This window comes from Eschrichtius robustus, chromosome 15 (assembly GCF_028021215.1).
Source record: "Eschrichtius robustus isolate mEscRob2 chromosome 15, mEscRob2.pri, whole genome shotgun sequence".
In the NCBI taxonomy this organism is placed as follows: Eukaryota; Metazoa; Chordata; class Mammalia; order Artiodactyla; family Eschrichtiidae; genus Eschrichtius; species Eschrichtius robustus.
In genome coordinates, this window is record NC_090838.1 from 60908154 (window position 1) to 61052332 (window position 144179).

A 144179-nucleotide genomic window follows, 5' to 3' on the forward strand; every position below is an offset into this window, starting at 1 on the left:
TTGACTAAAGAAGAGTTGGGAGGGGGCAAAATGGCTCTTTCCTCCTCTTCTTCCTCTCCTCTAGTATCTCTGTTCCCCTTTTGCCCTTTAGGGTGACATCTTAGCTCTCCCCAGCCCTCTGATCCTGGCCTGACACCTCTTTCCGTTCCAGCCTGTGAACCGGCTCCTGCTGCTTCCCTACGGGGCCCACCCACATGTTTGTTTCTGCAACCCCTCCCCATCCCAACCCATCTAAATTGACCTTCCTCCACAGAGCTGTTTGCAAATCCACACAGCCTTTCCCTTCTCAGAGGACCGTAGCATTTTATTACCTCCCACCCTAGTCAGAACTCAATGATTCGTATGTCCAGGTTTCCACGCGTGAGGTTTCCAGGATAAAAGTGTCTGTACATGGAGCCCCTCTCTGGCTTCTGCTCCCCAGGGAGCTGGAAGAACTGGGTGGCCGACAGAGATGGGTCACACACCGGGAAGCCAAGCACAGTAGATTTACTACGGTAATATCTGCAGGTGAGAAGACAGCACGTACATACAGAAATCCACGGCCACAGATACCACCCGGCACCACAAACACCAAAGCAGCGGGGGGCTCAGGAAGTGGCTTTGGAAAGTTCTCTTGACAATCCGAGGGCAGCTTTGGCGCTCAGAGATTCAAACAGAAAACTGTACAAAACCAACCCATAAATATATATATATATTATATATATATAATGTGTGTATATATATATAAAATTGCAAAATAAAAGCCCAAGAAACGAATCAATCTGCATATCAGTGGCTCAAAAAGTGTTAGCGTAAAGGCAAAACCACTCATGGGGAAGATGCACAATCCGGGGGGCTGGCATTTCAGTAGCAGAAAGAGTATTTGCATGGAACCCCTATTTGAAACTTCACAATACTAGGAAAAGCTAAACACAGACCATGTATGTACAAGGGAAGACGATTGTCAGACACAGACATTTCACCGAAACCGTCCACAGCTCTAGAGAACACAGCACTCTACCTAGACCCCCATGTGCTCCACCACCAGGTGAGCCGGGCTCAGGACCATTTTTGCTCCCCACCCCGCCTCTTCCTGAGAAAGGGCGTGGGACTTAGCGGTGTAGCGTAGATTACAGGAATTTAAAGGTGGAGCAGCCGGTGGAGATCAAACAATCACCCACAAAGCGGGACCGATAGGCATGGGGTGCAGCTGAAAGGTGGGGGTGAGGTCCCCCAAATATATTCCCATTTTAGGAAGCCTTTGATGTATTTAAATGTAGCCCCTCTGTCCTTGGTCCAACTGTCTTCCTCCTTCTGGTTCACTTTAACAGAGAAGATCTGGCCTTTGCGCTTCTCAAAATTATGCAAGATAATTTGTTGGAGGGGAGAAGAGTTTAGGGTTTTTCTTGCTATTCTCCTCCCATCCCCTAAGCCCTCAAACCATTTTCTTCACACTAAAGATAGGGGATTTGCCACGTCACAGGGGGCCTCACCCTGCTGCTTGGAAACAGTGGGTGAGAAAAATCAAGGGCTGACTACACAGGGAAAGCTACTGGCTGGTACCTCCCCACAGCGAGACTCTGCTTCCAGCTCCACCTGAGTCCCTCCCTGTGCCAGTAACGGTGACCACTTCTCCTCCATCTTCAGGCCCCAATGTCTCATAGTGATGGCCCAACTCAGGGGGCAAGCTTCAAGGCAAAGGGCACCAAACATCAATTTGGCAAAACTTCATACCACGTAAGTACAAACCAACGCAAACCATAGCTTCTGTATTTTTAAGAAAACCCCCAACCAGAGATGCTTCCTAATCGTTCCTAAAAAGAGAAGCCTCTCTACATAAAAATGATGAAAGGCGCTTTCTCCACTCAAGAGAGACACCCCGCCTGAAACCCTACACTGGAGCCTGGGTGAGGTGACTTCTCACCACGGGAGGCTAACAGGGTTGGGTGTGCATTGGCGACAGAGCTCTACATGTGCACTCTTAGTTCCGGCAAAAAGGAATCCACGTCCAAGTGGACAGGTTGCTTAGATGGGGCGTCTGGAACTCATCACTCTACTGTGTACTGTGCACGCTTTTTCATATTGTGGCACCAGTGGAACTGCCCACAGATAAACATCCAGTGAGCATATTTCATGAGTCAGTTCAGGTCTCTGACTTTTTAAAGTATCCCTCTCAGAATAGATGTGGATCAGTGATGATATAATGTCCCATCACGTTTTGAATTGTGGGGAGCCCTGTCCTTTCTGCGGGGGTGGAGAGCATAGATTTGCATAGATTTGTCCCCTCCTTCATTTCTTCTCAGACTCTTTGAATGTTATTGTCTTAGAGAGTTCACTTGGGCTCATATGGTAGAGAAGATTTTAAGAGACCCGCTTCCTCTGTGCTCGGAGAGGCAAATGCAATGTGGCAACCACCTCGAGTACTGCTGCCGACCTGCACCAGTACCCAGGGGAAGGGCTGTAGTTTTTCTCATTTGTTCAACAGTCAAAAACTGAGTATTCCTGCCCGGAGCTAGAGCATAAAATTCACACCGGTACAAAAGATGGCATAGAGGCCGAGGGTAGGCTGTGTGTCTATCTGCCCCTCTGACTACCTCCATGGAGAAATCCACACTTCCTTTTCATTTTTTTAGGCTTTCAGAAGTGAATTGTGATGTTGGGTGAACGGTTCTTTCAAATCCACGGCAACCAGAGAAGTGACCTCATAGCACTTCTTCCCGTGTTGACAAGGATAGTAGCCCTCTGTGATGGCAGTGCCAAATGACATCTGCATGACTGTCTTGCCACGTTCAGGAGTGAGTGACACTACTGGACAGGGAGCAGGATGCAAGGCTCAGAGCACACAATCAGTGGTATAAGGGTGATGTTTTCCAGTGGGGCTCTTACTGGACCAGACTTCTCATCCAAATCCACTCAAGTTCTTTGAAAAGAATTTATCTGTCTGCAGAGGAAGAGCCCCATTTTCCTTACAGGAGGGTTGAGGGAGGTTATTTTCATCTGTATAACCTGGCTGAAGTCGGACAGTGACTTGGGTCACCTGCAGGCCAGGAGGCTCTTATGGAGCCCAGATCTGGGCTGGTCTCTTGGCAGTGCTTTTTGCAAAGTTTGAGGAAAGGTCACGTGGTGTGGATGGTCCTCACACATCACTGCTGGGTACCGGTCACCAGTGCAGGGGGAGTCACTGGCGCCAAGCTTGCATCTCTGTAACAACCTCTGCCTCCGCACTCCCACCCCTGCCCCTCTTCCCAAGGAAACAGGCTCAGAAACCTCTCCACTCCTCAGCTCAGCATCTATAACATAACGTGTTTGTCCACATTTTGTCATCCTTTTCCACAGCATATCCAAGCTTTACTAGAAACCATCCTATCACCTAACAATGCTGAGCTCCTCACATGTACATTTTTCTCCAGACAGACACTGGCCAAAGTATTCAGCCAACTTGTATTCAGAGCCAAAGAATAAGTCCCTTCCTCTCACCCTAAGAGCCTGTGGTCTTGTTTGAATGGCACATCTGCTTCAGCAGCACTGAGCACCTGGCCTCGAGCCTGGAGCCAGGCCAGCCGCATCCTATACGTGCAGGAGGAGGAGAAATGGGCAGGGTGACCTGACAGCTCTCCCAGCAACTCTACACCAAGACAAAACAGAACTGGAAGCTGCGCTGAGCATTAGCTCTCTGAATAGTTCCCTCTCCTTGTTGAAAAGCTCTCTTAAGATGCCTTATCTAAAGAATGTCATGGGAATGAATTCTGTGCTCCCAGCTCACTATTTGCTATAAAGGAAAAGGCAGTGTAAGGCAGGCCACGACATCCGTTCCAGTTTCCGAAAGGCCTCCTTGCGGAGACCTCCCATGCCTCCAGCGCTGCCCCCTGCAGTCAGTTCTCCGCTCAGTCACCAAAGGAATTTTTCTAAGATGCAACCTGCTCACGATCTACCCTGACCACAAGCCCTCAGCAGCTCCAAACCCCGTTCATGATAAAGTCCCACTCCCCCACACCTTCTACAAGTTTTTTTATGACCCACCCCTGCCCACCTGTGAAGTGAACCCCATCGCCTGACTCACACTTTCTGTCCCGGCCGCACTGAATTACTCCACGGACGCGTCATGGCGTTTCATGCTTCCGTGCCTTTGCACGTGCTCGTCCCTCATCACCAGTGTCCTACTAATCCTCTTGTCCTCCTGGAAAATTCCTTTTTGTTTTGAAAACCTAACTTAACCCTCACTCCTTTCAGGAAGGTTTCTCTGGCCTGGAAGATAGCCAATCAATGCTTCCTTACACCTCCTCTGCACCCTTGCCCGTTCTGTAACTTGTTTACATTCTTCCTAGACTTAGGAACCTCCTTCAGGCAGGGACCATGTCCTGCCCTCAAGCTTGGTCCATGACCTAAGCTCATGCGTGGTTTTTGAATGCATGGGGAAAGAACAGATGGATGGATATGAGGTGGCCCCATGGCATAAACTCCTGCAAGGCCCTGGCACGTTCACCTAAATGAGGCCTCCCTGTTTTAAAGGGAATAAAGAGAATGTGTTGAAAGCAAAGAGTCTGTTGACATCATCTCTGAGCGACAACCACTCAAACATAAAAAGCTGCATCAGTGGTTGGGTCCCCTCTACCTTTCTCTTAACACTGCCTGCTGCTGATTTTTCTAGTCACAACGATTGTTTTCTTTTAATGTCAGCATAATGCCTGCTGCTTAGTGGATGCTTAACAAATATTGGGATGAATGAATGAATGTGAAATCTTCATTTTTTTAAAAGAAGGCATCAAAGGAGTGGCTTTGAAAGGCATTTGCCGTGTCACAGACTTTTCTGTCTTGGGTTGTCCGTCACAAGACTTGACTCAATCAGAAGCAGAACAGAGAGATGGGTCTGGGTAGCAGTTAGGAATCTGCTCTAGGGACACACAGTATTTGTGTTTTCCTTAGTCATGTGTCAGTTTCCTTCCTTCTCAAGAAATAGCCCAATGATGATGGTGTTTCCTGCCCCAACCAGAAGGCTCTGGCCTCTCCTTTGTCAGAGGTCCACACTGGCCCTGTCACAGCCCACATTCACCAGGAACTTACTGTGCGCTGATCGGGGAGAACACAGGTGGTTTCCTACCTTCACTTCAAGTGCTAACATTATGCAGTGGAGACCAGTCACAGAAACGAAACGGTCCAGGACTAAAACAACCACCCTCGGAGATTAAAGTTTTCTGATCATCATAGCTGTTAAGTGCAAAGGCTCTGGACTCAGACGGACCTGGGTTCAAATCCAGGCTCTGAATCTTTCTAGCCAAGTCACTGGAACAAGTCAATTATCCTTTGGGGGGCTCAGTTCTCTGACCCATAAAATGGGAATAATCTGACCCACATCACAGAATTATCACGAGGGTTAAAGGATATAGTGTATGTGAAGCCTGCACAGTGTGTGTGTGTGTGTGTGTGTGCGTGTGTGTGTGTGTGTGTGTGTGTTGTAGTAAGTGCTCAAAAATGGAAAACTATGATTAAGAACTTTCAAAAATACTTTGACAATATTCAGGACAGAAAGGGAAAATATTCTTTGAAGACACTGTGCTTTAAAGAGAATGGATTGTCTATTTTTTAGGAGTCAATGGTGCTCATAAATCAAAGCCCCAGGGAAGAGTATGAAAAGATAGTGACGGCATCTAAAAAAATAGCTGTGGCTCTTACAGGCCCCAGGATTGATGGGCAGACAGTGACAGGGCCAGGGACACCCAAGCCTTTCTCTGAGAGCTGGTCTGAGAGGATTAATCCTGAACGGCTCACCTCATTCTCCTCTGCTGGGTCTAGAGTGACTGAGTCAGAACCCAGAGGAGCCAAGGTCAAGGGGCCAAGTGTAAGATGCCAGTTCCAGGCTGTGAGCCAGGGCTTCTAGGTCTAAGGGAAGGTCAGGGGATCCCAGATGCCGGACCGGAGGGGGACAGAGTGAGCTGTGCCGCCCTGAGAGTCAGGCAATGCTTGAAAGGCATCGCATATCCACGCTGTCCTGGTCCTCCTTGTACAGCCCAAAGCCAACAGAGGATCGAAATTTCCCCAAATTTCGGCCCTGCTCATGACAGAAGTTTTTCCTAAGCTAAATTTCGTTTTAGTTTTGAAGCGCCTGAGATGCACAATTCAAATGGGTCAGGTTCCTGGCTTCTTATATTGATCGAACCATCCTCCACATTGTGGCTGATCTGGCTGCCCTCACGTCTGCCCTCTCTTACAACAATTCCGGCCGTCATTCCAGAGGTTCCATGAAGAAAGCTCGGGGTTAGTGGTTGGGGGAGCACAAGCTAAGCCATCAGCCCTTGGGAACAAGGATTAACTTCTGGTGGAGGGGACGGGTCCACTTGTGTGGTTACTGTGAGCAGCAGGGCAGTTACCCTATGGGAAAGAGAAGAGAGGTTTCTAAACATAGTGACAGCTCCGTGAGCAGGAGGTTGGGTTCACGCAAGGACAAGGGCCTTGCTCAGGGAAGCCTCGACCTGTCTGATTTGGGTCTGATTTGTGAGAGCTTGCGGCTGACTTTGGCCCCTCGTCCCGGGCTCAGATCGGGGGCAGCGTCCTCACAAGGGCGGCCCACAGCGAGGCAGTGTCGTGCAGTGGAAAGAGCACTGGGCTGGGAGCCAGAAGACCTGACTTCCAGGGCAGGCTCCGCCACGAACCAGCTGCATGACCTTGGGAAAGTCACCTGATTTCTGTGGGGCAACTGTAAAATGAGGGGTTGGTGGGGTAATCTCTAAGTGTCCCATCAGAGTGTGATCCAGGGCCTATTCGACCCCTCCTTGGCCCCGTGCTTCCAGGGACAGAGATGGGAGACGGTGAGGGAGGGGAGGGGGGACGCAGATGGGAGCCCCAGGGGGCTGCGCATCAGGACTCCACTTTCTCCTTCTTTTTGCTCTTCTTCAGGAAGGACGGGGTGCGGAATTTCTTCTTCTTCTTTGAGGGAGACTTGGAAGGCGAGCCCTCTGGGGACATGGGGCCACTGGTGACTGACTCTGTTTTGTCCTTCGAGGTATCGACATCCGTGTCGGCGCTGGTGGTCATCCGGCTGAGGCTTTTGCTGAGGATGTCCTCTGCCGTCCGCTCGTCCTCCCTGCCGTTGACCACCACTCCTTCTGGCTGCGTCGCTTCCGGCTCTGTGGTGGCTTTGCTTGTTTCCGTCTTCTTAGCGTCTTCTAGAAAAAGATCCAAAGACGTGACCCATAAGATTTCATTCAGGCGAGAGCTTCAACCTGGGGCTAACAGAACCATTTCTAGGCAATTATATAAAGGAAGTCTAGAGCAAAGAGAGGGGCCGGCTGACATGGTAAGGGGAAAGGGGTAGGCAGGGTTCTCTCCCAAACAGGAGAGAACAGGCCCTTGGCAGGCCAGGGACTCTGGGCTCTTGCCTACAAATGTAAACAGGTAGTGATCTCCAGACACGGCAGCAGCCCAGCAAGGGCCCGGTTGGGAGCTTTCCTAGGAGCGGACAGAACAAGGGAACAGACGCAGACTACAGAGAGGCTGTAGGAAGGGGAGGGCAGTGTCATGGACAACTCAGGGGACGCATCTAAGAATTGTTGCAACTGGTTCAGTTTCACTAGTAAAAATATGGAAATGACATGTTTTCATACCCATTTCATTTCCTACACCACTGAGGAACTTTTGAAAAATCGAGAGTATCTTCCCAGTAGGCAGAGAGGGGCAGGCAGAGGGAGGGTGGAATTCCCTGAGTGGCATGGACCCTACAGATTGCCACCCTATTCAAGGCCAGGAATGAAACCCTCCTGTCGCCCTTTCTCCTCCTTCCCACTCTCATCCCACCCTGCTTCCACTCAAGCTTTGAAATGCCTGGATGGGGAAGGAGGAGGGAAAATTCTAAAACTGTAGACTTTGAAAAGTAGAAAGGAAGGTAAAGATCATCTAGCTCCTCCCCATTTTACAGATAGGAAAACTGAGTAAAGCAGTAAAAGCGGGCAGACCTCAGCTTCCTGCCATCCCAGCCTAGTGTTCTTTTCACTACGTGAAACTGAGAGGGGTGTGTGTGATTGTGCATGTGTGTGAGTGTGCATGTGTGTGAGTGTGAGGGATATCACACCACAAGAAAGTGGGAGTGTGGGAGCTGGGGAAGGTGGGAGACTGGTGTCACTTACAGACAGAGTGGGGCAAGATAGATGTCTTGGGAAAAGGCTAGGGTTCTTGACGGGGTAAAGACTGGAGAAATGTCTGGTTACATGGAAGATGGGACAGAGGGGGGTAAATTTGGGAACAGTTAGCATGGGCTAGTTTAACTATCTGAGTAAGCAAACGTCTTCTCCAATAACTCCTGAGGACTGTCTCCTCTTAGTACTGAAGACCTTGGCTCTGGCTTCCATTCTTCCTACTGTCTGGCCCGCATCCTGCCATCATCCAGCTACCAAGTCCTCTAATGCCCTTGACTCCAATGGCCCTTACTGCCCTCCCGCCCACCATGCATTCCCATGGTCATCACTGGCCATTCTCTTGAATGCAGAAAAGCAGTCCAGACACAGCCTTCCCCCTGACCGCTCCCCTCTCCTCTCTTCACCTGCTTTTGGCCTCATCAACCCTCTGGTCCCTGGACCCCTCCTTGCCATTGCAGTCTGTTTCCCTCTATCTGGACCACCCTTCTCTCTCTTCTCTGTGTCCCCAACCATCACCCACACAATCAATCAGCTTGAGTGTTACCCTCCCCTTAAAGTCTTTCCTGGTCCCATCCCTGCTTCCAGGTAGAATTTGTCACTCCTTCCTTTCGGCCCCTAGTAGATAAATTTCCATCACAGTGACTGTAAAACAATCACTTCTTTTTTATGCCTATCTCTCCCCTCAAAACTGAAATAAATCAGACAAGACTGTGTTTAATTATCTACGTGACTAGCTTATAGGAGGTACTCAAAAAATGGTTGTGGAATCCATGAATGGTTGAATGCATAAGCAAACAAATGAACATGTGAATGGTTTTAGTCTAACCAAGCTAACACCATACCTCACCTTCTTTCTTGTCTGTCCCAGCCTGAGCCTTCTACGCTGAACTGGACCCAACCTTGTAAACAAACAGCAGCCCTGCATGCTGGCCTTTGTCTCATGTACCTAGTCCCCTGTTCCCACTCTCGGCCTCCTGGGCTCTTGTACCTCCAATGGCCCCTCACTTGGATGACCCGTGAGGACGTGTTTCTCAAGTCACACCCTCTCAGATGATTTTGTTACCTGCCTTCTAGCTCCACGAACACAACTATGGATCAGAGGACCCCCCCATTCTGCCCAGGTGCCATTTCCTGCCCTGTGGTGATAGGTATCCTCGCCCCAGCAGTGGCCTTCACCCATGCCTGCCCCTTTAGCTGCATCTGCAAATGCAGCCCCTGCTGGCTTGCTCTAGGAGAGCACACCAGGATTCTTCTCCCCAGCCAGAAAACAAGGCCACACCGGGCATGCCACCAGCATCTCACAGAGCTCCCGCACCATGAATTGTCTGGGGAGCACCAGCAAATGGAACGTGGGGCTGGGAGGCGCCATGGGCCTTGGAGGAGTTGGGTTCCAGACCGAGGTCACCACTCCCTCAGCGGGAGGGGACAGAGACCCCTGGAGGGTGCAGTTGGCCAAGAGAAAGGGCAGCAGTCAAGGCTCTAGAAATAAATACTTATTGGGCCCCAGTAAGGAAAGTATCAAGGACCAGCTCTGAGAGCCCAGATCCCTCCTTTGTTAACAGCCCACGACAGTTAAGGTCAGAACTACCTGGGTCTTCAGCTATTTGAAGGGCCCCAGGAGCTGCGGCAGATGCGAACTCACCTTCTAGCATCTCCTAAGATGAACCACTGGCTTCCTCTCCTAGATGGGGCACTTGGAGCTCTGGGAGTAGGAGACAGGTGTAGGGTGGGTGGAATGGGGTGGAGGCTGGAAAATTGGGGGATCTATCCAAGGACGGTGGCCAGGAAGCAGAGGGGAATAGGGAGAGTGGATTTGGAACAAGATTGGACTTGGCAGCCCGGGTCCATAGCCACACCCTTGCGGCTTGGGAAGAGCTGAAATGCTTGAAGAGGCTGGAGGAGGAAGGGGAGGTGCTTTGGTAGGGAGATGCCGAGCTTGTTTGGGTACCTACCTCTCAGACTGGATTTCTCACTATCCCTTGGTATCCAAACACTTGCCTCTCAGTCCTCTGATGTCCCCTTCCAGAAATGCCCACTCCCTGGACAGCCCACTCTACTCTTATCTGCCAGTCCAAGCATATATCTCCCCAAGGTCCGGTTCCAGCCTCCCTTGACATTTGACAATGATTTTGCCCTTCTCTAAACCTACCACCAATATATTAATTTTACACTTGAGTGTGGTCCCCTCCCCACACTGAATCTGGGCTGGCCCTGTGGCTTGGAGAAACCAACAGAATGCAGAGGAAGTGCCACTGAGCCAGCCTCAGGCCGAAGAATTAAGAAGGCCCAGCAGCTTCTGCTTCTATAGTTTGGAGAGCCTTCAGGCACCATGTGTAAAGTCCAACCGCCTTGATGGAAACACAGATGGAGAGGCCACATGGAAAGGACCTACAGTTATGTGGAGAGACAGACAGACAGACAGAGAGACAGAGAAAGAGGCCCAGCCATTCCACTGTCCCAGCTGAGCCCAGCCTTCCAGCTGCCCCTGACAAGGCACCTGACATGTGAGTGCACCAAGTTGGAAGTTCTAGCTTAGTCAGGCAACCAGATGACTGCAGCCCCAGCTGACATCAGTGGAGAAGAAGAACCACCCTGCTGAGCCTAGTCAACCCACAGAAGAACTAATTTCCATAAACCAGTTCTCATTAGGCACTATGATTTAATAATTATCTACTGCTGCATAGCAAACCACACCAAAACTCAGTGGCTTAAAACAGCAAGCAGCGTAGTATCTCTCACAATCCTGAGAACACAGTACATAATGAGAACTCATTTATGAAAGCACAATACAAGGTCCTTTTATATTTATGAGCTCATTTTATCCTGATAACAATGCTGTAAGTTAGGAAAGGCAAGGATTCATGTTAGTCCCCCATTCTGCAGTGTTGTTATGCAACTTATTTGAGATGGCTAAATTAGTAAGTGACAGAGCTGATCTTCTGATGTTGAATGCAGGGCTATTTCTTTGCAGGCATAGCCAGTGGTCCTGAGGGGCCCCTGGGGGGATTGAGTCAGCAGGGGCAGGGACAGTCAGGAGCCAGTCACAGAGAAGGTGATGACAGAGATGGCCAGATGTGAGAGAAGAGGACTGGAAGGACTCCTTCAGAGAGGCTGAGGGGGTAGGAGTCAGGGAGACAGATGAGGAGTGACGTTGAGGTGAATTAGCACAAGAGGATTTGAGAGCATGGTGACAAATGGTGAAAAAGTCATTCCTGATCCGATGGGTGAGCTACATGTCAAAGTGCAGACGCTACTCAGGGGGTCAGCCCTGTTGCCCTGAGGAGCTGGGCAAGCCAATGGGCAGCCTGGCCAAGGCCACCCAGCCCCACTTCACACCGGTCACCCCAGACAGCTCCAACTGGTGCCTCTTCACGCGGGGAAGGCACCAAGGAGGTCCACGCTCCCCAGCTCTGCCTGTGTTACAGGAAGACTCTTCTCTAACACCTCAACTAGAGTGTGCCTCTCCATGGAGCGTAGATTTGGGCCAGAGAGAAGCAGGAATCCTGCTGCAGTGGGAACGACGTCAGGCGGTGGGAAAGCAGTGATCTCACCCCTCACACCCCTCTCCTCCCCCCTTCTGTCCCACTGAGTAGCAGAGGTCACTCTAAGGGGCTCCCAACAGCCTAAATGAAATTGCCACCCCTTGTCCCACTCCTGCCACCAGCCTCCTCTCCAGTGGGCTCGCCTTCCTGCAGTTGGTGCAGGGATGCTGCAGACGGCAGTCAGGCCGGGTGCTCTCTGCATCCAGATAAGGCAGTTGGTTCCCAAGGCCATTCAGGCTCTGGCCCCCAGCCCTAGAAGAGGTCATGGGCTCCTTAGAGTGGCCCATGCACTAGGAAGGGGGGGTGCAGATGTGCTCCCGAGGGCCACAAGCCCTCCGCCAAAGCGGGCGTCCAGCAGCTGGCCCAAGGCCCATTCACTGTGGGTGGCATGTCCCATGCAAGTACAGGAGTGTGTTAGTGCACAGGTATGACCTATGTGTGTCTATCCTAGAGGGATGCCTAAACCATGCACAGCACATGTGGAATTGGTCATGACCTTTATGGTCAGGAAACCTCCCGAAGGCAGGGTTGTGAGCGGCAAAAGAAAAAACTGAGGAGCAACATATTTCCTTTGTAACCGTTGTCCCTCCCCCATTGCACGTATTGGAGTGAGTTAGTAAACAGCCTCTCTGTAATTACTACAGAGACAAGTATTCAGAATCGGAGGAAACTCCCTCGATGAAGGCACAAACGGGAAGAGAAAGGAAGACGTTGTGGAGGCAGGTTGACAACACCACAATGAGACACAATGAACACAGTCATGGGACATCCACTTGGGGCTCTGGCCTCAAGCAGATGGGTTTCCTCTGCCAATGCTGGGCCTGTGCTCAAGGCAGCAGTTCACTTACGGAGGGAGCTCAGGGTTGGGGACTCGAGCTGCATCCACACGTGTGGCCATTCTACCCAGGAGGGGGAAGGTTCTATCAGGACACCCAACTGCTACTGTCTGCCTGGGGTTCAGCCCTCCCTGGTGAGGGCTCACAGTTGGGGTGGCGTGCCCCAGGGGAGGAGCATTCATGCCCCGGAGCGATTCCAGGAGCTCATTAAAGACACTTGCATGATCTAGGAGGTTTGGACTATCATATTATTATCCATCATATGTATATTATTAATCATAACCATAATTAGATCTTATATTTAAATCATGCTTTTACTCTTTCCAAGTATGTCTTCATCTACACCTTCGCTTATATATATAAGAACCTTAAAAGGGGAAAATATTAGTAGCCCCATCTGACAGACAAGGAAACTGAGGCATGGAGATTATCTGATTTTCTAAAATCAACAGTTGAGTTGGGCCTAGAACTCAGTTCTCTAAACTAGTATCTAATAAAGTGGTTTTCAACCTGGGCTACACATTAGATTCACCTGGAGAGATCTTACAACTCCAGGCGGCACACCCCCATGCCCACTCCTAGACCACTGAACCCAGAAACCCCTGCGGTGGGACCCCAGCAGGCGTCAGGGATTGTAAAGCTCCCCAGGTGATCCCAATGTGCAGCCAAGGTTGAGAATGACACCATCAACCTCACCTGGGGGCTTGCCAGAAATGCAGGGTCTCAGGTCCCACCCCAGACCTACTGTGTCTTCATTTTAACATTTGATCCCTGGGTGATCCCTGTGAACATTAAAGTCTGAGCACTGGGCTGGTGCATCTAGAAAGGCCCATCAGCCAACCTGGCCTGAGTGAGAGATGAGAAGACTGTGGGTCAATCATTAACTTACTCAGCATTGCTTAGACTCAGCTTAACCTGTAAGGTGTATTGTCACAGCTTGTGAACGGAACAAGCTTAAAATTGGTAACCCCTGTTTCAGGTTCCCTAGAAACAGCAGAGGGGAGAGTCTCCCGTAGGAGGGCAACATCTGTTGAAAGGCAGGTGCCCTGCAGTGCATACCTGCCCACGCTCTACGCAGACCCCCTTCTCGGCCTGAGGAGGCGCCTCCTCCCTCCCAGCTGCTCAGCTCCACTCACCGTCCACAGACTTGGAGGGAGAGCCCACGGGGCTCTTCGTCTCTGACTTGGCCGGGCTCTGAGCTGGAGAAGCAGGTGCAGACTTTACAGGTGAGCCAGGCTCCTCAGGGGCGGGTTCTTTCTCTCCTGAAAATACAGAAAGCCAGCTCAGGATAGAGGTCAAGGAGAGGAGAGGTGGGCAGACCGAGAGTGCTTTAAAACAACTGCTTTCTTCTGCTTGGTCCTCATTTCTCCTGGCTGGAGTTAGCTGCTTCCTCTAGCTTTAAAAAAAAATTTCTGCTACATCCTGGGGGAGGTAAATGGGAGGAGTCGGAGTCCTGTTCCGTTTCCTCCATCACAGGACATCTTTGGATGGACTATGTAACCCCTGATGTGGACGGCAAGACTGCAGGGGAACTCCCGCCCACGATTTGTTTGCATGTAGCTTATTTATTATTTATCTAATTTACATGTCCGGTCCAAACACTCTCTAGAGACAAAAAGCACCATATTTTTCTATCTACTTTTTCGATTGGCACCAAGAACTCCAAGCAAGCTAACTCCAAGAAAGCCGGCTAGGATTCTTCTAGTGCCTTTGTTCCTAGGAAGATGGCTGACTCTGGGTGGGGACGGGGGCTGTGGAAGAGGGCCCTGCCCTGAGGGAATGAAAGCCTTGCCTGGTGGACAAAACCAAGAGCTGAATTCTGTGTCTCAGACCCCAAGTGCACTTGAAGCAAAGAGAAGGGACAGCTCCATGTGGCGGACAGAGAGGGCTTCCTGGCTGGAGGGGGTTTGCCACAGAGGCCGAAGTGCAGATAATACTGAATCAGGCTAGCCAAGAAGAGAAACTCTGTCAGGAAGGGACAAAGGCATGAACAAGCTATCAAGAGTATGACTGCTTAGGACTCAGCATGGAGAGATGGGCTTGACTGAGATTCTGACAGAAAGGACTCAGCTGCTGGATTCTGACATAAAGGACTCAGTTCTGATCGCCAGGCTAAGCGGTTTATACCAAATCTGATAGATCATCAATAATTATGATCGGGGGCTTCCCTGGTGGCGCAGTGGTTGGGAGTCTGCCTGCCAATGCGGCGGACACGGGTTCGAGCCCTGGTCTGGGAAGATCCCACATGCCGCGGAGCAACTGGGCCCGTGAGCCACAATTACTGAGCCTGCGCGTCTGGAGCCTGTGCTCCGCAACAAGAGAGGCCGCGATAGTGAGAGGCCCACGCACCGCGATGAAGAGTGGCCCCCACTTGCCGCAACTGGAGAAAGCCCTCGCACAGAAATGAAGACCCAACACGGCCGTAAATAATAAATAAATAAATAAATAATAAAATAAAAAAATAATTATGATCACTATTATAATGAACATATTATTACAGCTAACATTTGTCTGGTGTCTACTGACCTAGGCCCTATTCATAGGCACTATCCTAAGCACTCCTCACGGATTAACTCCTTATTCCCGGGTGAGAGGGTCAGTGGGGTCACGGTGGCACCACCGTGTAACTGTCAGGCACGAGCCATGAGGGGCATTGTTGTGATTAATAAAATCATGCTGATAAGAATATTATTTGGTGATGGAGCAGGAAGGTCAAATCGAGGACATGACAGAGAAGAGACAGAGAGAAGCAAATGAAGATTGAAAAGGAATGCGAGACAAGGCTGGATTGAGCCCTGGGGGCCCTGGCGGGCAGGAAGGAAGGGGGTCCAGGCTGCTGGCGGGGAGTGAGGGCCATGGTTTGCTCTGCTGCCTCTCTGGGTGCCCCGAGCTCTCCCCTCCGCCCTGGGAGGTCCTGAAGCACCAGCATCCCGGGGTTATTTACCATCGAGTTCTAGCTTCTTCCTCTCCACCTCTTTCTTGTACTCCTCCAGCTCCTGGTCCGTGAGTTGGCTGAAGGGGTTGGGCACTATCTCCTCGGCCTCGTCTTTGGTATCCGCCTGGCCCTGGGACATCAGCTGGCTCTCTGTGGACTGAAAGTTAACCACAGAGTGTGTCGCTCTCTGAACGCTGCAGTCGGGGCCCAGGCCCGAGCTTCCTTTCAGACTCATGGGGCTGCCAGTGGTCTTGCTAGGGACAGCGTGGCATGCAGCTCCATGGCAACAGCTCGGGGCCTCGGGGTAGGGGTTGTTCACTCCGTCCCACGGCTACCTCACCCCAAGACCCGGCTTCTTTGTAACCGCCTGGATGAACGCAGAGGGTCCTCCCTCTGCCCTGGAAATAAAATCAAAGAATGCTCCCCAGCAGAAGGAAGACACACCTTTATTGCGATCTCTCCTGTGGACGCTTGCCAGCCGTCACCGTGCAAATACAGCGGGCGGCCTGCAGTCAGTCAGCCAAAACCCAGCATGCAAAGCGTTGGCTCAACCAGTGTCCCGCCAGCCGCTCCCCACCATGCACCCCACCACCCCGCATCAGCAGCACAAGCCACGGCACCCAGCAGTAAGTCATATGCAGAACACACAGTGGCTTTGGCGTTCTCCGTCCAAACTGTTAGTCCTGTTTTGCACACAGTCATAAATAACAAGGGGGCCAAGGTCCTGAACCTTGGATCTTCAACCCGCCTGTACTGCAGGTCCCTGAAGGGACATTGGCAAAATCACTGTGTTTCACCCTCTCTGGGGAGCCCCTGGCTCTGGGGAGCTCACCAGCTGGGCCTTGGGTAAGCTTCGGGAATCCTTTGATCCCTCTAGCTCGGGACAGTTCAGACTCCATAGTCCTTTATCCTAACTCAGCATCCTCATCTCGGCCTTTGGGAATTCAGTGCTCTGGAGCCAAGGAGCCAAAGAAAGTGGTGGTGGGGGGGATGTGAGCCTGGGCAGCTGGCCCACACCACACACTCCAGGCCATCTGTCTCTAGCTCATCAAGTCTTTTGATGATGGGCCCATGGGCTCCTTCCAAAAGAAGGCAGCACTGGGCCTATCTTAAAGAATCATGGGGTTCAAAAGAGTCCAAGACCAGGATCCCAAGAAGAGGGACTCCAAGGAGAGCACTCGGTATAAATGGCAGTTTTTAACAATTTTGCTCATAGTATTGAACTCCCACCTCCCCCCCACTATCGTGGGGTATTTCTATCCTTGACCCTGTAGCACATTTGATGTTCCTCGTCTTGGCTGAGCTGAGGTGGGGTGGAGGTGATGACATAACCTTCACACTTCCCCCTGCCAAGGGGCACCCACCTGGTGGGTTGCAGCCTGATCTGAAATCATGACATCACCTCAGTTTGCTCTGCAGAGAGGAATGGGCCCTGTATCCCCCGCCCCTGCCCTTACTGCTAAGAAAGATGCCATTGCTACTTTGCAATGAGCAGCAATGGTTTCCAACACAAGCCAGAAGTCTGACCTTCACCCCTTTTGCTAAGCGCTAAACAAAAACTTTTCTATCTCAAGCAGGGAAACAAGTTTATATTTTCTAACTCTACGTGTGTTTGTGTGGGCAACCCACTGCCCCTTCCCATCCTGTAGGAAGGAGTACCAGTCCTTATATACACGTCTGCCCTCTGAGAGCCTGTGAGCATCTTCCCAGAGCTACGGCCTGATGACGCTTTTTCCACGCACAGAGGCCAGAACCGCTCAGGGCAGGCAGGCCTGGAGCCGCTGGGAGAGGCCAGCCGCGCTCCTGAGAGGCCACTCTGCGGGGCACTGACAGAGGGCAGAGGGGAGCTCCAAGGGGGAGGCATAGAAGCCGCATCACTCCCGTGGGCGGGCTGGGCTGCTCTTCCCCTGCCTGGCGCCCACGGCGGGGGGGGGGGGGGCGATGATACACTGTCCCCAGTCCTCACAGCGTCCGTTTTGCAGCAAGAGCACCAGTGCCCAAGATCACAGGGGAAGGTGGGCATATAAGGACTCAGGGGTCCTGCTGCCCAGCCCCAGGCACTGCAGACCCAGAAGGCAAACAGGTTTCCCCTCCAGACAAGGGCAGCGTCTGCTGTACCGGGCTTCGGCTCTTCTCAGCGATGACACTCGCCAGCAGCTGGGACTGAGGCCCCGCCGACTTCACATCCTGTCGGTTTTGTTCTCGAAGCTGCGTGGAAAGGGATGGAGAGAGTGAGCTAGCTGTCCAGCGTCAGGGTGTGGAGTTGGGAGGGAGCATCCCCGGGGCACACTAGAAAGGCCGCCCAAGGGGGCAGATGTAACACATCACGTCCACTCTGAGACAGTCTGTCTCCACGTCTGCTCCAGAGTGAATGAGAAGTTTATGTAGAGCACCAGATTCTCATTAACCGTGAGCAGGTCATTGAGATAATAAAGAGCGAAATGAGGCATAGTAGATCCTTGAGGGAGAGTCTCAATTTTTAATATTCCTGTGAAGTCCCTGAGGAATTGGTGTAAACTGCAGATTCCTGGGGGGCCACCCCACGCATACTGAATCTCAGTCCCACGGGAGGAGGGGTGGGAGTGACCCAGGAATCTGCCCTTCAGAGGACCACACGCTGAAACACTGTTCTGGGAACATACCCGACCTATGGAAGGTGGTCTGTTACAAGTTAAGTTTTTAAAGTAACGTTAGAAATATAAGTGAGTGAACTGTAAAGCAAAGGTAGAGAAATAAACACAAAGGATTTTGCAATCTTGAAAATGAGCCAAAGGGAAATAGCATAAAATTTGTAAAAGTTCGATTTGCGGGCTGGTCTCTTAGACACATCTAACGTCTAAAGCTAGCACCTCTCTATTTGAGGGTTACACAGGACTACGAAAGCACAGCGCTTAGCACTGTGCCTGGAATATGGCCAATAAATGGTAGTTTCTTTTCCATAAGAGGCATCTGGGATGTTGGTAAGTCAGGCGCATCCTGGGGACCCCCCCCCACCCCCACTCCTTTGAGGGAGAAAAGATGGGAGGTAATTAGCTATCACCTTACCTTGTTGCGCATGTCCAGCACTTCTTGGGGGTCAGTATACAGAGGCACAAATTGGTTTGGGTTTTCGATCCGTATGGGCATGCCACTGCTGGATTTCTCCACCTCGTCGGCCTTCATCCACTGAACACACACAAGGCCCGGTGGGTAAGGCAAAGGCATATGGCTCACCACCCCCCCTAGTGGTCCACCCCATGAGATCTGGGCCGACCAGCCTACATGCAAGTCAGCAAGCCTAGACAAACACGTTCCCTCCTCTTGGGCCTCTTTGATGTCTGTCTCCCAGAGCAGAGATGGGACAGCAAATGACCCAGCAACCAAAGAAAGGCCCCAGATCAATGGCCATAAAGAACACTTAAGAGGAGGGACAGAGCCTTGGTGCCAGCTTTGACAGACAGGCAGTCACTGGTGTTGTAGTATTAGATGACTCATGGATGTTAATTTGCAGGGCTTTTTTTTTTTTTTTTTTTTTTTTTTTTTTTAACGAAGAGCTATTCTATTTGGCTGCCAGCTACTTTGTTGGTGAAAATCAAATTAAGAGCCAGGGTGTGTGATGAGGGAGAGAGAGAAAAAGAGCACACAATTTGTAAAAACTCAATCTGTGGGCAGGTCTCACACATCTAACGTCTAAAGCAAGCACCTCTCTACAGAAGAGGGTTATAAAGGGAGTGGACAACGTAATAAAGCAAGTAGCCCACGCACCTTCTGGTTTTGCATCAGATGGTCAGTTCAAATGTTGGGTACCTCTCCCTTGAATTTCCCAGAAGCCCCTTCCAGATATGGGAGCAAAACGCTTTCACGCTGCTGGGAGTGACCTGGTCCAGCCACCCTCTGGACCAAAAACTCAGCATAGGGGTGCAAGAAACAGGTGATCTGCTCTGTAGGCATGAGAAGCTGCTCCCAGGTGCCCAATAGGAAGACAGGACTAGTGCAGGCCCAGGGGAGGTTTGCTGTTCCCTTTTTTTTTTTTTTTTTTTTTTTTTTTTTTTTTTTTAGATTTGCTGATTGTCCTATTGAAGAACATTGCAAGATGTGCATATTCAGAATCACATGGACACTTTAGGTTGGTTTGGTATAGCAGACATGGACCTTGTATTGTGAGTAGATACTGGATAGTGTGAGGGGAAAAAAAAACCCTCAGAAATCTTTGCTGTTTTCACAATTTGCATGTATGACATTTGCAAGTACAGATTTTGGCAGCTTCAAGTTTCTCTGTCCAGGGAAATTAGATTAAAGAAGTCAAAGTTTATTACAGAGTTGAATGGTTAGCTTAAACAACCTTAATAAAGCCTTGGGCAACAAAGCTTCATTCCCCAATGGAGAAAAGTACACTGCATACTAGATGAGTGATAATTTTATCTGACTCATTCAACTGTGTGTAGGAGAATTCCACAAAACAAACAGGGCATTATTTTTCCATTTTCTGCACTTGCTGTTTCCCTTTTAAAGCGGCTGAGCCCACACAGGTAGCCGGGCACTCTCCTTCCACCCCAATCTCCCCAGCGGAGCCCCCTCTGCCCTCCTTACTGTGGTCTTTGGCCGGGGGCTGCCCATGCTCCTCTGGACCTCGTCGGCCACGTTGACCCGCAGGTAGGTGTTGGGCGTGTTGAGCCAGCGGGTCTTCTCCTTCTGCTGCTTCTGGGCGTGTTGCCTCAGGGCGGGCACCGGAGTGCCATCCTCCTCAAACACGAAGGCTGTGACCGTGGCTGGAATCTCCACCTCACTTTTGTGTTTGGTTTTCTCTTGAACAAAGGGGTAGCGGTAGGTGTAGCCTGTTCTGTAACCCTAAAAAAGGACAAAAATAGAACCACATGTGGTGGGGAAAATGGTCAGTTACATGCCTGCTCGCCCACTCACACGCTTTACCCCGTTCCATCTAAAGGACTCAGTTTAACCCAAAGTCTCTGTAATACAACCCATGCCTTGCCGCGCCTCTGGTGTATTTCACAATTGTTCCCTGTGTTGGTCCCCCAACCCCTCCCCTCCTCCACCCCAACAAGCCCTCTGATCAGGGATGAGAAAGTCCCCAGAATCTTGTGGACCAGACAGAGCTCCAGCTTTTGGTCTGGTCCAGTAGTTCTCAACACAACAGAATCATGCGGGAGCTTTAAAAATGTGGATGCCTGGGATCACCTCAGAGTTTCCCATTTCATTGGACAGTGGTGCAATCTGGGCTACAGGATTTTAAAAAGTTTCCCAGCTGATTCTAACAGTAGCCCTCCCTTCCTCGACTCTGAGGCTTCTTGACTATTTTTCTCTTGGGACCCCTAACTCTGACTCAAGAATATCCCTGTCTCCTAAGCAAGCATGTCCCCCAAAGGTGGACTGTTAACTCAGAATGAACACTCGGGAATCTTAACAGCTGCTGGGGCAATTCTCGGCTCTGCCTGTCATCTTTTTTATTAAAATTAAAGTGGCATTAAAAAGAAAGTGGATTACGAAAAAAGTACAGAGCCATGTAGAAAAATTAAGCAATATAAAAAACATAAGGAAAAAGTGGGTTTTATGCAAAAATCTCATCCCCAGAGACAACCACTAAAAATCCTTTCAGTCATCTCTCTAAGCACACATGTACAAATGCATGTATGTAAATATACAGGCTATATAATTAATGCATCCTATAATATATATAAAACAGTATATAAATGGACTGTACCACATAAGCAGCTTTTTAAAAAATTGAGATATCATTGACATGTAACTTTATGTTAGTTTCAGGTGTGCAACATAGTGATTCAATATCTGTATGTATTATATGTGTAACTGAATCACTTGGCTGTACACCTGAAATTAACACACTGTAAATCAACTATACCTCAATTTAAAAAAATTTGTATGTATTGTGAAATGATTACCACGAGTCTAATTAACAGCCAGCACCTCTCATAGTTACAATTTTTTTCTTGTGATGAGAACTTCTAAGATCTACTCTTCTAGCAACTTTCAAATATATAATACAGTATTAATAACTGTAGTCACCATGCTGTGATTTATCACGTCCGTCTTCCCAAAACACTGAGCCAATTTACACTTCTGCCAATTGTGCTGGAGTTCCCAGTTCTCGTCTCCTTTCCCCACACTGAATATTGTTGAGGTTTAAAAAAAAATCCTTGGCAATCAGATGGGTTAAAAGTAAAATCCTCTACTTTTGTTTTGTTCTTTTTTGGATTACTAGTAAGACTGGATATTTTTGATTACATTTAATGGCCTCTTGAATATCTTCCTTTGTAAACTGGGTTCTCAGTTCATTTTTCTATTGTGATGTTCATCTTTTTCATATTGATTTGTAATACCTCCTTTTACAGTAAAGATATGAATCTTTTGACTGTCACAGATGTTGCAAATATTTTCCCCATACTTTGTCTTTTAGCTTTGTTTATATGGTGGGTGGGGTGGTTTATAAAAATACAAATTCTGAATTTTAATGTAATCATATCTGTCAATATTTGGCATCACGATTTCAGACTTTCCTGCCATGCTTGACAAGGTCTTTCCCAACACAAGAGCATTAAAACTATTAATCTATGTTTTTAAATACCTATATGAATTTCCTTTCCATGTTTAAATTTTTGACAAATCAGGGATTTATCTTGTTGAAGGGACAAGGTAGTAATCCACCTTAGTTTTATTTCCCAGATGGCTAACAGTCTATCTTTTTCCCACAGATTTATAAGATGGCTGTTCATCCTGTGTTAAATTTTCATGCATTTGGGATCTATTTCTGGATTCTCTAAGCTGTAGCATTGATTGGCCTGTCCATTCTGGACTAGTGCTTCTCCCTTTAGTGACTCAAGCCTTATCACACTTTACCATGTGGTGGTAATCACTCTTCTTTTTATAGGATTTTCCGAGCCATTCTGAATTTCACCTGAAAGAACATTTTGCTAAGTCCTTATACCTTCCCCCACTTTTGAGGAAATTACATTGAGTTTATCGATTAATTTGGAAAAGTTACCCTACTGAAGTTTTTAACCAAGAATAAATTATAGCTCTTCACTGATTTCAGGTTTTCTCTGATGTCTGTTGGTAAAATTTTACAGTTGCCTTTAAAGGGGTTCTGCTTAAAGTTTGATTCTGCTGCATTTGCAAATAGGATTATTTTCTCATTATATTTTCATTGTTTTGTTTCAAAATTTAATGGCAATTCTTCTAGTGTTTCACCATGATACTGGTGCTTGTTTTGAGAAAAAAATCATTTTAATCATGTTAAATAAATGGCTTCCTATCCTACTTAACAGCTATTATTTTTATAAATCAATATTAAATTTTTATCAAATAACTTTTGATCTCAAAGTGATCAGAAGGTTTATATTCTTTGACTCATTGATATCATGAAATATATTTAAAAGATTTATAATATTAAACCATCCTTCAATACTAGGAATGAGCCCTCACTTGGTTATTGTGTATTATTATTCTAATGTTATGCTGGATACTATTTGCTAGTTTTCATGCAGCATTTTTCATCAACTCAAAGTGAGATTGGTCTGAATGTGTTATAATTGTTATGATTTGGTTTCCTTCTTTCACTCTTAACTGCAACAGTTTAAATAGCATAAGAATAGTCTGTCTCTTAAAGGTCTGAAAGAATTTCTGCATGAAACCACTTGGTCCTGGTGCTTTATTTAGGCATAGTGACTCACACAAATGTTAACAGGGGTTGTATTTCCATTGTGGAGTGTACCTTTCACCATTATAAAGTGACCCTCATGCTCAGCCTGGTACTAAAGTGGAAATGATTCGGAGGAACTGGGAGCAGAAGAAAAGGACTGATTATTGCAATGACCCAGACACAACAAAGAGAGGGTCCAAAGTAGTAGCAGTGAGGGGGAGGGGTAAATGATATAGAAATGTCACAGAGATAGGTTTCATCTTCCCTTTTCTGAGCAATCTAAGAAGTCAGAGTCTCTTCCTGCAATTAGCTCCTCACTGTATATGCTTTCCTCTTTTTCTTGAATTGTCTCCTATTTACGTCATATATCATCAATTAAATTGTTAGCTCCAGAAGGAAGGATGTCTTATAATTCTTTGGATCCTTTAAAGCCCACTCCTGGACATATACCAGTTAACTCCCTACCTGATTGATTGATTCATTCATTACAATAGGGTATTGTTATAATGCTGCTCACCAGGAACAGGGAAATTAATGGCATTATGTGTTTTCCGCGTTAAAGTCATGAGATTAGAAAGAAAGACAGAACTAACTGCAAAAGAGCAGTGAACCAAGCCACAGCATGAGAGAGGCTCTGTGGTCCTGATTTTTGCTGGATTACCACCTCTCATACCAACCAAGGGCTTCCTATCCCTTCTCTAAAGAGCACCCTGCAGGTATGATAACATCCAACAGCCCTTGGAAAAGGGGTGGCAAAGTCCACCATTTGAGAAAACTCAACTACTATTAGAATGACCACACTTTCTAAGTCAAGCGGCCGATCAAGGGGCTTTAACAAATTAACTGTGATGCTGGCAGTTCTCACGCCCACCGAATGCTTCATACTGACTGGTTTTGGGGGAGCTAAGCCGCAAAGGACTGGCCTGGGAGGACAATGGCAGGAAACTCACCAGATTGTCCAGCATCCTCATGAGGGCCTCGAACTCGTGCTCCCCCAGCCGGCTCTTCTGCATGGGCCCGAAGGTGCTCCCCGCCCACTGCACGGAGCCCACCTCGTGAGGCCGGTGCTTCTCCTGCTCCAGCAGGATGAGGTTCTCCACGCCCCCCGCGCTGGACAGAGCAGACACCTGCGCAAAGGGCAGAGAACGCTCAGCTCACACACACACGTGTGTGCGCGTGTACCTGTGCTCCTCGGTGTAACAGAGAATGGAGATCGGGGAAGATTAGAAACAGAAATGTCTGGAAAACTGAGCTGTAGTTGGTTTTTTCCTCCCAGAGGAAAGCCACTCCAAACTTGTAGGGCATGTGCCCATTTCCAGGGAAAGAGGTATTAGTATTTCTTTCCTAATGTCAGTTCTTAGGGGGACATAGCAAGTGTTAAACCTTAAGAATAAAACAATGCAGAGTACTGAAAAATTACCTGGGACACAGACCAACCTCAAATTGTGATTATTTCTGGGGAAGGAGGGAAGATGAGAAAGGGGACTTCAATTCTTGTCTGTAATATTTTACTTCTTGCAGACGAAAATGCCATTGATATTTGTTAAATCTGGTTGGTAGCAGGTGTCTATTATATGACTCTCTGCACTTTTCTGTGTGTCTGAAATATCTCCCCTTAAAAAAAAAATAAAGTCACTTGAAAGAAATAAGCTGCCTTCCAGGCCAGTGAAATATGAGTGTAGCTGCATATTGGGCTGAATTAACAGGTCTAAAGGCAGAAGACCCTCCATGACGGGGTTAGCCAGTCAAGGAAGCCCAGAAAGAGGAGACACATGAAATGCTGACAGTCTCAGCCGGGCACTGTGTAGGGCTTAGGAAGCTTTTACCAGCAGACTTAGAGCGTTTGTCCCACTGTCACGGCTCCATGGGGAGGGGACAATACAGGTGGCTACAGGCAACGGACTCTGACTTTTAGGGCAAGTGGTGTGTGTATAAAGCAGGTAATTTTAGAACAAGCCTAAAAACATTCATGAATCCAACTAATCTTATTTTCTAATTCCATGCTCATCTAAAAGCACATTCTATTTACTCCCTGTATCTGCCACTCAGATATAATTGGTCATGGTTTGGCTTCCTGGGTAAGTCCAGAGAGAGATGGTGGTTTCCAAGTATTGTAGGTAGTGAAGCTGGAGTTTTACACTGCACATCAAGACCCCAGCATTCTGATTAATATTTGATATCTCATGTAAACCTGCTTGTTATGGGGGAACAGCTCTGATTATATAAATTTTCAGTGTTCCAGTTTTTGTGCCAGTTATTGTTTTACTGAAAATGAAAAGAATCCAATGTAGTTTGCTGACAAACACAGGTCTATGAACCCATGAGGATCCTGGACACACTCCAGAGTGTGTTAAATTCACCAGTGCAACACATGGCCCCTGTGAGACTTCCTAGAGGTCAGCCAGGCAGCCTTTCCAAGGTGACCCCCATCACTCTGTGAAGAGGAAGAAGCAAGAACAAGCATTTCCATGCCCTCTTCATCCAAGGCATGTGTCCTACGGAAGCCTCCATTTTTATCTTAAAAAGACGACTCCACACCCTACAAATATAGAGACTTCGAGGCCTTTTATTCCATTCTCTCACCAAAAATGAGTCCTTGTCTAGTATCCCTAGAAGTGGTCGGCTCCACGCCTGGGAAGGCAGCCTATTATACTGTTGTCCAAGTGTTAGAAGGGTTACAGTGAGTTGATATAGATTACCCTGAGTTGAAATCTACCTTTTTATTATGTTCATTCACTGGTCCCAGTTCTGCCCTCTGCTGACCGTGTTTTCTAATTCTGAAGTCCCTCACACCTGGCACTGAGGCTGAGCGCCTGGAAACGCACTCTCAAAGGTAGTGAATCCCAGCTGGTTGATCAATTACCAAGTTCATCCTGGACCCCTGGCCAAGGCAGGGCTCCAGCTCTGGGACCCTGAAACCCTAACTTGAAGTGCCAGCTCCCTGAGGAGAGGTCCCAACCTGTCAGCTGACCTTTCCCACCGACGCTTGCTTTCCTGAGAGGCAGGGCAATGTAGCGTTTAGGACATAGGACCTGGGTACCAGGCTGTCTGGGTTTGGATCCTGGCTCTGCCACCTACTTGCTGTGTGACTTTGAGCAGCTATTTACCTTCCCTGTGCCTCAGCTTTCTCATCTGTAAAATGAAAATAGTATCTACCTCGTGAGGATTATTTAAGGTAATATTTGTAAAGCACTTAGAACAGCACCTGGTGCATACGGAGTGCCATAGAAACATTTATGATAAATAAATTCTGAGGTTTTACCATGAAAGGCTGAGAAGCAATACCCCCTGGAGACTGGTCATTCATAGGGGAGGAGAAAACTGCCCACACCCTTGCAAGAGCTGCCTTCTCTCACCTCCCCCTTCCCCCATCCGTTTCCATGGCGATGGGTAGCAGATGGAGAATTGCCTGAGCTTCTTCTCATCAGCCTGTGAACAGAGCAGGGAGCTGCCTCTCTCAGCAGAGGATGACCCAGTTTCCTGGAACCCCAAACTGATGGGGAGCAAAGAGAACACTGTCCCCAGGAGAATGGAATATGCTCTTAGTCTTGAACCAGTGAAATGACCATGGACACATTTGCTTGTCTGCCAAGGCCACTGAGGGAGAAAACTAGTCATGATGGAAACAGAATTTCGGTGCTGGTCCTTTGACCAGAAATGACCCTTCCAGGGACTGCAGTCCCAACAGCATCTGCAGACTGCTGTACCTGGGCTCTTCCGAGCCTTAATCCACCCACACTCTTGGTCTAATCTCTCCTGTTTTTTTTTCCACAACTTCCAGCTTCATTTCACCCTCTAGAAGCCTTCCTGCTCCACTTGCTGAAAAAAATCCATTGGCGCTTTCCTGGGGTTATCTGCCCCCATCGCCTGATGCACTTTTAAAAGGTTACATCAAACCAGTCCTGACTGAAAAGAAAGTGACAGCAGACAGGGCCAAGAGAAGCAGCTGGGGCTGTCCAGGAAAGTGGCTGGCAGCTCTGCCCTTCATCTCCCCAGCTGCTAGATGGCCACCCTCCCTTTGCTTAAATTGCGCAGTGGCCATTTCTGGGGATCTGGAGCCTGGGGAAGGCATCCTTCACCGTGTGCGGGGACACCTGGGAACCTCTCTCCATTCATTCTTAGGGCTGTGCTATCTTTGCAAAGAGATAAGGCCTTTTCATGAGATATTTTCTCATGGAAGCCTCTTCTTCAGAAGAAAGATGGGGAACTCTTCAGATGTGGAGAAGGGAAAGTAGGCATATCAAAGTCTCTGCCAGGTTCTAACAACACTCAGGGATCAGAGTTCAGGGCCAGCATTATTGAATGGGGGATGGGGAGTCAGGAGGGTCTCACACCACCTCCTCTAACATTTCTTCATCACTGTCCTCCCAACATAGCCTTCAAAAACCATTGAGAAAGGTCCCACTTGTAGAGCCTCCACTAGTGATGCTTCTGGGATTATCCCATTCTTCCCCCATAACGCCCAAGAGAGGGGCAGGCCATCTTCCTCGGGGCACTGCTCTGCCCAGACCAGCCAAGAGAGGGCAGATGGGACACCAGAAGGGCCCTGCAAAGAGCCGACTCACCCTGGAGCAGCTAGTCTCTCCCTCTGTCAACTGAGTCCTAAAAATACCATCAGCAACACCTCTCCTTGTCTGAAAGACCATCCTCACAAGGTCTCTCTAGACCCAGGTCTGAGGTTGAGGAAATGGAGGCTTGCAGAGGGTAGGTCCCTGACCCAAGAGCACAGAGCGCAGGCTGGGAAGGATGGAGCCCAGTCAGTCGTGCAAGACCCCCCTACTCACCCGACGGCTTGCCACACTGGAAGGAGTGTATGCTTGGCTTATCCAATACTACCTGGTTATCTCATAAAACTACAGGATATGTGTTTTCCTACTGCTTCTCCATCAACTCTTCTAGGGGTTCCATGACTACTGACACTCCCCACCCACCCTCTATCTCATCCTTTACCAGTTAGGAGAACTTCACCATGGGCTCCCTGGACATCACCCTGGGGCTTCCCTGGGGTCAGGCCTGCCATGTCAACACTCTACTTTGGCCTGCTTTCCACTTCTCTTTCTGGACTTGACCACATTCATGGTCTTTGCAAACTACCTTTCTCCAAACAAAGAAAGGAAAGAAGACTTACCTGTGTGGTGTCTGTGGGGCACAGCTAGAGGTAACAGGTACACCCCAGGTTATACAGGAGCATGGGAAGTACAGCTCCTCCCACTGTCCTACTGATGAGCCCAGGCAGCTCCCCGTCCTGAGCACTGATCCCCAAGAGTTGGGTGCTTGTTGTTAGACAATGGTGGTAGAAAATTTTAAAGCTACAAAACTGATTCCAAATGCGAAACTTTAGAAGAATCAGGTGGTGCCAAGGCAGAGAAATAGGGTGAGGATTTCAGAGGGCCCCACTCAAAGGTCTCCCTAAATCACGGCCCATGGGGCTGCCACCTTTGCCCCCAGGCCCCTGTCAGGGTCCCTCCTGGGCCCACACCCCAGAGGAACTTGCTCACCTGTATCTCACACGCAGCCTGCAGGTGGAAGATCTTATAAAACGCCTCCTCCACGGTGTCACCCAGAGCAACCACTCCATGGTTTCTTAGCACCAGGATCTGCACAGGAGCCGACAGCCAATTAAAACTTTAAGCCTTCCAAACTTGAGTTAAGAGGGAGAGATTTTTCATTTTATTCAGATCAATTTCGTATCCAATCCTGGAGCACGCCCCCCTCCCCCAATTCCTTACTCATTCTCCCTATACAAACACTGAATGCTACCCACCGCCCCCCCATGAGTTTTAATATCTACCCAAACGAATGTTTAAAGCATCCACCCTAAAAAATTGAAGATGCTTTTTAAAACTGAGACTGAATAGCTTGGTGGATTTCTTTGGGCAAGGCCTGGGTTTTTAGGCCCTGAAGAGCTTAGAAGTCTGAAAAACGAATGTTTGTGTTAAAGTGAATGAAATTACTTGCTGTTGAATACAAGGGTCCAACCTCAAAAGCAATCACTTGCCCCCCTGTAACTCAGTCGACTTGTGAGTCAAACCCAAGGGGGTGGCCCTCTGAGAGGTGTCTCTGCAGACACAGGTGAGTTGGGTCCCCTGTTTTCTGGCCCTCAGGCTTCCTCTCCATGAATTCCGTGAGGCCCTGGCAGCTCTAAGATCCTACAGTTCCATGAAAGAGGCCACAGAGAACTTCTAATCTAACTCACTAGTTTTACTAATGAGGAAAGAGAAGCCTAAAGAAACTGAAAGTCTCCCAGCTAATTGGGGGCAGAGTCGGAACCAGAACCCAGGCTGTCCCTGATGGAGCGATGTTTGTAACTCAGCCAGGGGCAGGCAGATCTAAAAGGGGGGAAAAAGCAGAAATGAATCTATACCAAGGTCCAGGTGCACCCTCCCTGTTGGAAACCCTTCTTGGTTGGTTTTATCCTCGAGAACTCTCTGAAAGATACCTAGGTGACACCCACCTGGGAGCCGGGACACAGACCCACGTATCAGATCTGTCCTTGCAGCACCTGGGCTGAGGCCCAGTGGCCTAATCATCACATCCACTCTTGCTGAAAACAGCTGGAGTTTTTTCGTCTCAAGAGCCAGAGAGATGGAAAGAGACCGTGACTTTTGCTCACAGGATTTTGCAGATCTTTTGTGAACGCCCCATCTCTTAAATTTTTGTACCATTTCACAAATGTGAACATCATGCCTCTCCTGGCACTGCTAATGAGGCTTCAGAGAATGGCAGGAGAGGGTGGCAGGGATTTCTGCTCTATGTGAGAGGTGGGAAGACAGGGACTCCCAGATGGAAAATGACTCCGGGAGTGAGTGCCTTTCAAGGAAGGGGGCAAGCGCCCATCCACCCAGGCTTGGCTATGAAACTTCCCATTCTAAGCTCAACAGCCCTAATTACATGCTGTTATAAAAGAGGCCTTCAGACTTAGATCAAGCAATAATAATGAGATTCTGTTTATCTCTATCAAGTTTGCAAAAAAAAAAAAGTGATAACAGTCAAGTTTGGGGAGACTGTAGCGGAACAGCATTCTCAAGTACTAGTCATGGCCGGAGGAGAGGGCAATTTGGTACTATGAAGTAAGAGTTGTAAAATGTGCATCCTTAGGAGTTTATCCTAAGGAAATCATCCCAAGCAAATACAAAGATGTAGCTGAAAGCATTTTCATCACAGAGTTGTTTATATTAAGAGAAAATTTGGGGGAAAAACTTTTCAATGTCCAATCATAGAGGACTGTTTAGGTAAATAGTGGCACAGCCATTCACACAATGAGGTATAATTTAAAATAGTGATTAGAAAGTATTTAGTAACATACAAGGGTGTTTACTGTATATCGCTAAGGGGAAAAGGGAGAATATATTTTATAATCCTAGTTTTGTAAATCTATATGAATAGCTATGGGGGTGTGCACCCAAATCGCAGGGTAGGGTGAAAGATTTTTATGTCATTTGTTGTTATTGTTGTTTATCTGCAACTTATAAACATTTTCCAATGAACATTTGTCGCTTTTGTGATGTCGGTTTTTGACAATCCCACCCAGAGCATCTTCCCAGAACAGCTGAGCCGAACCTTGCAGGTGGGTCCAAGGCACTTCTGCAGGTTGATCCGATCGGCTTCCTGCTCCATCTCGCCGTTGAAGTCATAATAGGCCATGTCCCCCACCACCAGGGCGTTGTGGGACACAGGCAGGAGGCCCCACTTCATGGCTGACACCTTTAGGGAGACGATGGAATGAATGTTTAGCGCTGCAGCTCCACCCCCCTCCTCGCCCCTCTGTCACCGTCGCCCTCTCCTCGGAGCCGCAGAGTCAAGTTCTGTCTGGGGACGTGGCAGGGGAGGGAGCGAGCGCAGGAGAAAGGCACCCCGTCCCCTTGGCGAGGTTCTTGCTTTCTCATTGCTTCCTCTAAAGCCTTTTCATCACACTTTTCTCAGCTGCCATGTCAAGACATCACCTTCTAAAACTGCTGCAAAGAATACGCTTGAGGGATGGCGTGCTTCTGCCCACCCCTGCTTGGCTCTTGTCCTAGGACCCGGGAAGAGGCAGGGCTGGTGGAGTCGGCACCAGGCAGGGCTGAAGCAGGGCCCAGGGTCCCAGGGGTGGATTGCGCGAGACCCTCAGCCTTGGGTCAGTGCATCAATAGCCACGACTCTTCACTGACATGAGGCCCATTGAGAAGCCCCCATTTTACCGGCAACGGAGCAATGCAAGTGCCAGAGAACAGGGTTAAAACGCAGGCTGAAACGGCCATGCCCCAAACCCCGCCTTTTATTAAAAGCAGGGAGCGTGGAGAGGTTAGGAGAGCTGCTTGCCCCCCTTCACTCATCTTGCCCCTCGTGTAAGCCCCGGCTCTGCAGAAATGGATACTTGGCACGAATACAACATGTAGCCTTAGTCCGAATTCTGGAAGGTCTGAGTGCTAGTAACCGGTGTGATTTGCGGAGAAAACCACAGGCCAGTGACAGGTCTTTTTTGCCCCTGTAGGCATGTGGCCTGGGGGTGAGGGTTGAGGGAACACCCAGACTGGGTGCCTGCTGTCTTTCCAGGTGCACCGCAGCGTCTCAGGTAGACGTGGAGAAATGCCCAGAGACCCCTGGGGGACAGCTTGCTCCTTGAGGGTCTTCCCTCTGCTCTCTCCCAGTCCCCAGACACTCGGAAGGTGCCGTCACCCGGGCCTGTGGCACCGGTTTGCGTATGTAGCAGGTGCTGGGTGCAGCAGGGAAGACTTTACACATCTTCACCTTGTCTCCCCTCACCTAGACTTCCATAGTTAGAAAATGCAGAGGAGGAGGTTCCCATGTTGGGTGTCCCCTCCTCACCTTGCTCTGAGTTCCAGGGAATCTTTCCAGAACTGTTTTATATGGCGAGTTTGCTCCTAGCTTGGGGGCTTATGTCTTTCTTCAGGGAGACCCTCAGAGAGACAGGTGCCATGGGTCTGCTGCCAGCCTCGGGGACTGAAATGCTGGCTGAAGAGCTGACACTCACCGCCGCCGTGGCCGGAGTATGCAGGTGGATGACACAGCGCACGTCGGGTCTGGCGGCGTAGATGGCCGAGTGCAGGCAGAAGCCCGTGGTGTCCACTGGGAAGCAGCTGCTGCCCTTCTCCACCACCTCTCCCAGGATGTTCACCTTGATCTGGGCCGGGGGGAAGAGAGACTTCCGGCCACCAGCAGGCAGAGGCCCCTCATTCCCCTCCCCGCAGGTGGGCCAGGCACATGCCCACCCACCTGTGTCCACTCTCCACCATACCGCGGGCAATGGATGTGCTTTATGTGGGGGGCAAGAGACCCCATTCCTGCCTGCAGGGTGAGCACACAGGCTACTGGGAAACAAAGGCGGTTATAATTCAGCATTGAAAAATGCTAGAGCAGAGTTTCTCAAACTTTAATCACCTGGATGCAACTAGAGATTATCATACTAAGTGAAGCAAGTCAGAAAGGGAAAGACAAATACCATATGATATCACTTATCTGTGGAATCTAAAATATGACACAAATGAACCTATCTATGAAACAGAAACAGAATCAGGGACATAGAGAAGAGACGGGTGGTTGTCAAGAGGGGAGGGGTTGGGGGAGGGACAGAGTGGGAGGCTGGAGTTAGCAGATGTAAGCTTTTATATATAGAATGGATAAACAACAAGGTCCTACTGTATAGCACAGGGAACTATATTCAATATCCTATGATAAACCATAATGGAAAAAATATATAAAAAAAGAATGTATATACATGTGTAACTGAATCACTTTGCTGTACAGCAGAAATTAATACAACATTGTAAATCGACTGTACTTCAATTTTAAAAAATTGATTAAAAAAAAATCACCTGGAGATCCTGTCAAAATGCAGATTCGGATTCAGTAGGCCAAGAACTCGGCCTGAGAGTCTGCATTTCTAACAAGATCCCAGTGATACCCCTGCTGCCGGTCCACGGACCACACTTTGAGTAGCAAGGCGCAAGAGGAGAATCATTCACAGAATTCTCTAGAAGCAGATAGGAAGAGTCTTTAATTCCTCCTATTAAAGGGAGTAACATCTAAACTGAGCCTCTTTCCTTTTTTTCCCACTTTCTATTTTGAAAAATTTTTAATCATACACAAAGGTAAAGAGGATAGCATAATGAACACCCATTTACCAGTCACCCGAAAGCTAGGTCTTAAAGGACAAATGAAGAGCAGTCACTGGTCTTACAATCTGCTTTTGACTCCAAGGGGCTGTGGGTGTCATGGTGAAAACACACGCGCATGCGCGCGAGCGGGCGCGCACGCACGCACACACACACACACACACACACACACATAACTGTTGGTGGCTGTGGCTGACCTGGCACACAGCTAAGCCATGGTGCTGCCTAAAATTAACAATCTCATAGAACATCATCACCAGAGACGGCCACTTTTGACTGAGACACAGAAGACAAAAGCCACTCCTTAATCACGTCTAAGCACAGACAAAAACAACTTTGTGTAAATGCAAAAATGCACCTGAACTCAACTTCTTCTGCTTCTAAGCCAGTCCCTCTACTACTCTCCTCTCCCCCCACCCCCACGCCCAGAAATCTTTCCTGATCGAAACCGATTCTGGAAGTTTCTTCCTACCACGCCTAAAAGGAGCAGGAGGACAGAAAGGGGACCCAGAAGCTCTCTCTCATGGCACCGGCACTAGAAGAGTCTTGCACTGCTTTGGGACAAAGCACTGGCTGTTGTTCGAATGTATCCCCTCAGCTGGAAGGCTTCCCGACTCCCAGCCTTTGTCCAATCCCAGGCTCAGAGGCCTGCAGGCTCATCTCTTCTCCCCTCGCCCTCCCACTGCGCTTGCAGCCTGCACCTCCCATTTCGTCTCTTGATCACATCATGCTCTGCGCTCTCAGTTTGTTTTGGTGTCCATGTGACTTCTCTGTCCCACTAGATTGCAAACTGCAAGAAGGACAGGATGGCAGTGGCTACCTTGGAGATGACCTCTCACCGTAGGAGCAGAAAGAGTACTGTCATTTCAGCCAGAAATGGGTAGTGACAGGCCGGACTGTACTCACCAGGCTGGATGCTGTGACTTCGTTGCAAGAAACTCCCTTAGGGCTGATCAGGAAGTGGTCCTGCTCCTTGCTGACTCTCAACTGGAGGAAAGACACGTGTTCTCAGCGGCAAGGAGGAAGAGGGGTCATTTCCAATGACACACTGCTTGAATCCCCTCTTTCCCTAAATCCACTGCACCCAAATCTTCCCCCCAAGAACCCTTACTTCTCCCTGACCCATAAGAGATGAAGAGGACTCAGCTTTATTTGGAGCTGGGGAAATGGAACTACAAGAGGAATCTCCCAATGGTCAAGGGTAGCCCTAGAAATAGGATCCAGAAATTCCTGGCTCCTCATCCAGAGAAGTGCCCACTGGGCAGGTTATCTGTCTCAGGAAACCACAGTGGTTAGAAACCTTGGAAGGGCTCATTGAATCTTGGCCAAAGGCCACCAGCAGTGCCATGGCCATGCCAAGGATCAGGAGTTCTCCCTTTGGATTTGGTGGGGGCCACACACATTGCCCCACCTCATCCCCAGAGGCTCTCCTTACCGTGACGTAGGTGTCACTCAGCTGGGCCCAGCCGTACAGGTCCAGGAGGCGGTAGACACTGCTGATCTTGCACCGCATGAGCCGCTCCCCCTTGGCCAGGTTCAAGGAGTCGGCGGTGTGGAGGTCATTGATGGGCGTCATCATGGAGAAGTCTGCAGGGGCACAGGGCAGCTTTTGGGTCAGGGGCTCCCGTCTGCCCTCCCCTGCCCTGCCCCTGTCCTCTCAAATTCTCACTGGCACTACAACCACACACGAGACTTCAGGGAATTCAACATTCTTTGACCCTGACTCCAGAGGAGAAAATCCATAGAATGGATAGCTGTGCCCAATAAGGTCCTCTGCTCCTTCGGGGAAGAATGGCATTGCTTTGGGTCAAAAATCATGGCCAGACTCAAGGCCACAGAATGAAAGTTTCTCAGAAGGCCAAGCTGACCACAAACCCTAGAGATGGACATTGAATAAAAGCATAAATAAATTTCTGAGTGGAAATATGAGTATATTTTATCAGTTTTAATGAAGAAGTTACTAATCATTATCATATTGTTTTAACTATACCATGTAATATAACTTTTTCTCTAATTTGGAAACAGGGCAGACAGAAAGCCAAGTCAACCAGGAAGTAAATTCCTCAAGTTTTTCTGACAAGTCATGAACTTCCAGAAGTCAGTGTGGCTGTGGTTGGCTGAGGGGCTGGAGGCCTTGGGTGGGCCACATCTGGTCCCCTCTGGATATGCAGTCCCTTGGTTAGTTATGGCTCTCTTGGGGAATTTAGAGGGATGTAGAAGTAATACGGAAATGAGCCTAGAGCATTTGATAGTCAGGGCTCCCAGAGGGCCTAGGAGTTGACGCTCAGTCTGTCCCATTAACCACGATGACCGCTGCCTGCATGCCTCAGGAAGGCAGAAGAGGGCATCTGAGCCCCAGAACTCCAATTAATCAATGTCTAGGAAACAATAAAAGAATCAATAGGAAAGGGTTCTGGCTTAAAATGATGTCTGGCTGGGAGCCTCCTGATGCTGTCTCTCCCAGCATCCCACTAAAACCGTTAATGGATTAAAATGCTCTTTGGAAGCTTCCACCATCTCCATAAACCTCACTGTCACACCATGTGATGTATGTCCTCTATCAGGTTTGCCATTAGTTGAAATGACGAGACAGTCTGCAAATATGAGGGTGGACTGGGGACATAAAGCAAGCAGAGCAAGCCTTGAACACCCCATGTCAGGAAGATGCCCCCAAAGGGCCTGTGCCCACCAACGGTGGTACGTCTCCAGTGCATGTGTCCAGTACACAAAGTTGACAGGGACAGAAGTGGTCCAAAGACCCAGCTAACCTGGCAAGAAGAGCAACAACGAAACCCAAGAGTCTAGGATTTCTAACTCAAACTGACCAATCTGGGATCCCTGCCTCCTCTCTAGTTCCCCAGATAAGTATTTACCTCTTTGCTTCACCCCTTGCAGCAAGCTGGGAGGCATATCCAAAGCATAAGTCCCCCAGGCAAAGCTGGAGGGGAGGGAGGCTGTTGTTGGGAGAGCTTTCAGACCCAGAGTCCTTTGAATCCTTCTCTTAGAAATAACTATTGAGCCCCAGAGATGGAAGGAGGCCAGAATAGGACTGAAAACACTCACTCTGTCATGTCCTCTGTGTCCCGTATCAAAGAGTCCCCTCCCCAACCCTGTGGAGCTTCCCCATGAGGACTACCCACCCACAGGCCCAGAAGAGACCAGAGGGATCCACAGGAGTCCCCAGTCCTCTGTGCTCAGGGTCTTCATAGAAAGAACGCTTATTCTGACCAGCCTCACTAAAGTGAAAATCTAACTGGGCCATTATTTCAAAGTACCTAAGAAAACACAGAAAAAGATGAAAATCCACCAAACCCCCTGAAAGCTAAGACTGAAGGACACACTATTTAGAAAAAACAACAACAACAAAAACAAAACAACCAAAAAAACCCAAAACCAACCAGGCAAAGAAAATTCTAAGGCAAATGGAGCTGGACAAAGAACAAACTCTCCGGGCTTGAACTCAGGACACTTCTCCGGGCTTGAACTCAGGACACTTGAAAGTTTCCCTCTCCACATTCCCTGGCTCAGATACCCTGCAGTGCACCAACAAGATTTTCAGGCATCCAACTGTTTTCCTGGCAGTTGCTGATCAGTGAGGTGATAGGAATGCTGGTCAGCCCTATTTCTCTCTCAAAAGGAAGAGTATAAGGTCAGAGATAAGAAAGTGATGAGAAAGAATATGATAGATATGGGAGACAAAGACCAGAGGACCTGGCATATAAGTTATAAGTATTGATATAATAGAAGAAAAAAATTCAGAATTGAAAAGAAGACCTATATATATATATATATAAAATGAAAGAACTTACTGCATTTCAGGGGAGAAAAGTCCATTAAAAGAAAAGCCTACAATTATATGCTTCCTGACACAGTCTTGAAATACAAGGGTAAGGGGGAAAATCCACAAGCACCTAGAAAAAAGAAATTGGTTACCTACAAAGGAACCAATAATAGACTGTTTCAGACTTCTCTGCTACAGCAACAGATGCCAAAGACAATACTATAGGAGATTTACAAAAACTAACAAATACTACAATAAAGTGACACAAAACAGGTAAAAATAAAGGGACCATCAAAAGTATGCCAAGGCAAAAAAAAAAAAAAAAAAAAAAGTATGCCAAGGCAAATATAAACAAAAAGATAAATAGAGCCATAACATGATCAAAGTAGAAGCCACGGAAAACAATATTCTTTTGGACAAAAAGGATCATTTTGTAGGTCATTTTACATGGATTAAAGGCATAATCCATAGTGAAGATATAGCTATAAAAACATGTATACTTTGTAAAGCATTTCAAGATATTCAAAGCAAAAGCTATCAGAAACAGAGAGAAATGAACAGAAATCAAATACAGTGGGAGACATTAATTCTTTATAAAATCAAAAACAATAAATGAGGATGAAGATTAAATACTATGTCCCAGAGATAGCGTCTATACCCATATATCATTTAAGTATGATATTATTAGGGCACAAAGAAAATCTCAATAAATCCCCAACACAGACATTAAGTAGGCTACATTGTCTAAACATAATGCAATAAAACTAGACATTATCAACAAATCTTTAAAAGAATACAAATTCCAACACAGAAATGAGAAAACACACTCTCGGCGTGTGTTTATTTTATTTTAGAATAAAAATAAAACCAAAACAGCAACTGCAAACTACCTAGAAATTAACAATAAAGGAAATACTACATGTCAAAATTTATAGGATAAGACCAAATGTATACTCAGAGAAAAAAATTCATAGCCTTAAATGTCTTTATTATTGAATTAAATATGAAAATAATCAAATCCATTTTATTCTATTGTAGAAAAACACAAAGAACAAAATAAACCAAAGAAAAGTTATGGAAAAGAATTAATGAGTATAAAAACAAAATCAATAAATCAGAAAACAAGAAAGTTAGTAGAACCAATATGTAAATCCAAGAATTGGCTTATGTGAGAAGATCTATGAGGAAACCAACATCTGGATTGGCCAATAAAGAGGAAGTGGGAATACACAGCACCAGGAATGAGAATGGGATGTCATATCCACAGTAGAAAGTTTAAGTAATAAAAATAATATTGTAAATCAGGTTAATAATTTTTTAAAGCCACATGAAATGGATTATTTTATATAAAATATGACCAAAATTTACTCAAGAAGCAGCAAATTAAAATTTTAAAGAACTTTAAATGAAACAGAAAAAAAAATGTTATCCAAATATTCCATATCTGGATAGCTTTACAAGTGAATAATAAATCTTAAAAGAGCAGAGACTTCCTATCTAATTTAAACTCCATTAGGGCAAAGAAATGGGTGGGGATCACCCTGATTCATCTTAAGAAATTATAGTCTTAATACCAATACTAAACAAAGGCTGCACAAAAAGTGAACTGCTTTTTATCATGTGTGACTATGGATGCAAAAATTAATAAAATTCCAGCAAATCAAACCCAGAAGAGTATTTTTAAAAGAATGCATCAAAACCACGAATGATCTATTTCAGGAACGAAAAAAAGAGTTCAATATTCAGAAATCTATTAATATAATTCACCACATCAAGGAAAGAAAAATCAATAAATGCCCAAAATGCATTTTATAAAATTCAATATCCATTTCTGAGAAAAACCCATATTGAACTAGAATACAAAGATATTTTCTCAGCATGATAAAGAATAACTATCTCAAACCCCTGTGGTAAAAAAATTTCCATTAAAGTCAGAAACAAGACAAGGATGATTACTCTCTAATCTATTATTAAATATTGTTCTGAGAGTTCTAACGGATGCAATGAGAAAACTGGAAAAATGAACCAAAGGGTAAATGTTGGAATGAAGTAGGCAAAATGACCATTATTTGCAGGTTATGTGATTTTTCTATATACAAAGCCCAAAAGAATTGAGAACATACTAGAGTTTAAGAGTCCAGTAAGCGGCTAGTTTAAATAATATATAAATACATGTATCTCCAACGATTTCCCTAGATGACAGCTATAACCAGAAAAAAAGTTGAATGGAGAATCACTTAAAATGACAAAGTTACATAACATTTCCAGGATAAACTTAACAAGAAATTAGTAAGGACTATAAGAAAATAACTACTAGCTTTCCTGATGGACATTTTAAAAGATTTAAATAAGTAGAAGACACACATCATTTCTGAAAAGATTTAAAATTCATTCATGCAAATATTTTTTAAGCACCTGTTATATGCCGGGTGCTACTTTTCTAAGGCCAGGACACTACTCTAACAGTGAACGAAACATACATATATCCTCCCCGCCATGGAGTTTACATTCTAATATAAAGTTGTACATTTATAAATTCTCCACCAAATTAATCTATTAATTTAACGTAATCCCAATCAAAATCCCAAAAGGAATTCTTTGAGGTGGATGGAGAGACCTGACAAAATACTTCTAAAGTTATTTTAAAGGATCAACTTAAACAATGGTTGAGAAAAATTGGCAAATGAATAATTAAGGGTATTTTATTGGATAATAAAACATAGGGAAGGTGTTTCTAAGTATGCAATCAAAAGCAGAAAACACAAAGGAAAATAATAATGGATTCAACTACATGGAAATTAAAGAATTCTACAACACAAAAATATCATGAACAAAATTAAAAGGCAAAGGAGACACTGGAAAAAAAATCTGCAATGTATCTAACAGATAGTAGGGAACTAGCCTTACTTTCTGATTTTTAAATCTGTAAGAAAAGAATATGCAAGTAGAAAAATTGGCAAAGGATGTGACAGGCAATTTACTACAAAAAGAAAATCATGCCCAATATGGATATGAAAATATATTCAATCTCTATAGTAATCAAATAAGTGCAGATTAAAACACAAAGTACTATTCATCACCCATCGTATCATGAGGATGAAACAAATGGTAAAACAGACTACAGATCAGGGCGGAGGAAATGGGTACTCTTGCATTTCTGGTAGGAATGTAAATTCATTCCATCTTTCTCCAGGGTAATTTGGCATTATGCATTGGTGCCTTTAAAACATGCATATAATTCAGTCTAGCAATTCTACTTCTAGTAATTTATCTTAAGAAAATAGTCATGGATATAATCACAGATTTATTTACAAGGATGTTTATTGCATTGTCATTCATAATAGCAAAAAGTTGGAAACCACCTAAAAGTCCAAAAGTGGGAAACTGATTAAATAAACTGTGGCATATTCAGCCATGTACAGAAGAGTGTACATCCACCAAAAATTATGCGATAGAACCATATTTTATTATGTGAAAAATTAGTCAAGATGTGCTAAGGCTATTAAATTTGTATGTATAATGCGATTCCACTTTTTTTGGCATAGTCTGTATACTTAAGAGAAAAAGGCTGGAAGGATTTACACCAAAATATTGATAATAGTAATTTCTTGGTTGTAAGAACACAGTACAGTAATTTTTATTACCCTTTCTCAACTATTTTCCTAATTTTCAACTATAATCCCATATTCATCTTGCCGAGGGGAAGTATTTTTCGGTGTCTGTTTCTTAAAGGTTGTGGGCAGAGCTTCAGAGCCAAGGAAGATGCGTTCGTGCCTAGCCCTGGCTGCTCTTGGCCTTGTCTACGGCGTCAGGTTGGCCTGTCCAGTGGGGTGAGGAGACAATGGCTCCAATGGCCTCCCATCTGCCCCCCCAACTCTATCTCCAAGGGAGTGACGCCAGGGGATTGAGGGAAGATCAGCCTGAGGGCTGGATGCTGTAAGGACACAAGGATTTTCTTCGGTTCTGTGCCCATAGCTCGAGTAACAGAGAGCAGAATCCTAACTCTCCACTATCCACTCCTGGGCCTCAAGCAGCGGCCGTGCAAGGGACCTTGAGTGGCAAAGCTCGTCCCTCCATGCTAAGCCGCTTATGAGGGGTGGGGGTGGAGGGATCATACATAGGCCGCCCTGCCTCTCCCTGCAGTGACACTGTGTCACCCTCCGCCCGCCCCCAGCAGACCCTGAACTAGGTTCTCCCTCAAGTCTCCACCACCCCCTGCCCTCCGATTTCTGGGCATCAGGGATAATCCTCCTGGGGTCTTTAAATCTCAGCAGCATCAGAAGCAGAGGCAGGTCTCTCTCTGGCTGCGGCGCAGCTCCCCCAGGTCTGCTAATGCAGCTGCAGCGCTCACTGCATAGGCCGGCAACCGAGCCGCTTCTGACTGCGCCTTCCCCTCCCCCACTTCCCCCACCTCTGCTCCTGGCAGCTCCCCAGCTCCCCACGTACTCATGGAAGATGTTGGGAAGACTGCGTGGGAGGTGCTGGCCATGAAGTCCGCGATCTGCCGCAGGGCCCAGATGTTGGAGGAGTTGTTCCCCTTCTTCATCTGCTCCTGGATGAGGCCTTCCAGCTCCTCCCTGAAAGACTGAAGCAGGCCCCCGAGGCGCTGGTCCTCCCGGTGTGCCTCATGTGGGAGACGGAGGGCCCCTCTTCCAAGTGCCCACCCCTAGCCCTTGGGTCAGCTAGGCCAGGGCCACATGTGGGATATCTGGGTCCCAGGGGGCACCGGGCAATCCCACTGGGACCTCAGGAGCCTCCCCAGACTGCTGTGTGGGGAGCAATAAGGAGATGCTGGGAATGGATCCTGTTCCCTTTGCCTCATGGGCAATACTCCAGACTCCAGGTCCTTCCTGTGTCTCAGGGATAGCCTAGACCCCCTCCCGCCACGCCCCCCCCATCAGACATGGCAGGACTTCACTTTAGTAATTAAAAGACTTTTTAAAAAGCAGAATTGAATGAAAAAGTATGCCATCTTTCCTGTCCGTTAGCCAGGCCGATGGCTCTTCTGGGCCTCAGTTTCTTCATATTCAGGATTTGATGACCTCAGAGGTCACTTCCACTTCTGATGTCCTGCTACCTAAGTCTGGCTTTCCAGGCCACAAATAGGGCATGCCTGTCCACCAGGTGGCAGCAGGGAACACTCAGGAGGAAATAGGGAGCCACTTAGGTGTTGGGGAATCTACAAAAGGACAGAAGAAAGCATGACCTCCTCCTGTCCCCATCTCCTGCCTGAGAATAGAGTCCCATCCTTCAGGCCCCCAAACTTGGGTTGGTACTAACTCTGCCACTTCTCCTACCACACCCGCCATCCCTTCTAGTCTCCCTCAGAGTTTCTGTCATCCCAACGTTTTTAGCACCTGCCATTTTCCTCCACACTCCCCAACATGGTGTCACCTATCACCAAGACCTCGGGCCCATCCCCCTTAGCACTCCTCTGTGAGGCCCGAGCATTCACTGTGTGCTCTCAACCAGGGTCTCAGAAAAGCCGGGGAGTGGCTGAGGCAGATCTCATCCTGGCAAGTACCTGGAGACGCCAGCTCCACCCCTGAGCTTCCCAACACTTAGGATCATGCACTGTTGCCTGCGGACCCCCCAGCTTTACTGCCCTGGGACTCCCCCTTGCCTCTGTCCACACCGCTCTTCCTCCCCCTCCGAGGGCCTGCACCACCCTCCTGCTTCGCTGGTCCAGTAGGCCCACCCTCCATCCTTCTCAACGCACCACCTGCCTCAAGGAAGAGCTCTGTGTCCATGCCAGGCAGGCGCCAACTGACCTCCAGACTCCGGCCACGGCTGGGTGAGCCGGTCTTGCCCGCTGTGCCCTCCTCTCCCCCACCTCCTGGGGTTTTCAAAGCCTTATTTGCCAGGACAGAGTTCTTTGTGGCGTTCAGAAAAGGGAGCCCCAAAGCTCCCACGTGGCGCCCCCCGGTGGCCCCTGGTTTACTCGAATTGTTACAGCTTTCGGTGAAGAGGGAAAGGAAGACTGGAAAGCGAGGCTCAGAAGGGGCACAAGAAACTGAGGTGGGGCTCCTGTCTCTCAGACCCACCTCCTCCCGGCACCGAGCCAAACCACTGCAGATAAACCAGGTTTTGCCCTCCGCCAGTGACTAGGGAGAGACTCACACACCCACGTTGCCAGAGCATCTTGCTCAGAGAGCTGAAAGTTGCTCCGACCCTGAGCCAGCGGAAGCGGAGTTATTTACCTTTCAGGTTCACCGGCTGAATCAGCGTCCCCCTCATCCCCCCCTCGCCACACCCGCTCCGGCCTCCTTTCCCCTCCCCCGCCCCGCCGGGGGCGGACCCCACTCACCGGGCTCTGCAGGATCATGGTGACACGCTTCTTCTGCTCCATCAGGTTGAAGTCCTGCCGCAGGTCCGCTGCACGGTTGCGAAGGCGCAGGTACTCGGGGTCGTCCTCAGAGAAACGATCGAAGTACTGCTGCCCCTGCGCGGACGGCGGGGAGGCGGCCTCGGGGACAGTCTCTTCACTCATAGTCCTGGTGGGTCTACAGTCCACTCCTGGAACCCTGCAGAGAGAAAAGGAGGGTACTCCCGGTCGGGGTACGCGCTTCCTAAGGCAGACGGCTTGGATTCGGGGAGATTCGCGGTGGGAGGCGGCTCTTCCCTGGAGGGTGTGAGCGGGGCCGCGGGGTGGAGGGCTGGGCGCCGCGGCTGCCGGCCTGTAGGGCGTCCAGCGAAGTGAAAATATGTCACCGGCTCGGGGTCCCCCGCCCCTCCCTTCCTGACCCGCCCGGCTTCGGCGGCCACACTCGGGTTCAAGTAGACTGGTCCTCCAGTGCGAGCGCGACCTGCAAACCTCTGGGGGCATCTTGTGATGCTTATCTACACAGCGTAAAGCTATTCACTGGGAATTCGTACTTGATCTAAAATGTAAACCCTCTAAGAAGCCTCCTAAAAACATTCGGTGGGAAATCCACAAAACTGAAAAGAGAACGGGTAACTTCTACAAGGCGGGAAACGCTGTGGGCAGTGCTTTTCTTCACAACTTTGACTTTGGTCTCTGGAAAAGAATTATTGGTGAATCGGTTTCTGTAAAACATGTCTCACTGGAGAATCAGATTCTTATTCTAAGTTTAAAAGAGGTGTGCAATTTTTATTAATGGAAAATAAGTTTCTCCTAAACCCCAGTAAATAAATATTGAGAAACAGTAAAAGAATAAACACCATTTGAAGGGCACCACATTGCCCGGCTGCCCAGAGGCCCGTATATCTTGACCTGGTCCCTGGAGGGCGGGCTAGGGCAGTGTTTGGAAAGTTGGTCTGGGGAAAAGCCACATATTTTTTCTATTCAAGCAGGCTTTTTTAAATGCCTGAATGATGAATGAAGGAATGGCTTCTACGGCCATATTGGAGCCCTTCTTAAGAAGGAGGCTGCCATTCAGCCTCTACTTCCCAGCTGTGGGACTTTGGCCATGACAGCCTCCCTTTGTATCAGCACTGCTAGGCCCTCAAATCTGGGTTATGCCCCTTCAACATCCAGAGGGGGTGGAGGCTTACAGAGCTTCAGCCTTCTCCCAGTTGGCTGAGCCCCTTCTCAGCAAAAGAAGGCAAGTGCCTTGACTGAACAATAATTAGTTTTTGAACACACGTTGGTACGGAGATACCAACGAAAGAGCTTTACCTGGGGTCAGGGCACCTGGCTTTCATCCTTAACCTGACCCTCCCTCACTTTGCCTCTGGGGTCTCCCATTCCAGGAGGAGGTGGAGCCCCTCTTGTTCTCTCAGAGCAGCTGCTGGCCTCCCCAGATCTGATCTGCTCTGACCCCTCAGCTGATCCTGTTAGCCCAAGCCTTAGCCTTCATTCCAGCCAACAGCTCATTATGAAAGAGGCCTTGCTGACAACCAGGAAAGCATATTCTTGTTATCCATGAGCTGTCTGTGACCTCTTCTTCCATCTTCTGTCAGCACTTTACCCTCCACCTTATAGTTCCTCTGAGTGGGGTGGGCGGGGGCACTAGGCATGAGAAGTGGGAGTCCATCCCATCAGCCCAGAACACTCAGATGATTGATTGATTGATTGATTGATTGATTTTATTATTATTATTTGCATTCTCCTTTGGGGAAGGCAAGTAACAAGTTCAAGGGAAGACACATGGACAAGGTCCTTCAAGGGTCAGCTGAAGCTCTGAACCCTTGGCCTGGAGCAGGGATCTCAATCTTGGGTGCACGTTGGAATCACCTGGAGAACTTTGAAATATACTGATATCAGAGATTCTAATATTATTTGTCCAGGGTGTGACCTGAGCATCAGGATTTTTAAAAGTTCTCTGGGTGATTCTAATGGGCAGCCGGGTTGAAATACCACTGGCTAGATGTTAGTGGTTGTATCATGCAACAGAAGGCATCCATTCCAGGTGCTGGCCATTTCTAGCAAGACTGCTAAGATGGCACAAAGCCTCTAACGCTAGTATCGGGCACTGCCTCCCATGGCTGTCCAGGCCTCCTCCTCCCACTGTATTCACCAGCTGCCACCCCACACTTGACCTGGGGCAGCAAGAGGACTCCAAGTGCCACCACCACCTGCTTTTACAAGTTTACAAAACCATGACCTCTGATCTTAATTCCATCACTAATTAGTCAGCTCCATGTGAAGGCCCTCACCAGATCTCCCCCAGTTAGCACCACCCTTACCAGCCATGTCGATGGGATGGAGGATGGAGGAGGGAAGAAGGAGTCACCTTGGAGTGGCAGCCAAAAACAAACAAACCAACGGTCTCTAAAGAAATATTTTGAGACATATTTGGCAGCTTGCTAGAATGTTTGAGGTTGTACTTAGTGACATGTAAAGGCAGATTCTTCATCTAAGTGAAGAGTGAATGAGTCCATCAGGGACGTTTCTGGTTGAATTAGCTCTGGACTAAAAGTCAGCATCTACAATGTTGCCCCAGTTCTGACATTCTCTAGTTCATGGACTTGGACGAGTAATTTCCCTCTTTGGGTGTCACTTTGCCCATCCCTATAATGGGGAGTGGACAGAATGGACCTCTGGGGCCCCTTCCAGCTCTGACACTATATGGAGAGAGACAGACTCATGTAGAAAAGGCAGAAGGATGGAGGATCTAGGTTTCCTGGAGCAAGAGACCTTCTTCCTGCATCTCCCCAGTTCCTCTTCCTCAAGCCAAATGCTGAAAGAGAAACATCTGCAAAGAGCACGTATGACCTACTGACTGTTGCCTTGTGCTTTCAAGCCAATCCCATGCACATGGGATGAGTTAAGAATACTTCACCCCCATGATGCTCCCAAACAGCTTCATCTCTGGAACTTGGGAAGAAAGAAGAGACCGCAAGGTCAAACATAATGGGAATGCATCGGAGCCATGCAGACAGGGGGTCACCACCCAGTTTCTTCTGGGCAGACACCGCTGCAGACCAAAATTCTTCCAGAGGCATTGCCCCCCTGCATCCGTCCCCTTTAATTCTCTTTGGCACCTTCAGAGCCCCAAATCTTTGATGTTATTTTTAAAATAGCGACAAGCAACCCCCCAGTGGATACACTGGATGCGGGCATGGAGATCTCTGTGCTCCTCACAACACCAAATCCCACTAGCTCCAGAACCACCTGAGCTGTCAGCTTCTCTGGGACCAGCATAGCCTGGTACTGAACCCTCCTGGACTAAATCCAGGCAGGAAAAAGCTGGTCCTCTCTCTTCCCTTTGGAGTGGCTGCACTTCCCAGGAATCAGTCTGTGAAGTCTCTGAAGCAGCTCTGGCCCACGAAGCATGAGGAACGAAGACCTTCCAGGCCTGATGGACAGGAACCTCCAGGCCTGCCTTCACTCATTAGAGCCCAGCCCCACAGGGCTGCTCCAGAGGTGGTCCGATGGGGGTGGGGGTAGAAAACGGAAGCCCTGACTCCCTCACCACGACAGCTGGGGCCTGGGCAAACTCTTCGGCTTTGTGAACCAAAGGCATTCTTCTGTGCTCCTTCCCTCCCTTCCCAAAATGTTGGGAGGTGGTCAAAGTTGTGTGCAGCACAACTTAGTTGTTAAAAGCAAGGACTCTGGAACCAGACCGTGAGTTCAAATCTTAGCTATGCCCCTTATTAGCTGTGTGATCTTGGGCAAGTTACCTAACCTCACTGTGCCTCAGTTTCCCCATATATTAAACAGGGATTGCAACTATTTAACTCCTCTTTAGGTTGTCGTGAGGATTGGGTGAGTTAATGTATGTGAAGTAGTTCAAAAAGCGCCTGGTGCATAGCAAGTGCTATTAGCATTTGCTCTTATTATGTGTCGTTTAGGGGCTAGAATCATCGTAGCATGAGGAACTCGAGTAATGAGAGGCTTATGATTCAATTGTAAACAGGTGCACACCAAATAACTGTAATTACATGTTTTAGTCCCCAAACTAATTCAATCTTGAACTATATTAACAAAAAGAAAATCCAGAAAGAGACTGACGAGAATGCCTCGTTCTCTGGCCAGGTAGTGGGAACATGTCAACTGGGAGATCACAAAAAAAAAGGGGGTAAGCAGGGTGCTGAAGATCACAGGATACCGGCGCTTGTGTGGCCAGGTGCAGCGTCATAAAGAATATGAGGCCTCGGGCCCCAGTTCCTGGCACAGAGCTTCAAAAACATATGGGATTTCTAAAAGGTCCAAAAGACGTTAGGAGTGTCTTTTCTTAGTCATCATGAGCCCCTTTCACCAAGTCTGAGTTTTTATGCAGATGTGGTGACTTACGGTGGGCACTTAGATATTTCAAGGGAGGGACTGGCCACTGAGAAAGACCAAGCACATGATTAGAGGGTTGGAACTTCACCCCCGTCCCACCCACAGAGGGAGGAGGGGAGAGGGGCTGGGGACTGCATTCAATCAAGTGGCAAATGATTGAATCAGTTGTGCCTGGTAATAATGCACACCCCCTTAAAAGAACCCTGGACAGCGAGGCCTGGGGGAGCTTCCTGGTTGGTGAGCACATTGCTGGGCAGGATGGGGGCGTGGAAACTCTGCACCACGCCCTCAACCCCCAGACCCTACCCTGCTTTTGTCTGGCTATTCCTGAGTTGGATCTTTTTTTTTTTTTTAAAGGAAAGCCCTTTAATTAATTTATTTTATTTTTAGCTGTGTTGGGTCTTCGTTTCTGTGAGAGGGCCTTCTCCAGTTGCGGCGAGCGGGGGCCACTCTTCATCGCGGTGCGCGGGCCTCTCACTATCGCGGCCTCTCTTGTTGCGGAGCACAGGCTCCAGACGCGCAGGCTCAGTAGTTGTGGCTCACGGGCCTAGTTGCTCCGCGGCATGTGGGATCTTCCCAGACCAGGGCTCGAACCCGTGTCCCCTGCATTGGCAGGCAGATTCTCAACCACTGCGCCACCAGGGAAGCCCTGAGTTGGATCTTTTATAATAAAACTGCAATTGCAGTTACAGCGCTTTCAGTGAGTTCAGTGAGTTATTCTAGGGAATTATAGAAACTGAAAGGGAGGTTGTGGAAACCCCCAAATTTACAGTCAGGTCTGCCAGAAGTGCAGATGGCCTGGGGTTCACACCTGTAGCTGGCCTCTGAAGAGGGCGGAGGCTTGTCCATGACTTTGCCTTTTCTTATGTGCCCTTTTAACTCAGGGTAGTGTCAGAACTGAGTTGAATGGTAGGACATTCAATTGGTGTCAGAGAATTGGTGATGGAACAACACCAAGCAATTTCTATTTGTGATTTATTTTCATTCCCAGGACCACTCTATGAGGCAGACATTATTGTCCCAGCTTTACAGATTAAAAAAAAACGGAATCAGAGAGGTTAGCTAACTTGCTGAAGATCACACAGATAACAGTGGAGTCAAGATTTCAACCAGGCCTGTCTCTGGCCCCAGATCCTGCATTCCTCCACTCCATTTGTCCCTAAGTATCTGCTGGACTGCCATGTGGAAGAGGGATTAGGCTGATTCCTTAGAGCCTCAGGGGCCAGAACCAGGAAGCGAGTGGTTATTGCAGGCAGGCAGGCAGGCAGATTCTAGCCAAGGGTGCGAGGGTGAGCCTTCCACCAGCAGGAGCTGCTCAGTAACAAGAAGATGGGACAGGCTGCCTCGTTAGGTGCTGAGCTCTCTCCTTGGAGTCAGGGTGACTACAGGATGCTATAGTGGGGCTTCTGCCCTGCTCGGGGTTGGACCAGTGACCTCTAAGGTCCTTCTGATTCCATGGTAGCTCTTTTTCTTATTGAAGTGTAGTTGATTTACAATGTTATGCCAATCTCTGCTGTACAGCAAAGTGACTCAGTTTTAGACATATATACATTCTTTTTTAATATTCTGTTCCATTACGATTTATCCCAGGAGATTAGATATAGTTCCCTGTGCTATACATTAGGACCTTGTTGTTTATCCGTTCTAAATGTAATAGTTTGCATCTGCTCACCCCAAACTCCCAGCCTACCCCTCTCCTTCTCCCCCTCCCCCTTGGCAATCACAAATCTGATCTCTATATGTCTGTGAGTCTGTTTCTGTTTTGTAGACGGGTTCATTTGTGCCATATTTTAGATTCCATATATAAGTGATAGCATATGGTATTTGTCTTTCTCTTTCTGACTTACTTCACTTAGCATGATAATCTCTAGCTGCACATGGTAGCTCTTGAGTCAGCAGGATCGGGGGAGTTCGTGGCGATGACCTGAGTGTCTGGAAGCTCATCCTGGTGAGATGGACCCAATCAAAAAGTGTGTCTCACGCCCCCATCACCACTGAAAACTACCGACTAATTACCAGGAGGCTGGAGCAGCCCTGCCCCAGGCTGCCTCTTCTCAGCGCTCAGCCTGCACACTCCGTTCCACTCCCGGGGTCGCTGATCGCATCTACAGGATCTCAAACATCCGGGTAGAAACTGGAAGACACAAAACACGACAGATATCAGGGTGTTGTCTGCACCACCATGACTCTTCACCCTGTTTTTGCAGCACCATTAGGTGCTGATTTATTTTAAGGACTGCTGGGAAATTCTTGAAAATGAACTGACGCTGAATTTTTTATTTTAAAAGCAAATTGTGTCTACAAAAAGGTAAAGAAAGCTTCTTATCTTTACAATCAGGATCAAAATTCCTTTCAAAGAGAGGAATTGGGAAATCCCTTTGCTGAGTGTGGGCCAAGGGAGCGCAGAAGAGGGCGGCTGCTCTGTCCGGTGCAGGGAACAGAATGTGGAACTCCGCGCAAGCCCAGAAAGCACATGGTGCTGGGCTAGAAGGGACTGGCCCCTTCTTGACACCCCCCAAAATACTTCACTAACAGCTACCAAACTCACAGATGCTGGTGTGACTGATTTTTAGATGCAGCCCAAAGAGGCAGAAAAAGCCCAAAGAATCTCAAACCCCAGGAAAGTGGGAGGGTTTTGAAGTTACACAGACCATGAATTGGTGGATTCAAGACAATGTCACCTACTGTTCAAGGGGAAGAAAGGCCCCAGCTAATACCTGGGTAACAGGTCATAAAGTACTACTGAAGGAGGAATGTAAAGTTGTTAATGTCTTATTAACATGGGCGAGTTACTAGTCCAAAACTCCTGGGGACAAAGGTCATCAAAGAGTTAATCATCAAAATGCTTTAAAAAAAAAAAAAGACAAGTGATAGGTTTTTTTTTCACTTGGGTGCCTGTTGTTTAGACCCAGGGATGCTTGTCTCACCCAGAGCCAGTGTCCCATCCCCGCTCCCACACCCACCCCCTCCGTGGCTCTGAGGGCCTGGCCCTGCCTGTCCTGCCTCATCAGCAGCTCAGCTCCACCCCAGACCCCATACTGCCCAGAGAGGAGCACTTGGGAAGACTAGTCTCACCCAGGAGGAGCAAGGAGAATTCATCTCAGCAGGTCCAGTGTGTGTGAGGGAATCCAAGAGGCTGCGTGGCCCCGGAGGTACAGCTGCCTTCTCAGCCCTGCCGGGCACTCAGGGCTCAGCATTCCAGTGCTGAGAGGGCCCCTGAGCCCGGTCCCGATGGTCATGCCTCTAGTTAGGGACCTGGCAGTCACTTCCAAAAGCTCTTCTCTATGCTCTACGTGTCCAGCTGCCAGCTGGGGCTCTCCTCCCATGGGCCTCATTTTTAGCTAGAACGGGGTCACTGCCACCACTTAATGCTGCTTCTGTCCATTGCCTACCAATATGGGAACCCTCCCTGCCGGGGTTTGCTGACATACCTCTGGATGCTCTTCTTTCTATGGGTGGCCACTGACCCACCTTAAAGACTAATCCTGCAGCCAGATAAGTTGTCTTGCATGAAGCTCCAGCTCCCTCCCCTTCACCAACAACCCCTGCCACAGAGATGTGAGGTTGTCCCGTCCCTGTTAAGGCTTGGATTTTCAGAGTCTGAGCTATTTCTTATGTCCACTGAGAGAATTAAACTTTTGTCCCCAGAAGGAACCTATGCCATTCAGGTAAGAAGAGAGACATCTGTCCCACAGATAAGTATACACTGAATGCTGAATAATTCCCTCCTGATCTCCATCAGTGTTGAAATTCCACCATTAGAGTTCCATTCCCTGGGTTATAGCATTAACCCCTGATTGCAATGAAAATAGCCCTGAGAGGTATTGTAGGCAAAGGCATTATTTTAAACATTCTCCTGTGTTACCAAATCTGTCAAATCTCTGATTGCAGTCAGGCTGGGCAGGGCCAGGAAAGGTACCAGATCAGCAAAAGAGGTCTGATACCAGGGCCACTCAGGAGGGTCCAGCACCTGGGGCAGAGCTGCGGTCCTGGGTGGGCTTCGGGGGATCCTGGCCTGACAGAACCCTCTGAGCTGTGCCTGCTGTGGTTTTGAGGCCAGGATCATGATACACTGAGTCTTTGGCTTCCCCAGCATGTGCTTCAAGAGGCGAGCTCACCCAAGCTTCCAGCCACCTAGGCCCCGTGGGCAGAGCTGAGAAGCAAGGAGTGCCCCATGTAATGAGAATGCCAGACCCCTCCCGGGAGGCGCCCCCCTCCACCCCGGGGCCACCTGCTCACTGCTCTCAGTGTGCAACCAAGCCGGCTGGAAGGCAGGAGTTGGGACACGAGATCTCAGCCCTAGCCGGCTGCTCACTAGACTGTGGCCTTTGCCCACCTGTATGTCCCACAGCCACCTTGAAAATGACCCGTCGGAGCAGACCATCACTCTGGCCAACCCTGCACCAGAGCGTCCTTCCTCCAGCCAGCGTCTCCTTCCTGCCCCCCACCCAGCTGGCCACCCACCAAGGGCCCCGGAAGGCAGCCTTGACTCCTCCCTCTTCATGCCCTGTGTACCTACTCTGTCACCAAATTCTCTGGTTTTGTGTCCTAAATATCTCCCCACCCAGAGTACCACGCCCTGAATCAAGCCAGTGTCATCCCCATCCCTTTCATGGTCTCTGCCTAGCCTTTCCTCTCTCATACCCTCCAGCCAATCAGTAGCCAGAGTCACTATAATGCAAATCTGGCTCATGTCTGTCATTGCCCTGTATCCCCCCCCCCCACCACCCAACTCATCCATGGCTCCCCGCCACCTGGGGCAGTGTTCCTGCACCTTTTTTTCTAATTTCTGCTCCTCTATCCAAAATTTAGTCAAATTTAGACTGTATTACAAAAGTGACAGCTATTCTTTTTATACTTAACAAATAAAATTTTAACTCTGATTTTGCTCTTTTAAACCAAACGCGTGGCCCATGTTGGATATTCAAACCCACCCATTCCCGACCAGGGGACCGGGGATCATGTCTTTCTCTCTCTGGCCACTCCCTTCCTCTGGAGGACCGCACCCTGCAGAATGAAGTCCCTCTCAGCTGGTACACAGCCCCATGGGCCTCCCAGCGCCTGCCCCCACCCTCCCTGCCTATCACTGGTGCTCTGGGGGCTATTCCCAGGATGCAGAAGGCACCAGGCTGGTCCCCATCTTTGTCCTTGCTCGTCTCTTCCTGGAGCACTCTTTCTTCTTTGCCATCGTCTCCCTTCAGCTCAGGTTGTCCTCTCCTCCCAGAAGCCTTCCCTCTGCACCCCTGTCCCGCACGCTCTCCCTTCACTGCTACCCTCCTCTTTCATGCCACTTATAATCCGACAGCAACAATCTATTACCATGAGCTCCTAGCAGGCAGGGCCTGTGTCTTTGCCATTTCTCTATTCCTCGTGTTGCTATAGGGCCTGGTGCCAGGTAGGTGCTGAATAAATGTTACTTGAACTAAAACTCAACTAACGGTGAATTGGGAGGAGTTAGGATGGTTCAGCAAAGCAGCACTGCCCAGGCCCGGGGGTCCCAGAGGTGAGTAAGGCCCTAGGGGAGTCCAGGGAACAGCGTGGGGAGACAGACCCCTGAGCAGCCCATTTCAGAGTAAGGTGATAATGGGGCGTGCGTGGCAGGCACCCTAGAGCCTACATCACCTCCTCTAAAATAACATGTTCTTTTCTTATGTAACCCAAATGGCTGGGCCTGCTCTGGCAGCCGTTCTTCTTGCCTATTTTGAGACAGAATTCCAGTAATTGATTGGAACTTTAACAAAGCCAACTCCACAATATAGCACCGATTGTGGCCACACGGAGGAGAAGGTAATAGACACCCTTGGCTCAGCCCCGCCCCCTTATCCATCCCTCTCACCTCTTCCCTCCAGTAGCTCCTCCTCTGCCCCACCCCCACCCCCCCACCGCAGGACCCTCAGCTCCCCGCTCAGGGGAGCCCTGGAACTCCCTTTGGGCATCTCCAGTTTGCACCCTCACACTCGAGACTACTCAGCAAAGACTCTGCTGGGATTCTCCCTCCTAGGAGAGCAGCCGGGGATCACAAATCATGAAAGACGCTCCCCGTCACAGGTCATTTTCTTCCCTGTCCCACTGAAGACCATGTATATGTCACCAGTGGAGGATGAAATCACTTTTCTGTGGGTCGTTCCTTGTAGCTATAAAAGGAACAGAAGGTCTCGAAGAGGATGCTCGAGTTGTCTGGCTTTTTGTTAAAATCTGTTTCAGCCCCGTGAGCCCACCAGGGAGCCGAGTGCCTGTCTCCTGCCACTTCAGTGGGAGGTGTGCAGACAGGAGCCAACGGCCTGTATCACTCGCACCCCAAGCCCGAAGCAGAAAGACATGGCAAGTGGTCCTTCCGCAGCTGCCCCCACTGCTGCCATGGGCACGGCCACCCCGTGGGTGGTGCCAGCCTCTAAAGCTCCAGGCCCCCAGCCCCGCAGGTCAGCTCCAGACAAGGACAGCACGGCATTTGCTTCAAACATGAGACTTAAAGTCAGAGCCCAAACTCACCGATCCCTGAATGAAACTTCCAGAAGTGAGGGAGGAGCTGGTCAAGGCCTTGCTGCTGTTACTTTGCAGAGTAAATGGAGACCGTTGAACAAGGGACCGGACCGCACCCTGCCTGGTCTGTTCGGATAAAGAGAAAGCTCACGCCCCTGGGTGGTGGGATTACGGCTGAAGCTTATATCATCAGCTTCTTCACGTACTTCTGAATTTTCCACAGTTCTGCATAAGGTATTAACTGCTGTGACCACTTAGGATGAAAATAATTTCAAAGAAGAAAGGGAAAAGGAGGAAGGAGAGAGTCTCCCTCTGTCCATCTCCGGAAACCCCCTTGGCTGGAAGAATCCTTTAACCCCCTGACTGCTGCAGGCCTAAGGAGGAAGACATTATTCAATCCAAAAAATTGGGGCTGTTAAACCCAAATAGGTATTGGAGCCGTGCCCAGCCCTTCTCATCAGTGCTGCGGTGAAGGGCCCATCATCTTGGTTTTCAGGTGAGGAAACTGAGGCTCAGGAAATGGAGTGACTTGACCAGGATCACAGAGCTATTGGGGATCGTCACATTACTGAGCGTATACAGTGCTCCAGTACAGGCTCGTGAACCACGGGGTTCCAGGGAGGTCTCAACCTTGATGCACCAGCATGAGCTTTAACACACTCGCCAGGTATCCCTGCCACCAGTCACAAAACCATGCGGACCTCGTGCGTTCAGTGAAATGAAAGAAAGGGGGATTCAGGAAACCCTGGTGATGCAGAGACAGTCCTGAACTAGCAGGATGGCTGGGCTCAGCCTTCAAATACTCAGTCCTTTCAGTGAGGAGGTCAGCCAAACTTGCATACTATGTGGATGAAAGCTCATCAAAAAGCCCGTCTAATTGAACTGACACGTCCTCTGATTCACTGTTCCACACCTCAGGCTGTCCTAGAATCCAGTCACAGGTACCTTTAAGCGGTCATCTCATCTACCTTTTGCCTTCAGGAAAGACTGTACCCAAAAACCAATGGAGCCATATTTTGAAAAGTTTCTCCTTGGTTAAATTCAAACACAAAACAGTTGATTCTGCTTTGGGGCCTAATCTGAGAGCACTTGTCCTTCATGTGGCAGGACTACTCTTGTCCCCAACTCCACCTCCAGCCAAGAAGTCCAGGGAACAGCTATTGGATGCTGTGTCCTCTATGTCTAATAGAATGAACCATATCCTTGGCAGATGAGGTTTGTTGGCTATCAATCCTGCTTCTGCCAGGTACGCTGTCCCAAGATCTACAGAGCAAGGCAGACTGACATGCCCGGCTCCCAAACACTATACATCCATGTTCTGCTGAGGGGGCACCTTCCTTCTCTGTGAAACAGGACCATAGTGTCATCAGGCAGAACCAGACTAGGATGAGAAGGCCAAACTTAAAAGACATCAAGATGAGACAAAATGGAAATAGATCCATTACCTGGATTTCTGATTCACTGAGCCAATGAAAACATCCATGGCCGGAAGTGTTCTCCAGAAGGACTAGCACATAGTAAGTGCTCGACCAATCCCCTATATCCTCACTCCAAGAACCCTCCCAGATCTGCCTGTGGGATCTGCCCTGCATTTTCCCAATGTTGGGAGCAGAGAGATTTAAGGGAAGCAGAGAGAAAATTAAGAACTATTACAGGGAGTGGGGATGGGATGGGATGGTAAATTACTCAAAAGGAGTCCAAAGCTATCTCATTACAGTAAGAGCCCAGGGAGTTGGCTCTACCATGCAACATCGTCCCTAAGATCCAGGCTCTGGAGAGCATTAAGGGCCCAGGATCAAATCCCAGCTCTGCACCTTTCCAACTGTTAGTTTCTCTAAACCTCAGTTTCTTCATCTGTGCAATGGAGACAGGAACAGTACCTCCTCAGAGGATCATATGAGGCAATTTATGTAAGGACAGGCTTTGCACAGGGTCTGGTAGATAATAAGTGCTCAATAAATGTTACGTGCTACTATTCAATCAGTCCTCATGTGGTCTATGACAGTGTAACGATTGAATCTTTAAATCACAGTCTGGATTCCATCTTGCCATCAAGCGTACATCTGGGCTGACTGCCCCATCAAATGTTCTCAAGGGAATGTCAAAGAATCTGTGAAACTGAGCTTAATAAAATTAGGCAGGTTATGTCTGTTGCTGAATTTCTGTACTAATGACACAGGTAGATTTGGGGCTGATTATGCATTTTTAAATGGTGGGCTCCACTTTTCCATCTGAGCAGGTAGTCTAGAGCTTGCACTGCTGGTTGTGATGCAGCTTGCGCCACTGCTGAGAATGCCTGGACCGGGTGTGGGCTTTTCCTGCTAATTGTCTGACCCTCTCAACCCGACATTTATTGTAGGTACAAAAGGCTGTATCCAGCCATCACCATGCTTGTGCCTTGGGAAGGGCTTCTGGCGATTCTTGGCAGTCAAGCTTGGAACTCAAGAGAAAGGGGTGAGTCTCTCAGGCTGGGAAAAATGAAGGTGGCAAAAGATCGCAGACCAAGGCAGAAAATCATGAAGGGTATAAAGAGGATGAATGCAAGGGGAGATCCCACTCTCAGCGTTCAAAGCAAGGGTAGTTAAAGCAAATTAAATGAGGTTTCACACGCTGGTTAGTAAACAAATGGCATGTGTGAGCCCAAGGCAGGAGGCAGATCAAAAGTGCCAAGTGATGAAATCATACTAAATACTCATCTAAGTACCTTCTTTAATGGTAAACATCCACAAGGCACTTAGCCATGCAGGCTGTCTCATGGAAACATGTACCTATACAGTGTTAAATGAAAAAGGTTTTGGGGTGGAATCTATCTATCTATCTATATTTTTTTAAGTGCCCGCTATGCCCGGGCACTGTGCTCAGTGCTGCCCTGCCGTAAGCCTGACATTCCAGAGCCCATGCTGCACTGTGGGGTGAGGGACTGAGCAGCTGTGTGACCTTGGGCACTGTGTGCTTCATTTCTAAATGGCGGCCATAGCAGTACCTCTCTCATGAGAATGTCTCACCTGCATTTCTGGGTGGCCTTTTCATGAGGGATTCAGAGCTTGGCTCAGCTGCCAGCATCCTAATGAAATCATGCACCTGTCCAAGGCACATTTGCCTCTGCCCCCTCGTGCCCCCCACAAACACACAGCATGCACGTGGGCCTTCAGAGCTCAAGCCCGGTTGTATGCTCCCTGGGCTGCTCACCCAGGCACACCAGGAGGTGGCAACATCTCCCCTGTGGTTCTCGCCCCTCCTGGACTCTTGGATTATGCTTCTGGCTCTCCTTGACTTGGAGCCCCATCTTGGGGTTGCAGGACTCAGCTCCGTGCCCTCTAGAGAGCTGAGCATCCATCCTGGCAGGTCCACGGAGAGAGTCCCCAGCAATCCCTGCCCCGAGCAATGTCCCCGGCCATGGCTATGCATGTGGTCCTTTGACACAGATGGGAGGCGCTGTGTCAGTCACTCACTGCTGAGTAAGATGTGCTCCCCATCCTCCGGGCACCAACAACTTGGGGTCCCCCGACCTCCAGGCACTGTGTGGTGGGAGCAGGAGGGCCCACACCGGATCTTGGCCTTCTTTGTGCCCAGCCTCCCTGGGCAGTGGGACAAAGAGTCCTGGTGCCATCTCTCTCCTCCACCTCTTGAACCTTCCATAATTTCTGAAGCATTTAATAATGCTTCTGAATGGTGAAGCATATGGTAAAGAGCACAGATTCTGAGGCAGACTGCTTGGTTTGTTGGCCAAGTTCAACTCTACTAGCTGTGAGAGCTTAGGCGAGTTCCTGAACTACTCCGAGCTTCAGTTTCCTCATCTGTAAAGTGGGGGTGGTAATTACAGTAGCAGCCCTGAGGGGGTGTTGCAATCAAATGGATTCGTCCATGTGAAACATGTAGGGCAATGTCTGTCGTAGAAAAGGCATCAGTAACGCTGGAACTATTTGGCAGTGTTCAGCAGTACGGCTAAATCAGAACGCCAGGCTGGACTAGCTGCGGAGGGTGAGCTATGGCAAGGGGCTGGAAGCATCTGCCTGGGAATGTTCCAGAGGGGTCTGTAGGGTGTTGAACAGTGGCCCCTCCCCTCAGAAAATAGGTCCATGTCCCAACTCCCAGAACCTGCGAATGTGACCTGATTTGGAAAATGGATCTTTACTGATGTAATTAAATTAAGAATCTCAAGATGAAATCATCCTGAGTTATCCTGGTGGGCCCTGAGTCCCATCACAACTGTCCTTACAAGCCACATGAAGATGGATGCAGAGATCTGAATGATGCAGCCAGAAGGCAAGGAACACCAGGAGCCACCAGAAGCTGGAAGGGGAAAGAAAAGATTCTCCCTTAGAGCTCTGGCAGGAGTTCAGCCCTGCTGACACCTTGATTTCACCCTTGTGGCCTCCCCAGCTGTTTCAGGCTTCTCCAGTGCTAAAGTGCACACACACTGCCTGAGGATCTTGCTAACCTGCAGATGCTGATTCAATCAGCGGGTCCGGAGTGAGGCCTGAGATTGTGCATTTCTCAAAAGCTCCTGGGTGAGGCTGATACTGCTGGTCTACAGACCATGCTTTGAGCAGCGAGGGTATAAGAGCCTATTGTCATCAGCAGCACCACGATGGCAAAGGAGACCCCTAAAACCAAAAGCTCAGAATTTGTAGATGCAGCGAGCCACCATGCAGGGCCACCGTGGCAGCGAAGGAGCCCAGCTTTCAGCTGCAGGGTGAAGAGTGGATGCAAGTCCTTGACCTCTGATGATACGTCTCCCTGGGCTTAGCCGATGCTTCTACATTGAACAGCAGCTCACTGGGCCAGTGCTAATGGCTTCTGACTGCTCCAGTTCATCACTCTCTAACAGGGTCAACCAAGAAGTGGTTTCATCTTTTTGGATGGAAAAACAAACAAACAAAACACCAGATTATCTCTGGCTTACGAAGGGCCCAGAACAATTTCTGGGAGAATGGAAACTTTGATGACAGAATCCCAGTTCTCTAATTTCAATGAACTTGATGGAGACTTCTACATCAGTACTTTTTAAAAAATATTTAATTATTTTCTTTATTTTTTTGGCTGTGTCGCATCTTAGTTGCGGCACGCGGGATCTTCATTGAGGCATGCGGGATCTTTCGTTGTGGCGTGCGGGCTCTTCGTTGTGGCACACGGGCTTCTCTCTAGTTGTGGCATAAGGGTTTTCTCTCTCTAGTTGTGGCGTGCAGGCTCCAGAGCGCATGGGCTCTGTAGTTTGCGGCACGCGGGCTCTCTCGTTGAGGCGCGCTAGCTCAGTAGTGGTGGCGCGCGGGCTTAGTTGCCCCGTGGCACGTGGGATATTAGTTCCCCGACCAGGGATGGAACCCGCGTCCCCTGCATTGGAAGGCGGATTCTTTGTCACTGGACCACCAGGGAAGTCCCTACATCAGTACTTTTGCCATAATGTTTTTATGGAGTGAAAAGCACCTGGTCCAAAAAGAAGGCAAGAATGTGCCTCTAACATAGCCTGAGCTGTTCCATGACTGAGTACCTAGAAGCTCAGTTTGATAGACAAGAGAGGAAAGGTGGCTACATGGATGCCTCAGATGAGGGTGGGGGTGGAGGAGCTTTACCCCATAAAAGGGCCTAGGTTTAAAAATGAAAACAAAAAAGGCTGGTCCACCAAGTCCAATGTAAGAATGGGCAGAAGAAGATACAGATGTCCCTTGGCCTGAAATCTCCCTACATTCATTTCCCCACTCATCTCTTTCTCCAGCACTTGCTCCTTCAATCCAATCCACACCCATGGTCATATGTCTAAAATGCTTCACAAAAACCATCCATGTCTTCTTGTCCGTAGCCAGATGGTCCCCAGGCTTTATACCATGTACCAGCTCCCACAGATCAGCAGCGCTGCCCTAGGAGAGCCTGAGTCCTCCTCTGCCTTCAGTCAGAAAGAATGTGGGGATTGGTTTCCAGCACCTGCTGTGGGCTGGGGGCAGGGGGGTGGCACCATGCCATTTCTTTCTGGACAGCAGGATAAGGCCATTTGGCTTTCAAGCCCCTCAGGCTGGCACTGAGGTGCCATCTTCCCTCTCCTTCTACATGAAAGGCCCAGCCCAGCCCAACAGACAGGCCCTCCCTCTCTACCCCGACGCAGCACATGCATCCCTGCCTCTGCAGCCTGGCTCAGGCCAGACCTCTCCTCTTCCCCTGGTCAAGGTCTTTCTATTCTCTCCCTCTTCTCAGCTCCAGGACCTCTCATTTGTCACCAAACCGGCATCTTTTCCAGCTACTGCTCATCTCGGTATATGAGTCAGGACAAAAATGACTAACGCATGAGTGCCCCCAGCTCTCCCCCCGGCCTCCCACGAGCCTTCCCTCCCTGAATGTCAAGAGGCTGCCTCACCTCCTTGGTCCTTTGGGCTTCGTAATGCAGAATGGACACGAAGGGAAGTGGGGAGAGAACGAGAGGGAAGCCCTTCAAGGAAGCCGGAGAGGAGAGCGCGTGAGGCCTGAGGGCAGCGGGCAGAGAATCGTGGATTCATGGGAAGCGTCGCCGCGCTCTGCACACTCCCCGTTTCACAGGAAATGCAAAACCTGGAGTTGTTACAAAGGGCTTCCGGTTACTTAGTCCACCCTTGAGCCACAGCCGTGCTCTCGGTTCAGACCTCCTGGGACACGGCTGTGTGAGTGTCCTATTCCCAGCCTGGCGGAAGGACCATTTCCTGCCCCTGTCTGCCAGGGGCTGGGGTAGGTCCCACGTGCAGGGCTGGGAGAACCCCTCACTTCACAGGTAAAGAGCCTGAAGCCCAGAGATGGGGGACTGTTAGCACCTCAAACTCCACCGCAGCTGACATCTGTGTGAGCGGTTTGTCCCGAGCTGAGGACAGAGCTAACACCACTTCCCTTCTTTGGGAAGAGAACACCGTAGGCAAGGGGATGTCCAGCCAATCCAGTCTGACAGCTACTGATTGAAGACACTCCATGAAAAAGGTGCCTTGTATGAAAATCTGTTAAACATTCTAGAAAAGCCTGATGTGGACACTGCCCTGTTGTGAATTATTTTATGATGGGAAGCATCGTTTTGCACAGGCAGCGACCATCACTGGTCATGGGTAAGGCCCTTTGACCCCTTTGCCTTTGGGTTCAGCTCTCCACCCACAGGTATGAACCCTTTTCTGTCTCCTCTTTCTCTTCCATTCCCCCTCTTGTACCTACCCCTCCTCCCCACACCCACAAACACCTTCCCTGAAGTCTTGCCTCGTTTCCCCCCCATAAAGCAAGCCCAGTGCAGAACAAGGCAGGTGTACCTTGAGAACATTTGTTTCTGATGCTGGGATGGGGAGTCTCATTAAAGACCAGTGTGGCCTTATTGGCCTGATTTTCCCATCGGCGCACCCTTGAGGACACACTGAACTTCTCTCTCTCATTGAACGTCAGAGTTACAGGGACTTCAGCAGCACCTTGGCCTGGCCTGCTCCCAGCCTAACCATTTCTCAGCCTTCCCTGCCGATGCCTTCAGGCTCCATGTCATCTGGCTTCCTGCTGGGTTGGGGGCAGTAGGAGGCACTGACCCAAGATTGGTGGGGGGAAGATGCCAGAGCATTTCCTCCCTCATTCTCTGCCTCAAGTAGCATCCCCTCCACGGCCCCAGCTCTTGCCCCAGAGGCCCCCATGTTCCAGCTTCCACAGAGTGGCCCTGGCCCCTGGGCTGGGATGACACCCCCTCCTCCCCTTCTCCCTCCAGCTTCGAGGAAGAAGAGACATCCCACTGGGGCTAACCTTGGGGCTACCTTCTCATACCCTATCTGTTTCAGCTCCTCCATTACTTGTGTAATTATCCTGCATTCAATTCCCTCTGTTGAGATACTTGAAGAAGTCCCTATTTTCCTTGTTAGACCCTGACTGATACACAGCCCAACCCTCCCCTCCCACATCTTTAAACCTATGAGAAAACTGAGCCCAAGAGGGTGGGATGTGTCCAAAGAAAGACACACTAATACTTAGTTGTCTGTGACTGGACTGGGTCTCCAGGCTCTGTCCTCCTCGTCTCTGCAGAATATGGCAGGGGGGTGTTTGCTTTTCACTTGCAAGCCCAAAGAGTCACGAGTCATTGGGATCAAGTGTGAAATATGTGACTTCTAAAGAACAACCACAGTTGTAATTCGTTCACATTCTAAACACACCCTCTGGACATGAGGAGTGCTTTCAACCTCCATTGTGGGAGATGGAAACACATCAATTAGAATAGCCCAGGAGGTAACCACAGCCAGGTCACCTCCTCCTTCCTGTGCCTCAGTTTCCATATCTAAGGGATTAAAAGTGACACAAAATGACCATTTCCAGAAGCATTTAGACACCTCTCTTAATATATGCAGCAAAATTCAACTCCTCAGATTTTTTGGACCAGATGGTTTCTCAACTCTGCAAAGTAGGTTTAATTTAATAATTATTTAAATATGCCATATATTTTAAATACATAGAGCTTCTGCTAATTAACACTTCATAATTTCTCCAGAGTCCCACAGGCAATTGTTACCACTTTTAACTGGTGAAAGATAGTGTCAAGAAAATGAACTCTATTTCCTTTCCAAATTGCAGCCCGTGGATAGTCTACGTGCAGTATCTCGTCTCTTCTGCCCTGTGTGAACGGAGTGGTGGGAAAAGATGAGTGTGACCCCCTGGGGTTGGCTGATGGGGACATGTGAGCAGAGCATCACCTCAGGTGCTTTGAACAATGATGTTCTTCAAAAGGGCCGATGGACCACGATTCGTTACACAGATGCACCTAAGGTAAACAGTGACCTGACAAGCAGACACGGACATACGTGCACCTAGGTAGATGCAAACACAGCACTTGTATGAAAAACCCCGTCACAGGGCAAAATGAGCCCAGTCTGTGTAAGCCTGAGAGGCAGGGCAAACTAAGCCCAGGTGCAGAGTGGGAGCAAGGGGCGCTCTTCCCCCAAATCTCACCAGGCTGCCTAAACACACTTACCCTACTCCTCTGTGCCTGAAGTTCCATCATTTAGAGGTTTATTTGCCTAATATGTCTCCTCCTTTTAAAGGCCATCCCTCTTGGGAGATTCAGTGGGATATTTGTCCTTTCTACTGATACATCACTGTGACCTAATGAGCCGGCTTTCTTCCTGGAGCTTTGCAGACATCCAGGGCTCATAGGCCCCCAAGGAGGACATGGCGCACTTAGGGATGCCCACTGGGAGGATGCAGGCTGCGTTACTTTATTGTAAAAGGGACCCTGGGCACCTGGGGGTGGAGAAAAAGGCGTACCTAGGAGTTGCTGGGGCACCGAAGAGGGAGGGAGGAGGGAACGTCTGCTTGCCCAGGGCTCTGTCTAGGACAGGCTCCCACCCGCCATGCTCATTACAGCCTCAGGATGCTGCTTCTCTGGGGGGAAAGGGAAAGATGTGAGCAAAAGGTTGACCATGCGGCCGGGGATAAAAATGACAGGAAAGACTGCATGTGATGGAAGAAAAGCTCATTGTGTGGAAACTTCTTTCTTGAAAATCTAAAAATAGAGACCTAGAACCGGCTTCCACCTGTCACGAGACTGGAAGTTCTCGGAGGGAAGCCCTGCCTGATTTTGCTCCACACTGTATTCCAGCACCTAGAACAGTGCCTGAGAGACGGGAGGTGCTCTATAGGAATTGGTTACGTGAATGAGGTGGGACAGACCAACACACAATGGGAGCTCTTCCAGGCCTTCCAATCCCATGTCTGAAGGCCCACCGACCATCCGTGGCTGCACCGTCTCTTGCTGGAGTTATGGATGGGCCTCTGGGGAAGAGGAAGCCCGCTCTGCAGACCCCTACAGAGATGTATGCTGAGCTCTGCTGGTTTTCTGACGTCCGCCTGGGTCGCTGCATTCATTAGGCAGCATCTGCTAAATGACCAGCCCACCTGTCACATCCAGCAGCCCAGGCATATTCCTGCTGACGTCCACCACAGCAGGTAGATGCTTCACCAACCAAACTTACATTTCCCTGAACCAAACCTGTGGTTCAACGGGCGGCAGGCTCTGCACCAGCAGAGACTGAAGGGAAATTCTTGGGGGTATTTTCCACCTTTCATTTTTGAGGCACCACAGGAAAAATATAACTGCTGATATTCTGTTAGACCCAGTGCCCCAAGGTGATGTTTATGGCCGTATTTTCAATCTCCCCCTCCCTTCATTGGGTTCAGAGGATTAAGTGGCACAGGTAGTAGGTGAGGACGTGGCCATGATTCTGGAGGAAGGTAGAACAAGGTTTATGTCTTGTACCCATGAAGCAGTACAGAAATATATAGTATGAAGACTATGGATCTTTACAACCTGCAAACCTCTTTTGTCAATCAATCAAAAACAGCGCTGGATTTAGCCAGTGACACTCCTACCTAAAGCCCATCTACAAAAATCCAGATACACACAGAAGCATCTTGCTTAATGCGAGGCTCACAGTAAGTTCTCAATTAATTTCTGTGCGATCGAGGAACAATTGAACGCAGTGTGTATCTGGCCCCATCGAGATCATATGTGTATGAAACAGAAAGCCCTCCTGATCCCTGGGTACACATGACGTGTACACCATACTGAGAAACCAGGGCACTAAGTGGACATTCCAGGGGCTTGTGTCCTGGCGAAAGAGCACTGGACAGACTCAAGATACCACAGGTCTGGTCCTGGATCTCCAACTAATTCACTCTGTGATCGACAGCAAGCCACTTAACCTCTCTGGGCTTCTGTTTTCCCGACTGTAAAATAAAGAGCGGGACAAGGCAGCCTCTGAAGTTCCTCCCAGTTCAGAGGTGCTCTTTTTTTTTTTTTTTTTTTTTTAATTTATTTATTTATGGCTGTGTTGGGTCTTCATTTCTGTGCAAGGGCTTTCTCTAGTTGCGGCAAGCGGGGGCCACTCTTCATCGCGGTGCACGGGCCTCTCACTATCGCGGCGTCTCTTGTTGTGGAGCACGGGCTCCAGACGCGCAGGCTCAGTAGTTGTGCCTCACGGGCCCAGTTGCTCCGCGGCATGTGGGATCTTCCCAGACCAGGGCTCGAACCCGTGTCCCCTGCATTGGCAGGCAGACTCTCAACCACTGCGCCACCAGGGAAGCCCCAGAGGTGCTCTTTTGAGTCTGTGATTTGAACACAGGATTGTGATTTGCTTGGTCCATGTGGGGGAAGAGCTGAGACCGGAAACACAGCCCCCTGGGCTCACTCCCTCCGCAGCCATCCTCAGATGGCCCTCAGGGATGTGGGAGGGGAGGCCAGAGAGGAGACTCCTGTGTCATCTAGAGTCACAGCAACACGGGCCCAGGGCCAGGCAGGTTGCCTCCAAACAAAGAACTCAGCCTAGGGAGAGCCCACTGTTTGCATGGGGGAGGTAATGGCTTTCCTTTAGGGAGATGAAGGAAACAAAGGAGCTTGGCAGAGGGCTTTGAAGGCCACAGTTCATCCCCTGGCTCCTGGGGGAGGGGGACCGGCAGGAGCTAAATTTGAGCCACAGAGCTGGGAACCTCACAAGAGCAAAGAGTCCCTGAAACGCCTCACGGAGAAGTACGGGCTTCAGACCTCCCTCTCTCTCAATCCGCCTTCCTCTGCTAATTACTTCCCATCTTGTCACAGTCACTCTTGGCCCATAAGTCCCGCTTACAATTTCCCATCTATATTACCTGGCATTCAAGAATTCCAGACAGACACACAAAAAATAAGACACATTTGAACAAATGAGCAGCTTTGATAAGCTCAGGGTCCAAGGGCCACCTTTATTAGATCTGCCATCGGCTACAATTTTGCAAATTCTTCTCTCTGAGATTTTTTGGCAGCAGGCGTTGCTTCTTGCAGGAGATGTGAAATCGCTGCTGGCACGCTCCTCCCCTGCCATCCATAGACTGCTTTTTAAAGAGACTTTAATAATGCATAGGAAGGGCAGGGCGGTGCATGAATTAAACACCAAGCCTCCACCAAGATGAAACGTGCTGCTTGAAATCAGGCTGGTGGGCAAAGCAAATGGACCCGCTTTTAGTCTGAGTGCTCTGGTTTGCATCAAGAAGGGGAGTTTGGATCCCAAAGCCTTTTCTGAGGATGCCATCTGACAAGTGTAGGTTTGAGCCAACATCAGCTTGTCAGGAGCCGATTCTCATTTCCTCCCAGCAGCCTGGCCACATAAATCATTGCTAGCTGGACAAACGAGAAATGCTTTTCATTTAGCCTTCAAGAGTTCTAGGGGTGAATACGTATTTGACTGACGTGTCAAAAAGTTATCAAAAAGGTGTTGCAAGTCTGGTAAAATATGTCAAGGATCAGAAGCAATGCAGTGGAAAGGAAGGGAAGATTCTATATCTGGATTCCTAATGTGCAGATTACATAACTGATGTTACTGTGCCACCTGGGAAGTTGTTAATATTGTTAATAATACAGTAAGAGTTGGCAAGTTTTAAGAAATGGGCTGCTACATTGATAAAGAAAGGATCGCCTTTCTTGTCCCCAAGTCCCCGTACTTTCCACCCACCCACCCACACACACACACACACACATGCACAAAACCCACCCCCAGGAGCAGATGAGCAGACTTCATCCCTGTTGTCAAGGAAACCAGTCTGTTCTGAGCTCTAGATTTAGAAAACCTGGGCCTGGCCTCAGCAGTGCCTTCTGCCCACTTCTTCTGATGGGCCTGCCGTCTCTTCCCCACCAGGGACACCCTTTCACAAAATTGCTAGCATTGGCCTGTAGAGTGGGTGCTCCAACGACAGACGGTCCAAACCGGCCCGCTGGCAGCTGTACAGGCCACATGAACAAATCCATGCGAAAAAATGAGTTTATCCACAGGGAAAGGGAGAGGACAATTGACAAGGGCCTGGGACAAGTGCCAAGTGATTGACCCACGTTACCAGGAATGGTAACAAGTGCCAAGTGATTAACCCATGTTACCAGGAATGGCTTCGGGAAGCAGGATCAACCACCCCAAGCCAGCCCAGCACTTCTCCCTCCAAAACATCCACCCCCATGTTTCTCCAAACAGGAGGGTCACCCCACTGGCGTCCACCAATGGTTCAAACCTGGTGCTCCACCTGAGGCAGGGAGGGGGTCCAGGGAAGACTTTTGGGGTAGGGGGACTGGGTAAAATGGTCCCAGGTGGTTGGGGGCATTTGGAGAGTCAGAGATAGGACAAGGGCCTAGGAGGAGGGGAGAGAACCGCAATATTGCTGCCACCATGAGAGGGGGTATCTGAGATGCAAAGGAAACAGGGAAAGACAGGAGGGAACCGGCTGCTGGCAGGAGGGGGAAGAGGACCACCAGCATCTTTAGGGATGTTCTCTGTGAGAAACAAGCGTGGGGGATAGATTAAAGGGCCCTGAGGTGACATCTGCTAAGGACGGTCTTACCCAAAAAACAACCCATGTGCTTGATCCTCTGAACTCTCTGAGCCAACACTGTGTCAGTACCCCTTTCAGAAGTGAGCACCTCAGAAGACCTACATAGGGCTTCCCTGGTGGCGCAGCGGTTGAGAGTCTGCCTGCCAATGCAGGGGACACGGGTTCGAGCCCTGGTCTGGGAAGATCCCACATGCCGCGGAGCAACTGGGCCCGTGAGCCACAATTACTGAGCCTGCGCGTCTGGAGCCCGTGCTCCGCAACAAGAGAGGCTGCGATAGTGAGAGGCCCGTGCACCGCGATGAAGAGTGGCCCCCGCTTGCCGCAACTAGAGAAAACCCTCGCGCAGAAACAAAGACCCAACACAGCCAAAAATAAATAAATAAATAAATAAATTTAACAACAACAACAACAACAACAAAAAGACCTATATAGACATTTCTCCAAAGGAGACATATAGATGGCCAATAGGCACATGAAAAGATGCTCATCATCGCTTATTATTAGAGAAATGTAAATCAAAACTACAATGAGGTACCACCTTACACCGGTCAGAATGGCCATCATTTAAAAGTCTACAAATAACAAATGCCGGAGAGGGTGTGGAGAAAAGAGAACCATCCTACACTGTTGGTGGGAATGTAAACTGGTGCAGCCACTATGGAGAACAGTATGAAGTTTCCTCAAAAAACTAAAAGTAGAGCTACCATATGATCCAGCAATTCTACTTCCGGGCGTATACCCAGACAAAACTATAATTCGAAATGATACATGCAGCCCAATGTTCATTGCAGCACTATTTATAGTAGCCAAGACATGGGAGCAACTTAAATGTCCATCAACAGATGAATGGATAAAGAAGGTGTGGTGTGTATGTGTGTGTGTGTGTGTGTGTGTGTGTGTATATAATGGAATATTACTCAGCCATAAAAAAGAATGAAATAATGCCACTTGCAGCTACATGGATGGACCTAGAGATTATCATACTAAGTGAAGTAAGTCAGAAAGAGAAAGACAAATAACATATGATATCACTTATATGTGGAATCTAAAATATGACACAAATGAACCTATCTACAAAACAGAAACAGACTCAAAGACAGAGAAAACAGACTTGTGGTTGTGGGGCGGGGAGGGATGGATTGGGAGTTTGGAGTTAGCAGATGCAAACTATTATATATAGAACGGATAAACTACAAGGTTCTATTGTATGGCACAGGGAACTATCAATACATTCAATATCCTGTGATAAACCATAACGGAAAAGAATATGAAAAAGAATATATATATTATATATATTATATATCTATATATATAATATATAGATATGTAATATACATAACTGAATCACTTTGCTGTACACCAGAAACTAACACAACATTATAAACCAACTATACTTCAATTTTAAAAAAAGGAAGTGAGCAGCCTCCACCTTGAACTATACCTTCTGGATACATGGTTTATCTGCCTTTTTAAACCAAGATCCTTGAGGGATCCATTTCTGACTCGTCTCTCCATCCTCCACAGCCCTGGGAGGACAGCTTGCACAAACTAGGACTGATGAGGGTCTGCTGAGTTTTCATGAATGAATGAATTCTTACTCTAGATCTTGTGAAATTACCTACCCAAAGTGTTCACAATTTTGAGGTGATTATAAGAAGAATTTTATGATTTCTATCTCTAGAGTTCAGAGTATTAGTTGGGTTTTCATTTCTAGCCATGCTTTATCCGACTGCCCCAATTATTGCGATTGCTTTATTGTTATGAACAGTGATGGTGATGGTACTGATTCTTGTCAGCATAGGGAAGCTACAGTGAGACACCTGCCTCTATTCCCCACTCCTCATCACAGAAGCCAGAAGAACAGGCCTATGGCAGATCTAATAAAGATGACCCTTGCACCGTGGCTTACAAAAGCAGCTACCTTATTCAAATGTGTCTGCCTGAGCAGTCATGCCTTCCCTCCTCAGGAGGGTACAAGATGGCAAGGGAAGAAGCTGTGTGCACGAAACCAGTGTCTTCTTCAGCTGCCAGGGGAGCAGAAAGGCTGAGAACAGTCAGATGGCGATGATTTCTGTCCCATCACCCAAGAAAGACTATGTCGGGAGGAAGGAACATCGGACAGGCACGAAGGTATCAAGGAGAGTGTCACAGGGGCAGTAGTTGGATTGAAGGTGGGCCAGCTGGGCACACACCTGGAGCACCCATCATCAAGCAGCATTACAGTATCACTATTGTCATGTATGTAGAGATACAGTGCCAGTTTTAACCAGGTGTTCATAGAAACAGCACCAGTTAACTAAGATTTCCGTACATGACTCCTCACATTATGGTGAAACGTAAACGGATTCTGCTCCCCTGGAGCAGATAGAAGACTTAGGACAGCTCCTTGACTGTGCTGACTTATAATTTTTAAGTATTTTTGTAAAATGCCCCTCCAGCTCTCATGGTAGAAGCATGAGAGTCCCCTGAAGTCTGTCACCACATTCAGCTGAAATTTCTAAATTAAAGACAGGATAGAGTGCTCTGTACTGAGATAAGCTATTTAGCTTATTATATAACTTCTAGAACTTTTCATATGCCTTTTGAGAAGCTGCCCAGTTCAGAAAATCTTAGGAGTGTTTTCTTTATTTTGGACATGAGGAGAATTTATTTCTCCTCACTCCTCCTTTATATAAAAGTTAAATGAATACTTAAATAATATCAGCTTGGAGGGAGGCAGAATCATTAGTCCGTCGAGGATGCTCATAAAGTACACTTCAGGAGAGAGCATCCTTATTATAAAAAGGATACTTCAGGCTTCATACTGTTTTGAAACATTGAATTCATCCAAGTTCCCCTGCTCTGATTCCATCTCCCTAAGAATTCTTCCAATTGTGATTCAGCTCCTCAAATCCATGTGAGGCCGAAAGAGAGCACGCTCTGGCAAACACGCCACCGATTGCCTCTGATTTTCACTACCACTCTTTAGAGCGGAAATGATTATCCCCATTTTACAGAAAAGGAAACTGAGGCCCAGAGAGTTTAAGTGAGTTGCCCAGGAACACACAGCTAATAAGTGGCAGAACTGAACACTGGACCTGCATTCATCTGATTCCAGAGTCCAGGATACTACAAGGCCTCCAATCGTGTCTATAGCTCGTTTACTTATTTATTTTCTAAATTAACACCATTTGTGAGACTTACCGGTAAATGAAAACAAGAATCCAGTAAGGGAAGACCAGGATTTTTTAAATGATTACAAATATTTTAAGAAATTCCAGTTTAGGATGGTATCTGGCTAGTGATCCATAACTCACCCTCCCCCAACTTTTCACTAAAAACCAATGTCAACTCACATACAAAATCAGATCATAACTCATAAGCGCTCCAAAAATGAAGGCTGACAATTAGACTAGAGCTAAAACAATGGATGAATATTTACTTGTCACGAGATCTGTGAGCTTGAAGGAGAGGCACAAATAGTGACTGATATGGGCACTTGTCTTTGTCACCTGCAGGACAGAAAGCTCATTAGCTGGAAGGTGAGGCCTTATTCCTCCCCAACTAAATGCCTCCCCTCAGGGTCTATACCCTCCAGCAAATTTAGCAAACTTCCCACTATGATGTGGAAGGTGCTCCTCCAGTGGCCAGAGCCATTTCACACACATATCACCCCTGTGAGCATCTCTCATGCTACATCTGTACCAGGTCTGCAGTGTCCGTCATGCAACACGGCCAGGACAGACATGGATTCCCATGCTATGTTGCAGCCAGAGATTTGAAGACACAAATATGAAGTGGTTATGACAGGATAGGTGTGGGAATGTCAAACAAAATCCACCCCTAGACTACTCATAAAAAGTTATGTGGGGTCTCTTGAGGAGCCCAGGAAGGGGGCTCAGCTAGGGCCGCCGGGCCACGGGCTGCTGCGACCGGGCTGCCGCAGTCGTTAGCGGGTCATGAACCGCCGGCGGGGAGGAGGCGCCGCAGGCAGTGGCGGCGGAGATAGCGGGGCCGGTGGGGGCGTTGGGGGCAGCGGGGGTCGGGGGACCGGCCAGCTCAACCGCTTCGTTCAACCCTCGGGGCGGCCGCACCTGCCAGGCCACAGACCTCCACCAGCACGAGGCGGACATCGTTGTGTGGCAGCTAATACCCATCTATGTGTTTGGAGGTTACAACCAGGTTATGATGAATCAGGAGGGCCAGATAATGAAGACTATCCTCTCTTCAGGGAACTTTGGAGGTATCATTTTGCTACAGGAGTATGGCACCAGATGGGCACAGATGGCTACATGCCCCGAGCATTGGCATCTATGTCACTTGTGCTGCATGGAGACAACCTGTTAGTGTTTGGAGGAACAGGCATCCCATTTGGTGAGAGCAACGGCAAGGACGTCCATGTCTGTAACGTGAAGTATAAGAGATGGGTTTTACCCAGCTGTCCGGGGAAGAAACCCAGTGGTATATATGAACAGGCCATGGCTATCATCAATGGCTCCCCTTATGTCTTTGGAGGGACAACTGGCTATATTTACAGCACAGTCCTGCACAAATTAGATCTCAGTACCAGAGAGTGGACACAACTGAAACCAAACAACCTATGCTGTGATCTACCAGAAGAGAGATACAGACATGAAATTACACATGATGGGCAGAGGATTTACATCTTGGGAGGCGGTACTTCTTGGACAGCTTATTCCTTAAACAAGATTCATGCATACAACCTTGAAACGAATGCATGGGAGGAAATTGCAACAAAACCCCATGAAACAATAGGTTTTCCTGCAGCCCGAAGATGTCACAGTTGTGTTCAGATAAAAAATGATGTGTTTATTTGCGGGGGCTATAATGGAGAAGTGATCCTGGGAGATATCTGGAAGCTGAATCTGCAGACTTTTCAATGGGTAAAGCTCCCAGCTACCATGCCAGAGCCAGTTCATTTTCACGGTGCAGCTGTTACACCAGCTGGTTGCATGTACATTCATGGAGGAGTGGTGAATATCCACGAAAATGAACGGACTGGGTCGTTGTTTAAGATCTGGCTGGTGGTGGTTCCTAGCCTGCTGGAACTGTCGTGGGAGAAGCTGCTTGCGGCCTCCCCCAACCTAGCAAACCTCTCCCGAACACAGCTTCTGCACCTTGGACTCACACAGGGACTCATCGAGCGCTTGAAATGAGGATTTCTGGACTGTTCATTGATACTGGAAATGTTAATTTAAAGAGACTCCTTTATTTATGGGCAGTGTAGAATGTGCTACAGAGAGGATTGGTTACCCTGATCAAGGCCTTATTCAGAAAATACATCAGATGCCTTTCTGTAAATTGTTTTAAGTTTATGGAATCTCACTTTCCCTTGTGCTTTTCTCTTTGCTTCTCTCCCTTCTGCCCCAGTACACACACACATACTCACATACTCCCTCTTCCTTGATGGAGTTGAGGGAAAGTCTGAAAGCACCTTAATAATGTGATGAATCAAGATAAGATCAAGAAAATTTTAAAGGAACTCTATAAACATATGACCCTTTCAGGAAGTGCTCTATAAATTAAAGCAACATCGTCAATAAAAACAAAAATAAAATTAAAAAAAATTAAATCCAGCAACAACAACAAGAAGTTTTGGGGATAGAACAAGAAGGCTAACCTTGAGACTCTTGCAGATTATAGGGAAAGCTAGATGTTTAACTTCCTGTTCTCAAAGATACATCTAATTGAGTAGCTGCATCTAATGGCAGCGGTGGTTGATATCTTGCTGCCTAGGTACCCAAACCGATCCTTTGACTTTGGAGAAAAGTTAAGCAGCTCAGCAGCTCTTGATTAGTGATTTCTTTTCTCATCCTTATGGTGCCAGCAGCGGTTAGAGTTGACTTGTCTAAAGACTTTATTGTGTGTTGTAGTTGTGCTGTTTGTTGTTGCTCTTAGAAATTATGGCACCAAGAACATTTCAAATCAAGAAATTTATGGTGGTCAAAGTTCTTCGTTCTGGGCAGTTTTGAAATTCTCCTACGCTTATTAATGGTTTCAAGTATCTTTTTGACTTCATTGTGGGGAATTGCAGACCCTAAGTGTGTGGCATAAATGCTGTGGGACATAAATGTAAGTTCGTGAGAGGCCAGAGTAGAGCAGGGCAGGGAGGGCTTCTGCTCTGGGCTGTGAGCTTTGACTGTCATATTGGCCATTTCCTTTCAGAACTGTTTCTTTTCTCACTCTGGGCCGTGCACCTGCCATATTCTCAGGCAATGGGTTTCATCTCTAGAAAGCCAGTTGGCCCTCGATTTTTCTCTTAGCTTTTTGCCTCGTTCTCTGTCTGCTTTAATGTGCATGGTGCTGTGAGTAATTGCCTAGTAACTGGAAAAAAGGTCTTGGGGAAAAGCCACAGGTCATTCTTCCTGATGAACTAAGTATCATTTTAAAAACTAGCATGAGGAAGGAATGAAACCGAGGATCATTCACTTTGGTGTGAAATTTTAGTTCTGGTTTGCTTTGTGTTGTATTTTAATTCTAAAAAAGAAATGACCTAAATTTTCACTTGCTTTGCCATCAGGCTGCTAGAGTGGTCACTGAGACGTGAGCAGCTGGAAGTCCTTGGGTGTATGAAAGGTGCTAAAGGTGTAGAGGAGGGCACAGTGCTGACCACCCCGTTGGTTACATCATAACAGGAGACTCAGATGGGAGACTAGGGACATGTTTTTGCCTTAAGTGCCTCTTTTTCGCTTAGCTTTGAAAATTATTCTTCTTTTTCCTTTGTCCCAGAAAGTAATCTCTTAGGCTTATGTGTGGATTTAAAATCACCTTTGAGTTATGGCTAAAAAGTTACCATCTAGTGTTCAGCTCTGGGGAAGAGAAAAATGTGGCCTCTAGACTTGGACTCCTAACTTCCAGGCCTTATTATAACCTCCCATCCATGTGGGGTTGATTTCATAGAGCCTGTGTTCTGCAAGGTCTTGTAACAACCTTTCATCTGTGAGTTTGGGAGTCCTTTTGGGGGAGTGAAGGGCTAGGGGAGAGGCAGGAAAAGGAGCAACTCCTCCAGAGGCCCCATCCCCCTCTTGCCATGACCAGTCAGGCCTTTAACTTCTTACCACCCACTGCTAGGCTTGTTCCAATGAGGAGCTCTCTCCAGAGCAAGTCAGTCTGAGCAGCTCCATTAGTTCAAAACAAAGCTTTGCTGCTTGACTCCAATCTAGTCTCTGGAAGTTTGGGGGGAAACTATCCATAATTAAACAAGTCACACTACCCAGGGTGGCAAAAGGATCTTTGTCCTGGATTCATAGGGACCAAAGACTGAATGCTCAGCCTCTGTGCTTCTCCTTCCATAGTTCTTGGGATATAAGCAGGTCTCTAGTTCTACGACACCAGAGAGCTGAAAGAGAGACTGGTTCAATCCACACTTGCTAGCATCCTTTTTAAAACCTTCTGAAGGCGGTCTTCTTTGAGGTAGACTTTGGAGGCCTGACATCCAAGACCTTGTGTGTGACGTTTTCATAAAAGTACATATCCTTGGTCTAAAGTGTCTTCTTTTAATATAACACTAGTGAAAATGATGTAGTATGATCAGCTCTGAGGGCTATAGAACCACACATGTGCACATGTTCTGGATGCCAAATGAGACTGTGTATATGGTGACTTAAATGTAGATGACTAGAATTTTATATAAGGAGTCACCAGGCATTTTAGTATATCCAAAACCAGCACTCTGAATTCCTGACACTGTTACTTGATTTAGGAAACTTTATGCCTGCTGCTTCTCTGCCTCTTTGAGGTACTCCCAGCCATCTTACTGCAGTCCTGTAAGTTTAAGTGCAATATATAGAAACACATATGGATATATACAGATTATATATAAGGTGTGACTATAAAGCAGGTAGACTACTATTTTGTATCTGTCTTGGGGAAGCCAGCTCATTACTTTAGAGTCAAATTATACCAAAAATTTGAGATGTGATTGGCTGGCTTAGGCCAACTCTTGGTAAAGCTGGACTTTCAAGTCCAGTGTCTCCTTACTCCAACTCTTAGAGATTTATTGTTTCTTGGGTTTCTTAGAATTGAGACTTTTCCCCAGTCATCTTTGTACTATCTCATGTTTGCATACCTTACATTTCTTTGCCTAGGAACAAGGAAGTCTACCTGTAAGGAGTTTTCTAAATGGAGAATTAAAACCTAATATTTAATACTATCAGTTCTCCCATGTATACTAATTTACCTGTGAATGTAATACTTTATTAAATGAAGAAAATGATGCTTTCTTCATTTAATAAAGTATTTTCCATATTCCGGAAAATCTATAAACCAGTATAGAATAGATTGAAATTTTAACTGTTCAGGGGCCAAACTGAAACCCTTTCTACTGGCAAATCTTCTTTTTTCAGGGCCCTGGTGACATGATGTAAAAATGTGCTCTAAGCTATTCATGTCCATTACATAGCTAGATTTAAAAATATAATAATAAACATTAACATTTCTAAGCAAAAGGTGTATTAACAGTGACCTTTCGTTACCCAGAGTAAAGCACAGATAATTGAAATCCATAGATAATCAGTGTTTCAACTTATCTATCAAACAGTTGATTCATTTATAGTTCTTCCTTCTCCCTACCCTTTCCCACAAGCACCTCCTTTTCAATGGAGTGGGGCTAATGTGTAGTTAGAAATTGAAAAGCAGGAATCACGGAGGGGCTAGAAACCAGCACACATATAAGCAACCCAGTTAGCTGTAGGCGGTCAACCTGATGACAGCGGTTAATGGTGAGTTTAGATGTCACTCTTCACTCTTCTGCTTTGGCATAGTCTCCTGCCCTGAGTTCTAGGCTGTCTCTCTTATAATCACCAAAGAACTCTTAGCACACATTGGAAGACAAAAGCTGTGTATTATGCAGAGGAAATCCCATCATTTGAATACATTTCTCTGGCTCTTTGCAAATACTTGCTTTTCCACTATTCTTGAAGGAGCCTCAACCTTTCCTATAACCCATATAGCTTGGCTTGTAGAAAAGGTTGAATTATCCTCTAAGACTACTTGGTCTTAATTCTGTAAAACCAGTTTGTCTTTATGTGGTCTTAAAAATGTTTAGAAGGTGGCATGGGTTACTGAATTGTCTACCTGCCAGCACTCTGATATAGCACAAAAAGTCAATTTCTTTATTCTTCATTGTTCTAGCATTGAGCTGCAGGATGGATGAGGGATTATGGTCCTATGATCATAAGCTTCCAAAACTGGTCAGCATTTGCTTAAATTGCTTAGGTTCCCCAAATGCCTCGCGGGCTCTAGGAGCGTTGGCAGGGCCTGAGGTAGGCTTGGTAGAGTTCTGTAACCTCTGTGTGTGTTGCCACCAGATCATGCCCAGCAGTGGCGTTTCCCTTCTAAGGTCGTTAGATTTGGTGGAAAGCGACCTCTTCCCTCATCTGGTGTTACGAAAAGAAGTTTTGAGTTGTGCTTCAAAAGTGGTACCATCTTTTTAATATAATTTTCATGTTTTTGTCTTTTATTTGTTTCACTTTTTAGAAGTTTTTAAAAGGCCGTGCTTAGTCACTGTACAGGGTGAGTCAGAGGCAGTTTCACCAAGCTGTAGTAATTGCTGTTTTACTAGTTGCACACTTAGAATACAAAGGAGGCATCAGAAACACACTGACTTTCTCTAAAGCCGCTTCCTTGTACACAGAGTCTGAGCAGGGACAGCGCCAGGCATCTCCCTGTAAAGGCACCTGCCAATGAGGATTTTACTGGAAGAACTAGGCAAGAAAGGGAAACCTCACTCACATGCAGTCTCTGAGGCAAGCCTGGGCTTAGCTCTTGGTACAGGGTATGCTTAGGCCACACACGATGCTTGCCTTACTTTAAAACTATTTGCCACAGTCCTGTTAAATAGTGTGGAAGTCCTTTTGCACTCTGGTGTGCATGCCGTATGATCAGGACAGCTTTTCCCACCTTACCTGGTTTCCTACAAGCAGGTAGGAAATATAGTGAATTTACCCTAAAATGTCCAATCTGTATTTACGTATCTTGTCAGTGTTTTGCTGTTGGTTTTCTAAAACAATCTGATCAATAAATCTTATCCAGATCTAAAAAAAAAAAGATATGTATTTGATGAAGTCATACAACATGACTAAAAGTAATTAGCTGGATAAATATGCACCAGGGAGAAATAAATGTAAACAATCTATGAGATGCAATATTTATATCAAAAACAATAAAATTCAAGGTAAAAAACTCTAGATGATACAAAGATTATTTTATATTTGAAAAGAGTAATTCCCACAATGAAAATATCATATTGAACTATTATGCATCACATAACATAGTATTGGACTGTAGATATAAAGCAAAATCTATTGAGAATTGGTGAGAAAATAACAGGATCCCAATAATAATGGATGACATTAATATGCTTCTCAGTCATGACAAATTAAAGAGGCTAAAAAAATGGGCAAGGAGGTAAAGAACCTGAATAGGGTGATTAATTAAACTTAAGAGAATCCCTCACTATCCACGTCCTCACAATACAAACTCAGGAACCCAATAGATTTAGATAGCAAGGTGTATACCGAACGTAACATTATAAAAAAGAATTTCACTGCAAGCCTCTAGAGCGGAATAAAATGCCAGTTAAAACAAACATTTCAGCAAAGCTTTTCTTTATTCTAAGAAAAGCATCATTTATTCAGGGAGATCGTGGAGGGGGTGAGTTGTTTTGTCTTGTTTTTTGGCCTAGGAAATTTTTTGATGGGACCCTTAAAAAATGAAAAGTGAGCTCCCGCCTCCCTTGCTGTGAAGTAATAAGAAATATATATACTAGTCAGTGCTTCCAATTCCAACCTGGAGCGCCTAAAACCCTTGTAAATTTCCATAATAGGGGTGCTAGGAGTGACTTTTGTTCCAATATTTGGTCTTTGACCCAGAGCTCCTAAAACTCCTGTAATTTCCTAAGCGAGGGGGTGATAGACGCATCTTACACAGAGTTCCTAAATCCCTTGGAAGTTCCTAGGTTATAGAAGCATCTTTTGTCCTGATGCGGTAACTGTTGGTAGGCTCCTGGTTGGGGGATGGTCACCAGAAAGACCAAGCTATGAGTAGAACCTTGGAACTTTCAGCCCCACCCTTTATCCTCTGGGGTGGGGAAAGAGCTGGAGGTTGAGATAATAATCAATCAATCATGCCTATGTGATGAAACCTCCATTAAAATCCCTAAAGTACAGGGTCTGGAGAGCGTGAACGCACCCACGTGCTGGGACGGTGATGCACCCCAACTCCACAGAGACACACGCTTTCGCACTTGAGACCCTTCCAGACCTCACCAAGTGCCTCTTCATCTGGCTGTTCATCTCTATTCTTTATTATATCCTTTATTATATAATAAACTGGTGGATGTAAGTAAGTGATTCCCCAGGTTCTGTGAGATGTTCTAGCAAATTATTGAACCCAAGGAGGGGGCTGTGGGAACCCCTGGTTTATAGCCAGTCAGTCAGAAGTTGCAAAGGCCTGGACTTGCAACTGGTATCTGAAATGGGGGCAACCTCACGGGACTGAGCCCTTAACTTGTACGATCTTACTCCAGGTAAACAGCGTCAGGATTGAATTGAATTACGGGACACCCAGCTAGTGTTGGAGAATTGGTCCGTGCGGGGAAAAAGAGTCAGACGTTTGGTGTCAGAAGTGCAGTTAGTAAAGGAAACAAGTGTTTCCTTTTATTTGCCAACCCTCCCCAGCCTTGATGTGGAAAAAGATGGTGAGACAGGGGGATAAATTGCCCTACAGAGGAAGTAATTAGTGCACCAACAGCAAATGGGGAAAGATGAGAGGTGCAGGGACAGAACACAGCGAAGAACAGGGGCCTGTAGACAGAAGCAGACAGTGAAAAATTCCCGTTTCGGGAATCACTGATGTCTGACATTGAATGTAAAAGTTGTCTCCAGCCCTAGACTATGAATGCCTTCTGTCTGTCTCACCCTTTGATTAAAAGTCTGACATGCAGAAGAGCCTTGGGTTAGTGGTGCTTTGGGAGAATAAAGGAGAAAGGACAGGTTCGGTGAGAGCAAATGTATTAACAAAGAGGGCAGCTCCTCTGGAAGGCAAGCTCTCAAGTGCGATGCTCAAGTGCTCTCAAGTGCGGGCTCTGTTTCCTCTCTACTTTCAGGCATAGGAGAGGATGGTAATTCCCCACTCTCTTCCAGTTTGGTCTTGCCACGTGTCTTTTTGTGGTCAATGAAATATGGACAGGTGTTCATCTGGAAAGAAGTATTTTAGAACCCTTCCTCCTGCTGCAGCTACCGGCAATTTCCAGATGGTGACAACTCCACCAGCTTAAGTCTCTGAGTAAGGAAGACATGGGACACGTCTCCCCACCAAAATTCAGTGGACATACAGCAGGAGCAAGAGAGAAATCTCTGTTGCGTTCAGCCACTGAGATCATGGCATGACTTGATACTGCAGTGTAATGGGCCTGTCATGACCAACAGCCTGCTGAGGCTGGTCATGGTCAGAAGCACCAAAAGCATGGAGTAAGAGGTGGACCAAGAAATGCTCACCCCTCCACGCCATAAGTCTTGGGGAATCTGGGAAAGGCACAGGCCTTCCCACAGTTTGTAGAATAGGGGCTTGAACCGTCTTGATTGCGTATTAAAAGAAAAGGTAAATTGCATATTAAAAACAGGCAGGAGGTCTTAGAGATATTTGTATTATACCTTAATGGAACATTTATAAAAATTCATTACAAATTAGGATACAAAGGAACTTCCAGTAAACCTTAAATACTGAGAAAGACATATTCTCTGACCACAAAACATTAAAACCAGCTAATAAATTTTAACAACAAAAAACTGCCACCTAGAAATCTTAAAACTCTCCCCAAAATAACATTTGTTCAGAGAGGAAGTCTAACCTGCAATCGCATATTATTTAGAAAATGACAGAGGACATGATATATTAACAGTTAGGAGCTGTAGCCAGAGCCATATTTGGAAACAAACTCATAGCCTTAATACTTCCATTAACAAGAATGAAGATAAAACAGCTAAGCATTCAGCTTTAAAGGTTAGAAAAACAGAATAAACCTAAGGAAAGAGGAAAGGAATTAAATAAGATAATAAAAATTAATGAAACAAAACTGATTAATCCAAGAGCTGGTTATAAATAAATATATGCATTCTTAGTAACTCAATAAAGGAGAGAAATAGCTAATAGGTAAAACTGGGAAAGAGAATGTATCAGTATAGAGACAGAAAACAAAAATCTATGAGGGCTGGGCTTCCCTGGTGGCACAGTGGTTAAGAATCCGCCTGCCAATGTAGGGAACACGGGTTCGAGCCCTGGTCTGGGAAGATCCCACATGCCGCGGAGCAACTAAGCCCGTGTGCCACAACTACTGAGCCCGCGCTCTAGAGCCCGTGAGCCACAACTACGGAGCCTGCATGCCACAACTACTGAGGCCCGCGTGCCTAGAGCCGGTGCTCCACAACAAGAGAAGCCACCGCAATGAGAAGCCCGCTCAATGCAACGCAGACCCAATGCAGCCAAAAATAAATAAATAAAATAAATTTATTAAAAAATCTATGAGGGCTGGAGGAGGCAAGGAAAGGGCGCAGGAGGAGGTTACCTGCAAGCGAAGCCAGCCCAGCCAGTGGGGGGCGTGGGGGGTGGGAGAAGTAATAGGAGGAAGGGAAGAATATGTGCTATTACTCGGCAACGGCCCCATTTTAGAAAATGGCTGCTTATTTGCATTAGATGTTACTGTTTAATCAGGCAACTTCTAGGGAAGGTCATAGGTTCCACAAGCCCCAGGCATAATAAGCCTATAAGAAGCACAATTCTCAACACAGAAAACGATCCAGTTCTGGCTTTGCAGTTGTCCAGGAGGGAAGGAACAGATCAATTTTCGCGACTGGTTCATGGGGTATCACCCTGCCTTGGATCAGGACAGCCACCTCACACTAAGACTGGCGTACAAAGTGCCACTAGTTATTGGAGAAGTGGGAGGGAGCCACGGCCCACAGGGGAACAACCTGCCCCCAGCTTGTGGTAAATTTGGGATGTGCCACACCTTTGTGGGTGGTGACAATCTGGGCCCTACCTCTCTTTCCAGGGCCGGGGGAAGCCCCTCCTCCAACCTGAACCTTTACTTAAAATCTAACTAGTAAAACTGAGCCTCGATGTAAACTACGGGCTTTGGGTGCTAATGATGTGTCAGTGCAGGTTCATGAATTGTCACAAATGTACCAAGCTGGTTGGGCACGTTGACATGGGGGGAGGCTATGTATGTGAGGCAGGGAGTAAATAGGAAAATCTCTGTACCTCTGCTCAATTTTGCTGTGAACCTAAAAATGCTCTTTAAAAAATTAAGGCTATTTTTAAAAATCTAACTAGTAACCATCATTTGCAGCTCTAACTAGGTAATCACTATTTATTGTCCGCCTTTGACATTAACTGGTTCGTTCTCGTCTCCTCTCCTTCTCTCCTCTTTTCTCTCTCTTCTTTCTCTCTGCCTCTTCCTCTCTCACTTCAGACCAGTCCTAACCACCCTAAAGTCAGGAGGGCAGGATCATAATCTCAGCTCCTCCACCACACACCCCACCCAGCGATGGACTTGCAGGCAAATCAATTGATCAAGTTTTGACATCCCTCTAATCAGCAATAAAATGAAGATGTTGATCTGGTTTAGAAGTTTTCAAACTGTGTTCTGAGAACCCTGAAGATTCTAAAGAAATGCAACAGGGGTTCTACAGGCATTTGATTCCACCTTCTCTAACTATTTGAAAAACTATAATAAGCCATGCATTTTAAAATTCCTAATTTAAGTACGTCTGAGACTACCAATATCTTGGGTTAATTCTTCTTTTCCATGACTTCTTTTCCTTCTGCAGATTTGAGAACTGCCTAAAACATGTCTTTGAATAGGAAAATTCTATTTCTGAGTCGGTAGTTTTTTGGAAAGTAAAGCCCATTCATGTCTACTCACATGCAAATGTGCCATCAGGTACATCACCAGTGTATACATGCACTGGGCTGAAAGAAACACTGCAAGCAGCTCAGCTATACCTGCTTGAAGCCAGCTCTTGATAGGACAAAACTAAGTTTTGGGTGTTCTTCTCTAACTTCTAATATTTATATATATATTGTCTCTTTTATTATTATTTTTTTTTTTTTTTTGGCTGCTTTGGGTCTTCGTTGCTGCACGTGGGCTTTATCTAGTTGCGGTGAGCGGGGGCTACTCTTCATTGTGGTGCGTGAGCTTCCCATTGCGGTGGCTTCTCCTGCCGAGCACCGGCTCTAGGCACGCGGGCTCTAGAGCGCAGGCTCGGTAGTTGCGGCGCACGGGCTTAGTTGCTCCGCCGCATGTGGGATCTTCCCGGGCCAGGGCTTGAACCCGTGTCCCCTGCACTGGCAGGCGGATTCTTAACCACTGAGCCACCAGGGAAGCCCCCTATTGTCTCTTTTAGATGAAGTGAAATATTTACCCATAGAAAGAGAGCAATGTTTTGTATGTATCGCAAAACACAGTAATGTGTATGTGCAATTGTATAATATGTACATTGTATGTATGACTCATAAAAGGGTAGGTGCAAAGTATAATGTGTCTGTATTTTTACCCTGTCTCTCTGGGAGTTGGATTGCCATGAGATACATGTGAACATGAGGCATCTCTGCTCTACAGAAAATGTTCAGTGTCATTGACGGTGGTAACTTGTGGTTATCTTTATGCTGCTGCTTTGTACATTACAATCACCCAGGTAATTTATGAGAGGATGCCCACTTCAAAACTTAACATTGATACAAGAAGAGAAGAAATGTTTTTTCTCCTCAATAAGTGTGTAAAATTGCAAGTAAGTTTGTAAAATTCAGGAAGATTTGTCAGGTTTATTTTTTTAAGAACCTGGTTTTAAAAACCCAGAAGTAAGGCCTCCTGGAAGCTGTGGCTGTAGCTTATTTAAAGCCATCTCTGTGAGCAGCAAAGATAAGCACAAGCTATTAAGAAGGTGGCAATGCCTTTCAAACCAAGGTTTTAATTTGCCAAGAAAATGAAGACATTGTCTTTAAATATTCCCTTCTCAGAATTACTCATAATACCTTGGGGAGTGAATTCCAGAATATTGGTTTTTCATAACAAAGTTTAAGGCAAAGAGGTGGTTTAAACATTTCATATGCAGCAAGAGATTATTCTGAGTGTATTTTTCTGATAAGAAACTTAGCTAGATTCCTCTGAAACATAACAAGACTACCCCAGCTTGCAGATCATGTTGGTATTTTTAATAAATCAAATGAGCTTCATTTGGCAATTTAGGGTCACAATATTACATGCTTACAAATCATTCAGCATTGAAAATGAAAGCATTTGGACTGAACATTCCAAACAAAATGCATTTGACTATTTTAAAACTCTGAGGAAGTATCTGACAGTAGTAAAGGCTAAGGAATAATTTAATAGCACTGTTGAACATTTCACAGTATTAAAAGAACACTGACAAGAATTTTCTACCAAACACTGAAGATTTAAATTGGCCGAGTTGCTCATTCAATCAACTCCATCCAAACGGAACACTCTTGCAGAAAAGGGACGAACGCTGTTGTTAGATGCTGCGTGATTCAGCTGAGGAAATAAGCATTCGGCAAATGCCGTGTAGAAGGTAGAATGGTGAGCAAAACCAGGCAACATCCCGGCAAGCATGGAAGGTGGAGGTTGGTGCAGGAAACAGGCACTGACCTGTAACCACAGAAACAACTGTACCTGCACCCGTGACAGCTGCTGTGTAGGAGGGGCACGCCGTGCTGGGAATCCCTATCATTAGCGAATTTGGCCTCCTAGTAAGGCAGGTCAGGCAGGTCAGGGGCAGCACCTCTAAGAAAGCGACATTTGTGCTGACATTGTAGGGAAGAATAAGAGTCAACAATGAAGCAGGGAGGAGAAAGTATTCCAGGCTGGGGCATTAGCATGTACAAAGGCCCTGTGGTAGACCAGAGCATGGCCAGTATGAGAAATCAAAGGAAAGCTAATGTGAGAGCAGAGCCGAGGAGCCTGGAGAGGCCAGAGGGGGTGACACGTGGGAGCCAAATGATGCTGGGTCATATTTCTCCATTCAGCCATTTACAATCAGTCATTCATGAATCAGTATTTACTGAGAGCCTTCTAGGTGTCAGACAGTGTTCCAGGTACATGGGGAGATGTACTAGTTTATAGGACAAGTAAGGATCCTGTTTTCATGGAGTTTACATCCTAGATAGATAATAAATAACACCCTATTTAAAACTCAGAGCAGGGCATTGGCGAGGGATGGATTGGGAGTTTGGGATTAGCAGATGCAAACCAGTATATACAGAATGGATAAACGACAGGTCCTACTGTATAGCACAGGGAACTATATTCAATACCCTGTGATAAACCATAATGGAAAAGAATATGAAGAAGAATGTGTATATATGTATATTTATATATACAACTGAATCACTTTGCTGTACAGCAGAAATTAACACAACATTGTAAATCAACTCTACTTCAATAAAATAAATTTTAAAAACTCAGAGTGTTATGAGCAATGAAGAGAATTAAAAGAGGGAGATCACTGAACTGTACACCTAAAAATGATTAAGACGGTATGTTATTTGGATTTTATCACGATAAAAAGTTTGAAAATAATAGGAAAATGGGCTCTAAACAAACAAACAAAAAAAGAGGTTGGTGTACTCACCGTTTGGAAACCAACATGGTAATAATTGTTTCAAGCAAGAAGCATCACTGTGTGCTAAATCTACTGGGCAAAACGACGATGGCAAACAGGATGTTTATACAGTCTCAGAGCGCATCCTCACAAGGTACTTCATAATTACAAGAGATGAATAGTAACGTTACAGTAGAGAGGACTGGCCGTGTGTACCACCTGAGACGATGCTCAGAGATCACAACACCAGCTCACTGCTAGACCTGCCAAGAATGCACGGTCTGAATCTCATCATGAGAACACATCTGACAGATCCAAACTGAAGGACATGCAGCGAAAGAACTGGCCTGGATCCTTAAAAAATGTCAAGGTTACGAAAGATAAAGGAAGACTGTGGAACTATTCCAGGCTGAAGGATCCCAAAGAGAAATGATCCTGGATGGAATATTGGACCGGGAAAAAAATTGTTTTATTTTGCTCTAAGAAAATATTAGTGGAACAATGGCAAAAGTTTGAGTCTGTAGATTCAATAATAGGATTGTACCAATGTTCATTTTCTGGTTTTAATAATTGTATTTGGTTATATAAGAGAATGTCTTTGTGTTTAGGAAACACACACTGAAGTACTTAAAGGTAGATGGGAAGCATTATGTTTGCAGTTCACTCTCAAATAGTTTAAAAAAATTATGTGTGTGTACAGATGTAAATATATGTATGTATATTATGTATGTAAATGCATATATGCTGAGAGAGAGAATGCCCTCGGAAGAGGCAATACTTAGGATGAGTTATAAATGACAAGAAGGGACTAGCCAAGGAAGACCCTGTGAAAGGGCAGTTCAGGCAGAGGGAACAGCTAGTGCAAAGGCCCTGAGGCTGGAAAGCACTTGGTGAGTGTAAGGAGCAGAAAGAACTCCGGTGAGGCTGAAGCTGGACTGAGTGGGCGAGGGAGCAAGTGCTGTGAGATGGGAGCAGAGAGGAGTTTTGCCTTCTTTCTAAGAATAACAGGAAGCACTAATGCGTTTTAAACAGGATGGGGATGATAGGGACTGGACCAGAGCATGGGGGAGACGGAGAGAAGTACATGGATTTGGGATTGTTTAGGAGATTAAAAAATCAAACAGGATGTGGTGGTGACCTGGACATGCCCTCTGGTTCTCTTCTTTCAAGCTTTGGATCTGAATGGAACTGAACCTAAGATTTCAAGTGAACTGTAAAGTGCCCCTACCCCATCCCGCTCTAGGTTTTGTTTTGTTTTCATTATTCCCACGCCCCTTTTCCAGACAGTGCCACAAAATACAGACCAGGGACAGAGCAGATTGCCACCGTGGGAGGAGCCCTCAGGAATATGGAAATTATACTCAGATGTAAGGGCGACTGGTCTCCTCCAGAGGCACAGGCCCCATCTCCGAGGTTAGCATGGTGTTTCTAACATCCCAGCACAAAGCAGGGAAGTGCCATGTGCTGGAGACCAGATCCCCCTCTACAGCCAGACCACTGCTTCAGAACACTCCCACCCAGGGAGAGCAGCTGTCTGTGCCGACCCGGAGATTGCCTACCCCTCCCTCTTGAGAAAGACAGCAGATGCTTTTCTATAATGTCAGTTACTCCAAGGAATGTCATCATTTTTATGATTAATCAGTTGCTGAGTGTATACTCAGGGACATATGTCAGGTGGGTATCCAAGGACAACAAAAGACCCTGCGAAGAGGAGATAAAACGAATGCAGCCCTATAGCTGATAGTTAGAGCGACAGATTAACTGGGTATATTACACAAATATCTCTCCATGTAGACTATGGCCAAAACAAGGACTATTTTAACCTAAATTCACCGTGAAACAAATCTATTTTTAAAACCTATAGGTTTTGTAAATTGGGGGGGAAATTTGTAAATAATAAATATCCCCTTGACACAACTCAAATAATAATGAGCTGGGGAGTCTGAAACTGTGATTGTCACTTATAAAATAGCACCCAATGAATAAAAAATAGCTTTTGTGCTTAAAAGGATTCTTCCAAGAAGGAATCAAATCAAACAGGAGTATTCTACTTGCATTCTGAGGCCCAGTTCAGATGTCAACCCCTTGGGAAGTTTTCTCTGATCTCTCGAGCAGAATGAACAGGCCTCTCCTCCAAGCCCTTCCAGCATCATCAGTGGGGAGTGGAATTATTCACCATGGTAAGTCTCTCTGAGGAGTCTCTTCAATTTCAGTACCTAGCATACTACTCAGGTTCCTTCTCATTCTAGAGCCTTAAAGACGACGCAAATATGAAGAGGATTAGTAGTAACAGAGCTGCTAACACTCAGGGAACAGTACGTGGGGCCAGGCACTAACTCCACGCAATCATTCTTTTAATCCTCTCAATAACCTACATGAAGTAGGTGCCACCAAGATGAGGAAACTGAGCAAGAGAAGTGAAGAGATGTGTCTAAGGTCACACTGCTAGTAAGTGGGGACAATCAGGATTCTAATTCAGGCATTCTTACTCTGCCACCTCCCAGATGGGGTTGAGATGAGAAATCACTGGCCTGGGAGTCAAAATACCTGGGGTCAAGTCTTTATTTGGTAGTTTACCAGCCTGCGAATACCCACTGAGCCCCCCTGGCCTGCAATCCCAGAGTTCCAGGTCTCATCCACACCTACCTGCAAGACAGCAACTGCCCCCTGGCTGGGCTTCCCACCACTGAGCACAGCCTGGGGCTTCTGGATTAGCAACCGAGCCAAATATTTTTGATGAGACATATGTTTTTGGGTGGATGTACCTGGGCATCAGTGCTTTCCTGATGAATTTACTCATAGTTTTTAAAGACCAAATGAGGCGCTGGGCCAAGTGCTAAGATGCAGCAAAGGCATAGCAAATGGTCCAGGGATGAAGAATTCAGAAGTAGATTCAAACAAGGAAGACAAACCTCAAGATTACAATCTAGAGCTCTATGGCATGTGCTCTCCCATCATGCCATGGGCTCTCCCATCATGCCACGGGCTCTCCCATCATGCCACTTGCTCTCCCATCATGCCATGTTCTCCCATCATGCCACAGCACAGTCACTCAGGCAAGAGAAACTCATTCTGTCTTCTGCTACATTACCCTTTTCTTTATACCTTCTACACACGTTTTATGTTCCAGGGATAGTATCTCTTTATGGGTCGGTGGCTTGGAACCACTTACAATTTCAGACTGACCTTTCTGAAACATTACTCAAGGATAAACAAATTGTTTCCTTTGCACTCAGGGGCATTACAATTTGAAGTTCAATTTTTTTGTACACTAGATCAACCACCAAAATGGTACAAGGGCATTTGCTCCTTTCAGCTTCTGCCTTCATATCACACTGGATATGAGGCCACTGTGACCTATGCTTTCTTAGAAATTCATAATGGCATGAAATTTTTATGAGTTTAAAAAAATCGTGACATGTTTTTGCTGATAGGAAAAACAGGTGTTTTGACATCCCAGATTGGTTACCTCCACCCAGAACGAAGGAGACAGCTTGTATTCATAGCAGAAAATGGAAAATAGCATAATCTGTATGATTGTTTTCCTCTCAGGCCACTAGGCCCTCACTTGTGAAGAACATTCCTGTGCTCAGGTTTGATGACCTGATTGCCTTATCACGTGGGTCCTTTCCTCCTCCTCACTCATCCACAATGGTAAGATTAGAAATGTCACAAATTGACGCAGAGATAAAAAAAGAAGCCTCTTTTGGAATCTGTTGTTTGTATCTTTGACATTACTGTTCGCTGTATTCGTCAGGCTAAGCTAGGTTATGCTGCAGTAACACCTCTTTCCCCCTGCCTGTGCTCTCCCTGACCACACAAAGTAAAGGAGAAGCCTCCTTCTCCTACAGGAGACTCGTCTTTGTAGACCCTACCTGGAAATGGAGGCATGCGCTTTAGCTCTCCTGGTGATTAGAATGTGTGGCCACAGTGGTGATCACTGAAGACCTTTGTCACTGACGAGGTTTCCTGGGCCACAGGCAGCATCTATTGCCTCTAAGAAGGTGGAAGCCTCTGTCTTTTTGCTGCTTTAAATGTTGGCCAGAAGAACTGGCGATACTTCTATAGTGCATCCCAAGTGTATTACTTTAAATATGGCAGCTATATAGTTAAGGGATTTCAGGTTGTTAGAGAGGGAAGGTCCAAAATCCATTAGAGCACATTGAAGAAAATGAAATTAGTTTAGGAGTGCAAATACACATCAAGCCATTAAATAATTTAAAAGGCACTTAGCGTAGCATGGAGCCATATAAGTACGGGCACTCTTAAACTGCTTGAGATGTTCTAAGTGAAAATGTTTGGCAGGACTAAACTTGAAGACTGATGCGAAAAACCTGAAATTCTATAGGAAGCATTCTCTTGTGAAGGACAGTGGGGACAAATGTTTAACAAGGGCGATCTCCTGGTCACTAATGCCATGGGAAATTGTGTGTGTGGCAGTCACTGCCAGCTGCCCATGCAATATTCACCCCTTCTTTCTTACTAACAGAACTTCAATTTTATCCAAGGTACAGTGTGCCCCCTCAAAACCTCCATTTCTCAGCCTTCCCTGGAGCTAGAAGCAACCATTTGATACAGTCCTAGTCAATAATGTGTAAGCAGAAATCAGCAGGGAATTTCTGGGCAAGTGTAAGTTCCTGATAGAAATGCTATCCCTTCTCCCTCAGCACTTCCTTCTCCTTCTCTCTGTCTAGAAGCTATTCGGTTGACCAAAAAGTTCCTTCGGGTTTTTCTGTAACATCTGATGGAACATCAATTGTTGGGAGATTGGAAACGGAGTAGCTGGTCTGCAAACTTTCAAGAGGAAGAACACCACCTACGAAGCATGGCAGAGCAGGGAGACAGAAGGAGCCTGGCATGTTGATGACATCGTGAGCCACTGAGCCAACCCTGGGTTGCCGAACTCTGAACTTTCTAAGTGAGGGAAATAAACCCCTATTGGACTAAGCTACTGCAGTTGGTTTTCTATTTAATGAAGTTGGAGGCAATACTTAATCAATATAGCGCATTAACACAGACAAAGAATTCCCTGTCCAATAAACTTTGGAATTGGTAGGGTAAACCCAGGTCCTTGTAACAGGACTTTCCCCAACCATTTATATCCCAGATGCCTGGTGATGCTTTGAGAGGAGGATAAAATACAGGGTCCCCCAAACGCTCTTGACCATGGAAAATTTTGTTTCATGTTACATTCCCTGAGAATAGTGCTCTACCAGACATACTTTGGGAAACAGTGTTCAAGGTGCCTTCTTCCTCCCACTTCTCTCCCCCCTCCCTCCCTCCTGGGCTAAGGAAACAACATGTCTTTGTAGGGCATACAAGTATAAATTCTTAGCGACAGTTAAAACATAAAATCATCGTAACTTTGCTTGCTGGGTTGAATAGTGAGTGCCTCCCCCACATACTGTGACTGTGACCTTATTTAGAAATTGGGTATTTGCAGAAAGTTAAGACGAAGTCATAGGGATTAGGATGGGCCCTGAATCCAGCGGCAGGGTTGTTATAAGGAAAAGGAGATTTGGACAGAGAGGCACAAGGGACACACAGACACAGAGGAGAAGGCTATGTGACAGTGGAGGCGGAGATGGGAGTGATGCAGCTGCAAAAGCCAAGGAACACCAGGCATTGCGGACCACCAGCAGTAAGCAGGAAGAAGCAAGGAAGGCTTCTTCCCTTAGAGCCTTCAGAGGGAGCACGGCCCTGCTGACACCTTGATTTCAGACGTCACCCTCCAGAACTATGAAAGAATACGTTTCTGTTGTTTTAAGGCATCCAGTTTGTAGTATTTTTGTTAAAGCAGTCCTAAGAAACTAATATACTTTGTAACATTATAACAAAGTTTAAATAGCTGTAATTTTCCCCCTGTATCCAGGGCTGAGAATTAAGGATAGATGGAGGCCTGGACTCTAGAGAGCCTGCCTCAGCCCCACCCATCTCCTCTACCATATTTTAGATTCTTGAAAGGAATTTATATTCTTCCTGTCTCTTTTCCTTGAAATCAAATAGTCTCTTGAAAACTCTGCCATTAACAAAGGGAGAAGGTGACATTTAGAAAGAAATGCCCTGAAGAGCAGCTTGTCAGGAACCCGGATTTGCAGTTATTACGGACGGCTACACCCTGGGTCAGTGCCTTGTCTTCTCTCAGCTCCATTTGCCTGAACCTATGACTAGGGGTGGGGTGGGGTCGGGGGTGGGGGGTGGAGGGGCGGGAAGGGTGGCGGCCTTTCCACCTCGACAGGCTGGAATTCCGGCGGCAACGTTTCACATATGTGACATCTGACACATGTTACTCAGAAACATAAAGACAGATGAGTTCATTTGTATATAAGAATCTTACTTCCTAGGATATTTCTTTGAACTGAAGTAGAGAAAGGAATGCAATTTTATGTTTGGGGTAATGTTTGTCTTGACATATTGATTCTTTAGAGAAAGGTGTAATAGAAATTGCTAGGTAATGAATGTAGGTCTTCCTTTCCTACCCTTAAAAGAAACTCACACTTACAAAATGAATTATTCACATTACAAAATATGTTGTTATTTTATGAACAAGTTTACTAAAGATTTCCCTTAAAATAAACAACAGAGCAAAATAGTGACTTCACCTGCTCTTCCCCAATCTAAACAACCCAAGATCCTTCAGACTTTCTTCATCTGAACTACTTTCCATCTACTTGACCATGTACTTTGTTTTTTCCTGAAACCCAGCCACTTTTCATCATACATTGTAAGTGTGATAACCAACACAGAGCACAATACTCTCAAAACTGACCAATGCACAGAAAGCTGAGGAAAAGAATACATCTTGGAGCCTGAAGGCCATTTTCTCAATGTATCCCACAGGTCACAGAAAATGCAGTGATGTCATGAGAAATGAAAGAATCCCTGCTTTTCACAAGGACACACAAGATACAATGTCTTTGTAAGGTACATCATGATATTGTAATTATCAGACAAAAATGTTTTAAAATGTTTTAAATGCAAAGAGGCCTTGTCAAAAATGGTTTGAGGATGTCAAAGAGACTATAAATTCCGTAACACACACACTTTGGACATTTGCCTGTGGACATTTGCAATGTGATTTGTGCTTACCAAGGACACAGACACCTTAAAATAAGACACTGTCTCCCTAATTATCTAATTATATCAACAGCACTATTGACTCTTACATTGACAACAAAGGAGAAAAATAAGTCAAAATAATGAATTAAGTTTTTTAAAGTCATAAACTGCTGGTCTATGTAGGGTTACCTAGTTTTAAGTTTTTCTCATCCAAAAAATGAAATTAATAATCCCATCTACCTTATAGGGTTGTCATGATAACTAGATTTAAATACATATAAGTATAAATGTATAGCATTGTCTTAGCCTACTTGGGCTGCTATAACAAAATACCCTAGACTGGGTGGCTTGTACACAACAGAAATTTATTCCTCACAGTTCTGGAAGCTGGGAAGTCCAAGATCACATCACTGGCAGATTCAGTGTCTGATGAGGGTCCATGTCCTGGTTGGTAGAGAGCTGTCTTCTTGCTGTGCCCTCATATGGAAGAAGAGGCAAGAGAGCTCTCGAGAGTCTCCCTGAGGTCTATTTTATAAGAGCACTAATCCCCATTCATGAGGGCTCTGCCCACTTGACCTGATCACCTCCTAAGGGTCCCACCTCCAAACACCATCACATTAGGGACTGGGTTTCAACATATGAATACCGGGGAGATGTAAACATTCAGTCTATAGCAATCATTAATATAGTCTGACATGTAGAATGTTACTCAATAAATGTCAGTTACTACTATTATTATGGAGCCAAGTGGAAAGATTTGGGATATGTTTTAGAGAATTGAACCAATGGAATATTCTGATGGATTAGACAAGAAAGTGAAGGAAAGAGAGAAACCAAGGACAATTCCAAGATTTTTGGCATGGGCAACTGGGAGGATGATGTAATACAGAGAAGAGTGGGTTTGAGGAAAGATCTCAAGAACTATAACAGGGTCATGTGAGGTTTGGTCTGAGATGCCTGTAAGACATCCATGTGGAAATGTCAAGGAGGTCATTGGGATTACAAGTCTGCAGCCTCACCACTCAAAGTAAGGTCCCAAGACCAGCAGCACCAGCATCACTTGGGAGCTTGTTGAAAATGCAGAATCTTAGGCCCCAGACTAATGAAATCAGAATCTGCCTTTTAACAAGATCCCCAGGTGGTCAGTATGCCCATTAAAGTTTGAGAAGCACTAAGCTAGAGCTCTGGTGAGAGAGAGACTTCGGAGTCATTAGCATTTAAATAGTCTGAAGCTAAAGCCTGGATGAGCTCTCCTAGGAAGAGTCTGTAAGGAGACTAGGTGGCCCCGGGTAGGGCCGTGGGGCTCTCCCACATTTAGAGGTCTGGTAAGGATGAGGGGAACCACACAGAGGAAGAGGAGGAACAGCCAGTGAGGCTAAGGGAAATCCAGGAGAGTAAAAGGTTCCAGAAGGCCAGAAAATGGAATGTTTCAGGAAGTGTTCAACTGTATTGAATGCTGCTGATGGGTCAGGTAAGATAAGAACAGGGTAGAGGCCATTAGGTTTGGCAACGTGGAGGTCATCAATGACCTTGACAAGAGCAATCTCAGTGGTATAGAGAGGACAGAATCCCAAGTGCAGACAGTGAGGAAGAAGAAGGGGGACAGGGAGCAAAGGCAACTCTTGCAAGTTTTGCTGAGCACATAAAGAGAGAAATGGGGTAGTAGTTGAGATGCTTAGGTAGGAGATACTAGAGCATGCCTGACTACCAAGGGGAATGTTGTAATTGAGAGAGGCAGAGAGGGAAGGCGATGATTCAGAAAAGGGAAAGACCAGCTGCTGGAGTAGTGTTTTGAGGTGAGAGGGAAGGGGCCCAGAACCCAGAAGGAAGGACAGCCTCTGACAGAAGAAGAACTCAGCTCATTGCTTCTGTTTCTCAATGAACTCAGAGGCACCCAGCAAGGTGGGTGGGGTGGGGAGGGAAGGAGATTTAGAGAAAGGAGGAGTGAAGTAGTCATTTTGGAGAGTGGGAAAGTAAGTGCCTCAGGATTGCCAGGTAGTCAGGGAGTTTCTTTGAGATTTTTGGCTATGCGTTTAAGAAAACCCACGCTTTCCCATAACACGCTTCATTCCTCCAAAAACGTCCTACCCTAATGCATGAGCCATAAATTATGAGAAAGTGCATCTTCTCCATCCATTCTCATTATTCTCGTAAGCATTTTATTAGTTAAAGGTCACCATCAGCAGAGCAAGGCTAGACAAGGAGTCATTGCAGAGCCACAGCAAGACGGTGAGACAAAAGGACAGATGCCTTCTGTCCCCTCCCTGAGATTTATGGCTGGGGGGTGACACAGGAATTGATGACATGAAAACACGAAAGCCCTCAGGAGAGGAAGTTTTTCCTCCTCATCTCACAATTCACAAGAAGAGCTAGGAGATCCCTCACGAGACTAGTACTTTGGTAAACAACACCAGCTACTGTGAATGGCCTTTAATTGAGTTTTGAACAAGCCCCAAGTCAATAATGCTTCCTTGGTTACCGCCCTTCCTGCTTGGAAACCAAACTCATTGAACAGTCACACAATTCTTTGCAGCACCCACTAATCCAGCTACATACACCCCCTTTCTGTGATCCCAAAATCAAAAATCTAAAGCCTGCCTTTCCCCGGAGCACATGGCACTCACAGCACACGCCTCACACACTCAGCACCTGCACGCAGTGTACATGGCCTCCTCGCGCCCTACAGCCACCTCTATTTTCACTGTTTCAAAAACCCATTGCCTTGGGAGTACACACCCTCCAGCTAGACTTCCCATCACCCCTCCTTTGGGCTAGCCTCTACCGCTCTCCTGGTCACTCCTCTCGACCACTGATGACTTCAGCTCCTTCCTGGCTGACCGTCTTCCCCTCCGTCACTATCCTTACTCATTCCTGATGATGCCGACTTCAGCCTCCACATCCATGCAGTGATCCACCCAACACCCAACCTCACATTTTCTTGGCCTCTAGAGCCAATGATCTCTCCTTTCAATCCAGCTTCAGCCACCCACTCCCATGGGCACATACCCTAGATTTTGCTGTCACCAGCAAGATCACCACCTCCCCCATCTGGAGTTCACATCCTATTCCTTGACCATGCCCTTCCAGCCCACCTACTCAGATATCCCTCCTCTAGAAATTCAGTGTCTCCAAGACCTCCTACTCACTTTCTCACCCCAAAATCCACCCTTCACATCCCTTCTTTTCTAGCTTAAATTAACTACTCCAGCTGGGTAACCACTTTGCAAAACACCTCTAACCCCTCTGTCCCTCTGTCCTCCACTATTCTCACCTCGCAGAGCCCCACCTTTGGTCAAACCCTACATGACCTTGCTTCCAGTGTGCATCTGAGCAGTTGACCCTTGCACACAACCGTGCAGACTGGACTCATTTCAAAATTCCCTCCACACCTTTCAAATGATTTCTTAACATTGCCAGGCAACCTGCCTTTCCCCCGTGTCGACTCTTCAAGAGGATCGTTTCCCACCTTCTCATCTCTCCTCAATTCTCTCCCATACCTTCCTCACCCCCACTCTCAGCCAATGGTGTCATCTCAAATAGCATAATGAAATGCTTGCAATCAGCCCACGCTACCTCATCTTCCGACCCAATCCCACTAACCCACGTGAGTCAGTTCAGTGTCACCTCCCCAGAGAGGCCTTCTCTGGCCACTCTGGCTAAGCAGCCTCCTCTTGTCACTCTCTGCTTACCTGAATTTATCTTCTGCATAACAAGTATCAGTGACTGGCACCATTCGTTTGTTTGCATGTTTAGCATCTTTCTCTTCTTCCTAGAGGGTGACCTCCTAGTTTGCCCTGGCGTTCCCAGCACCTGGAACAGTAGCTGCGCATAGAGGGAGTTCAGTAAATCCTTGTCAACTGACTGACTGATATTCGTAGTTAAACCACGCAAACCTACCTACAACTGTAATAAATTACTCATTGCTGCTAGTATACCTCAATCATGGTAAAAATGTTATGGTAGAATACACATAACATAAAATTTACTATCTTAGCCATTTTTAAGAGTACAGTTCAGTGGTATTAAATATATTCTTAATGTTGTTCAACCATCACTACCATACATTCCATAACTCTTTTCATCTTGAAAAACTGAAACTCTATAACCATTAAATAATAACCATCCATTTCCCCCACCCCAGCCCCCAGCCACCACCATTCTACTTTCCATCTCTGTGATTTTGACTACTCTCAGTACTTCATATAAATGGAGTCATCCAGTATTTGTCTTCCTGTGATTGGCTTATTTTACTTAGTGTATGTCCTCAAGGTTCATCCATGTTGTAGTATATGTTAGAATTTCCTTCTTTTTAAGGCTGAATATTATTCCATTGTATGTATATACCACATTTTCCTTGTCCATAGATGGACACTTGGGTTGCTTCCTTGTTTTAGCTAATGTGAATAATGCTGCTATGAACATGGGTATACAAATATCTCTTCAAGTCCCTGTGTCAATCAAATTTAAATATACATTTTCTTGAACATCTTTTATTTAACCTTTTTTCCCCTCCCTTCACCCCCCCAAATTAACAGTAGGGCTGCTATCTGGGCCAAATATATCTATTTTAAAGAGGTATTGGGGAATTCCCTGGCGGTCCAGTGGTTAGGACTCTGGGCTCTCACTGCCAAGGGCCCAGGTTCGACCCCTGGTCAGGAAACTAAGATCCTGCATGCTGTGCAGCACGGCCAAAACAAACAAATAAGTAAATAAATAAATAACATTACTATCCCTCTACTCTACCATCAAAACAACTCCTCTTTAAAAAATAAAATAAAATAAGGAGGTATTTACTGACTAAAAGTATAAAGACCAGAACTTGGAGTAAGCAAATTTTAAAAATGGAATCAATATTAAAGCTGTCTTCCTCCCTTCCTCTCTCCCTCCCTAAGGGAGCAGCCCCTCATAGTACAAACCACAGCATCCTCCAGAGAAGAGCTCCAGAAGCAGCCTGTACAGGAGGGAAATATCAGGTACCCTGGTCCTGAAATCAGCCCCCTGACATCACTTTCCTCTCAGCAACTCCCCCCCAGTCTCCCATTCCACGCCCCCTGTTATGCTTCTGCTCCCCCTTTGAGACTAAGGAAAAATCCTTTCCCTGTTTACCTCAGAATGGCAGAGCCTTCCTGCCATTTAAAAGACAAGAAACAACAAATAAGAGATACTGTGGCATATAAGCAAATGAAAAGATGCTCACTGGCATTGATCATTAGGTAAATGCCAATTAAAAACACAATGAGATACTACCCCACACTTATGATGGATAAAATTTAAAAAACAACAACAACAACTAACAATACCAAGTGCAGAACAACGAGAACTCTCATACATTGCTGGTGGGAATGCAAAATGGTACTGTCATTTTGAAACCGTTTGGCAGTTTCTTATAAAGTTAAGCATACACTTAACCACACTGGAATCCCACTCCTAGGGATTTACCCAAGAGAATTGAAATCTTGTGTTTATACAAAAACCTGTAGGCCAATATATATATAGTGGCTTTATTCACAGTCATCAAAAACTGAAAACAACCCAAATGTCCTTTAGTGAGTGAATGGCTAAACAAATTGTGGTACAGCCATCCAAAGGAATTTACAAAAAGCAGGGACTATTAATATTGTAACAACATGGTTGAATCTCAAAAACATTAGGCAAAGTGAAAGAAGTCAGACACAAAAAGCTACTGTATGGTCCCATTTATATGACATTCTGGAAAAGGCAAAACCAAAAACAGATGGGTGGTTGTCAGGGGCTGTGGGTGGAGGGAGAAGATTCACTACAAAGGGGCATGAGGGCCCTTTTTCTACTTTGATTGTGGTGGCGGTTACATGACTGTATATATTTGTCAAAATTCATAGAACTGGACTTCCCTGGTGGCACAGTGGTTAAGAATCCCCCTGCCAATGCAGGGGACACGGGTTCGAGCCCTGGTCCGGGAAGATCCCACATGCCACGGAGCAACTAAGCCCATGCACCACAACTACTGAACCTGTGCTCTAGAGCCCGCGAGCCACAACTACTGAGCCCACGTGCCACAACTACTGAAGCCTGCGTGCCTAGAGCCCGTGCTCTGCAACAAGAGAAGCCACCACAATGAGAAGCCCGTGCACCGCAACGAAGAGTAGCCCCCTCTCGCCACAAGTAGAGAAAGCCCGTGCACAGCAATGAAGACCCAATGCAGCCAAAAATAAATAAATTAATTAATTTTTTTAAAATTCATAGAACTATACATCTAAGGAAGGTGAATTTTACTATATATAGCATATAATATCATATGTAACATATTATCTTAATTAGCTTGACTTTTTTAAAAAAAAGCACAAGTAAACAAATTAAAATGTGACCCTCTGTATAATACTGGGGGACACAATAGTAAATAATACCAGCAATACAAACAGCACCAGAAAAAGTCACTTTTAAAGAACTGGTTTCTGATCCTACGGTAGTAGTGTGCAGTGTGTACAATGGAGATTATAAAGCAAGAATGGAGACCTTCTTCTCAAAATCTCAGTAACTTTGAAAGACTATTTTAGCAGGTAAAAGGTAATGGAGAATCTCAAATAGGAGAGACACCAAGATAGTTACAGATCAGCTTGTGGACTTGCTCTGCAAATCAAAGCCCCTCTTTCTTGTCCCTGCTCCTCATTTCCCAACGGACTTGACCTTTCTGGGGCTGCAGCCACCCATCCGTAAAATCCTGGTGAACCCAATTCACAGCAATAAAAACAAAGCTCCCTTACATAACTAAAGCTATAGATCTGCTTTAGAACATTGTTAGCTTAATTAAGTATTGCCTTCTGGGTGTCCCAGTTGCAGAATTTATGGATTTTTGTCCCACTATTATAAGTCAGCTTAATAGATTTGTCATTTAACAGTATTCTCTAGCTATTTTCATTTTGTGTTTGAAGTTGACTAATGATTAACATCATGGTTAAGATGAAAGGCTCCAATTTTAATAAAGCAGCAAACAGTACAAAACAGTAGGCATTCTTTAATTATGAAAAATGTTGAAAATATACAAAATTAGAGGGCACACCATAAGGAACTCCAAGCACCCATCACCTAGCTTCAGAGTAGACTGCAGTTTGCCCAGGAGAGTCCAGTATATGCCTCCGGTTCCCAAGTAATTATTAATGGCACCTCCTTTCACTCTAAAAGTGCCAGTTTAGGTGATAGATTACACTCAGCCTCAACAATTGTTAACTCACGGGCTATTTTAGTTCACCTCCAACCCCACTCATCCCCCAATAAGAAAAAGATTCTTTTGAGACAAATCCTAGACATTGTATTATTTCCTCCATAAGTATGATAGACTTTGAAAAGGAGATTTTAATTCTTTGACAGCCTTAACGTGATATAGCTTCAGTTCAGAAGTAAATATAACAAATAGTGGCTTCAAAGCTGCTAACAGTTTTATGACCTGTAACTTTAACAGAGTTAAGATATATAAAGCAGGATCCCCAAAACCGTTTTCAGTCTTAATGATCATTGCTAAGACTGAAAAATGGAGCAATAATCTCCAAATTAGATGAAAACATAGAGACAACTGAAATTTCTTGTGCATCATAACTCCAGATTTACTTTCTGAACAAAGAACTGTTGGCACCCACAAATCCTTGCTTCTCATCCAGGTAAAAAAAAAAACCCAGCAGCCCCTCCCCTGTGAGAATACAATCCGTTAGTTCACTTACTTTCTCTGTGAGTTCCTTACTTTCTAGGTCTAAATCAAATGTACTGTCAACTCTGACAAATGATCTTCCACAGCACTCGGGCAAAAAGTGTGACCCAGGTTCCTAGGAGAACTTTTCATCTTCTCTTAATTTTCATTTTTATCCCAATCTCTTTTAGACTATTAGCCAAACTGTTCTAATTTGCCGTTTCCACTTTTCTGGAGTGTCTAAAGAGAAACAACTGAGCTCATTAGAATTGTATGTAAACTAAAAGTTAATCATCGTTGAGTAGGGGTAGAAGAATGCTTCAATGTTTCTGGACTATTCTAGATGGGAGAACATATTGGAATTGAGTTGATAGGTGCGGCACCTATTTGAAAACATTTTCATAACAGAGAAAAGCAAACCTCACCAGTGTTTGAATTTAAATCATGGCCATGCCAATAGTTTGTTTTATCACTATTATGCATGGCTTGATTGAAAATTAATACCTTGGCTTCTAATTTAAGATGGCAGGCCTAATCCCACCTATCACTACGTTTTTCTCTCTTCTTAGACTCCATTAAATTGATAATAAGGGAATAAAAATACATAATCCCACAATGACAAAGTAAAAGCAGATCATCAACAGAGAAGAGATTTCAACAAGTTTCTGGAGGACAAAAAGCAGATGGAGAACTGGTGACTAATGGTTGAAAGCAAAAGAAGCCTCAGCCCAGATTTCAGGCAGAGGATGTTGGAACCAAGGAGGCAGATGATCTGTCTGGCAGAGCCCTAAAAATGTCCTGGACTCTGAGATGGCAGGTGTTATGGAGGGGAGGAATTAAAAAGAGAATGAACACAAGGGCACAAATTGCAGTCTCTATACAGAGCAGTGGACCCTGCCCACCCCCAGCACACAGTGGTTCACAGCCAGGCAGACAGCTGTAGTTACCTCTGTATCTCAAACCAGTATATATATACTGCTGTTTCTGAATTTATCAACTTGACTTCTGGGTGAGTCTTCTTAGAGAAACTGCGTGCACTGCAGGGGGCGAACTAGAGCAGCTCTGACGGTGCCGGTGCCGGTGCCCTCCCGGTAACAGAATCCATTTGAACTTCACCCTGGAAGCATTTTCCACTTAGTGGTCCTAAGGTTGAGATACTGGAGCCCCTGAGAAGGATATGAAATCCTAGCATATTACTTACCGTGAACAGTGAAAAACAGCAACCCAGTTGGATAACGAGCACATTAGGAGTTTTCATCATTTAGAATTCCCTTATAGACAAATCATAGAAACCAACTATGGCAATGGAACAGAATGAATAGTTTATCAATTTTGATAATGCAAAAGTAAATGTACAGCTAGAGGGAAGGAGGAAGCAGGCAAGGAGAGGTGATGGTATAGCCTTATCTTACAGAGTAAAGTGACCCAACCAACAGTCCATGGAATGAGAAATCTGGTTTTAATAAATGCATTGTCTGGTGTGGCAGGGATGACCAGAAGGCAGTGAAGGGATGTAGGTGTGGTGTAAATAAACTACATGCTTGACTTTCATGGCAGAAAGTCACTAGATGATGATAAAAGTCTATAAATTCAGAAACAGCAGTACACACATATTATTTTGAGATACAGGAGTAACTATAGCAGAATGGAAAACACAGCTAAAATTGGTTCGCCTGTGGAGAAAGCATTTGGGGCGGGGCAGGGATTGTTGCTTTCTGTTAGAAGCCCTTCAGTCCTATTTGATTTCTTAACTATACACGTGCGTTGCCTTAAAAACAATAAAAATTGGGGGACAGGTGACGAAGAAGGAAAAATAATGGTATGTTTTATGAAATACAATAAAGGAAGTCTTACGCAATATATGGTCGGAACAAGCATGTTATGGGTTAAGCTGGATGCTGCATAACTATGGTAACAGATGTAGCTAATTTAGGACCAAATGAGGGTGTTGGAAGGATCTAAGAGAAAGGTGGTGCAAAGAGGGAAGAAGAATAAATTCTAAATAAAGGAATGCTGAGATAACCAGGATAGATGCTCTGCCACCTGACACAAGTAAAGGTGGAAAGAACTGAACCTGCCCTCACTTTTGCAGTGTCTTTTCACCATAGATTTTTACAAATAAAAGCCAAGAGATCCTTATATCGGTGCCATGCAGAGTAAAGAAAGCAAACACGATGAAATTCATACTCAATAAAATAATTTGGGTGGAAAATCATGTCCGTTAAATGAAATTCTGTCTCCATAAAGTCCCCATGCATTTCAAAGTTTAATAACTTCATTTGTTCTTCGAGAAAAACAATTTATAAATGACATTTAAATGCACATGTATTGGCTTTCCCTTCAATAAAATGATTCACAATTGAGCATATGTAGTTAACTACCCCTTTCAAGATTCCACAGAAAATTACTGCAGGAATATAAAAATAGGAACAAATCTGCATCACTTCTGGTTACCAGGAAGACTGCCATCCACGCGGTAGAATCTGTGAGGAATCGACATTTTTGTAACATCGATTCTGCCCATCCAGGAACATGACATTCGATTTCTGGAGTAAATATTGGTAGTTCCTATTTTCTGTGGAAGTTGTCCATTTCTTCAAGACTTTCACATGTTAGGATACAAGAATGCATAGTGTTCTTATGATTTCAAATCTCTTCTTCTCCCCTTCACTCCATATATCATTTCTGGTGTTGTTATTTTTTTTTTCTTTTTTCTTTTAATAAGGCTTGCTAAAAGTTTGTCTGTTGTGGAGAGGGGGAATGTCCAGAAAGATGGTCCAGCCTACATCTCCAAGGAAGGAGATGAAAAGCAGTAGAGGTAGGTACGGAACTTGGGCTTTATCCTGAGGGCAGAGGAGTGACAAGATTCAATTTTTGGTTTGGAAAGATCACTGTGGATGGATGGAGGGAGGTTGGGCTCCATGTGGGGAAGAGAAGGGGGAAGCTCTGGAGTAAGCCAGAGTTCTAGCTGGACATTACGGCTGTCTGAAACAGGAGCCCAAGCAGACTAGACTAGCAGGATGGGGGGCAACCTCATCAACATAGGGACCAAGGTCTAGCTGGACTTCATGGAAGCTACTAGAGCTGGAGTCGCTGTGGCCACCTCAAGGGAGCCAAGTGGCTTCTCTAAATTGGCGAGGGGAGTAGGGGGATGACCCATGATCTATCCTCACCCTAACGCCCTCCCCTGTTTGGCCTAATATGGCTACCAGCCCTGAGGTTCCAAGTCCTCACAGGTTCATGCCTGGTCCAATCAGCTGTCTGTGTGTGGGGATGGGGTGGAGGGTGTACAGTGGTCCTTAGTGCTGCCATTCACAGAAGCCAGAGGGATTTGCTACTTGGCTTGATAAGTTCTTTCCAGCCACTTCAAGGCTGGGCCCAGGGAAGACCATTCTAAATACTGTATAGGACACTGAAATTTGTTTTCTGGCTACCACATCCTGAACTCCCTAACCTCCAGGTCCTGCTTGGGTTGCTTGAGGGTTGAGGTCCTGGGTCAGATCAAGTATGCTAGGGATATTTACTGGTGGGCCAAGTGGCATTTATTTATATACTTATGTATCTTTATTTTTAGCCACAACTGTTGGGTTGACTTGAACCAACCTGGTTTGAAGCTTTACTGGGGGCTCCTTGGGCACATGTCAAGACTGGGTCCAGGCACTCAAGGTGGAGGGTGCTGAAAGAGTTCCTAGAGCCTTTTGATTTATACACCCGCCCTCTCCCTGACCACATCACAGCCCTTCCAGGCCTTTCAGGCCTGGAGGTTAAGGATTATTCTAGGTCTCAACTGGGAGCACACACCTGCCTCTTCCCAGGAGAGTTCCTTATTGAATCATGGGCTGGCTGTTGTTGGTTGGCACCATTTGTACCATATCTTCTTCTTAAAGAATATGAGCCTATTGTCTGTTCTCTTGCTGTTCTCTAAAACTAAAATAGATCTGTCTTCCTTTGCCTGGCACTGTCCCAGTTTTAGCACTGAAAGCCCCCCATCCCAGGAAACCCACCAGTCCTGGGCAACCAGGTCCTAAGTAACACACCATCAAATAACTCTGTGTGTGTGTGTGTGTGTGTGTGTCTATATACATGCATATATCTATGATAAGTGTATATCAAAAGGAAAGCAATCAAAAATATGATTATAGTGGGAGACTAACATACTTCTTGTAATCTCTGACAGATCACCTAGGTACAAAGAAAATTTTAAAACAGATTTGAACAATATAATCAGTAAACTTGTTTTAGTCCATACAATCAAACGTTGTACTCCACAGAGAATAGGCTTTCTTTTCACTTCATTCAATAACATTGGCAAACCTTTCATTTGTAGCTTATCCTGGAAGATAGACCAGGATGAATTTTTGCTGGAAGCTTGCCATTCTTTGAGTCCAGGGGATTTTGCTATTGTTGTTGAAGACAGAGGCAAGTTTTGGTATTACTGCCTTAAAATTATTTCAGACTAAATCTATGGCAGTTAAGGTATATAGAGTCAAATTTGGGGCTGCAATCTCTTGTCTAGAGATTCAAAATTCTATTCCAAGAATCTTGGGTCTGTCAAAATGCTTGAATTATATAGCTCAAAATGCTTGAACTATATAGAAATCCCTTTTGAAGGAAAAAAAATATCTCATGGACCGAGGGTTGACCTAAGTCACTTTTAGTAAAATATAACTTAAGTATGTACACTCATAAAGAGCAGTTCAAATACTTACACTTTATAACTTTTATAAAGTTAGAATGCCAAAACAAATGTGCAAATAAATACAACTATCCAACTTTAAAAGGTCAAGTTAATAAAATTAATTTACTGCAACAGATAATATTGTTTTGCTGAAACTAAAATACCATTTGGGTTTAACAATAGAAAGATGTAGCTGCAGGTCTAGTTACTACATATTACCATTATCTGAATTTTTTACTTCAACATACTAATGCAAACAATACATAAACAATGCAAAACAATATTAATAACCTCAAAAATGTGTTTGCTACTTGAAGATAATTCAGATATCATAATTTAAAATGCTGGTATCAAACCATCCTGGGTACCTACATAAATGAAGTGCCATTTCACACTAATAAAAATAGTATTAATTGCTAACATTTATTGAACATAGATATGCTCCAAATATTTCACATGTAATACCTCTAATCCTCACAATCTTACTATGAAATCAATAACACATATTTATCCACATATTATCATAGCAACAGAGAGGTTGAGTAACTTGCCCAAAGTCTCACAGCTAGTAAGTGGAAAAATGGATTTGAAGTCAGGCAGTCTGACTCCACTTAACCATTACACTAAATTGCCTGTCTCATTGCTTTGGACATAAGGTACTTATTGGGAGGTTGCTAAATCTGCACTAAATGGAGATCTAATCCAATTATTCTAAAGCCAGCAAAAGCAACTTTTTCATTGTGTTTTTACTACAACACCTGCTGCTAATAAATTGCTGCAACTTGGTCCATACAAAGGTGGAGCTGGCCCAAGAGCTTCATTCCTTGACTGTATAGCAGCGGTCACCAGATGCTGTTCTTTTTTGAGTCTGGCGAGCCTGTGCCCTGGGTGGACTCACCACTCTCCTCACGTGTCTCGATTTAAACTCCCCTCCCCCTCATCTGTGCTGTGGCCCCAGCCACCAGGCCTGCTCCTGGCCCACATGGGAAGATACAGAGGCAAACAGAGGCCCCAGCATTGCTTTGGAGGTTGCCATCAAAATGATCCAGAACATGGTTTTAATATCTATTATTGAAGATTATCACTGAAATAAAACCACTGAATTTTAGGGAACACACAGACCTCTCAAAATACATATATTCTCAGAACCCCAGGGGTCCAAGAGACCTGTGGGGTAATAGCAGGATCCCTCACACTAAGGGACACTCTAAAAAAGGCTGAGTGAAACCCACGTGTCTGATGAGGGCATGATTTAGGACATCTTTCCAAACACTGCATCATATCTGAAAAAAGTTCCTTTCTGCTCTTAGAATCAAGAATTGTTGTGCCTCTCTAAAGAAGTTTTTATTTTGTGTTTTTATGTCTGGACACGTGACATTTTGTGTTTCATGCTTTTCCTACACAGCTCTTTTTTTTTTTTAACATCTTTATTGGTGTATAATTGCTTTACAATGGTGTGTTAGTTTCTGCTTTATAACCAAGTGAATCAGCTATACATATACATATATCCCCATATCTCCTCCCTCTTGCATCTCCCTCCTACCCTCCCTACCCCACCCCTCTAGGTGGTCACAAAGCACTGAGCTGATCTCCCTGTGCTATGCGGCTGCTTCCCACTAGCTATCTATTTTACATTTGGTAGTGTATATATGTCCATGCCACTCTCTCACTTTGTCCCAGCTTACCCTTCCCCCTCCCCATGTCCTCAAGTCCACTCTCTACGTCTGCAACTTTATTCCTGTCCTGCCCCTAGGTTCTTCATAACCATTTTCTTTTTTTTTTAGATTCCATATATATGTGTTAGCATACGGCATTTTTTTCTGTTTCTGACTTACTTCACTCTGTATGACAGACCCTAGGTCCATCCACCTCACTACAAATAACTCAATTTCACTTCTTTTTATGGCTGAGTAATATTCCATTGTATATATGTGCCACATCTTCTTTATCCATTCATCTGTCGATGGACACTTAGGTTGCTTCCATGTCCTGGCTATTGTAAATAGTGCTGCAGTGACATTGTGGTACATGACTCTTTTTGAATTATGGTTTTCTCAGGGTATATGCCCAGCAGTGGGATTGCTGGGTCGTATGGTAGTTCTATTTTTAGTTTTTTAAGGAACCTCCATACTGTTCTCCATAGTGGCTGTATCAGTTTACATTCCCACCAACAGTGCAAGAGGGTTCCCTTTTCTCCACACCCTCTCCAGCATTTACTGTTTGTAGATTTTTTGATGATGGCCATTCTGACTGGTGTGAGGTGATACCTCATTGTAGTTTTGATTTGCATTTCTCTAATGATTAGTGATGTTGAGCATTCTTTCATGTGTTTGTTGGCAATCTGTATATCTTCTTTGGAGAAATGTCTAGTTAGGTCTTCTGCCCATTTTTGGATTGGGTTGTTTGTTTTTTGATAATGAGCTGCATGAGCTCCTGCACAGCTCTTATTACAACTTGTAATCAGATACTCATTTGCGAGATTGCTTCGTGATTGTCCGTTTCTTGCATTCGGCTGTAAGTGTTGTCAGGGCAGAGACCACGTCTGTCTGCTTCACCCCTTGGTTCCCAGCACCTCTCACAGAATCTGTGCGGAGTAGGTCCTCAGTGAATGTTTCTTGAGTGAACAAGTGAGTGAATGAGTCAGTGAATAAATAAAGCATATGAACCGTAGGCTGGTCAATTTCCCTTTTTGTATGAGCTGCTAGAAAGTTCAGAGCTGGATTTGTTTGCCTCTCATATGTTTGTATTTGTGCAATAGCCTCATCTTAATACAATTTTATGTCTCTACCTTTCATTTTCTTTTTCTTCCCATCTACTTCTTAGTCTGCCTTGCTATATTTTATGAATCCCTGTAAACTGTCTTAAATCCCTTGTAGAACACAGTAGATGATAAATATATTGATCAGAGTCTTTTTTATATGTATTTAAAATCTTAACCCTAAACCCTCTGCCAACAAACACACTTGATCACCTGTAAACTCTTAAGAATAGCTGAGATTTACTAATTCCAGCACCATATTGATATTTAAAGTAAACTCAATTCAAACCTAGAAACCACATGCAGTGCATCATTTCTGGCAGTGTTGTATACTTTGTATGTGACAAGCACATTTCTAATCAGGCGAGACAATTGGGTGAACAAGAAAGAGCATAGGGCTTGCTAAAAAAATGGTATGGATTTTGGATCAAAGAGTGATTCTCCCAAATGTATTGACATCATACTAATAATGAAAAGTTTGCTTTTACTGTGCCCTTCTAGGGGTGGGGGGGTGGGGAGTGAAGGTAAGTGGGGGGGTCTGAGCAAGATCTTGGTCCACAGGCAGAATGAAGGTAGAACATTATAAAGTAGAAATATTAAATGGCCTAGCCCCTTTTAAAATCTGTAACATATACTCTTCATATGTCAGTGAGAGGGGTGACTTGCAAGTCTGAAGCTTCACAGCTCTCTTCCTTGGTCATACTCATTTAAAATTTAAAGCACTTTCACTTCAAATGTTACCAACTATTTCTCCCTTAAAATAAAACATCATTTTCACATCCCATTAACGAGGACATACCTCACTGCACAAGTTCAACATCTCCTGTATCTCCACCAGATCCACACCCTAGATGTGAGAGGAGGGAGTCCACCTTCCCCATCATTTGCTCCTGCCAGGACGCCGGAAACCCCTCATTTGGGGTTAGTCAGAAAGCACAAAACGTCCCTTTAGGAAACTGAGATTTGATTTCTAGTATTAATAAGGCTCTTAATGAGTCAGTTGAATCTTAGCTGACAAACTGCAAGAGGAGGGAGGAGTAGGCGTGAAGAAACAGATGGGTAATAATCATGTGTCAAAGATAAAGGACAATTTTCAAAAGAATTTGATAGGGTGTGGGCTTGGGGGCTTTTTTCCCCCTTCTTTTCTTATCTTTCTCTGTCTCTGTCTCTCTTTCTCTATCTCTCCCCACCCACCCCCTTTTTCCTTTCTTTCTTTTTTTTTTCTTTTCTTTCTTTTTTGTCAGGGGGTAGAGATTAGAGAAGAAAAGAAAGGGGGAGAAAAGGCAAGACAATAGGCTAGACCCGAGCGCCCGATCAGCATCCTAAAGCAGTCTGCCCCTCCCTTCCCCCCAACACTAGGTAGGCTGGCTGTGGTCGCGATTTCAAAACAAGCAGACGATGGCCCCCGCCTCGCGGGTGGAGCGTGGCCTCCTCCCGGGTGCAGGAGGGGAGGGGAGACAGGGGAAGAGAGGGGAGGAAAGACGAAATCTAAGAGATGAACAGACTGGCCCGATCTCCTCGCGGACAGTGGCCTTTTTTCCCTCCAAAGTGGTGGGGTCGCATAAAAATTCAAACCCCCTGGGGTCCGCTCACGTGCCAGCGGCCCTCCTCCCAAGGCAAGCTGCTGCCGACGCCGCACCTGCTAGCCCCGCAGCTGCGGCGGCGCCACGGCGATGGCGAGGCCCCGGGGAGCGCGCCCAGCCCTGCCGAGCGGGTCCCGCGGCTCCCCGGGAGGGCGGCGGCGGAGCGCGGAGGGAAGGGAGGGGCGGCCCCGCGAGGCGAGGCTTGCCGCCCGCCAGCCAGCCGGGACCGAGAAGAAAGCCCCACCTGTGAGGCGCTGCGCTCGGGGCGGGTGGGTTCGATCTTCCCCAGGCAGAGGCCAGCTCTTGGCAGCCCGCTTTCCAAAGAACCTCCAATGTTACATCAGCAACAGAAACCTTTAGGCATAAAGCACAGACGAGGGGAAGGGCTGCATCGCAGACGCACTCACTAACAGACGCTCACCGATCTGGACCAACCAGCTCCTGTTCGGTAGAAGGATGCTGTAGGGGGGTCTCCAATTCGCTTAAAATAAACAAAACCAAGGCCAGCCCATGGCGCCCATTCCCAAGACGGGCTTACCTCTTGCAAGGCATCTTATCCGTCTCTGGTCTTCCGCTGCGGGTTGTTGGGGGTTTGTTTTGTTGGTTGGTTTTTCTTTTTGGGAGCTGCTTGATAAACGCACCCAGCTAATCGGCAGAGCAATGTTTTCTACTCATCCTGCAGCCCCGCACTTGCCAGAGCTGCCTGGAATTCCACCAGCAACGCAGCTTCTCCGCGTCGGTGGTAATTACAGACAACAGAGACTGCTACTCCTTGACAAAAGGCTTTCGTTCCCGCTCGTCCCTTACAGCCCTGATGTCAGAATTAAATCCACTTCCAGCACGAGGCTAGGAGGAAATGAGAGCTCTCTCGGCCCTGTGCGCTGACAAAAGGACGCTTGGCGGTGCCCACAGCGCCCCCTCTAGCGGGCCGCTGCCCGGACGCCCGAGGGCCGCGGTGCTGCAGTGCCCCCGCCCGCTCGCAGTCTCGCCGCCCGCGCTGCCGCAGTCCCGCCGCCCAGGCCCTCTGCCCACCGCCACTTCCGCACCGCGAGCTGACCGGAACAGCCAAGAGCCAGTGTGAGGATGTGGTTACTAGGAAGAAAATCTGAAACTTGAGCTCCGATCGAGGTTGTATCCTCTTGGGATTAAATAGAAGCAAAGTCTTGTATTTGTAATATTTTTTCGTCTAGGAAGGACATCTTGCTTTAGAAGATTAATTCTATTCGTAATTTTAATAGCAATTGTTTGGCCATTTGAATTCCAAGCCAAAATCATACCTATTCTAATGCTGACTCCATTTTCCGCAAGGGCAAAATGTTTGTTGTTGCCCTACCCTCTGCGGTTATGGGCCCAGCTCCCTCCAATTCTCACTACTTCCTCCTCTCACCCCCTCCCCTCCCGCAGTCTCCCACCCCAGCGGGAACAGGTGTTTGGTGAACGTGCAACTGGATGGAGAACCAGAATACTTGGTTACGTCCCAGACGTGCCATTAACTAGCTGTGTGACCCTGATGAAGTCACTTAACCTCTCTGGGCCTTATTGTCTTACTCTGTAAAATGACAGTGTCCCTAAGGCACCTCCCACTTCTAATTTCTGATAGTGTTTCTCAATGTGGGGCCCTCAGAAAGTAGGGATATCAAGTGCTAGCTTGAGACTTTAGGCCCCATAATTTTTAGTCTTTAGACTTTAGACCCCATAATCTCCATCAACTCCCCAAAGCTCACCTAAATCAACATTCACACTATGTTTTTTTTTTTCAACATCTTTATTGGAGTATAATTGCTTTACAATGGTGTGTTAGTTTCTGCTTTATAACAAAGTGAATCCGTTATACGTATACATATGTCCCCATATCTCTTTCCTCTGTGTCTCCCTCCCTCCCACCCTCCCTATCCCACCCCTCTAGGTGGTCACAAAGCACCGAGCTGATCTCCCTGTGCTATGCGGCTGCTTCCCAATAGCTATCTATTTTACGTTTGGTAGTGTACATATGTCCATGCCTCAAGTCCATTCTCTAGTAGGTCTGTGTCTTTATTCCCCTCTTGCCCCTAAGTTCTTCATGACCATTTTTTTTTTTTTTTTTAGATTCCATACATATGTGTTAGCATACGGTATTTGTTTTTCTCTTTCTGACTTATTTCACTCTGTATGACAGACTCTAGATCCATCCACCTCACTACAAATAACTCAATTTCGTTTCTTTTTATGGCTGAGTAATATTCCATTGTATATATGTGCCACATCTTCTTTATCCATTCATCTGTCACTGGACATTTAGGTTGCTTCCATGTCCTGGCTATTGTAAATAGAGCTGCAGTGAACATTTTGGTACATGACTCTTTTTGAATGATGGTTTTCTCAGGGTATATGCCCAGGAGTGGGATTGCTGGGTCCTATGGTAGTTCTGGTTTTAGTTTTTTAAGGAACCTCCATACTGTTCTCCATAGTGGCTGTATCAATTTACATTCCCACCAAGAGTGCAAGAGGGTTCCCTTTTCTCCACACCCTCTCCAGCATTTACTGTTTGTAGATTTTTTTGATGATGGCCATTCTGACTGGTGTGAGGTGATACCTCATTGTAGTTTTGATTTGCATTTCTCTAATGATTAGTGATGTTGAGCATTCTTTCATGTGTTTGTTGGCAATCTGTATATCTTCTTTGGAGAAATGTCTATTTAGATCTTCTGGCCATTTTTGGATTGGGTTGTTTGTTTTTTTGATATTGAACTGCTTGTAAATTTTGGAGATTTATCCTTTGTCAGTTGCTTCATTTCAAAATATTTTCTCCCATTCTGAGGGTTGTCTTTTCGTCTTGTTTATGGCTTCCTTTGCTGTGCAAAAGCTTTTAAGTTTCATTAGGTCCCATTTGTTTATTTTTGTTTTTATTTTCATTTCTCTAGGAGGTGGGTCAAAAAGGATCTTGCTGTGATTTATGTCATAGAGTGTTCTGCCTATGTTTTCCTCTAAGAGTTCGATGGTGTCTGTCTTTACATTTAAGTCTTTAATCCATTTTGAGTTTATTTTTGTATATGGTGTTAGGGAGTGTTCTAATTTCATTCTTTTCCAGTTAGCTGTCCAGTTTTCCCAGCACCACTTATTGAAGAGGCTGTCTTTTCTCCACTGTATATTCTTGCCTCCTTTATCAAAGATAAGGTGACCATATGTGCATGGGTTTATCTCTGGGCTTTCTATCCTGTTCCATTGATCTATATTTCTGTTTTTGTGCCAGTACCATACTGTCTTGATTACTGTAGCTTTGTAGTATAGTCTGAAGTCAGGGAGTCTGATTCCTCCAGCTCCGTTTTTCTTTCTCAAGATTGCTTTGGCTATTAGGGGTCTTTTGTGTTTCCATACAAATTGTGAAATTTTTTCTTCTAGTTCCGTGAAAAATGCCAGTGGTAGTTTGATAGGGATTGCACTGAATCTGTAGATTGCTTTGGGTAGTAGAGTCATTTTCACAATGTTGATTCTTCCAATCCAAGAACATGGTATATCTCTCCATCTATTTGTATCATCTTTAATTTCTTTCATCGGGGTCTTATAGTTTTCTGCATACAGGTCTTTTGTCTCCTTAGGTAGGTTTATTCCTAGATATTTTATTCTTTTTGTTGCAGTGGTAAATGGGAGTGTTTTCTTAATTTCACTTTCAGATTTTTCATCATTAGTGTATAGGAAGGCAAGAGATTTCTGTGCATTAATTTTGTATCCTGCTACTTTACCAAATTCATTGATTAGCTCTAGTAGTTTTCTGGTAGCATCTTTAGGATTCTCTATGTATAGTATCATGTCATCTGCAAACAGTGACAGCTTTACTTCTTCTTTTCCGATTTGGATTCCTTTTGTTTCTTTTTCTTCTCTGATTGCTGTGGCTAAAACTTCCAAAACCATGTTGAATAATAGTGGTGAGAGCGGACAACCTTGTCTTGTTCCTGATCTTAGTGGAAATGGTTTCACTTTTTCACCATTGAGGACGATGTTGGCTGTGGGTTTGTCATATATGGCCTTTATTATGTTGAGGAAAGTTCCCTCTATGCCTACTTTCTGGAAGGTTTTTATCACAAATGGGTGTTGAATTTTGTCGAAAGCTTTCTCTGCATCTATTGAGATGATCATATGGTTTTTCTCCTTCAATTTGTTAATATGGTGTATCACATTGATTGATTTGCGTATATTGTAGAATCCTTGCATTCCTGGAATAAACCTCACTTGATCATGGTGTATGATCCTTTTAATGTGCTGCTGGATTCTGTTTGCTAGTATTTTGTTGAGGATTTTTGCACCTATATTCATCAGTGATATTGGTCTGTAGTTTTCTTTCTTTGTGACATCTTTGGTTTTGGTATCAGGGTGATGGTGGCCTCGTAGAATGAGTTTGGGAGTGTTCCTCTCTCTGCTATATTTTGGAAGAGTTTGAGAAGGATAGGTGTTAGCTCTTCTCTAAATGTTTGATAGAATTTGCCTGTGAAGCCATCGGGTCCTGGGCTTTTGTTTGTTGGAAGATTTTTAATCACAGTTTCAATTTCAGTGCTTGTGATTGGTCTGTTTGTATTTTCTATTTCTTCCTGGTTCAGTCTTGGAAGGTTGTGCTTTTCTAAGAATTTGTCCATTTCTTCCAGGTTGTCCATTTTATTGGCATATGATTGCTTGTAGTAATCTCTCATGATCCTTTGTATTTCTGCAGTGTCAGTTGTTACTTCTCCTTTTTCATTTCTAATTCTGTTGATTTGAGACTTCTCCCTTTTTTTCTTGATAAGTCTGGCTAATGGTTTATCAATTTAGTTTATCATCTCAAAGAACCAGCTTTTAGTTTTATTGATCTTTGCTATCGTTTCCTTCCTTTCATTTTCATTTATTTCTGCTCTGATCTTTATGATTTCTTTCCTTCTGCTAACTGTGGGGGTTTTTTGTTCTTCTTTCTCGAATTGCTAGGTGTAAGGTTAGGTTGTTTATTTGAGATGTTTCTTGTTTCTTAAAGTAGGATTGTATTGCTATAAACTTCCCTCTTGGAACTGCTTCTGCTGCATCCCATAGGTTTTGGGTCGACATGTTTTCATTGTCATTTGATTCTAGGTATTTTTTGATTTCCTCTTTGATTTCTTCAGTGATCTCTTGGTTATTAAGTAGCGTATTGTTTAGCCTCCATGTGTTTGTATTTTTTACAGTTTTTTCCTGTAATTGATATCTAGTCTCATAGCGTCGTGGTCGGAAAAGATACCTGATATGATTTCAATTTTCTTAAATTTACCAAGGCTTGATTTGTGGCACAAGATATGATCTATCCTAGAGAATGTTCCATGAGCACTTGAGAAGAATGTGTATTCTGTTGTTTTTGGCTAGAATGTCCTATAAATATCAATTAATCCATCTTGTTTAAGGTATCATTTAAAGCTTGTGTTTCCTTATTTATTTTCACTTTGGATGATCTGTCCATTGGTGAAAGTGGGGTGTTAAAGTCCCCTAGTATGATTGTGTTACTGTCGATTTCCCCTTTTATGGCTGTTAGTATTTGCCTTATGTATTGAGGTGCTCCTATGTTGGGTGCATAAATATTTACAATTGTTATAGCTTCTTCTTGGATTGATCCCTTGATCATTATGTAGTGTCCTTCTTTGTCTCTTGTAATAGTCTTTGTTTTGTTTTTTTTTTAACAATTTTTTTAATTAATTAATTTATTTATTTATGGCTGTGTTGGGTCTTCGTTTCTGTGCGAGGGCTTTCTCTAGTTGTGGCAAGCGGGGGCCACTCTTCATCGCGGTGCACGCGCCGCACCTCTCACTATCGCGGCCTCTCTTGTTGTGGAGCACAGGCTCCAGACGCGCAGGCTCAGTAATTGTGGCTCACGGGCCCAGTCGCTCCGCGGCATGTGGGATCCTCCCAGACCAGGGCTTGAACCCGTGTCCCCCGCATTGGCAGGCAGACTCCGAACCACTGTGTCACCAGGGAAGCCCTAGTCTTTGTTTTAAAGTCTATTTTGTCTGATATGAGAATTGCTACTCCAGCTTTCTTTTGATTTCCATTTGTATGGAATATCTTTTTCCATCCCCTCACTTTCAGCCTGTATGTGTTACACTATGTATTTTTTAAAATGTGATGACAAGGGCAAGTATGGCTTCCAGAAAATCCTCTGGTCACCACCCCCAACCAGATCATAGCCCCTCTGCTCCCTCGAGATTCTGGGGTACCACAGTCCCATAAAAATCACCAGACCCCACCACAGTGCTGCTGCAGAATCAGAATCCCTGGAGGTGGGCCCAGGAACCCATATTTTTAACAAGCATTCCTAGGGATTCCTTTGCACACTAACATATAAGAAATGCCACTGTATGCAAGCTACTACTGACATAGAAAAGGAGAAAATGCCCACCACAACAACCCTAGGACACCTGGCAGGCATTTCATTTCAGATGCCAGAGTAAATTTTGTCTTTTTGCTCTAGCTCCCCCAGCCCTCCATCCCCTGGTCTCTACCCATCCTTCCCACTCAGAGCTCCTCATCCATTCCCACTTCATCTTCAGAATCAGAGTCCATAAGTCCTCTCCCCATTCTCCCGTCAAAACCCACTAGAATTACAAGTAGCTCAGCCACCAGGACCCGAGGTCTGCCTGGCCAGAACCAGGAAATGATATGTTTATGGAGACACTTCAGGCAACTGTGCACTACTGGTGCTGAGTGATAATATGTGGGAAGTTGGAAATTCCTTCTCTGTAGCCCTGAAATCACAGGTATGGTAGGCCCTTTTCTGAAATAGAACCCAAAAAGGGAATAGAGAATTTTTGTTTAGTCCAGAAATAGCAGGTTTCATAAATCCCCTGGGTCATCACCATCTCTCAAAAATTTCTCTTCCTGGGCTTCCCTGGTGGCGCAGTGGTTGAGAGTCTGCCTGCCAACGCAGGGGACACGGGTTCGAGCCCTGGTCTGGGAAGATCCCACATGCCACGGAGCAACAAAGCCCGTGAGCCACAGCTGCTGAGCCTGCGCGTCTGGAGCCTGTGCTCCGCAACAAGAGAGGCCGCGACAGTGAGAGGCCCGCGCACCGCGATGAAGGGTGGCCCCCACTCGCCGCAACTACAGAAAGCCCTCGCACAGAAACGAAGACCCAACACAGCCAAAAAAATAAAATTAATTAATTTTAAAAAAAAAATTTCTCTTCCTGGTGTGTAAGCATTCTCAGACTAATAATAGCCAACTCATTTTGGCTCCTGCCATTGTTCTGAGAGCTTTTTACTCATTTAATCCTCACAAGGACTCTATGGGGTGGAAATATTATTACCCTATTTAATAGATGAAGAGACTGAGGCACAGAGAGGTTAGGTAACTCTCCCAAGGTTGCACAGCTAGTGGGTGGCAAAGCCAGGATGCAAACTTAAGCACCATGGCTCCAGAGCTGACCTCTAACTACTACCTTGCCCATGCCCTCTCAGAGAGGAAAAAAAATTGACTTTAAAAAGCAGAACTAGTACAAGACACTGATAAAGTCCATAAGGCTGATACACTCTCCTTTCCCCCCCACCAAAAAAAAGAAAAAACTGATTCTGCTTTGATTTTGCTCTTCCAGCCATCACAGAATCTTAAAAAAAAAAAAATCCCTCCAGCTTCTCCCGGATGCCATCTGAATATGATGAGTGCTGGGAAGAGTTGTGCCATTCTGTGGCTTTAGGAATTATTCAAATGTCAGATGGGAAACAAGACTTCATTGTATTAATTTCCATATTAATAGCCTATATGGAATTTTAGTTGAAGTTCCAGAAGTTCTCACTCAATTCCAAATTCACTTTGAAATCCAACAGAAGGAACCAGAACTAGCTGGCTCCATCAAATATCATCAGAATTCAAAGTTCTCACTTGCAGAAAGCTCGAGTTGCCTGGCCCTTGACAAGGGACAGAAGAGCATAGGAGACTCCATGTCAGACCCAGAAAATCACATTTGGCTAGCCTCCAATAGCCAGATAAAATTAGACTTTCTGTTAGGCAGTAAAATTATTTCTAATCTCCAAGTCTCTTGACAAAAATGTTTCTAGCCAGCAATAACTTGTAAGGAGAGCAGGTGTAACAGACACCTGCAGTGTCTAACAGATCTATGTGGCAAGGAACTGAGGGTGATATCTGGCCAAAAACCAGCTAGAAACTGAGGCCATCAGTCCAGAAGTCCTAGAGGAAATGAATTCTGCAGACAACCACATAAGCTTGGAAGCAGATCCTTCCCCAGCCAAGACTTCAGCTGAGACCCCAGCCCAGACTGACACCTTGGTTTCTGCCTTGAGAGACACCTTGAAGCAGAGGACCCAGCTAAGCCATGCCCAAGCATGACTTCTGACCCACAGAAACTGTGATATAATAAATGTGTTGTTTAAAGTTGCAAAGTTTGGGGTAATTTGTTGCTCAGCAATAGATAACTAAACACAGGGCCTTAGCACTCTCCAGGGCCAGACATTCTTATCAACGGCCTTCCCCAGGGCATGCTGGAGGTGCTGGAGGAACTGACACCCCAGGGAATCGGCTCTCAACCTATGACCATCAGGAGTTAGTGGATAAAGAGCCCGGCTCCCTCCTCTGTAAGTGTGGGGAGGACCCCGAGGCATGTTGTGCGTAGTTTCCCAGCAGGCCCCAGCAGGACTGAGCCCCAGCTGCCCACAGCCTCACCTGCTCAGCATGCATCTTTCACTGTCTGGCTCTTCTTCCCGATATCATTTTCCCACTCCCCTATTGGTACTTCCTGGAATTGCCTCCCAGATAAACTATAAATTATGGCCTCATTTATGGAAATCAAATTTAAGACAGGAGAGAGCAGGGAAGACAGGGCTTTCAAAGCAAGACCAATGGTAAATTCTAAGTCTAGATCTCCTGAAGACACCACTCTCCCAACAAGTAAAAGGTCAGCCAACCCCATGGCTGAGGCCTGCTGTGGAAAGAGAATGAAACTTGGGTCCAGGGCCTGGGACTCCAGTCTTGGTCCCATGGACTGTGTGGCCTCAGTAAAGACTCTGACCCCCGGGTCCAGCTGTAAAGTGAGGGTAACAGCGCTTGCCCTCTGTTATGGGCTGACTTGAGCCCCCCAACCCAAATTCCTATGTTGAAATCCTAACCCCTAGTACCTCAGAATATGACTGACTGTATTTGGAGTTAGTGTCTTCAGAGAGACAATGAGGTAAATTAATAAGACAATTAAGAGATTAAAAAACTAGGTCATGTGAGTAAGTCCTAATCCAATAGGATGCTGCCTTTTTAAGAAGAGGAAATGTGGATACAGACTGACACAGGGAGAAGACAGCCATCTACTGCCAAGGAGAGAGGCATCAAGAAAACCATCCTGCTGACCTCCATCTCTTGATCTCAGATAAATTTCTGTGGTTCAAGCCCCCCAGTCTGTGGTATTTTGTTATGGCAGCCCTAGAAAATGAATAGTCTTCTACCACCCAGGGTTGTCATGGAGACCAAATGGGACAACAAGTGAAAGTACTTACAGTCTTATTATTGATGCCAAAAGCTCAGCCTCTGTGCACTGGTGCCGAATCAAATCTCAGAGGCAGAGTTTTGCATGAAGTAGAGAATAATAGCTTTATTGCTTTGCCAGGCAAAGGGGGACACAGTGGACTCGTGCCCCTCCAAAACGGTGTGTCCCAACCCAGGAGGATTTAGTGAGGAGTTTTATAGCAATAGTTCAAGGGTGGGGTTGCTGACAAGATTAGGGTGTGTGCAAGGCCTGCACTCCTCTAATCTGGTCTCAGGTAATCTTCTTGATGAGCTTCTCTGGTTCCTTTGATCTGGCCTCAGGTGGTCTTCTCTGGTATGAAGAATGCTGACATCTTCCATTTGCTGGGTTTTAATTCTATAAAGAGTTTAAAGGTATTGTTATGTGTATCCCTTGAGGTGGAACCAGGACCCTGCCCCAAGGCTGCACTATTGTTTCTTAGCTGCTCCTCCCCTGTCTCTGCATCCCCTCCCTTCCTGGATGACCAACTGTTCGAATCTGCCCTTTGGAACTCAGGGAAGGTCCTGGAGGCTGGAGTCTGTTCCCTACAAGAAACGGGGAACACGGAAAGGCTTCCGTGCCCAGGAGCCCCACAGGGTCCTGCTCAGTTTCATTATCACTGATTAAAATGAGGCCACCAGCAACGGTAACCCCACCCACATGAGGGAAGAACCACACAGGGCAGGGAGGCACCACACACGATTGGTGTGGAGAGGCCCCAGACTCCAGAGGCAAGGCGATCCTTGTTATGAAGTGGCAAAGAACTTGGCTAAATTGTGTATTAGTGTTTTGTCAAAGGTAGAACTTGAAAGTAATGACCTTGGATATTAAGCAGAGGAGACTTTTAGGCAAAATATTGAAGGTGCGCCCTGGGTCCTCCTTACTGCTTACAGCAAAATGCAAGAGGTGTGAGATAAATTCAAGGAAAAATTGTTAAACAAAAAGGAACCAGAGCTTAGAAATTTAGAAAATTCTCAGCCTATCTATATCGCAAAAGGTGAGAAAGCCTGCTCTGAAGAGAGCACTAAGGGTGTGGCTGAACAACCGTTTGATAAAGAGATCATGGGTGCAACTCATAGGCTTAATCAACTATCTCAGCAGAGGCCAGGAAGAGAGATGGGATTAAGAGCAGCAAAGACACTGCCAATTTGAACTCAAGGGGAAAGATAAAGCAGGACAGAATGAAGGAAGGTTGTCAGGACAAGACCACAGAGCTATTCAGTGGCAAACACGCACTGTTCTTCAAGGAAAGGGAAGAATGATCCACAGGCAATTCAGAGAGCATCTGGGCTGCCACTCTGACCGCAGGCCCAGGGGGCAAGTCTGTTTCCTGTCAGTTTCAGAGGGCAAGTCTGTTTCCTGTTAGTTTCAGAGGGCAGGGCCACTGCAGAGAGCTGTGTGGGGTTATGCTGCCATCCCAGTCGACCTGGAAGGTGGGACGCTGAGCCAAAGAGGATTATTCTGAAACCTTAAAATATAATGGAATTTGCCTTGCTAAGTTCAGGGCTTGCTTGGGACCCATCACCACTTTCTTCCAATTTCTCCCTTTTGGAATGGGAATGTCTATCCTATGCCTGTTCACCACTATAGTTTGGAAGCACATAACTTGTCTGGTTTCACAGGTTCACAGCTGGAGAGGAATCTTGCCTCAGGATGAATCATACCTCGAGTATTACCCAAAAGTGATTTAGATGATATTTAGATGGGACTTTGGACTTCAGAGTTGATGCTGGAATGAGGTAAGACTTTTGGGGCTGTTTGAATGGAATGAATGTATTTTGCATGTGATAAGGGCATGAATTTGGGGGAGTAAGGGGTGGAATGCTATGGACTGAACTGTGTTCCCCCAAAATTCATGCACTGAAGCCCTCACTGTGACTGTATTCAACGATAGGGCTTTTAGGAGGTCATTAAGGTTAAATGAAGTCATAAGGGTGGGGCCTTAATCCAATACGACTGGTGTTCTTATAAGAAGAGGAAGAGAGACCAGAGTTTGCTCCCTCTCTCCATCATGTGAGGACACAGAGAGAAGGCAGCTGTCAGCAAGCCAGGAAAAGCAAACTAAACTCTTCAGGCCTTGATCTTGGACTTCCCAGCTTCCAGAACTGTGAGAAGTTTCTGTTAAGCCACTGAGTCTGTGGTCTATGTTATGGCAGCCTAAGTTGACTACGCACTTTCTATGCCTCAGTTTCTCCATCTGTAAAGCAAGGATCGTTGTGCCTATCTTGCAGGACAGTTATGAGAACAAATTAACATATGTAAAGTATGGAGAAGAGTCCCACTTATGAAGTGCTAAGTCTTTGTGAGCAGTCGTTATAACAATGACTGTCTCTGTGCTCAAGCTGCTTGAGCTTGCACGAAGGTGCCATATTGGCCCTAGCTGGGTGCATGAAATTGAGAAAGTAGAGTCAAGTAAATTTGTGACAGGCAAGGCCATTTAAAGGGTAATTGTTAAACTTTGAATTATGACAATTATTTTTTTTTAAAGAGACTCTAAAACTTTCAAGACTGCATTTATTTGTCTGTAGAAGATAGCCCTGGGCCAGCCTTTTCACTTTTCATACTTGAGGGAACCTGAAACAGAAGAGAGCCCATTGTAAATGGCTAACAGACAGTTTAAAAACAAACAAAAATTAATTAATAATCAAAGATGTTTAAATTTAAAGATACCATTTTTTGCCCATTACAATTCTATCATTTTAATAGATCTCATTGTTGGCAAGGATGTGAAGGGCTTGGCACTCTTACGTAGCTGTTAGTATTACAAATTGGCACCAAGTGGGACTTCCCTGGTGGCGCAGTGATTAAGAATCCGCCTGACAATGCAGGGGACAATGGGTTCGAGCCCTGGTCCGGGAAGATCCCACATGCTGTGGAGCAACTAAGCCCATGCGCCAAAACTACTGAGCCTGCACTCTAGAGCCCGCAAGCCACAGCTACTGAGCCTGCATGCCACAACTACTGAGGCTGCGCTCTAGAGCCCGTGAGCCACGACTACTGAAGCCCGCATGCCTACAGCCCATGCTCCGCAACAAGAGAAGCCACCGCAATGAGAATCCTGTGCACCGCAACGAAGAGTAGCCCCTGCTTGCTGCAACTAGAGAAAGCCTGCGTGCAGCAACAAAGACCCAGTGCAGCCAAAAATAAATAAATAAGTAAATAAATTTATTTTTAAAAAAAAATTGGCACCAAGTCACAGATTGTACCTACCTGTGACTCAGTTCTACTTCTGGGAATCTATCCTAAAAACAAAATGAAATACAAAAAAGAGCTAAACGCATCAGGTTGAGAACAAAAAATTGAAAACAAATGTCCAACAGTTAGAAAATTGCCCCATTTAATGAACCATTAAAACTTGTTATAAAGACTATATAATAACCTCTAAACATGCCAATGATAGAATAAGAAAACAACATACAATGTTATACACCTTATGATAATTTCTTAATTCAGTTGTATAGGAAAAAATTTTGCCAGCATATTAGTAGATTTCCATCTGTGGCTTTTTTAAGATGGTAAGATCACCTTGGGCTTCTCAATTTTCTGAATTCTCAACTTAAATCCATGAGTTAAAAAAATAAAGTCATTCAAATCATGGTCAGGCACTTCAGAAATTGAAACCCGGATGTATATTAATATGAAATACTGCAATCAAATGCTTTAATTTAGCTTTAAAAAACATTTATTTACTTCCTAGTCCACTCATTTACATTTCAAGGGTGAGCTTTGTTAGAATGAAAGACCATTAAAAGGTTTAACACTATTTCCCCACATCTCCCATGCCCAACCCTTCATCCACGCACTGGATGTTGGGCCAGTTACTTAACTTCATTCCTTAGTTTCCTGACATGTACAATGGGCATAATTGTTTGTACGTCACAGGACAGTTATGAAAATTAAATAGGTTATTACGTATAAACTGCCAGGAATAGTGCCTGGCACAAAATAAGTATCAATATCTATTTTTTCTGATCTTGAACAAGTCTTTCCGCAATACATGTCATCAAGCTTCCTTTTTTTGAGTTCAAATTTAGCTTTAGAAGTTTCATTTAAAAATGTTTAAACTTTTTACACAACCAGAATGTTCTAAACCTAGAAGACAATTCATGTATTGCTGTGTTTACCTAGAAGGTTAAAGGATAATTTCATCTTATCAGCCTATAGTCCAGTGTATTACAGATTGTTGTCTTAGTTCCGTTTTTTTTTTAAGTTAGCTGGGAAATTCCAGGATTGTAATATTTAAGTATCGGAATACAAAAACTTGAAGTTTATTGATGTTGTCTTATTCTCACAGTTCACTTAAAAATGTTGGCCTCATCTAAGTCAAGGAGTTGAAGGTCCAAGAAGAAGGGCGTCTGAGGAAGAGAAACCCAGCCTGCAGTTCAGCAACTTTAATAAGGTGGGTGTACTCCTGCTGTTGGTTGTGTAGCTGGATAATCTGACATACTATCCAGTGTACCCTTCCCTCCACCCACTGAGTCAAGGCTGGAGGGTAGAGTGACAGGGAGGGAAGGGATGGATAGATACCGACCAGAAGTCCTCAGAGTTCATTTCCAAGCTTAACAACAGTCTGAAAAGCAAGACTCTCATTTGAAAGAGGGCAACTTTGTTGAAAGAGAGAGCTCTGGTGGGCAGAGCTCAGATGGCTGTTCATGGGGTGCTCGTGGTGCAGGGAGGAGGCAAGATATGACAGCAGAAGGCCTACCACAACCGAGACGGAGATGAGATTGAAACAGCGGGAAGTGGTTACTCAGGGAGGGTGGACCAGTGTGTAGAAGCTGCCTGACCCCTGGGAAGGGTCCTGTACCGTGCCATCCTGGCCTTGACCAGGGGATGGGGGAGAGTTCCAAAGGTAACAGAACCCAAGAAAGGCAAAGTAGAATCTGAGGAAAGCAAGGATCGGCACCCACTTCTCGGGATATAGTCTCTCAGAGGAGCTGGTGAGCACTGGCTGAGAGACATCTTTAGGAACGTGCGCCTGAGGGCAGCCGTATAGCCCATCTGGGGCGGGAAGGCTAGGGATACGAGAAGAGGCCTGGGTTCTGAATGGCGTGGCTTAGACAAGAGAAGCCACAGGGGGGCCATGGACACCCAGAGCAGATGTCAGCTCAACCACACCCAAGATCAGGGGCCAGAGAACTAGCTGGGCCAGAGGTGGGGCAGCACACGAGGCCCCCACCGCAGCCTCCGGCGTGTGCACCTCTCACGGTACCGGAGGAGGGGCAGAGGGAGGAGGGAGATCACGTAGGAGGCAAAGGAGCCCCACAGGGAATATTCTGAACGCTGAACTGACTCGGCTTTACTCAAAGAAGATAGGCCTTAACGGGGCAAGATAAAGAGTTCTCCCACCATCTGCGTCATAATGGGTTCTCAAGAACGAGTGGAGAACAGTGTAAAAAGTAAAGTGGCATTTCTTCCCATCTAAACTGTGCTCTCATTGTTAATACTGCTTCAGTGTGTGAAAGTCCAGCCAGGACCCAGAGATCAGAATCCAGCCTTGTGGCCACAGCCTCACTGCCTCCTGTGCGGAGGGAAAGCCATACAGATGATCTTACAGCAAAGGAAGCTCATTCTGAGCAGGGCTTTGGCCACAAAGCCCCATGTGGTCTGTCTCCTCTCCTGGGGACCTGGCCCAAATAGCATGATGCAGGGGGACTTTGCCCCTCGGCGCCTCTCACCTCAGAGCAACCCCAATGAGGCAGGTGCCCCAGGCCTGTCTTCTACACCAGAGGTACTGGAAGGACAACTCCTGGAGGGAAAAATCTTCCAAAAAGGAAGAGAGCGATCCAAAGAGGACCGGGAGAGTTCTGAAAAATAATTGAGTTGTATTTCTAATCCCTTTACCCTCCCACTAAAAGATCTACCTTTAATACTGTGTCTTTGGCGTACATTTTGTCCCTGATCTGCTCTGGATAGCCCCGGAATTAGAACAGGGGAGAAGGTGGCGGGTGAGAGGATACACTGACCTCCCTCAGGGGCGGGCTTATGTGGTCCGAGCATTTGGTGGTTTTCTGCTGACCCAAAGGAGCTGTCTGTCTCCAGGGAGGTCCCACAGCACATCAGAGAAGTCCTGCCTCTAAGGACCCTCTCAGAGAAGGGTCTTTGAGAGATCCTTCCATCCAATTCTTGCCATTCTCTTCCTTGTTCATATGGGACCAATGAGATGGATCTTTCATAAAACTCATATAAATAATCCCTCAAAAAGTCCACAAGAATAGATGAGAACTAACTTCAATTTATTTAGTCACCAGACCCATTATATGTCAGACAAATGGCAATTACTGGCTTTCTCCAATGACGCTCAGCTCACTGACAGACTCAGGAGCACATACCACATAGACAGCTCCTCAGACACACCAAGCTTCACGTCACACACGCTCACACGCGTACACACAGACAAACCCCACTTCCATGATTGATTCAATCTTCTGTCCCCATAGAAAAATCTGAGTTACGACAAAAGAAATCTCCCTCTCTTATTTTCACAAAGAAATAAGGATTCCCTGAAACATTTTCTTCTTACTTGATCAGATTGGGCCTTAAGAGTCTTCCTTGGGTGCTGGTTGGATCTCTTCCTAGGTAGCTGTAGCCTGGGGAACACTCCACCAGAGGTGGCATTACTCCAAAGTTAGATGGATCCTGTCCTGCATGCCCCACATCTCACCTTACCAAAGTTCCAGACAGAACGACCAGCATTCATACCATCAGAGCACCAACCCCTAAACCCCCAAAGTTTAGAAAACAATAACATCCCAGAGCCAAATGCAGCCACTCGTGCAGCCTTCCCTCTGTGCCCAGTGCCCTTGGTCCAGTACTGCAAAATTAAATGCCTACGCTGGAGACGCAGTAAGAGGGGGCGGGGACTGACAAACCAAAGAGCACCTACCCCATCAAAAGGGAAGTTCAATTTTTTAAAACTCATCAGAATATGCCCACTAGGCCACAAGTAAATACTGGGGCAGATAAAAGTGCTTCCCAAGGAAAAGCCTAGACCTACCCCTGGCCCCGCCACACACACACACACACACACACACACACACACACAATACTATAGTGGAATTTTTGCTATCACACATAGCCACTACCTAGGGGAAACGTGAGATGGAAGACAGAACATAGATGCTTTAGGGCTTTCTCAGGATGCTAATAAATTCATCCCAACTAGCCAGACCATCTCATTTCAGAGCTTAAATTGCTATTAGAAGAAATGTCCCCAGTGGTTAATTTCACACACAGATGACCACAACCTGAAGAGGAGGGGTCGAGGAAATCTACCACCCACCAGGCTTCCTTCTCTCAGAAACTCTTTCCAAGGAACGCTCCTATGACAGGCCAAAATTTAGAAGTGTATAATGGCGGCACATCCAGGTCCCATAATAGGCACTTACGTTCATGCATGTAACCCTTTCCAGAGCTTCTCTGACCCCAGCACAGTTGGCATCTCACTTCAACACTGAGGGTGGTCTTTGTCCAGGGACACAGTCTCTACAGGATTACAGGCAACTCTGAGCAAAATTCAGAGCCTTGCATGATGTGAAATGCCCAAGCCATAGCCACCGGTGACAAATAGAAGGAATAAACAATGGTGGGTTAGTGAACATCTTGCCACCCAGTAATGTCTAATCCCAAAGGAACAAAATCCTACACCTTGAAAGTCCAATTTTAAACAAGCCTCCCTGGACCTTGACATTAATCCCTATCCCTACCGAGGCCAGATGCATGGCTGGCCCATGTCCTCTCCATCCACGCACACACTTATTTGCTGATTCAGTCCCCAAGCGAACCTGCTCTGGCCCGAGCAGTTCATCTCCCCTCCTGCCATCAGCAGATTCTTATGTGCTTCACTGGGGATTTTGCCTCTCGGGAATGTTGTTGATCTTGCACAGCCTTTTCTGACCACACCCCCAAGTCCCTCCAAATGCCCATCTCTACCAGCACCAGATTCCACTCCTCAGAGATCCTCTCCAAGAGCAGGAAGAAGGGTGCCATTCCTGCAAACTGAAGCTGGAGGGGACCAGCATCCCAAATCCTGAGCCCCTCTGTATATGAGCATTTCAGTCCAATGAGCCACATCGGCTGTCCCCAGGTCTCCAGTTAGGGTATCTGGCCAGATCCTGAAACCCTATGTAGTTGCCCTTCAAATAAATGGGAATGATCCCTTATGATGATTGTTTGGCAAATAGAGACCAGTCTGAGCTTTGTTTCCTTGGCCCCTTTACCTTGATCCATCCTAGAGGGGGTCATCATGGAGGGGCAGCCTGTCATGGTTGCTGTTATGGGCTGAACTGTGGTCCCCAAAATGCATATGGAAGTCCTAACCCCCAGTACCTGTGACTGTATTTGGAGTTAGGACCCTTAAAGAGGTGATTAAGTTAAAATGAGGCCATTAGGGTGGGCCCTAATCCAATCTGACTAGTGTCCTTATAAGAGGAGGAAATTTGGACTCATAAAGGAGAGACACCAGGGCAAGCACACACCCAGGAAAGGCCATCTGCAAGCCAAGGAGAGAGGCCTCAGAAGAAACCAAACTTGCCAACACCTTGATGTTAGACTTCCAGCCTCCAGAACTGTGAGAAATAAATTTCTGCTGTTTAAGCCACTCAGTCTGTGTACTTTTTTATGGCAGCTCTAACAAACCAACTACAGGTACTAAAGCCCAAGAGGGGTAAGGAGAACCGCCATGCAAGGAGGAGATGGTACAGAGATGGGGGGTGAGTTACCCACTGGAGGTCCCTGATGAAAGTGATTCCAAGGCTGGAAAAGTATAAGATGTGTGAGTTTGGACCATCTTCTGCCAGAAAGGAAGTGATCAAAGAATGATGGTGACATTCAAGTGGAAAGGCAGCCCACTTACAAGGGCTGTCACTGGCCATAATGAGGACAGTTTGAGTAACAAAATAAGTCATGATATTATATGATGATGTAATAATCCACTGAATGGAAAACCACACGTCTGTAATACTAAAAAATGAATATAGAAACAACCAAAATGTTCTACAATAATAATTAAACTGTGGCACATCCATCCCATGAACTAATACCAATAAAAAGGCAGAACAGACTACTGATACAATAACTTGGATGATTTAAAACACATTGTGAAAAATAAATAAATAAATAAAGCACATTGTGCTGAGTTTAAAACAGGCCAGTCTCTAGAGATTATGCACTGTATGATTCCACTTATACAAAATTCTCAAAATGATAAATTAGAGAGATGGAGACCAGATTAGTGGTTGCAGGGGTTAGGGAGAGTGGAGGAGTAGGGGCAGTGGGTGGGTGTGACTATAAAGGGTAGCATGTGGGACAGCTTTACAGTGATGGTTCCACAAAACTACACATGCGATAAAATGACATGGAACTATACACACATAGTACCAATACCGACTTTCTGGTTTTGATATTGTACTATAGTTACATAAGACGCAGCCATGGGGGGAGACTGAGTTAAAGGCATATGGGACTTCTCTGTCACAAAATAAAAAGTTTAATAGAATGTTTGATGGGGCTTCCCTGGTGGTCCAGTGGCTAAGACTCTGCACTCCCAATGCAGGGGACCTGGGTTCAATCCCTGTTCAGGGAACTAGATCCCACATGGTGCAACTAAAAGATCCCGCGTGCCGCAACTAAGACCAGGCGCAGCCAAATAAATAAATAAATAAATATTAAAAAAATAAGACAACAGATATCACTTTAAGAAAAAAAATAGAATGTTTGATGAATAATGAGATATCTAGATAATTTCAAAGCATCTGCGCACAAAATACAGATTAATTACAAAAGAAAAGGGCTAACTTTGAAGTGGAAAGGCCTGGAAGTCACTACGTTAAGCACATGATCAAAGTGAATATCCTTAGTAATGGGACAAATCAAAATCTGCCCCCTTTGATAGGATGCAATGAGTAGAAAACTGCATCATTTCCATATTGCTGCCAAAGATGCATATCTGAATCTAATCAGGAGGAAATAGACAAGACTGAATCAAGAAACATTCTACAAAACAACTGGCCTGTAATCTTCAGATGTGTCCAGGTCATAAAAATTACCTAAAGACCAAAGAATTTTTCCAGGGAAAAGGGAAGGGACAACTAAATGCAATGCATGATTCTTAGCTGGGTCCTTTTGCTAGAAAGGGCATTTCAAGACTGTTGGTGATACTTGAATGGGACCTGAGGATTACATGACTGTAAAGCCACATAATCTCCTGATTTAATGGCTGCACTGTGGTCATACAGGTGAACGTCCCCATTTCCCATTTGAAGGAAATGCACGCTGAAGTCATTAGGGGTGATGGCCATCAGGTTGGCAAATTACTCTCAAATGGGTCAGGGAAAAAGTTCTTTGTACTATACTTGCAACTTTTCTTAAGTTGATTTTTTTCAGAATAAATGATTTTAATTTTGTAAATGAATGATCTGAATGTCAAAGAATGAGAAACCCCTGACAAAACTGATGAAATCCTAAAATCCTTCTGCAAATACTGGCACTATTTACATTCAGGCCTTGGAAGTCACATTTGACAGAAGTTATACACATACATAAAAAATCTCAAATACGTGATTCTTTGTTCATTCTAAGAATTAGCACACTCTTCCAATTAACAACTTAGACGTGGTTAGCTAAAAGACTAAAAATTGAGTGTTGTGTTCCCTTTTTAAAAACTTTCCAGCCAGAACTTTCCTGTTTCTTACTAGAAAATGATAGTCCCCACTTTAAATCAATTTACCATAAATTGGTAAATTCCGTGATCAATTATCCTTGGAAAAGCAGGACTTCCGTTGTACATCCTTGATGCTGGCATAGGCCTGCTCTGTACCAGGCCCAAGGGGACTGGCTGGAGGGACTAGCCAGGCACCTGACTGTGAGAATGACATGGTGATGCCTACCTGAGAGGGACCAGTGAGGATTAAATGCAAGCAAGATTCTTGCCTTAATATCTAACACACTAAAACCACATTTGGGGAAGCATTACCATTACTAACTTAGACAGTCAGGTTCAAGGTTCAGTTCACTCTTTTCCGTTTCACTTTCACTCTTTGATCTCAGTCATTCCCTGTCAGCTCATGTAATAGAATAGGAATTCTGTATCCTAAGAGTTGACCGGAGAGCGAAGTTTTAAATCTCAAGTGGCCGGAACTGGAAAATCTAGACTGAGCATGTGCACAAGTGGGATCCTTAGAAAACAGTAATCAAATCAGAAACAAGGCCAGCCAGTCAGCAGAGAGCCTGTAAGACCTCAAACCACAGTGGAGCATTGGTAAGAGCCAAGTGAGAAAACCCAGACCACTTGTTGCAAACAGAATGACAATGCCTGGGGCCCGTTGTTGATTGCTCACCAATCAATACTGATTGCTTCAGAAAGAGAAAAACAAGTACCGTATGCTAACACATATATATGGGATCTAAAAAAAAAAAAAAATATGGTCATGAAGAACCTAGGGGCAGGACGGGAATAAAGATGCAGACCTACTAGAGAATGGACTTGAGGACATGCGGAGGGGGAAGGGTAAGCCAGGACAAGGTGAGAGAGTGGCATGGACATATATACACTACCAAACGTAAAATAGATAGCTAGTGGGAAGCAGCCACATAGCACAGGGAGATCAGCTTGGTGCTTTGTGACCACCTAGAGGGGTGGGATAGGGAGGGTGGGAGGGAGGGAGACACGAGAGGGAAGAGATATGGGGATATCTGTAGAGCTGGTTCACTTTGCTATAAAGCAGAAACTAATACACAATTGTAAAGCAATTATACTCCAATAAAGATGTTAAAAAAAAAATACTGATTGCTCATGGTGTGGCAAGCAGACTTAATAAAAGTCCAAGTGAACACTGACATGCCAGGTACTATGCTAGACACTCTGCTGACATGATGTCATTTGAACCTCACAGTTACCTTATGTAGGTACAATTATCATTCCCATTCTACAGATGGGGAAACTGATGGTTGGAAAATTCTAGTGGCTCACTCAAGGTCACACAGCAAACAAGTGGTAAAACCAGGGTTTGAACGTCAGCATTCTGTCTCCAGAGCCTGCACTCAACTGCTCTTCTAAACCACCTCCCACCACCACCCATCATTTGTTACTCCACGGCCCCCACTGTTCCTTATACCACACTAAGCAACTTGCTTAGTTCCAGACTCCTGCAAGCCTTTCTTGTTTCAGTAGCAATCATGTTGTAGGATGGAACAAGGGGTCTTGTTGGTGTAACACTGAGACACAGCAAGAGCAAAACGTCCACTTTCTAGACTTGGAGAAGCAGGCTGCTCCTTCCAATGGCTTCCTTAGTTTGGCAAAGTAATAAGTGATAATGTTACAATAAACTCCTTTGTTATTACTTAGAAAACTCTGTCTTCCAACAAGGCCAACTTAAAAACAAATGCGCGTGTGTGAGTGCACATGTGTGTGAGTGAGTGAGTGTGTGTGTACATGGGATCACCATGCAGCTTTATGGAGGGCAAGCTAGTTATTTCTTTTTCTGGAGACCTCAGAATCCGGAAAACCTTTTGATGTATTAATTAGGGTTGTAAAAAATTAAGCTTAGGTCTGTATTGGGTGATTCTGGAGGAGTTACCTTCCCCTTGAGCAGCTTTCCAATTAACTTGGGAACATAGTAACAGACCTTTCAAACTAGCAAACTCACCCCCCCACCTAGGTGCTTTCACACAATGATCTTGTTTCAATCATGTTTTAACATGGAAAATACCTCATGCCCAAGGGGTGCATTGTGAGTTTTTGGACATCAACATGACTATCTAAGAAGAAACACTTCACCAGACTCCTGGCTGGAGAGATAACTCCCATTGTAGACATCGCCCCCTGGCGACAAGTGTGTGCCGACTCACCATTGCCGCCATCTGCCCAGGACCCTTCCTCCTCATTCTTCAAGCCCACAGCACAACCGGCATGTGGTATATTTCTCGATAGCTCTCTAGCCAAGGACATATGTGGTTCAGAAGTATTGTTGCTATAGTTCTGATGATCTGGGTCTTGTTTCTAGAAAGCATATTTAGTTGTCAAACAGTATGACAGATTTTAAAGATTTAAATCAATATATTTCAAAGTTCTAATGTACGAAATTTTATTTAAGTAATGAGGGCAATGCTTAAGTTATTATGGAAAGAAAATCATTGCTCAACAGACTGTATTTTGTTCTCCTATAACCTTAAAATGTTGTGTGATTGGCAACTGCATTAAAAAGATTATAGCATGGGACAGATTCTATATTTTATAATGAATGCAGCACAAAACAAAGCACTTCTGTTAGACAATTCACACGCGAGGAAAAACTAAGGCAGCCACCTGCACCTGTCCAGGTATTACGACCATGCCACAACCCAGCATCCAGTTTGGCCAATAGGACAATCCAATCCCACCACTGCAAAATGTATCCTCCCAGTAGTCACCTAAGTAGGACTAGCAGACAAGAGGAAGAAACTAAAAAGCACCATTATACACTGGGCTATTTCTGCCCTAAGTTCCTAGAATGAGTACCTTTCTCTTCTCTCTACTGTCTGTCCTCTTTTGTCCCTAAACAGGATCACATAGCTAATTAGAAAAGGCCTTCATTGATCTAACAACTGTTGTTCTTCCATCCTTTTGATTCTTCTTTCCAGGCTCAGACTTCCAAGTTGAATGAACTTGAAGTCTGCCACTTCCCTCTGCTTGGATTTCAGATGTTTACCAACCCACAGCAAGGTGACTTCCAGCCCCCTCCTGGCCCACACCTCACGTGCTGCTTCTGGTTGCCTTCGCGGCCCCCCTGCAGCTTCTCAGACGACTTCCCACGCTCGGATTCCCAAGATGCCCCCTCCCTGATTGTAGGACCTCATTTTGCTTCTCCACCTGCCCCTCTCTGATGGCTCCTCCTTTAGCGCTCATTCCTAAGGCCTTTTCTGTCTTCATAGTTCACCTCTTCTGACGACTAACCCATTTTCAAGCCTTCTAAATTTGCCTCTCCATAGAATGACCCATGAAACCAGCCCACACCTTCCACTGCCTGATGGACACCCCTGAGCTACGTGCCCCAATAATGGTGGTGACATTATGGTGCTTCACAGTTTACAAAGCAGGTTCACTTGTGTCATCCCACTGGATGGTCACAAAACCCCATGAGGCCAGCATCACCAGGAAACCAATGAGCTCTCCGGCAGGGTTGCCCCTCAGGGAGGGCCTCTCCCAAGGGACATCCCTCTTCCTTTCTGTGTCCTGTCTGATGTGCATCCTGCTGAAGGAAAGCACTGCCATAGAGAGGGTTTAAGGAAACTCCTCTCATGCCCCTGTTGTCAAAGTCCCATTAAAGGCTAAGCAGTTCGGAGTTAGATGCCCTGGACAGCAACAGGAGGTAAGGATACTGATGGTCAGGAACTTGGCTCCAAAGTTTGCACAGACCTGGATTCAGACTCCAGTTCTGACATTTCTTAGCTGTGTGGACTTTACCTGTATTTTGGCTTCTTCTTCAGTAAAACCAGGATCATAAATAGGTCAAAGGACTGTATAAACTAACTAGAACGGATACATAAATTGCCTGGCACCCAGAAAGTGCTCAATAAACAGTGGGTATCGTTGTTCTAACTTCTTAAACCTTTACCTCAGAGTCTTTGGCTCCTTCCAAAACATCACTGAGAACTTGTATGTATTCAGTTGCACCTTTGAGGATATCAACTTTGCTAGGCTTCCTGCTTTGGGGAAGAAATGGCACCAGCGTCTTCAGTTTGGCAAAACCACGGTTGAGATTTTTTATCTGGAAAGCAAAAAGGCACAGTGACACACAGGAAGCTAACTTGTAAGGCATCTCCCCAAACCACGGAAGGCGGTTGTGAGGGCTCGTTTCCACAGCTCTCTTGTCTGGGCGGGGCACTGGCAGTACAGTTCCTGGCAAGGGGAGAGGGAGTGGCATGAACCTGGCAGCAGGGATGGATGGACTGGGAGGGGTGTCTAGGTCCACACTGACCTCCTTCTCTTCCTCTGAGAGCATCCCCACTGCAAGGTAGAGGCAGGCTGGGTAGTGGTTAAAAGCTCTGAGTCAGTACATCAGGATTTAAAACCCAACTCTACCATTTAGCTTTACAAAACTGTGTAGGATACTTCATATCGCCAAGCCTTGGTCTGTTTACCTGCAAAGTGGAAAATACTCCCCTTGTCGTGGTGTAGCTTTTTTTGTGGTGATTAAGTGACATAATTACACACCAAACACTTCCTCCTGGCACACAGAAAGTCCTCAATAAGTTGTACTAACGATAATGAATAAACTGTACAAATACTCTTCTATTCAAGTACTGTGCCAGTAACTCTTCAACCTCTTTCCCAGCGGAGTTGATGATATAGAGTCCAGAGAGTCTGCACATTGGCAAGACTTGAAAGGTAGAATGAAGAGCCTTTTTTCCTTCATCTCCAGGGTCTAATTCCTTGGCTCTGAAGGCCTAGAATTCTGATGATCAACCCCCCCCCCCAACCCGGAGGACACAGGCCCTCGAAGAACCGGTTCCCACTACACCATGAAGCCAATATACTCACTCACTTATATTGAGAGCTCCCTCCTACCCCACATCAAAGTGGGCAAAGGACATAGTCAGCCCATTCACAGCAGAATACAGGGAATATATTTCATAAGTTTATTGGTCATAATGTATTTCATAAGTTTATTGGTCATAAGTTTCAATAAACTTATGAAAATATTAAACTTTAATAATCAAAGAACTATAAATTAAAACAGAAATTAGATACCATTTTTCACGTACCAAGCTGGTAACATTTTTGTTTTGATTATCATACCCAGCATTGGGGATGGAAAAAAGGAACAGTCCTATATCCTGCAAAAGGGGATAAAAATTAATAAACTTTTCTAGAAAGCAATTGGGTAACTGGTATCAAAAGTCACAAGATTGTTTATATCCCAGTAATTCCACTTCTACTGTTTTGCTCTAAAGCAATTATCAGACACGGGCATAGATCTATGTACCAGTAAAAAGCTGCAAAAAAGCATATATGCCCAACACTAGGAGACTGAATAAGTAACGGTCCATTTATATGTTGGACTACGCAGTTGAAAGCTGTTCTGCTTAGAATATGAGGAAATGCTTTTGATAACGTTAAGTGAAAAAAATACAAAGATATGTACTAGATCATCGCAATTTTGTAAGATTATGAATATGCACAAATATAAGTAGAAAAAAGACTAGGAGGATACACACAAGAATGATAGTTCATGGTAGTTATATTTGCATTGTGGGTGTTTCCGTTCCCTACTTAGTCATGTCTCCGTCTTCCAGGTGTACTAATTTCATCATTATAAAGAAGACTAAGGTCATTAGTTTTAAAATAGTGGGTAACACCAGGACCCATTCTCTGCAGAAAGCAATTCCTTCCTGGTGGGGAAAGCCCAACTTAAAATGCAAAATATTGGATCAGAATCTCGTATGAGAGCCACATCAACACATCAGATCACAGGGTTATCATAAAGGGCTCCCAACTTTCCCTTAAGTCTTCTACACCTGCTTGGTCCTTTCTCCTCTCACCCGTACCCAAACAAAGCTCCGAGTTGATTGTCTGGGGCTACGTTTCTACAGGGCCCAGGACTGTGCAGGAACAGCCCCCAGCAGAACTTCCTCCTCAAGTCCCAGGCCGGAATGTGCGCGCACCCTCCTCCAGCGCTCGCCCTTCCCTCTCTCGGTAGCCTCCGCAGCAGCTCAACCCAAAGACTGCAACGGGCAGAAAGGAGATGGAGTCTCACAAGTTTGAGGCCCGAGTTCAGTTAGAAATACTAAAAGCTACCAGTAGATGGCGCTCCGACTCCGCCCGAGGAACCATCCCCGCGGGTGATTAACCGCGTACCCGCCAGAGTGGGAAAGACCCACTTTCCGTCCCCCGCCAGGGGGTTGAGTGGGAGTCTGGGTGCACACCCAGGCTTTGTTTAAATTCTTTGTTTAAAGTAAGGAAAAGAGTAACTTCCATTAGGCTCCCTGTGCCTCGCCCTATTTGTGCTTGGAGGCAGGGCGCTGGGAAAAGGGGACCCCAAGCACCCACCCGGCGCAGGAGGTAGTGAGACGTAAGCGCACTGCCTCCTCTGAGGGTTCAAAGCGCCTGCCAGGGGGAGACGTTTCTGAAGTGGTCAGGGGCCCCCTCGGCCTTCCCCAGACTCGCTTCCTGCACCGGTCCAGGTGGGTCGCAGGTGAGGCGCCATCCCGGCGCGGGTGGAGGCGAACACGAGCGGCCCTCGGGAGGTCGAAGTCGCCCCGGGCCCCCGGGCGGGGAGTGGGCGCCCCGGGCCCCCGAAGGTGTCCGAAATGGGTGGCGGGTCTGGGGGGAGCCGGGAGGAAGGCGGCCGGGTCCCGGGGCAGGGACCTCGCGGGGCCGGCGCTCACCCGCTCGCGCTCCTTGGCGTTGGCCACGCGCCGCCGCTCCAGCACCAACTGCAGGTCCTCCGTGGACGAGTAGCCGCCCGACGGCAGCCGCTTGAGCCGGCAGATGGCGGCCAACTGGGGCAACGGCCCGAACTGCTCCCGCAGCACGTCGTCCAGCACCTCGGCCGGTGGGGCCCTCAGGAGCGCGGGCGCGGCGTCCATGGCGGCGCGCGGGGGCGGGAGGCCGGGCCTTGCCTCGCGGGCACCTGGGGCCACGCGGGGCCGTGGGCGGCGGCGGCGGCGGCCCGGCCACCTGCCCCCATCCCCCTGCGCGCCTGCGTACCTGCCCCGCCCGCTCTGGGGAAACCGCTCCGGGACGATCGGTTTAACAAGCCCCACAGGTGATTTCCGTGAAGCCTGGATGTCAGCGCTGGCTCGCAAATCGGCTGCACACTGGAGCCACCTGGGGAGTTTTAAAAACTCCGCCTGCTCGAGTACCAGTCCCCCACATTCTGACTCAGCCAATCTGAGTTGGGACCTGAGCGTCTGGACATGTGTACACACGTGTAGGCAAATATACATACGAACATATATACGTTTACCAGAGAAAAACTGATGGATACACACAAAACGTTTTTCAGTTTCATTTTGAAATAAATAAAAGTTGCAAGAGCAGAAATAAAAAGGTCCTATATCCCCTTCACCTAGATTTCCCACTTAACTTTTTTCACATGTGCTCCACCACTACCTTTCTCTCTATGTGTATCCCCGTTTTCATTTTTCTTTTTCTAAAGCGTTCCCTTAGTCTTGTCCTGTCTTCGTGGCTTTGACAGTTTCAGAGAGTAGAAGCCTTTCAGTGTGGAGGAGGTCCCTCAACCTGTGTCTGTCCAGTGTCTCCTCATGTCCAGACCCAGGTCCTGCCCCCTTGGCAGGGACTCCATAGGAAAGATGCTGAGCTTTTCTCAGTGCCTCGCATCAGGAGGCGTGATGTTGACCTGTCCCACCGCTGGCAATGTTAACTTTGATCACCCAGTCAGGGTGGTGTCTGCCAGGTTCCTTCACCATAAATTGACTGTTTTTATTCCTCTTTTTTTTTTTTTTTTAATTGTGAGAATGGGTACCATTTTTTTTAAATTTTTAATTAATTAATTTATTTATTTATTTATGGCTGTGTTTGGTCTTCATTTCTGTGCGAGGGTTTCCTCTAGTTGTGGCAAGCGGGGGCCACTCTTCATCGCGGTGCGTGGGCCTCTCACTTTCGCGGCCTCTCTTGTTGCAGAGCACAGGCTCTAGACGCGCAGGCTCAGTAGTTGTGGCTCACAGGCCCAGTTGCTCCGCAGCATGTGGAATCTTCCCAGACCAGGGCTCGAACCCGTGTCCCCTGCATTGGCAGGCAGACTCTCAACCACTGCGCCACCAGGGAAGCCCTTTTCCTCTTAATTGATAAATATTTTGTGAGGAGATATCCTTAGCGTCCATTACTGACTCCTGCCTGAATTAACCACCACGCTGATAACAGCCAAATGGTCAGCATCCTCCTTTGAGGAAGAGCTCTCCCTTCTCCCCAGTAACTGATTCATCTCGTGTTATGTCAGCGTGAGCTCATGAATTTCTATTTTATTCAGTAAGATGTAATTCATTCATATCATTTATTTTAATGCTCATATTGTCCCAGATTTGGCCTGTGGGAGCCCCTTCAAGCTGGCTCCTCTGTCCTTTTGACATGACCCCTTCATTCTTTGAGCACTTACTTACTTGTGCCAAAAAGACAACATGTTCCAGGCTCATCTCGAATTCTCCTAGCCCCTGCCCTGAAGTGGGTCAATTCTCCTTTTACTGGAAGATGGGATTTAGGAACCAAGTTTGGCTGTTCATTCCTTTTGGGATGTCATTACTTCTAGGCTCTTTTCGCAGACAGGAAATAGATGTATGCATACACACACATACAGCTGTATCTATCTCTGTATATAGATGGACAGATATATTTAAAGAGCATGAGTTCACACTAATACCTCCAATTCCAATCCAATACCTCAGGTTTCTCTCTCGTTTCCCCCTTTCCTTATTTGTAATTCCCTTCTTCAACAGTGAGAAACTTAACTCTGGTTACTTATTTGCTCAGTTCCCACATAGAACTAATTTCCTAGCCACATCAGCCACCTCCTCAGCCCCATCTCCATGGCAACTGCCTTCAAGGGCAGGGCAAGGGGAAAAGAAGAGGCCACACCAAATGCTTAACTGGGGTTCCCCTGAGCAGTGGGCCTGGGAATGGGGAGGTTTGATCTGTGCCTCCCATCTTCTGTATTGCTTGCATTTTCATAGCATGAAATTGTTTTTGTAATTTTTAAAATATATTTTTTAAAGAAGGAAAATAACTTTATGTGCTCTGAGTTCATTTGGTGCTGTCTGCTGACAGGCAGAGAGAAGGCAGCAAGAGCCAAGTGTGTGGGGATGAAGCTTAAAATGGAGATGGTTCACCCCTTTGCTTAACTTTCCTTGGGCCTCAAAAAGAACATCATTGACATTATTTTATTGCCGAAAGCTTGAGTGGGCAAGCTGGTGTGCATCAGGAATCCAGTGTGAGAAACCCAGACTTTATTCTTTCAGACCTGCTCCCCTCCGTCAACTCCAACTATAATTTTCTGGCCCCTTGGCTGTTTGATTCCTCAACTGAGCCATCTGTTCTGAGGGAGAGCAATTACATAAACCAGTGTGAGCTGAGGGGCCGACACCTTTCCGTCACGCAATAATGCAATGGCCTGATGAACAAAAAGTTTATTTCTCTCGCCTCTTAACAGTGTGAAACATGGAGGTCAGTAGTGCACCTCTGCTCCTATGGTCACTCAAGGATTTAGATTCCTTCCCAATCATTGCTCCTTCATCATCGCTCCTGGGTGTCATTTCCCAAAATGGAGCTGTCCCCTTTGAGGCTTCTGCCGTGGCTGGTGTCCGGCAGGGATCACCTTCACAGCAGCAAAGTCCTCAGGCCGCTTGCACCAGTCAAGGTCCAGAAAACTCTTCTAGGGTCAGAAACTCTTCTGGGTATTCCAAGCAGATGCCAAGGGGTTGAATTCAGGGATTTATAAAGGCGCTTACACAATCAGCGGGAAGAGCTCTGAGTCCAAGGACACACCACCAAAGCAGCAGGGAGCCCCTGCCCCTGCAGCTGCCACTCAAGCCTCCGAAGCTTGGGGAGGGGCCCGGGAGACTGCTGCAGAGAAACCCCAATTTCCCATGCCCTGGCATGTCCGCAGAAAACAGGTGGTAGGACAGGGAGGGGCGCTCTGCCTCACTTCCACGCTGGTAATCTCACACACCTGTTTCTAACTAAATCATTTTTTTAAAAATAAATTTATTATTTATTTTTGGCTGCGTTGGGTCTTCGTTGCTGCGCGCAGGCTTTCTCTAGTTGCGGCGAGCGGGGGCTACTCTTCGTTGCGGTGCGCGGGCTTCTCATTGCGGTGGCTTCTCTTGTTGAGGAGCACGGGCTCTAGGCGCGCGGGCTTCAGTAGTTGTGGCACGTGGGCTCAGTATTGTGGCTCGCAGACTCTAGAGCGCAGGCTCAGTAGTTGTGGCACACGGGCTTCGTTGCTCCGCGGCAATGTGGGATCTCCCCGGCCCAGGGCTCAAACCTGTGTCCCCTGCGGGCAGGCAGATTCTTAACCACTGTGCCGCCAGGGAAGCCCTAACTAAATCATCTTAACCGGCATCCAGAGCCGTGGGTACAAGGGGTTCTGGGAAATGGAGCTTCAGCCTTCCTGCCTCTGCAATGCAGAAAGGCACCCTGGAGAAGGGAGTGAGGACAGGGAGACGGTCCGCATTATCTTCCACCCCGAGACAGAAAAATTGCCCCAGCAGGTTCACCTCATCAGTCTTTGCCTCTTCGTTACCCTGGGACCCAGCTGAGAAGAACACCCCCCCCCGCTGATGGGAACACCCATCCTGGGTGCTTGGAAGCCTCTATCACACCAGCCAGATCATGGCTCAGACACAGTTCCCTTAATCTCCTTAGCTCAGTCAAGACATGAGAGAGCGGTGAAAACCAGTTTTAGTAAGGGAAGGCAAAAATGACATTTTAAAAGGATCAAAAACTATAAAGGGACATGTTTGCATTGCCCAGAATGCCTATCCAAATCAATCTGGCAATTTCATATTGGTATTCATTTTCACATAAATGTGTATTATTATTATTATATATTATTTATTACATACTGTATATTATTTTATTTCACCGTATTCTTGGGACTTAGACTTTACTCCGATGCACAAGTGGGAAAATTAACACCAGAGAAGTTGAGTACCTAGCCGAGGTCATGCTGCTGGTCAGTGGCAGAGCTGAGCCTAGAACTCAGGCTAGCCGTCTCCGTGGCAGTCCTTTTTCCTCGAGGTGTGAGCGGCCTCCATCCCAAGGGCTCCGGGCCCAGCCCTGTGCCTCCAGCTAACCTGGTCCCCCAGCACCCAGGCCCTGCTCCTCTCCCTGTGCTCCACACCTCACCTCCCTTGAGCTCCTCCTCCACCCCCTGGGCATGAGCTGGGGTTAACTTCTTGGCCACATCTTCAGCAGAGGTAACAGTGGGTCAGAAGTATTTTTCCACCAACAGCGGAGAAGAGGAACAGACCCACAGGCTGTGTCCCCAGGAAACTGCTTTAAGGTCATTTCCCCACAGGGACCCTCAACTCGTGCCCTTCTCATTTGTGCTGCTGGGCTAAGGCCACAGCCAAAGCCTGGAGCTCTGACAAGATGCCAAAGGTGCCTGGCAGCCTCGCAAAGGGGTGGATGGAAGCTTAGGGCCTGTGGGGTCACACGGAAGAGCTGAGACTTAAGCAGGGCCCAGGGGCTCATTGTGGGTCAGAGGGGAAGAGCTTCCACAGCACAGGGGTTCCTAGGACTTTTGAGCGAGTCATCCAAACTCTAGGCCTCACCTTGCCATCTATAAAGCAGAGATTATAATAGGAGCTTCCTTGGAGTTGTAGTGAGGAGTCCATCAGGCTATTGGTGTAACAATAACAGCTAAGGCTTATACAGTGGGATCTGGGTGCCATGCACTATTCTAAGCTCATCATATGTGCTAATTTTCTAAATTCACACAACAGCCTCAAGAGGGAGGGACTCTCATTTACTCACAGAAGAAGAAATTGAGACACAAAGGTCAGGTAACCGGCTTTCGCAGCTAGAAAGGGGCAAAGCTGGGACTGGACCCAGAGAGTCTGGCCACAGAGCCTGGGTCTACAACCACAACCCTCTCTTGCCTCGTGTAACTCCCACCCCATTGGAAGTGATGGTGAGAATAGCAGTGATGATTTATGAACCAGATGGAATGTCCAGAAACTTGGCTATTACACAGACAAATCCTAAGTGACCCAGGCAGAGGGATGTTCTGAGCAACGGTGCAGGAACTGCAGTCAGAGCTGGTTGAGGGGCACTGAGGCCCAGGGCGCGGTTCCAGTGACCCTGCAGCGAGGATGCCATGACAGGCTCGGTGGAGCCACCTTGAAGAGGGCCTAGATTCCTGGTCCTGGGATCTGTACAGCTGAGACTGGGAAGTTCTTGTCAGATCGAAGAAGGGTAAGACTGCAACAAAAGCAGGGCTCTGGGAGGTTCAAGAGGAAGTGGGGTCCAGGCTGCTTTGGGGGAGGGTAAGGGGATCTGAGGGACACAGCTGTGCTGTGGATACCCTGCTGCATGGGCCCTTGTCCTGCAGGAAGAAGCCTTCTTGAGGCCCAGTTGGCAGCCCCTTGTTCTATCCTAAATCACCACCACCACCCTCAAAAAGCAGCCCAGAACTCCTCACTCTTCTGTGACTCTAACTGGGGCCTGGGGCTTTCATTGGCAGTGCGGGTCCTTGGGGGTGTTTGGCTTTGAGCTGCAGGAATTGCTAGTAGCAGATTGAGGTAGAGCCATTTATAACTGGCCCTTATAAGTGAGAAAATACAAAGAGAGAGGGTCTTCCTAGTAGGCATGGTGTAGGCTTACGGGGGGACCTGGCCAAGGCCCAGGCCCAAATCTGGGCATATGGGAGCAAGTGTTATAAGAGTTCTGGAGCATGGAGGGCTGAGACATTAGTTGGTAGAGGACACTTGGAATTTACAACTATAATAAGTAGGGGTACATTTTCCTCTGAACTAGTGACCTCTATCCTCAAGATGCTGTGCCATCTTCCTCCAGAATGTGTTCTCCCTCCTGACTGAGAAATTATTCTAGAAAACTAGGCCTCGAAGGTCATTTCATGACGGCCAAAAAGTCTATGCCTTCTCCTCCCTATGCCAGAGTCCGGCTGTCCCCTAAATCACCACGTGTAGACAGACCCCAGCCTCATCAGGTTGGGTCCTCCTACTGAGGAAGACTGGAAACCATGGCCCTGGGAGACAAGGCCTGTGGGCACACCCCAGGTGGCGGAAATTGTCACAGCCTGCTGTTGTCACCAATGCAATCTGAGTGGAGGCAGAGTGGGACAGGGTGACAAGCTGACTGCTTCCCCCAGGACAACTGTGGATTCACTCTGTCTCCCCAGATTCTCTCTGCTCCATCTGCAGAGAACTTAATTCCTCTGCCTTTCTCTTTCCTGGGGAGACTGCAGCTTTCACAACCTCCTCTAGAGGAGAGAAAGGGCCAGCCCGGGCATGAGAATTGACCCTGGAGTGTGAGCAGGAGAGAGCCCTTCAGGTTTACCCGTTCCTGTTCTGTCAGCTCTAGACCACAGACCATGGAGGGCTGGGTGAACAGCTGATTATTACTCCAGAAGGTCCCCAGCCCCAGGTTTCAAGCACCACAGGACTCCTTCCTGTGGCTCTGAGAAGGCGGCAGATGTCCTAACCACCTTTCCTCCCTACTAGAATGCCGGCTTCATGAGGGCTGGAATTTTTATCTGTTTGGTTCGCTGTTGAATCCCCAAAACCTAGAAGAGTGTTTGGTACATAGTGGAAGCACAATAAATAATCCTTGATTGAATGAATATGGATAAAAAGTAAAATTCTTAAGTATATGTAACGGTTATGATTTTTTTTTTTTTTGGCCAAGCCATGCGGCATGCGGGACCTTAGTTCCCCAACCAGTAATCGAACCCATGCCCCCTGCATTGGGAGTGTGGAGTCTTAATCACTGGACCACCAGGGACATCCCAATGGTTATGAATTTTTTAGACATTAAACAAAGCAACACTGAAATACCTAAATCAAAAGCTATTAGAAATCTGAGAATGTGGCAAAGCATAGATAAATGTGGATAACCATAGATAAATGTTAAACATGGGAGAGTTAAAATCCTCTTAGAGAAATTTATAGGCTGAGTAGACAGAACATAAATGAGGATATAGACTATCTGAATAATGAAAATTACAGGTCTAGTGTAACAAATATGCCTATGGAACATTTATAAAAAGTGAACATACACTAGGTCACAAAGAAAATCTCAGTAAATTCTAAGAAAGTGGGACATATTATTTAATACTGGCTTCTACTTTTCTTTGTGTAAGCTAGGAAAACCCTAAAAGAAAGAGATGCATACAAGTAAAACAATAAACCCATCTCTCTATATATCTATATTGCTATAGCTGCAAAATACCAAGGATCAACTATCAGGAAATCAAATCTAGCAATATATTAAAATAATACTGTAACCAAATAGGTTTCTATTCAAAAACTGCAAAGATAATTGATCATTAGGAAATTACTAATGTAATTTATTATACTAACATATAAAAGGATAAGATTTTTTAATGGTTTATTTATTTACTTATTTATTTTGGCTGCACTGCACGGCATGCGGGATCTTAGTTCCCAGACCAGGGATCAGACCCGTGCCCCCTGCAGTGGAAGCACGGAGTCCTAACCACTGGACCGCCAGGGAATTCCCAAAAGGATAAGATTTTAATTAATATTTTGGTATATGCTGAAAACCCATTTGACAAAATTCAGTATCCATCCTTAATTTAGATAACCTCTGGTTATTTGGAATTAAAGGAAATTTCCTTCACTTTATAAAAGGTAATTATCAGAAATCAACAACAAACAACTTAGTGTAAAACTGGAAATGGTCATATTAATGTCAGGAACAACACAAGCATGCCAGCCATCACTACTACTAGTTAACATTGTTCTGGAGGTCTTACCAATATAGTAACAAAAGAAATAGAAATAAGGTATAATTCCAGAAAGGTACAATTGCAGTTATCATTACTTGCAAATAATGTTTTTTATCCAGAAACCCAATGCAATTAACTAGAAAAAAGAAAGAACTAGAGTTCTTATGTATGTATTCAATAACATGTTTTATATATGATAAATATGCAAAATTAATAGCTTTCCTTAATACCATAATATCCTATTAGAGAATATAATGAGTTTCCTGTTGAAAGAGGTAGATTCAATGCCCACATTCATGTCTGTTTTCTCTGAAAATCTACTATAATGACAGTAAAGGAATAAAAATAAGAAACACCCATAATGGCAAAGAGAATGGAAGAAAAATCAACAGCAGATAAGAAATTTCAACAAAACTTGGAAGCTGGTAGTGGGTGGATGAGTGGTAACTGACTTAGCAGAACTGAGAAAATGGAACTCAAA

General features: G+C 46.1%; 2 protein-coding genes and 1 pseudogene across 2 annotated transcripts; 1 reads left to right on the forward strand and 2 right to left on the reverse strand.

Annotated features, from left to right (window-relative positions):
* Positions 1–5169: 5169 nt before the first annotated feature.
* Positions 5170–109788, reverse strand: ADD2 (adducin 2). Its single transcript, XM_068564129.1, has 16 exons — positions 109344–109788; positions 49675–49792; positions 43276–43492; positions 41415–41553; positions 34623–34774; positions 34094–34174; positions 32047–32196; positions 30633–30776; positions 28571–28669; positions 24023–24199; positions 19988–20245; positions 18464–18583; positions 17537–17626; positions 15428–15575; positions 13620–13745; positions 5170–7139 (listed from the first exon to the last, which is right to left on the reverse strand). The coding sequence occupies exons 3-16, from the start codon at positions 43456–43458 to the stop codon at positions 6832–6834; spliced, it is 2175 nt and encodes a 724-aa protein (XP_068420230.1). The 5' UTR covers positions 43459–43492; positions 49675–49792; positions 109344–109788; the 3' UTR covers positions 5170–6831.
* On the forward strand, positions 71391–72778 carry LOC137777376 (kelch domain-containing protein 10 pseudogene; annotated as a pseudogene).
* An 11692-nt stretch (positions 109789–121480) lies between the features above and the next one.
* On the reverse strand, positions 121481–135839 carry FIGLA (folliculogenesis specific bHLH transcription factor). Its single transcript, XM_068565024.1, has 4 exons — positions 135639–135839; positions 132866–133018; positions 131050–131271; positions 121481–121516 (listed from the first exon to the last, which is right to left on the reverse strand). The coding sequence occupies exons 1-4, from the start codon at positions 135837–135839 to the stop codon at positions 121481–121483; spliced, it is 612 nt and encodes a 203-aa protein (XP_068421125.1).
* Between the last annotated feature and the right edge of the window lie 8340 nt (positions 135840–144179).

Coding starts and splice junctions, on each gene's coding strand:
- ADD2 (XM_068564129.1), bottom strand. CDS start 43,458: ATGAGTGAAGAGACTGTCCCCGAGGCCGCCTCCCCGCCGTCCGCGCAG. Junction 34,775..41,414: donor CTTCCCAACATCTTCCATGA/GTACGTGGGGAG, acceptor GTGCCCCTGCAG/ACTTCTCCATGATGACGCCC. Junction 18,584..19,987: donor GCCCCCGGCCAAAGACCACA/GTAAGGAGGGCA, acceptor GTGTGTGTTCAG/TGGATGAAGGCCGACGAGGT.
- FIGLA (XM_068565024.1), bottom strand. CDS start 135,839: ATGGACGCCGCGCCCGCGCTCCTGAGGGCCCCACCGGCCGAGGTGCTG. Junction 131,272..132,865: donor AAGGAGCCAAAGACTCTGAG/GTAAAGGTTTAA, acceptor TATGCTTTCTAG/AAACAAGACCCAGATCATCA. Junction 121,517..131,049: donor TCTCTCCAGCCAGGAGTCTG/GTGAAGTGTTTC, acceptor TTTTGTTTTTAG/GATAGATTCCCAGAAGTAGA.